Source organism: Chelon labrosus, assembly GCF_963514085.1.
Source record: "Chelon labrosus genome assembly, chromosome: 17".
Lineage (NCBI taxonomy): Eukaryota > Metazoa > Chordata > Actinopteri > Mugiliformes > Mugilidae > Chelon > Chelon labrosus.
In genome coordinates, this window is record NC_140350.1 from 13,882,338 (window position 1) to 14,002,270 (window position 119,933).

At 39.8% G+C, this 119,933-nt stretch overlaps 19 protein-coding genes across 19 annotated transcripts; 10 read left to right on the forward strand and 9 right to left on the reverse strand.

Annotated features, from left to right (window-relative positions):
- Positions 1-9,951: 9,951 nt before the first annotated feature.
- tpbgl (trophoblast glycoprotein like) lies at positions 9,952-12,348 on the forward strand (the record flags this gene model as incomplete). The annotated part of the gene is made up of 1 exon (XM_084564550.1): positions 9,952-12,348. One exon carries the CDS (start codon positions 9,952-9,954, stop codon positions 11,023-11,025), a length of 1,074 nt encoding a protein of 357 aa, XP_084420676.1. The 3' UTR covers positions 11,026-12,348.
- Positions 12,349-24,513: 12,165 nt separating this feature from the next.
- LOC311502333 (olfactory receptor 51E2-like) lies at positions 24,514-25,583 on the forward strand. The gene has a single exon (XM_084564515.1). The coding sequence runs from the start codon at positions 24,616-24,618 to the stop codon at positions 25,576-25,578; it is 963 nt and encodes a 320-aa protein (XP_084420641.1). The 5' UTR covers positions 24,514-24,615; the 3' UTR covers positions 25,579-25,583.
- Positions 25,584-29,534: 3,951 nt separating this feature from the next.
- On the forward strand, positions 29,535-30,497 carry LOC311502841 (olfactory receptor 1M1-like; the record flags this gene model as incomplete). The annotated part of the gene is made up of 1 exon (XM_084565246.1): positions 29,535-30,497. One exon carries the CDS (start codon positions 29,535-29,537, stop codon positions 30,495-30,497), a length of 963 nt encoding a protein of 320 aa, XP_084421372.1.
- A 5,529-nt stretch (positions 30,498-36,026) lies between these two features.
- LOC311502055 (olfactory receptor 1M1-like) lies at positions 36,027-37,091 on the forward strand (the record flags this gene model as incomplete). Its single annotated transcript, XM_084564168.1, has 1 exon — positions 36,027-37,091. The coding sequence occupies exon 1, from the start codon at positions 36,129-36,131 to the stop codon at positions 37,089-37,091; it is 963 nt and encodes a 320-aa protein (XP_084420294.1). The 5' UTR covers positions 36,027-36,128.
- A 3,213-nt stretch (positions 37,092-40,304) lies between these two features.
- On the forward strand, positions 40,305-41,407 carry LOC311502334 (olfactory receptor 1M1-like; the record flags this gene model as incomplete). Its single annotated transcript, XM_084564516.1, has 1 exon — positions 40,305-41,407. One exon carries the CDS (start codon positions 40,305-40,307, stop codon positions 41,265-41,267), a length of 963 nt encoding a protein of 320 aa, XP_084420642.1. The 3' UTR covers positions 41,268-41,407.
- A 3,485-nt stretch (positions 41,408-44,892) lies between these two features.
- On the forward strand, positions 44,893-45,957 carry LOC311502842 (olfactory receptor 1M1-like; the record flags this gene model as incomplete). Its single annotated transcript, XM_084565247.1, has 1 exon — positions 44,893-45,957. Exon 1 carries the CDS (start codon positions 44,995-44,997, stop codon positions 45,955-45,957), a length of 963 nt encoding a protein of 320 aa, XP_084421373.1. The 5' UTR covers positions 44,893-44,994.
- A 2,523-nt stretch (positions 45,958-48,480) lies between these two features.
- LOC311502594 (olfactory receptor 51E2-like) lies at positions 48,481-50,260 on the forward strand. Its single transcript, XM_084564899.1, has one exon. The coding sequence runs from the start codon at positions 49,164-49,166 to the stop codon at positions 50,124-50,126; it is 963 nt and encodes a 320-aa protein (XP_084421025.1). The 5' UTR covers positions 48,481-49,163; the 3' UTR covers positions 50,127-50,260.
- A 4,109-nt stretch (positions 50,261-54,369) lies between these two features.
- LOC311502593 (olfactory receptor 2AT4-like) lies at positions 54,370-55,570 on the forward strand. Its single transcript, XM_084564898.1, has one exon. The coding sequence runs from the start codon at positions 54,581-54,583 to the stop codon at positions 55,553-55,555; it is 975 nt and encodes a 324-aa protein (XP_084421024.1). The 5' UTR covers positions 54,370-54,580; the 3' UTR covers positions 55,556-55,570.
- A 2,088-nt stretch (positions 55,571-57,658) lies between these two features.
- On the forward strand, positions 57,659-58,850 carry LOC311502169 (olfactory receptor 2AT4-like; the record flags this gene model as incomplete). Its single annotated transcript, XM_084564296.1, has 1 exon — positions 57,659-58,850. The coding sequence occupies exon 1, from the start codon at positions 57,831-57,833 to the stop codon at positions 58,848-58,850; it is 1,020 nt and encodes a 339-aa protein (XP_084420422.1). The 5' UTR covers positions 57,659-57,830.
- A 3,880-nt stretch (positions 58,851-62,730) lies between these two features.
- On the reverse strand, positions 62,731-63,711 carry LOC311502170 (olfactory receptor 1-like; the record flags this gene model as incomplete). Its single annotated transcript, XM_084564297.1, has 1 exon — positions 62,731-63,711. One exon carries the CDS (start codon positions 63,709-63,711, stop codon positions 62,731-62,733), a length of 981 nt encoding a protein of 326 aa, XP_084420423.1.
- Positions 63,712-67,571: 3,860 nt separating this feature from the next.
- LOC311502935 (olfactory receptor 1-like) lies at positions 67,572-68,556 on the reverse strand (the record flags this gene model as incomplete). Its single annotated transcript, XM_084565391.1, has 1 exon — positions 67,572-68,556. The coding sequence occupies exon 1, from the start codon at positions 68,550-68,552 to the stop codon at positions 67,572-67,574; it is 981 nt and encodes a 326-aa protein (XP_084421517.1). The 5' UTR covers positions 68,553-68,556.
- Positions 68,557-70,906: 2,350 nt separating this feature from the next.
- or80a8 (odorant receptor, family 80, subfamily A, member 8) lies at positions 70,907-72,251 on the reverse strand. The gene has a single exon (XM_084565392.1). It carries the CDS (start codon positions 72,106-72,108, stop codon positions 71,137-71,139), a length of 972 nt encoding a protein of 323 aa, XP_084421518.1. The 5' UTR covers positions 72,109-72,251; the 3' UTR covers positions 70,907-71,136.
- Positions 72,252-73,986: 1,735 nt separating this feature from the next.
- LOC311502171 (olfactory receptor 1E16-like) lies at positions 73,987-78,685 on the reverse strand (the record flags this gene model as incomplete). The annotated part of the gene is made up of 3 exons (XM_084564298.1): positions 77,669-78,685; positions 74,270-74,555; positions 73,987-73,995 (listed from the first exon to the last, which is right to left on the reverse strand). Exons 1-3 carry the CDS (start codon positions 78,343-78,345, stop codon positions 73,987-73,989), a joined length of 972 nt encoding a protein of 323 aa, XP_084420424.1. The 5' UTR covers positions 78,346-78,685.
- A 1,473-nt stretch (positions 78,686-80,158) lies between these two features.
- LOC311502933 (olfactory receptor 1-like) lies at positions 80,159-81,596 on the reverse strand. Its single transcript, XM_084565389.1, has one exon. It carries the CDS (start codon positions 81,374-81,376, stop codon positions 80,393-80,395), a length of 984 nt encoding a protein of 327 aa, XP_084421515.1. The 5' UTR covers positions 81,377-81,596; the 3' UTR covers positions 80,159-80,392.
- Positions 81,597-84,461: 2,865 nt separating this feature from the next.
- Positions 84,462-85,781, reverse strand: LOC311502934 (olfactory receptor 1E5-like). Its single transcript, XM_084565390.1, has one exon. It carries the CDS (start codon positions 85,459-85,461, stop codon positions 84,478-84,480), a length of 984 nt encoding a protein of 327 aa, XP_084421516.1. The 5' UTR covers positions 85,462-85,781; the 3' UTR covers positions 84,462-84,477.
- Positions 85,782-89,173: 3,392 nt separating this feature from the next.
- On the reverse strand, positions 89,174-90,165 carry LOC311502172 (olfactory receptor 8G17-like; the record flags this gene model as incomplete). Its single annotated transcript, XM_084564299.1, has 2 exons — positions 89,174-89,676; positions 90,150-90,165. 2 exons carry the CDS (start codon positions 90,163-90,165, stop codon positions 89,174-89,176), a joined length of 519 nt encoding a protein of 172 aa, XP_084420425.1.
- Positions 90,166-92,729: 2,564 nt separating this feature from the next.
- LOC311503006 (olfactory receptor 1E16-like) lies at positions 92,730-93,925 on the reverse strand (the record flags this gene model as incomplete). Its single annotated transcript, XM_084565488.1, has 1 exon — positions 92,730-93,925. Exon 1 carries the CDS (start codon positions 93,711-93,713, stop codon positions 92,730-92,732), a length of 984 nt encoding a protein of 327 aa, XP_084421614.1. The 5' UTR covers positions 93,714-93,925.
- A 4,029-nt stretch (positions 93,926-97,954) lies between these two features.
- Positions 97,955-98,976, reverse strand: LOC311502056 (olfactory receptor 1-like; the record flags this gene model as incomplete). Its single annotated transcript, XM_084564169.1, has 1 exon — positions 97,955-98,976. Exon 1 carries the CDS (start codon positions 98,936-98,938, stop codon positions 97,955-97,957), a length of 984 nt encoding a protein of 327 aa, XP_084420295.1. The 5' UTR covers positions 98,939-98,976.
- A 9,280-nt stretch (positions 98,977-108,256) lies between these two features.
- On the forward strand, positions 108,257-115,994 carry or30bu1 (odorant receptor, family 30, subfamily BU, member 1; the record flags this gene model as incomplete). Its single annotated transcript, XM_084564476.1, has 4 exons — positions 108,257-108,479; positions 108,863-109,040; positions 109,129-109,432; positions 115,620-115,994. The coding sequence occupies 4 exons, from the start codon at positions 108,257-108,259 to the stop codon at positions 115,905-115,907; spliced, it is 993 nt and encodes a 330-aa protein (XP_084420602.1). The 3' UTR covers positions 115,908-115,994.
- Positions 115,995-119,933: the final 3,939 nt, after the last annotated feature.

Consider the following 119,933-nt stretch of genomic DNA (forward strand, 5'->3'; position numbering starts at 1 on the left):
CCCCTCTTTCTCCGCAGCGGAGGAAATCTGATACATGATGCAGACGACGGTAATGTGGCTGGGCTCATGTAAAAATAAAATCCTCATCTCTCTCTCTCTCTCTCTCTCTCTCTCTCGCTCTCACAGGCAAGGTTATTACCAACTGTTATGAAAATGGGCGGCAGTAAATCATGGTCTGAATCACGACTGAATGTTAAGTATGATGATGACGGTGATGTATTTAAAACAGTTTCTGTTGGAGCAAAAAATAGAAACGTCTATTAGTTTTTTTGTTTCGCATTTACAGGCTACAGTTTCCAAATCATTGTTAGGAACAGAGAGAGAGAGAGAGAGAGAAAGGGCTTGCGGGTCGAATGAGAATCACGATCTATGTGTTTGAGGGTTGTGGAGAGAGGGGCTAAATTTGGCACATGTGCATGAGAGGTGCTACTGGACAAGGTGAGGCTGAGCTTGGGAAGCGAACCCGCCGGCAATCACTCTCCCAAACAGCCTGGCCTGTTCACCTAGCCAGAGCACAGACACACACACACACACACACACACTATGAGTAACATACAAGGTTAGGCTTTGATTGGCACTTCAATCTGCAGGAGGTGGGACTCTGGGGACGGCAGTGCTGCCTTAGCATCAGCATGTTGGCACCATTATTGTGAGCGTGATGGGATCGAAGCGTCGACCGAGGACCTGAACTTGGAGAAGTGGAATTTCGCCTTCCAGCTGAATCTCGTCCACTAAGTCCTCAATGAGCTCCTATTTACATGAGTGGGGTTTTTATTTATCATCACATTATTCAGATGAGAGGAGATGATGCCGACTGACTCTACGGAGGAATGCTCTCCCCCATCCCTTTTGCCTGCCGTCTGCTCTCCAGATATGACGTTCCCAGATATGAAAGCTGAATATTGCTGACACTATTCATCCGGCTCCAGAGAACAATAACCCAGGTGACATACTTCCAAGCTCAAAAACAAAATAAGAAGTATTGGGGAGAAAGCCGGCCCTGGGGGGGAGTTTATTTATTTGCTTGGTTTATATTCTGTGGTGTCAGCACAGCCCTCTGCTTCCCGCGGTGTTAAATATGTTGAGTGAAAAAAATAAAGGGCCCTCGACTTCCCCTTTCCTTTTCTAATAACTGCCATGAAACTGCATTTATCTGACAAACCGGTAATAATAAGAGGTTGTGCTTGCTTCTCCTTAGTGTGGGCAAGTCAAGCTTGGGGTTTTAAAACTTTCTCGCTGAAGATCCATCACGTCGTAGGGGTAAGAGCTAAGAATAGGTTCTGCTCTCTCTCTCTCTCTCTCTCTCTCTCTGCTCGCCAGATAAAAATAATGACCTCTCCTTTTTAATTTGCTCTGCTATAATAAATGTAAAATAACCCCCTCCTCTTCTTCCTCCTTGTCAATCTCTTCTGCTTCTCTGCAAACGTCCCACGCCCTGTTGTCGGCTGTATTTTCAGCGCCGCGGAGGAACGTGGACGGATGATGAAGCCATTTACCCCGATGACTGCTCGTGCTTCTCCTTCATCGGTTTCCCCCCCTCCACTCCCTGTAATGTAATGCGATCCTTTGCTGCTTCTCGCGGGGAAATTTCCTTTTCACTTTCTCTCTTCGCGAGAGAAGCACAGCTGCAGAGAAGGAAGGGATTTGGTGTCAAGTTCAAGGGCACTTAACTTCAGGAGGGATAATTATTCCCATAAACCTGCATGTTGACACCAAAGACAGACAACTATGATTGCTTTGTGAGTGCTAACCCTTTTTTCTTTCATAAGTCATAAGAACAGCACGAATAGTATGTTCGTGTTCCCCAAAACGCACCCAAAGTTTCAAAGAGATTAAAATGTCTCCTGTGATTGATGTGATTATATATGGAGTTATAAGATGGTTCACACTGCTGCATCAGCGCGTGAGCAGCATTTCATTGCTGCAGCTGAACGAGCTGGTGGTTTTAGCTACTTTATCTACAACCAGTCAGGCATAACATTATGACCACTGGAGTGTCAACTTCGACGAGGGCCACATTTTGAGTGGCTAGATGATTGGGTCAGAGCATCTCCAAAAATGCAGCTCTTGTAGGGTGTTCTCGGTCTGCAGGGGACGGTAGCTGTCCAAGAAATGAAAAGCCGTGAAGTGGTGACAGAGCTATGGTCAGCCAAGATTGATGCACGTAGGCCACGTAGGGAGGGAAGGCCGGCCAGTGTGGTCCGATCCAGCAGACTGCTTGTTCTGACAGAAAGTTGTCAGAACACAGTGCATCACAGTTTGTCTTGTATGGGGCTGTATAGCTTCAGGCTATTCAACATGTCCATGCGGTACATCCTGTTCACTGCTGAAAGCACCTACAATGGGCATGTGAGCATCAGAACTGGAACACGGATCAATGGAAGAAGGTGGCCGGATGTGTGTTCGTCTCTAAGCTAGGGAACACAAAGGCATCAGGATGCACTATGGGAAGAAGGCAAGTCGGCAGAGGCAGTGTGATGCTTTGGGCAATGTTCTCCAGGGAGATGTGGATGTTACTTAGACATGTAGCACCCACCTAGACCAGACCGGGAACCCCCACCCCATAGCAATGACACTCCTTGATGGCAGCAGCCATCCCCAGCAGGATGCAGCCTGACACAGACATGAAGAACAGCACAAGGTGCTGACCTGGCCTCCAAATTCACTAGATCCCAAACTGATCAAGTATCTGTGAGATGATCCACAGAGGCCCCTCCCTTCAACCCATAGGACACAAAGGCCCCCACTTTCAACATCCTGTTACCAGACACCACAGGACACCCTCAGAAGGCCCATGTCCATTCTCTGATGAGTCACAACTGTTTTGGAGGCACAAGGGAGACCTGCACAATATTTGGAAGGTGGTCATAATGTTGTTTTCATTGTTTGGTGTCTACAAACTTTTGCAAACTAAAGTCTTTTGCCGCACAGCTCTCACATCGCAGCAGCCACACAAACATTAATTATTGAATAAATGAGAAGAGAGGGCTCTGGACTCTGCATGTCCATCTCACAGAGTTCCACTGCCCAGAGACAAACAGGAGCAGTTTACTGTGGAAAGTTCACCCTGACTGTGGGTGGAGGTGATGAGCAGTCTGGCTGCTGATGGATGAGTATGAGTCTGCTTTCCCAAACCTGCCAAGCATAAATATTGTCTCTTACTATGCCCCTTCCTTGACAGCGTGATAAAGGAGGCAGGTTCGCTTAGAGAGGCTGAGGGAGTGATGCCAAGCTGGCTAGGTCACGATCAACCAGAAAATGAATGACTTAAGTGCTCTGAAAACAATATTGTTCTAGTACTTTCTCTTTTTTTTTAGACTATTCAGAGAACGCAGTATTTACATGTAAAGATTAGACAATCCAAGTTTTAACACGCTGTTTACCTGATGACCTCTGGAAACTCGAACTCTTGTCTTAAACCAAATCCAACCTCTGACCCTGAGTGCGTGTTAATCCTGACCTCGGTCATCAAACACCTGTCGAACTCTTGTCCCAGTATTGTATCATCTCAGAGAAAAACAGACTTTTTTATCAACACTTAATAAGCATGAGCTTACAAGATGAGTATCTGCATTTTATCCTAACATATGTAAAAAGAATGGGAACAAAAACACAACCAAGAAACAAAGGAAGCACAAAGTTCAGGCCAATTCTGATAAAGGATCAAGGCGCACTCTGTCTGATTAACCCCTTCTAACAGGACTGGCTGCAGACCAGTGCCGTGCCCTGACAGTTGATTCACTTTCCAAGGTGTCACTGATACATTTCAGGCTTTCAGCGGGAGTGTCTCAACCGCCGCGGGGGCCTCGGTCAGCGATAGCTGGAAGGACAAACAGCGGTCACCGGCACATCAGATATCAAACGTTTTGTAATTCAATCGAAATACAGACATCGCGAGCCAAGTATCCATGTCATTCGTTTGTCATGCGATCGTTAGAAACTTCACGTTCATTACGGGCCGCGAAGAGATGTAAACGAAACCCTGCCGGAGGAGTCGTTATTGTGTAACACTAACTGTTTAAAGCCATTAAGACTTTTGAGGATTTAAAAAAAAAAACACTCTGTAATTTAATCTGAACAGCGCCTTGGGAGGTCAAGTGTCTGCATCAGTTGATTGTTACTTGATTGTGAAAAAATCAGTGTTACTGCGCTTAAAAGAATCTGATCTTAAACACTCATTGAAATATTATTTTCTAAATCACATCGCACACCACACTACAAATCAATATTACATTTATAGAATATGTAGCATGTGAGTAAAGATATAAACATCTGCCATGTTACCATCAGATATGGTTTGTTAATCTGATTATTTTAGTAACTACTAATGCTTTCACCCTAGGTTTTGGATGTACAGAATTAAAACATCGAATAAAATCAAATTATTAAATAAAATATCATTATTATGTGGATTGAGATCTGAATCTCACCAAGAGACTATATATTCCTCTCTGATGTTCGTGTTTAATCATACATTAGGTTACAAACGTCGTGATGACAATAGTTTTGGGCACACAGAGTGATCAGCAGCCACAGCTAACTCCTCTGACTGAGTGATTTGGCTTTGTTTGGCCGGTTGTGTCTGTCTGGCTACAGCTCACTCCATTACAAGTCTAAATGACTAATTAATGGTCCCCGGACAGGTGACACCAGCTCCTCAAGATCCATTTACACCCCCATCCCCGGAGGGCTCCGATTGGACTCCGCCGCACTTCTTCACATCTCCCTAACCTCCGTCCTCTCCTCTCCTCCCCCCTCTCCCCTCATTTCTTATTCATTTGGCGGCGGAGTACTGTTTAAGGAGCAGGTCTGTGGACAGACGGGCGGACAGATTGAGAGACAGGTGGAGCAGACAAGTCGAGGTGCAGACTGCATTTGGGATGAGAGGGAGAGCGAGATAGAAGGAGTGGGGAGGGGGATGCGTTACCACTTGACTGGAGGGGAGATGGAGTAACCCTGATCTCCACCTGATTGCAGCCAAAACACACCCGCACTCCTTCCTGTAGAGTTTTATGCTGGCTCAGACAAATAGCATTAGACCACTCCGTGTGCGAGTCCTTCAACTCCCTACCTCGGCTGCTCTTTAAAGTGACGGACGCTATCAAACATCCACACCGCAGAGCAAAGAGAAAGATTAAGGAAGATTGTAGAGGAAACCGCTGTTACTCATGAGCAGCCCTGGCACCAGTCTTAGAGGACGGCATCAGTGTGAGAGCGCGTGTGCCGGTGCACAAAGCTCCTTGAATCACTTTCATAGCTCAAAGAGTTATTCCCGTAAAGCCTCTACAGAGAATGACAGAAACTTTCCCCCTTATTAAAGTTAGTCCTTGTCATGCCAGACTTAAAGGAACACTGCTAATCTGTCGAAGGTAAGAATACAGGCGGAATCCATTAAAAGGAAAACTGTGTCAAGGGCGAAGAAGTTTGACGGAGACGGTTGGGGTTTCTTTTGAAGCTGGGTTTTGCGTGAGGTATTTATGCGCAGTCAATGTATTACCTGCTGTGTACGGTGGTCGGCAAAGAAGACAACCAATGACCTTCAGTGTACAGGGTCTGGAGTAAAACAATATTTTAAGACAATCAAAATCAGTTTAAGTGCATGATATATTTAGAATATTATAGACAGACTTTTCCAGTGGGGAACTAAAGCACTACACATTTCCCTTTAAAGACACCAAACTCCATTGACAAAAACTGTACAAATTATTTTGCAGAACATGGACGTTGCCGGTTTAAAGCTGTGTCATTTTTTTGAGATGGCTCCACGCTCTCTCCCGTATTCCTTGTGTTTCTGGTGTCTCTCTCTTCCCTCGTGTCTCTTGTCTTTGTCTGTGTGAGTGTGTGTTGTAATGGAAAATTCTCACACAATCGGTTCCTTTAGCTCCTTCGGTAACCTTTAAGTCTGCTGAGGTATGTGTCATATGTTCTGTGGTATTCTTGTGTTCTTTCACGGCCTGTGCCTGGGAGCCAGAGAGACAGATAGCAAGGAGTGAACAGTGTGACCTCCAGTAGATAAGGAGAATAAAACAGATCTACAGCGTGTAGTGTTTGCTCATTTGCTCATTTGCTACTCTCAGTGCTTGATGATTTGTCTGTGATGTGAGCCCAGAAAGACCACCGTGTTCTTAATACTTATTTTCCAACATAAATTTCCACCGTGGTGTATACGTCTCTGCGTCTGGTAATCCATTCAGCTCCTGCTCTGCAAACAGCATGCACACCTGAAGCCTGTCCATCCATCAAGCCCTGCAGCATGTCTACCCCGGTCTCTCATCCACTCGTCGCCGGTTCATTTTGTCTACCTGTGCGGTCACTCTAAGATTTAGATTTTGTCTACATATTCTGACTTTTTATGACCCGCTTCTCCCCGTGTTCTGGGATCATTACCTGTCACCTCTACTGCCATTTCTCCAGCCCAGCTCCGCTCACTCCCAGCCTGCCATTCCCTGCGTGCCAAAACCAGCCATCATCACCCTCTGCCTAAACTTCACCTGCCAATGTTAAAATAAATATCACTTTTCACCACAAACCTAATCTATCCTAACACCTGCTGATGCCCTCAGGCCTGAAAGAGGGTTTATAAAATCGTTACGTGGTCTGTGTGTGTGTGTGTTGTATTGGATATTTTGTCAGCATGTGTCAGTCATGTGCCAGCTGGAGGCAGGATGAAGGAAAGATCAGTTTGGCTGTTAGAACAAGGTTAATGAAGGACGAATGACGCAGCAGGGATGAAAGAAAAAAAAAAGCTAGACGTGAACGAAGACTAAAAGAGCGGTGGATGTGTAATTTTACACACACTGCATACAAAACGCAATCACACATGTAAGCAAATGTAATCACAGCACATTCATCGGTATCTACTTTGGCACGTGCGCCAGATCTGTCGGAAACAGTGACAGACCTGAGGAGAGGAGGAAAACTCGACCGCCAAGGTCACCGGCAGCCGGTCACTCAACTTCAAGTTTACACACATGAACACTCTCACTGTAGTCAGGAGATAGGGATGGGCAGCCTTGGGTAAATCAATTACGAGGTTCAGTGTCAAATTGAAGGCCAGGCGGAGGGCACCGTTACAACAGCTACCACTAAATCAGCTCTCTGCACCGGCAGATAGAGCGGACACCCGCGGAGCAGGCAAAGGAGCCCTGAGAGGAGAAGAGGAGGACTGAGCAGATGTCCTTGTTTGTTTGGGGGAAGAAATACTACGAGGTACGCCTAATGGGCAAAACAACCCGACGTTAATATGGCCTTTCGGGCTTATCAGGAGCGCCAGCGCTCCAGCCGCTCTCCATCATTCACTATCTCCTCCTTTCTGGTTCTCTCCCTCTCCCAGTGTCTATATTTACAGTACCTGCCGACCATTTATGTCCACTGGTTCCTGATGGAGTGCTCTTGGGCAGGACTGCAATCAGCCCTGGACGCTGCAGTGCCATAGCCACAGCGAGAAAGAGATTAAGAAACATTAATTCTGACTGTCTTTTATGTTACTACTGTCCTTTAAACAAACTGTTATTTTGAGAAATAAAAGTTGCCAAGACTTAATCTTTTCAAAGTGAAGTCAGTAGTGGTGATGGAAGTTTGATACAAGAATTAATATACTGTATACACCAGCACCAAGTATGCAGATCAGATCATTTTATGTATTTTATGTACCTTTGTTCCTGTTGATTCAGACATTTACCATGCCACAGCACACTCTGTTATCTCAATGTGTGGCATTTTGGGGTAATTGCACAAACCCAGTTCTTTGTCTGGCCTGGACAAAGCCCAGACCGCAACCCTATCCAGTGTTTTTGGGACAATTTAGGACCTATAGAGGTTTCTGGCCAACACCAGCTCCCAAACTCATCAGTGCTGCTGATGCTTGAAAGCCACAAATCCCTACAGCCACTTTCCACAGTTTTGTGCGGAAAGCCGAAAAGGTTGAGGCTTAAATACGAAGCAGATTGCAGATACACGTTTTGCTTTACAAGGATGGAACTTGCACACAATAAGGTCTGGTGCTTTTCGACTCAGGGCGCGCGTGAAGAAAACACAAACACAGGAAGATGGAAAAAGAAAAACAGTCTAAATGAGAAGATTTAAACTTGGTTTGTTGACAGGCCATTGTAGTCAGGTCATTGTGAAGGTTAGAAACCAGAACACATGTGCTACGTGTGGATTCTGTTAAGTAGTCTTTCTTTTTTTACTCTGCGGTGCTGTGCGTCCTCCTCTAATTTATTTTCCTGACTTCTCTTTCTGCACTCTTAACTGCACCGCTCTGCCAATCTGGAAATATCCACGGTTCTGACCCTTGGACTGACTGTTTCCCCCGTCTCCACCTTTAGATCTCGTTTCCTCCACAGCTCAGTCTGTATTTCTTGACAGCTGAAATAAATTAAATCTTCTTCCTCTTTTCTTATTTCATCTTTTGATGCTTTCCTTTTTGGGCGCCTCACTTTTCTACCTTTTGAACACAGAACAGTAAAAGTTCCTTTAGAGGTATCTGATGCTCTGTGGAGCTGTCCATGGTGCTGAATCTCATCTTACGAGCAAACAGTGGTGTGGTAAAGAAGGTTCTGGGTTCAAATCCACTAGCCGACTGAGAACCTTCTGTGCGGAGCCTGCATGTTCTCTCTGGGTACTCCAGCTTCCTCTCACCATCCAAAGATATGCTCGTTAGGTTAATTGGTGATTCTGAAGCTCGCTGTGAGTGTTAATGGTTGTCTGTCTCTCTCTGTTAGCCCTGCGATAGACTGGCAACGTCTCCAGGGTGTACTCTGCCTCCTGCCCAATGACTGGGATAGGCTCTAGACGCCCTGCGATCCTTCCTTCTTGCTGACCACAAACATATTTTAGTAAACTGATATGTTTTCAGTGCTTCTAGTTTGTTTATTTATCTGTTTTTTCCCATTTATTATAGGAGGTGTATAGAAGTTCAGCAGTGAGGCACCCTCTTGCCAAACCTTCAAGAACCTTATTCCTTAATTAGAGCATAATTCACTTCACCCTCATTAGTCCCAGGCTTAACTGCGAAACTCAGTCGTTTCATGTCCTTGTTTCGGGGTAAGTAATGAGACAAAATGACAGCCTCACATTAGAGTCCAGCACGGCATGCCAGAGCTAAACCCCGATTTGGAGGCGGCTTATTTATTCAGGCTCATTGATTTGTTTGCCAGCTCCATACTGTAGACGTGGAGAGCGTGACCAACTCGCCCAAAGCGCGGTTCCTTTCTTTGGCAATGACGACCAATTCCCCATTAAAGAGGCTCCACTGCTAACATGTAATTACCGCTTGTAATTTGCAAGGAGCATAAGGAGCATAAATTAAGGCTGTAATGATGTAAACATGAAGCGGAAAAAAACAGCCTTGGAGTTAAATGATCATACAACTGTGCAGTAATGATAATTACTACTGGTTAGTCATTCAGATCTGGACACAGTCATGAACAAATGTGACTATTGGAACTGTTATTTAGTTCATGGTATTCAAACTTTTAGTAACACTAAAATCATTTACTCTCAATGACTTTCAAGGACTCATATAGCCATGTTACATCCTTATGCAAGTCCCCCAATGAATTATAAATTAAGAAGACTTGGAAGTACTTCAAGTGTCCCATGCATCTCGCTCTCTCTCTCTCTCTCTCCCTCGCTCTCTGTCTCTCTCCCTCTCCCCCCCTCTCTGTGACAGGCGTCAAAAATACCACCAAGGGAGCAGCAGCAGCTTTCCACTCAGCTACACTCGGCTGTTGTCCACCGCTCCGATGCGTAAATATCCCAGAGAAAACTCGTCTTCTCTCCAGACAGAGACACGCAGACCGAGCTGACAATGGATGGAGGCTTTGTCCTATTCTGATTGTTCAAAGTAAACCACGTCGGACTGATTCGACTTTAATGCCTGCGAGAGGATTGCACTCGGCCACCTTCTTTGCAGCACCCATCGGCAGATTTTTCCGTTTTGGGACACATATGAGGGGGAAGATGTGGATATTTTCCAGTGCCGACGGCTCAAAGTGTGCTTCCTCCGTTTGGAATCAGTGGTGTTTGTGTTACGCAGCGGTGGCGTGTTTGTTGTTTTCGCCGGTCAGGACGGAAGATGCGTGCCCGTATTCCTGCACCTGTGCCAGAGACTCGGGGACGGTGACCTGCAGTGATGGGGAGGACACCGAGGTGCCCGGAGACATACCTGAGTGGACGTCCACCTTCATACTCCAGGGGAGAAACATTTCAACTTTACAGCGCGGTGCGTTCACAACGAACGGCACGGAGTTGGAAATGACAACACTGTCGCTGTCCTTTAACGGGATTCAGGCTATTGAACCGTATGCCTTTCTGGGACTTCCCCGGTTGCATTTACTGGATCTGAGCCACAATCAGCTGGAGTCTATCTCAGCCAGGGCTTTCCATGGATTACAGGAGCTGCGCTCTCTCTTCTTGAATCACTCGGTTTTACCTTGCGCCACGACGCAGCTCTCAAATGCGCTCAGCACACAAAGTTTGCGTAACCTCCACAGACTAGAGTTGGCGGGAAACAAGCTGAAGTCTATACCCCTGTCACGATTTGATATCTATAACCTCCACGCGTTAGTGCTGATAAATAACTCAATAGAGAGCATCGGGAGGGAAAACGTAACCAATCTGTACCAGCAAAGGCGCACACGCGTCTACTTGTCCTTAAATCCGTTTCGGTGCACCTGTGAGCTGGAGGCGTTTTACTACTGGTTGAAGAACTCGTCCCAGTGCCCGGATGCAGGTAGTCTCCTGTGTAGCGAGCCGGAGGCCAAGAGGGGGATCCCCGTGGAGAAGCTCCGGGGAGAGGACGTGGATTGTCTGAACGAGAACCTGGAGGCGGTTTCGTACGTCTTCCTCGGTTTGGTGCTGGCTCTGATCGGGGTGGTCTTTCTAATGGTGCTGTACCTCAACCGGGGAGGCATCAAACGGTGGCTCAACAATATCAGAGAGGCGTGCCGAGACCAGATGGAGGTCTACCATTATCGATACGAGCAGGACTCGGACCCGAGGCTGGCCAACGTGGCTGTTTGACCTAGAGAAACACCAGACCCTGTGCTGCATATTCAGAGGACACAGAAGAAAATGTGTGGCTTTTAAAACCACTTTCATTTTCAGCAGCTGGCCAGGTCCCTCACCCTGGGAGCCAAAGCCAGTTAAATGACAATAAGACTCCATTAAGTGTTCATTTTGCACAACCGAACGACACTATTGTACATATTATATCTCCTCTAGACAGGAATGGCTTCCATGCATATTATTACACAGTCCGCAGCTTGTCCGACTCACTTAGTATTATTTATCTTATTAACCAAGTGACAAATATACAGTTATATAGAATCTCCGAGCTGAAAAGATGACAGGAAATCCATGCTATTACTGGAAAGTGCGGTCCATGAAAACTGTTTAATGTCTTCATTCTGAAAACAGTGCACAGTGAAAACAAGATTAATCTTTTAATCTACAGAGGAAGTGCATATTGCAAATAATGACAGGAAAGTGTCAGAGAAAGAGGGATGAGATGTTTGCTGGAGTGTGGAGCAGGCGCTGCCGAAGTAAACGGTTGTATTTCATCATAAATTTCCAACCTTGTCTTTGAGAATAGCCTTTAATCACTGAAAATAATGTGTATCATTTGACCCCAGGTCAGCTAACCGGCGACAGAGGAAGAGACAGGTTGTTACCATGCATGTGACTGTACAGTAGTAGGCCTAGAAAAGCAACCAGAACATTAATAAAAGCTCAAATAAAAACGGTGAGTTAGCAGTGTTCTTTATGTCAGTACGAGTTATCGTCACTGTCAGGAAACGATGACTCCATGCAGAGCTGTGCTGTACATTAACTATAGGAGATGTCTCCCTGCTTGGAAATCTGCTACAATCAGGCGAGTGGAGTTCATCTACTGATGTTCTGATCTACAGCAACATGTCACGTCACCGTCAAGGTGAACCCAAAGAAAAAAAGGTCAAGGCTATCTCATCTGCCTCTCTGTAAAGCCCCAGGGAGTGAGAGGTCTGCATGGGGAGATATGACAGGAAGGCGCAGCGGTGTTAATCTCATCAGCGCCGTGACTAATAAACAACGGAGAATGAGGATCAACCTGTGAAGTCGGTATCTCTGTGGCTTGCTGCTCATCAGCCCTCTTAACTAAAGGTCTACATTGCGATTACAGGGATTTTGGAAGCAAGGTCAAACATGAAAAGGAGTGTGCGTCTGACAGAAAATGTTAATTTAAGACTTGTGTGTAAACATGTAAGAGCAGAGTTCACATATTTTTGCCATTTTTGCAACATGAACAAGCTACAACCGCAACTGACAATGGCGGCTAGAGAACGAATGTTTTAACAAATTAAAGTATTACACTTCGAAACAAGTACGTGACGAATCTATCCTGAATCAGAGTGATTTTTAGACCCTATAAATCATAACAAACATGGTTAATACACCAGATTTAAGACAATGAGGCGACAGAAGCCTTGATGTAAATCTTACTTCATCGTGTCAGCAGAGGAGGAGCCACCTTTACATAGCAACAGACATCAAAATGTGGCACACTGCCACTTGTTGACATGCCAGCCTGCCGTACACTCCACTGTCATGTTGAATATGTAGGCTGAGCTAAAGCTAAGCTAATCATCTGGACAGCAGTGTTCAAGGATAAAAGCATCCGTGTGCTGCACATGCATGTCCCAGGTAACAAGAGTCTACAGTCACACAAGCAGCTTTGCAAGGATGTACTTTGAGCTAACAGTAGCATGCTACCATACTCAAACTGGCAGGACGGTGTGTTAGTGTAAGGACGTTTGCTCATCATCGATTTTCACAGAGGCGGGTGGGAGTGTGATTACTTTTGCGGGTGTCTGGTCAGAAAAGTGAGCACTGGAAAGTGTTTTTCGCTTAGCGTTGCCAGGAAAAGCTGAAGGAACATCGAGGGTAGATGTTATTTCATGATATCCAAGTCTTAGGATCACAACCATGAATGTTTTATGGTAATCCATCTAATAGCTGTCCAATATTTCAGTCTGCCGTGAAGTGGTGGACCAACCGGCTGGCCAACCTTTTCCATTCAAAGAGCCGCGTCACTGCTGCTGTGCCCGACGACTGAAAGTCTATAGGTTTAATTTAATAACATTACAGGACACAGTTGATATACGACTACCTATAAAAGTCCATAAAGTGAGTGAAAATTGTGTTGCTGTAAGTTTTGGGATAAACTTATAGTAGAAATATGTCACATTTGCACTTTACTTTTGATAAATAATTGTGGGTTTAACATTGGATCGCAACGGGAGGAAACCCAAAGACGTACATGTTGCACAGAGACAGAATAAGACAAAAGAGAGGACCTTATCTTACTGTTTGCTATGGTTTAATGTCCTGTTTTAGCTCGAGTCTGATCTAGTGTTCTTGACAAAATAAACATTTGGGATCACATCCTTTTCCTTCATTCAAAGAATACATCATCTCCTGAGCAGCTTACGTTCAATTAACTAAAGACTAACGATATTTAATCATCTTCTTATCTGTCGTCTTAACTTTGATTTAATCTCCTTTATATTTTCTTTGTTCTGTCTTTGTCTCTCATAAATTAAGAGGCAGGAACGACATAATGTTCTGTTGTCGGCCAAAAACACTTCATTTGTCTTCTCGAAGTCTTCAGGCCTCCACTCTGCACTCTCGCTGTTCTTTACTTGTCATTGCTCCATTTCTTTGTTCTCCTTACGCTCTCCTTACGAACACAGCATTTGTCAAAGACTTCCTCTGTGCCCTCCCCCCCCTCCTCCCGCCCTCCCCCTCGCTCCTCTTCATCCAGGTAAATGACTTTATCCAGTTGAGTGACTTTGTAAGGACGCGGGGACGGGGCTTTAAGCCGAGCCCAGCACGCGGGCAGAAGAGGAGAGGAAAGATAAAGAAAAGAGTAGAGAAGGGATTCATTAGAGTTCTTTTAGTCCACACGCCGAACGTCCTTGCCTCATGCAAAGCGATGACTCATCGTCTTGCTCAGTATATGGATGTCCTGGAGGCCAAAACCTGGCTGCAAGTTGGTGGAGATGACCGAAATGAACGAGAAAAAAAAAACATCTCTGTAGATAAGAATAGCAACAGAACTTTTTTAATCACCTCCATCATTCATTTTATAAGAACACTTCCTCTATGGAAAGCTATCTTCTTTCTCAGGGACTTAAGTCGCAGCGACACATAATCCAGTGTGAGTAAATGTTTGCTGCCTGTCCAGGTAAAAAACTAAACTGGTGAGCTGGGATGCTGCACGCTGAGAAGACCATAATATGATAAGATATGGATATGAGCTCGCTGGTCCGCTGATTACTGGTTATCGATTGCTGGATGTGTCTCTGCTGCCGTCTGAAGATAAGAGCAGTGTAGCTTGGGGCAGGAAGAGGTTGAAAATCAAATCTGTCTGGTTTGAAGCAGCTTCAGTTCAGAAAAAAAAAAAAAAGTCTCTTTACCTCTTTGATACTGTTATTTCTGCTGTTAATGTCCAACACAAACTCGTCAAGCAGAACACTCCTCTGCATCTCAAACGTCTGCAGCTCTTCAGTTTAAAGCATTAATCAGTTGCACACGGTGAGAGCAATTATAAACTAATTACCGGTTCGTTGTTTGAGAGACAGCAGCTGTTAATGTAAACGGAAGAACGGCTCAGTAGAGGAAACTGTATTAAGAAGACTGAACTGCTTGACACTGTCATTTTCATCTCCTTTACACTAAGTATTACAATCCACAAACTGGAGTCCATCTGTTCAGAGTAAGTATTTCCAACCAATGTGATGAGATTCAGATTCCAATATCGACAACGGGAAGAGGACAACAAACCCAAACACACAAGTCGTTCTACAAAAGAATGGTTAAAGGGTCCTGCTGTGGAAGGACCTGAAGCAAGCAGTTCATGTCAGGAAACCCAACAACATCTCAGAACTGAAACGGTTCTGTGCTGAGGAATGGGCCACAGTCCCTCACAGCCGCTGTAGACGACTGATAAGCAGATATTGAAAATGAGGGTTCACTTACATTTAATCAATTTTTTTACAATTAGTCAATTTTATGCATTTTAGGACAAAATATGGACATTAAGACTGATTCGAACTAATTAGTTCGAAAAGTTCAAAAAGTTCAATAACCCTTTTTGCAGACGACTTATTTTCACATATAATTCCTCAAACATTCATTCATTCGTTCATCTTCTGTAACCACTTGTTCCTGAGAAGGATCACGGGGGGGCGCTGGAGCCTATCCCAGCTGTCATCGGGCAAGAGGCGGGGTTCACCCTGGACAGGTCGCCAGTCTATCGCAGGGCTAACACAGAGAGACAGACAACCCATTCACACTCACACCTACGGCCAATTTAGAATCACCAATTAACCTAATGAGCATGTCTTTGGACGGTGGGAGGATGCTGGAGTACCTGGAGAGAACCCACGCAGACACAGGGAGAACATGCAAACTCCACACAAAAAAGGCTCCAGTCGGCCTGGATTCAAACCCGGGACCTTCTCGCTGTGAGGCATCAGTGCTAACCACCTCACCACTTATATTTAGTGTTTGAAATCAAACTCCAGTAGTTGCGGCGTTCAGACCAAAATGTGTCTCTAATAGAGCTAAACCAATCGATACCAATTGATATTCTATTAATATTTGTGCAAACAAAATACAAACTGAGATGGACCAGAGAACTACTCTCTCATTGCTGCACTATATGACAGAGTCCATATTAATAGTAAAAACAACTGGCCAAAATGTCAGTCTGTCCTGTTTAAATATTCCTAATTAAATCATAACTGTTCTCATTTAAACTGTATTTTTTTAGATGAAGCTCTTCAAATTAAACATTAATGAAGACTGAATTGCTCACTGTCAGGTATCAGGACAAAATCTCTGATATATCATTTCTTTCCAGTGCTGGAGAGGTTCACTGTATGCTCTGTGTTCACTTAATGCTGATATTCCACGATACAGGGGAAATAGTTTAATGTCCGTCTGGTCTGATTTAATCACTTTAAAGACTGATTGATTCCCTCAGGTGGGACAGCAGAGAGAAGCTCATGGGGCTTGTTCAGTGACTGGGTTGATTATTTGACACTATCTACTGGAAATCAAATGGCAGCTTTCCAGACTAACAGTAATGACACACCATTAGTGGACACCCCCAAAACACTTCCTTCCAGTTTTAATTGTCAGAGCGCCGGCCCGGGACGCCTATCATGTTCTTATGAGATTAATTAAGCTTTAATTTGAACAGTAAAAAGGTTTGTTTGTCACAGGCAAGGTCGTTAACCGGCATTCTGGGGTAATGGCGTCACAAATGGAGCTCATTAGAAAGACTCCCGGGAGTCACACAGGCTTTGTCTGGGGGTCACCGTTTGATTTCAAACACACTCTCAGGGAATAGTGCGCATTTGCCATTTCATCATATTATTCTGCTGACTTACTTTCAGACATCCAAAGCTCACACACTGTAAAATTAGATCAGTCAGGTCTTTCAGGTGTTTAATGTACGTCCTGTACATCGGAGATAATTATGAAATAATGGTGTAATCCCACTTTTTTGATTCCTCTGCAGTGTAACAACAAACCATGGGAAATGATGGGCTGACCTTGCGAAAGTCTGTCTGGGTCCTAAGCCCAAATGTCATGTGGGTTTAAAACCAGCCTCTAGTTTTGTTCTGGCTTTTGATTTATCCCGGACTATGGATGAACCACAGCTGGCCGGTCGATTGGCCTTTGACCAGGAGAACAGATTATTTCCTAACAAGCCGTACAAGTATGTCTGATCTATACGCTAATTAAGACCACAGACATGCTGGTCAATTTCTGAGAAGAAGCAGTCAGCACCGCATGCAATCAGCTCATGAGAAAGAGGTTTGACCTTAATCTCTCACTGTAGGGCGTGTAGATTTCACACGTTAATATCAATCATGATCTTTCCAGCAGAGGGCACAGGTGCTTACTTTGAGTGATTTCATTTAGTTAAAAAGAATCTCTAATATCCTTCACATCCCATGAATGACTGGAGAGGTGACTCTGATGAACAGAAAGTCAGGCTAATAGTGAATAAAAGCTTTTAAGTGCAGGGCTGTCGCAGCCATATGACTGTTTTATTGTTTTTGCAGTCTAATGATGGCCTGTTTCACTTGCACTGACACGCACAAGTAAAAAGTTTCTAAAAGTAAACGTTAAACTTGGATGCACAACTTCTACCGGCTCAGTTGGCGAAGAAATAATGAAGGGACATCTCCCACCTGCCCATGACAGCGTTTGAGTCGACTGTCCGATCACTCCTGAGCCCTAGAAAAGTGGTGAATGTGGCGAAAAATGGTTGTAATTCCTACACATTTCCTCCAATTTGGATGTGGATACCTTCAAATGGAAGCTGAGAGTCTGCACTTTATATATATATGTTATATATTTATATCTTTTTGTTTTTTCTGTGGGCTGCACAGTGGTGTGGTGATTAGCACTGATGCCACACTCTCTGTGGAGTTTGCACGTTCTCCCTGTGTCTGCGTGGGTTCTCCCCGGGTTCTCCTGCTTCCTCCCATCGTCCAAAGACATGCTCGTTAGGTTAACTGGTGATTCTAAATTGGTCGTAGGTGTGAGTGTGAATGGTTGTCTGTCTCTCTGTGTTAGCCCTGTGATATACTGGTGACCTGTCCAGGGTGTGCCCCGCCTTTCGCCCAATGACTGCTGCGATAGGCTCCAGCCCTCCCTGCGACCCTCCAGAGGACAAGCCGTTACAGAAGATAAATTAATGAATGAATATTTTTTTTTCTGCGCTTTTATTACAGAAGCGTAACTTTAATGTGATTTGCTAACATGATTTGTTAATAGGGCTAAGCTACACCACTGTAATTTGTTTGAAAACAGGTCACACATTATTACTTATTCTCATCCAGTCCGTTGCCTGATTAGATATGGAATGAATTTACTATCGTATGAACAACCTTCGTAGGATTGTGTTTCTGAACAGAACATCTATATTTCTTTCTCCTTTTGACACAAAGCACCGCTGTTTCTTTAGTTTGAGTAACTCACAACAATATTTCACAACACTTCTTGTATAACTGATAAGATTTTTAAAAAATCAGAAGCAAATTAGATGCTTTTTAACAAATGTTCCTCCTAATTACTTGAAAGTATTCAGTGCTCATTAAATCCCATTTCCATTAATCAAACAACCATCTACAGTAGCTCTGCTAATTAGCCGTGACAGAGTCTGCTTGTACGTGTGTGTGTAATAGACGGCTTTTCATTCAGATCACTGTGTAAAAAAATGCAGTCTCAGCACCATAAATATTTCAGGCTGTCCTTCACTGGAGAGAAGCTGCTGATCATCTGACCGGTCAAAACACTGGTCCGTTACCGCAGAGACAGAAATGGCATCTGCTCCGACAACCTGTCCGTCATTTTCTGAGTTTTTTGTTTCCTGAGGTTTCAAAGACCTCTTTTTTTTTGCACTACTTGAAGTTACAGGTGCAGATGCAACTCACAATGATCCAGTTTTGTCAAAATAAGTTACATATGCTATATACAGTGTATATATATATATATTTATAGGTTACTTTATATATAGGTTACTTCGATCACAAGAGTATAATGTGATTATACTGCATCATCTGTGTGCTTCATTGTGGACAGAAACTTTTTGTCTCAAGTCTTTAAACTGTCCATTACTGCCCCCATGTGGCCATTTAATAACAACGCAGCTACACAAAGTCTATTATGTGTCACTATTTCAATGTGGGTGGATGTTATGTTCACTTATACATTAAAATGGAGAACAAACACTAGTTGTAGGAGTAATGAAAAGTGATGATAGGCTCATCTGCATCTACTTTATACGTACAGTAAATTACTATTATGCCACTTTCTTACTATAATGAATTTCACACTCCCAGGGTTAGTAGTAGTGTTGCGCTCACATTTTTGGTGTGCTATCAGCTTTATTCATCCTTTTTCATTATTGATCAATTTCTCGCCTGCACCATAAACACCAAGATCGCCCAGTCTCACTCATTCTTGTTTGTACAACATCATGGCTTTGGTCATTCACAGACCATCGACTATAAACCACAGAGAAGCATCGCTGGTCATTTGTACCAAAATTAAAATTAAAATGAACCATGATTAAACAATGATGGGTGGTATCAGTTTCATCTAGTCAAGTATCTGCACCTGCACACTGCTAGATGTTTATGGAATCTGCACTTTAATCTACCTGAAGGATTATTGAGAGTCTAGTCTAAACAAGTGAGAACTGATCAAGGCTATGCAGCATGCTACCTGGTATTAACTCACATCTACTGTTAGAGTATGAATAATACACTTTTGTTGCCACGTCTACTCTTTGTTATGTGCTTATCTCATCAAGTACAGAAGCATTACTCACTCGGGGTTTTAATTGGGAGGTTTAATTGGGAGTTCATTGCTTGGCGATGGCGGTAAATGGGATTAATTAAGCGTAAGTGTTCACAGTAAAAGATTGTTGTTTGTTACAATTAGTCAGCGTGCTGTGCTCCGGAGAGGGCATGAAAGAGACTCATTAGAAAAGCACCAGGAGCTGAAGAGGCAGGAGAGTGTTGACCTGAGCCCGAGTGGTAACAAAGAAAGCGTCAGGGAATATGAGGGAATTTCATCATCTGAAGTTACGTCATCATTCATTTCACTGAAGTCAAAGCGGTTGTTGTTTATACGTTTATACAAGATTATGATCATATTTGCTCTTAGTCTTAAAGTGCATTTGGATTGTTTTTTCATCAAGTGAGTGTGTTACCAATCTGGAAATCCACCAGTTATTGTCGACAGTGAATGTGTTGATGGTACCAGCCAGGTCTTCTTGTTCATATTTTACAGTCTGACTAGCAACGTCAGCCACAGAGAATAGAGTTGAAAGACACTGACCACATGATTTACACACAGCTAAGAGATTAAAACCACTACAACTCCTTTGTTTAAGGCATTTGCTTCTTAGCTTCCTTTCAAACAGGGCAGAACACGGCCTCCTGTGCTCTCCACATGCAAAACTCTTTCCTTGCCTACAGATTCTGAATATTATTCATATGAAGGTACAGTGCTGCTCTACATTGTCTGCTTATAATTGACTCCAAACATCAGACTTTCATACTGAAAGCAGGCAAAATAAACCCAACCAAACAGATGAAACAGAAATCTTACACTTGTGTATTTGTTTGTACAGGAAAATGAGCCAATATTACATATCAGTGAGTTACAATGGATCACAAGTTCAATTTCAAGGTCCAGTTAGAGTCCATCTGTTCAGCAGAGTTTCTAATCAATATAATGAGACTCAGGGGTCGTTCAGTGCCCTTTTTTGTTTTTAGAAAACATGGATTTGACGACTGTAACCCCCCAGACTTAGATATAACCTTTTAGATGAACATTACTTACTGTGTTGTGATGAAAATATTCAAATAAACCTCCATTAATTGTGATCCCTGCTGTCAGACTTTATCAATACGATAAGTGGCACAACGCAGATTAAGCTTATATGGAGTACCAGATGTTACAGTCAGTATAGCATGAGGTATTTGCCAACCCGCTGTTAAACAGAGAGGCTCTGTTTTTCTTATCTCAGATATTTGGGCGCATTTGGTTATTTTATCTATAACAGAACTTCCAGGAGGTTTTACGCTTTTATCTCACCATAAAGATAATATTGCAAGTGTTGCTTTCAGGAGAGTTGGGACTGTAGATAAAGAGTCTGCTGGAGCTGACACAGAATGAGCTGTCCGTCTCCTCCCCAGAGAACTCTTATTATATTTTCAGATTCACACTTCAGTTTCATTCAGGCTCTCCATAGTGAATGCATAAGTGCTCATTTTATATCCATTACGCTGCAGTGAAAAGAGCCATAAATCAAAGTCAGGATTAGAGAAATGAGAACCAGGGAGATTAGGTGCCATAAATCATAGGTGCTGCTAGTTAGCAGCAGGAAAAGTTACGTTCTCTCATGAAGTTATTGATTGCTTTGTGTAAAAACATTCACGTTTGAGCTTCATGTTTAACATGTTGCTATTTGTTGTGTAAAACATCCACTTTTTGATTTTCTCATCTCTCCACGTCAAGAGTCTGCCTCCCAGTCATCTATTTTTACCCACTAACCTGCATAAATCAAAGCCCAGCATAATGAGTTTGCTCCTGCAGCAAATCATCAAGGGTTTGTCATAAGCCTACTGCATTATAAATTAGCCAAGGTCAGCACACAAGTCAAATATGCACCGACTAAAACACAGGGACGGATTAAACAGGCATTAATGATTACTTTTATTTATTGCCGTGTCTCAGATGCACTCATATTTAGATTTACCTGGCGGGTTGACATTTTCATGAGGTCGGAAATTAGATACAGCTTATCGTCAGTGAGGAGATGATGGCACAACGCTGAAGGATTGTGCCTCTTTAACTCCCAAGAGTCTCTCTAATGAGTCCCAGTTGTGATGGCGTCACCGGGGAATGATACTTAAAGACCTTGCCTGTAAACAAACAGCCTTCTGCTGTTGAAACTTTAGCCTAATTAATCTCTTCCCTGGTTCATTAGGAGTGGAAGTGAATGGAGGAATGTAAACATTTCAAAGAGACTTTATAGTTTTTGGAAAAGCTGACAGAGAGACACGAACAATCTGAAAAGCACAAGTTCACTCCATAATAATTATGCGGTATTTAAAGTAGTTTTTTTTTTTTTTTAACGTTTAAAGATATTGACAACATATCTTTATGTTGTGGTCGTCCAACTTGGCACATGATAGTGAGTCTCAGGCCAGTTTGTATGCTTGCTGCACAGTAACACTGACCACAGCTCTTATCTGTTCTGTCCTCATGAATCCTGCAGGGCTCTTGTCTCAGCCTTATCATTTGTTATTCCAGTTTCCAAGCTCCTTAATCCTTTAACACTCAGCCAAGCTTTTCACAATGACCTGTCTAAATTTTGAATGTTTTATTTGGAATGAATTTGGAGAAAACTCTCATAATCTTGCTTGGACAGGATATCCCTACTGGATCGGTTACTGCTGTGCGGCAAAATACTTTAGTTTGCAAGAGTTTGTAGACACCAAACAATGAAAATTAGCAGTACATTACTGAATCACTGCACTTACACCGATCAGGCATGACATTATCCGGATCTAGTGAATTTGGAGGCCAGGTCATGTTTTTTTGAGTTATTCCTAAACCGTTTTTGTGTGTGTGTGGCTGTGTCAGGCTGCATCCTGCTCAGTGTCATTGTTATGGAGTGGAGGTGTCTGGTCTGGTGCCAGGTGGGTGCTACATGTCTAAGTATTAACATCCACACGAATGCCAGGTCCAAAAGTTTCCTTGGTCATAATGTTGTGGCTGATCAGTGGATAACTTGAGATGTATGAAGTGAGTGAAAAACGATATGACACACAAACAATATGAGGACAACATTCTGAATGCAGCATCTCCTTTGAGCCATCAGATAAAAAAGATTAAAATGTAATTATCTGAGTATGCTGGGAAATGACCTTTTACTGCGTCAGTGTTTACTAAATGAATCCCACATTTGAAGAGAAATGAGCTGGAAATTGGAGCACTGCCAGGTTTCCTCCAAGAGCACTGCTCCTGAATGTTATATTTTTTCCTGGGCCAAACAGCAACGCATCATTTCATTCTGTAGAGGCTTAATTAAATCTTGAATCACAATAGACAGCACGACGAAGCTTCAGCAGATGGACGTGATTTTACATCAGACTGGCAGGCTCGCATACTAATACACCTGTTCCATCACTGTCCTTGGTCTCGCGTATTCAACCACGACTAATAAAAACGCAAAACTAATTGACTGTGACTATACACTGATTAGTAATGGGAAACAATGAGAGCTCAGTGATTGTACGCACAATTAGACAAGGCTGTTCTCACAGTTTCCTGAGTCCCTTCAAAAAACTTTTAGAAACATGAAGTGACAATAACAACGAATAGCTTCCCCCCCCGAGGAGGAGGATTTTTGTTGCCGAAACTCTGTGACCCCAGACAAAATGATCCTCTCCTGCATCTTTGACTCCTGGGAGCGCCGCTAATGACTCCTATTTGTGATGTCATTACCAGAGGATGCTGGTTAATGACCTTGCCTCGTAACAAACAAAGCTTTCACTGTTCATGCTTAAGCCTAATTAATCTCATCTGCGTCCGTTAGGAGGTTTTGCGCTCTCGCAATTAAAACCTGAGAGTAAAGGGAAGGATGCACAGTGATATTAATGAGTCATTAGTGTTGGTTGAAAAGCTCAAGTACACTTACTAGTTCTCCGATAGCTACCTCCTTTCTGAACAGCCACTGGAGATCGACCTGTGACACACACCAAAGCCATTTCTGAAGTCACCTTTTTATATAGTTAGTGGGCAAAGTGTGACAAATAGTAGGTGCTAAACTTTGACTGTGTTTACCTGCTGTGTTGGCAGTAGACATAAATGAGGTCCTGCACAATTAAAGGTAATTCATTAGAATTAGGTTGCTAGTAATGGAGCCATCAATCAGTAAATGCACCATCTGATTCAGGTACATGTGAGCTTACAGAAATAAAAACACTAGAAGCATGGATGTAAATACTGCAGTTTTAAGAATCTACTTCAGGACCCAATAGCTGGTGTATATATACCAATCATTTATAACATTATGACCAGGTGAAGTGAAGAACATTTTCCATTTTGAGACAATTCAGTGTTCTGTTGGGAAACTTTTGGACCTGTCATTCATGTGGATGTTACTTAGAAATGTAGCAGCCACGCAGGCACAGGGAGAACATGCAAACTCCACACAGAAAGGCCCAGTCAGCCCATGGATTTGAACCCGGGACCTTCTCAGTATTAGGATTATTAATATTAGGTCATAATGTCGTGGCAGATTGGCGTATAAAGCTTTCTTTACCTTCTGCACAGCATAGTTGAAGACGGGGTCTGAGATTTTCTACAGGGACTACCATGCGGCCTTCTTTCCAGTCAGAGCACGTCAGTAAAGCCTGGACAAGTCTCCTTTCCATGAGAGAAGTGAAAGTCTTCTGAAATCAACGACAGGTGTCTTAAGAAACTTCCTTACCTCACACTCTAAGGGGTTGGCAGATGTTAAGTTTTCAAACTGCTGAAACTTTACTACATGTACAAAGAGTTATGAGGTTGGACTCAAGGAACAATAATTAGATGTTTGTTCTGTGTGAAAAATAAGTTGGAAGACAGCACACTACTCTCCATGGGGGGGAAAAACAGGCTACTGCTCATTACTGCATTAATCATATAGATGTTAATCTTAATTAGAAGTCTGTATTTTTATCTCTGGAGATTGAGGAAGAAGGTATATGTTCTACTGTGCACAGGTTTGATGTGCAGACTGTTACCGTCAGCGAACAACTGTTCTCATCAGGGAGGCAAACGTGTGCTCTGTTCTTCGGTATGTTTGATTTAATCACTCTGAATATGTTTTTTTAAATGCTTTAAATGTGTCTGTGGCTGTTTGAAGTAAGTGATTGTAAAGTGTAGCGTGGTAACCAAGTGGATGTATTGTTTTCCTCTTTTTCAGACTAAAGAGATTTTACACACCATAGAGGTTTTCTTCCACCAAACAGACTTTGGAGATCAAATATGTCTACTGTCAAGACAGTTTTAAACGACTCTGTCCTCATTCACCCTCCTGGTTTCTATATTATTGGATTTGTGACTTTTCAAAACGTCAGCGTCTACATGATCTTCCTGGCGTTTGTCTATGTGGTTACACTCGTGTTCAATGTTTTACTGATGTACATAATTGTCTGTAACCAGAGCTTGCATACTCCGAAATATCTGGCTATTGCAAACCTGGCAGTAGTTGACATCCTCTTAAACACAAGCATCATTCCCAGCATGATTAAGACATTCCTCTTTAACGACAACTTCATCTCTTTCAACTTGTGCCTGGTTCAGATGTATGCCTACTACACTCTTGCAGCCATGGAGTCTTATTCACTCGCTATACTTGCCTATGACCGCTTGATTGTGATATGTTTCCCTATGCGTCAGAACCTATTCAACACGCTGACAATCATGTCTAGTATTGTTGCCATCATGTGGGTTTACAATGCAGGAAGAATGGCATATAGTGTCGTGATGATAACGAAGCTGTCTTTTTGTAATTCTGTCAGAGTGATGAGTTATTTCTGTGACTATGCACCTGTGTTTAGACTCGCCTGTAATGACAACTCTGCGCAGCGGGCTGTAGCTTCAACTTCTAGTTTGGTGAACCTGTTACTCCCCTTTACTTTCATCCTTCTGTCTTACAGCACCATCCTGGTGACCGTGTTCAGGATGAAATCAGTGACTAACAGGGTGAAAGTTCTTGGAACTTGCGTTGAGCACATTGTTCTTGTTGCTATATTTTACATCCCTTTATTCACTATCTTCTTATATGGGCTTTATATTGGAGCCATGGACCCAGACATACGTGTCCTGAGCCTGTCGCTGGCCTCTTGCATCCCGCCCTGCATCAATCCTATTTTGTATTCTCTAAAAACCAAAGAGATTAAAACAAGAGTTGTGGCACTGGTACGTAGGATGAAAACAAGCCCTTGACAACTTTATTTTCCATTGAAAAGTGTCTCAGGAAACAGTTAAGATTGTGTATTTGTGTGTAATTGAGACAGAAATCTCTTAAAACAGTCACATTGTTGGCTCCCCTTTCTTATGAGGACAAGTCATAAGCAGATAAAGGTTACAGTTAAGGTAAGCCACCACAACAATTAAAATGTACTGTTCTTGTAAATGATGGAAACGCGTCTGTTTATATCATACTCTTTCCCCACTGTGGAGGAGAAAAAGCAAACACTGATTTGTCTCATTGCTCCTCATTTAAAAGTGGTAGTCTGGAGACACTGTGTAATCTGAATGAAAGGATAACACTGAATGTACACGCCACACCTGTTTACCCCACATTACAATTTTTTCATCCCTAACAGGTGCAACTGAGATTAATTAGTCTGAAGTCTGTACAGTAAAAGGTTTGTTGACTGAATTATTGTCGTAGTAGCAGCACAAATTGGGCTCACTGGAATCATTTTGTTTTGGCAAACTATGGTTTGTATAATATCTCAGCTAACTTTTTCAAATTGTTCTTTTTGCTTCCTTTACTTTGATGTATTAGTCTTGTGTAAGCCTGCATTCATCTTGTGTTGTTTATTCAAAGGCAAAGAGACAAGAATGAGTACTGATGCAATAAAAATAACAGAGTAAATTGTGTATTTTAAACAGTCCTTTTTATTTTGTCTAACATGGTAGGAAGTTAGGGTTTTTATTACTTGTGTCCTGGCATGATTTAGATGTGCTTTACACTTGTTATGTGATAGTTTGTGACTTTTAATCAAGATTATTCCCCACAAAGTGACAAAACATGTGATCATGTGGCACACATGTATATGAACTTGGCCTTCATTATGAACCTCCTGCATGATATGAGTCCAATTATATTTTTGAATCAAATGCTCTTTCAATTAAAAATCTAAATAAAAATGAAGCCACAACTGCATTACACATATACTTAGCCCTTTTCCTTTGGAAAATTTCCTGCATGCATGAACTATTCATGACCTGTCCAAAAGTTCACTCTTATTTTAATGGCTAAGTTCGATCTGTTAGTGATAGTGTATCTGTGTAATAAACAACAGAGGCTAGCTATATACAAACACAGATTTCTTTAAAGTTTATTCACCAGAAGTCTAATTCTAAGTGAAACAGATACAATATGTAGGCCATTGGTGTTATCTGAGATTTTATAGCCTATATTTGTCATTTCTCTAGAAATTTCTCTAGAAATCAAACAAGCCTCTCTAGAGGCTTGACAGGGGAGTGTGTATTAAATATTTATCAATATATTTTACACTTGATACCTTAATTAAATAGGCTACGACATGATTCTTAATACGTGTTTATTGATTATTAATATTATTATTACATTCTCTGATGGGTAGCCTGCCATTTAACTCTTCAATTACCAGAACTAACGTCTGCATCAACGGAACAGTTTTACGGTGACACGCTCGTCCTTTGCTCAAATGTGTCCGCCGCCTGTTGTCTGTGCGGTCGGTTACGAAAAGTTATGTACGTTGTGAAAATTGAATTTCAGTGCCTCGACGGAGATAATTCACAAGTCAAACACAACAAACAAAAAATACAGAGTGAAGTCAAACGCTGTGTCAGTTTGCCTCAATCTGGACCAAGCTAGCAAACGAGACTAACATTAGGTAACGTTAAGGAGTGTGAAGTCCTGTCTGAAAACAAAAGCACTATTATGTTGTAAGGTTAGTTCAGCTAAAAGACCACGGCAAACTGACACTGATGAGAATTAACGCAGTTGTACTAGTAATTAAAACAGAGATACAATAATGAAAGTATATATGAACTGGTCTATAAGTTGTATTCAAAGTGGACTTAAAATTAAACTGTCAGAGGTTAAAGTTTTCTTTTTAGGCTACTTTGTAAGCACTTTTTTATTTTAGATATTTAATCTTCAATGTATCTATTAACTATATAGCAGTTTTAAAAGTACCAAAATTGATAATTGGCCTGACTTTGTAACAGGCTGATTCAGCGGCGTGTACTGAAACAAGATGACATCCCCTTCACTCCACGACCGCAGCCGGAAAGACGACGAGGATGACCCCGTTGATCAGATGATAAACCGCACAGGCTGTGCTGAGCTACACTACGCCGTGCAGGAGTGTATGGCCGAGCACCAGAACTGGCGAGTGTGCCAGAGAAAAGTCCAGACTTTCAAAAAATGGTTTAGGAACAACTAAAAAAAACTAAAAACGATCAGGCATAACATTATGACCACTGACAGGGAAACTTTGGACTTGGCGTTCATGTGGATGTTGCTTAGACATGTACCACCCACCAAGACCAGACCAGGCACCCCCACCCCATAGCAATGACACTCCTTGATGGCAGCAGCCATCCCCAGCAGGATGCAGCCTGACACAGGCACACACACAAAAACGGTTTAGGAACAACTCAAAAGATATGAAAAACAGCACAAGGTGTTGACCTGGCCTCCAAATTCACTAGATCCCAAACTGATCAAGTATCTGTGGTATGATCCACAGACATCCCTCTCCTCAACCCATAGGACCCAAAGGCCCCACTAACAACATTTAGTTTCCAGACATCACAGGACACCCTCAGAAGGCCCATGTCCATTCTCTGATGAGTCACAACTGTTTTGGAGGCACAAGGGAGACCTACACAATATTAGGAAGGTGGTCATAATGTTATGTCTGATGGGTGTATGCAGTCCAGACCAAGATTTATTTAGTTATTATTGTGTAAACAGGTTCCTTATTTAGCAGGTCTGTGATTTGGTCACATGAAAAGCATCATGATACAGAGTTTACAGTTCAATTTTGGAGGCACAAGGGAGACCGACACAATATTAGGATTATTAATATTATTAATATTAGGTCATAATGTTGTGGCTGATGGGCGTATAAAGCTTTCTTTACCTTCTGCACAGGATAGTTGAAGATGGGGCCTGACATTTTCTACAGGGACTACCATGCTGCCTTCTTTCTAGTCAGAGCAGGTCAGTAAAGCCTAGAAAGTCTCCTTTCCATGAGACAAGTGAAAGTCTTCTGACTGGTCAAAAATCCCCCTGTTATCATTCTGAACTCAACGACAGGTGTCTTAAGACACTGCCTTACCTCACACTCTAAGGAGTTGGCAGATGTTAAGTTTTCATTCATTCATTCATTCATCTTCTGTAACCGCTTATTCCTGTTAAGGGTCGCGGGGTCTGCTGGAGCCTATCACAGCTGTCATCGGGCGAGAGGCTGGGGTACACCCTGGACAGGTCGCCAGTCTATCGCAGGGCTAACACAGAGAGACAGACAACCATTCACACTCACACACACACCTACGGCCAATTTAGAATCGCCAATTAACCTAATTAGCATGTCTTTGGACGGTGGGAGGAAGCCGGAGTGCCCGGACAGAAACCCACGCAGACACAGGGAGAACATGCAAACTCCACACAGAAATGGATTCGAACCGGTGACCTTCTCGCTGTGAGGCATCAGTGCTAACCAAGGAACAATAATTAGATGTTTGTTCTGTGTGAAAAATAAGTTGGAAGACAGCACACTACTCTCCATGGCAGTAATGACGTACTGCTCATTACTGTATTAATCATAGAGATGTTAATCTTAATTAGAGGACAGCAATTTTATCTCTGGAGATTGAGGAAGAAGGTATATGTTCTACTGTGCACAGGTTCGATGTGCAGACAGTCCATGGCTGCACAACTGTTCTCATCAGGGAGGCAAACATGTGCTCTGTTCTTCGGTATGTTTGATTTAATCACTCTGAATATGTTTTCAGTGACTTAAATGCTTTAAATGTGTCCGTGCCTGTTTGAAGTAAGTGACTGTAAAGTGTAGCATGGTAACCAAGTGGATGTAATGTTTTCCTCTTTTTCAGACTAAATAGATTTTACACACCATAGAGGTTTTCTTCCACCAAACAGACTTTGGAGATCAAATATGTCTACTCTCAAGACAGTTTTAAACGACTCTGTCCTCATTCACCCTCCCGGTTTCTATATTATTGGATTTGAGACTTTTCCAAACGTCAGCGTCTACATGATCTTCCTGGTGTTTGTCTATGTGGTTACACTCGTGTTCAATGTTTTACTGATGTACATAATTGTCTGTAACCAGAGCTTGCATACTCCGAAATATCTGGCTATTGCAAACCTGGCAGTAGTTGACATCCTCTTAAACACAAGCATCATTCCCAGCATGATTAAGACATTCCTCTTTAACGACAACTTCATCTCTTTCAACTTGTGCCTGGTTCAGATGTATGCCTACTACACTGTTGGATCCATGGAGTCATATTCACTCGCTATACTTGCCTATGACCGCTTGATCGTGATATGTTTCCCTATGCGTCAGAACCTATTCAACACGCTGACAATCATGTCTAGTATTGTTGCCATCATGTGGGTTTACAATGCAGGAAGAATGGCATATAGCGTAGTGATGATAACGAAGCTGTCTTTTTGTAATTCTGTGAGAGTGATGAGTTATTTCTGTGACTATGCACCTGTGTTTAGACTCGCCTGTAATGACAACTCTGCGCAGCGGGCTGTAGCTTCAACTTCTAGTTTGGTGAACCTGTTACTCCCCTTTACTTTCATCCTTCTGTCTTACAGCACCATCCTGGTGACCGTGTTCAGGATGAAATCAGTGAGCAACAGGGTGAAAGTTCTTGGAACTTGCGTTGAGCACATTGTTCTTGTTGCTATATTTTACATCCCTTTATTCACTATCTTCTTATATGGGCTTTATATTGGAGCCATGGACCCAGACGTGCGTGTCCTGAGCCTGTCGCTGGCCTCTTGCATCCCGCCCTGCATCAATCCTATTTTGTATTCTCTAAAAACCAAAGAAATTAAAACAAGAGTTGTGGCACTGGTACGTAGGATGAAAACAAGCCCTTGACAACTTTATTTTCCATTGAAAAGTATCTCAGGAAACAGTTAAGATTGTGTATTTGTGTGTAATTGAGACAGTAATCTCTTAAAACAGTCACATTGTTGGCTCCCCTTTCTTATGAGGACAAGTCATAAGCAGATAAAGGTTACAGTTAAGGTAAGCCACCACAACAATTAAAATGTACTGTTCTTGTAAATGATGGAAACACGTCTGTTGATATTATACTCTTCCCCCACTGTGGAGGAGAAAAAGCAAACACTGATTTGTCTCATTGCTCCTCATTTAAAAGTGGTAGTCTGGAGACACTGTGTAATCTGAATGAAAGGATAACACTGAATGTACACGCCACACCTGTTTACCCCACATTACAATTGTTTTCATCCCTAACAGGTGCAACTGAGATTAATTAGTCTGAAGTCTGTACAGTAAAGGGTTTGTTGACTGAAATACTGTTGTGGTAGCAGCACAAATTGGGCTCATTGGAATCATTTTGTTTTGGCAAACTATGGTTTTGTATGATATCTTCGCTGACTTTTTCAAATTCTCTTAAGCTATTACAGTGACTACGCACCAGTGTTTAAAGTAGCCTCGTCACTTACTTTCATGCTCCTTTTAGCTTCCTTTACTTTGATGTATTGGTCTTGTGTAAGCCCCTTGTGTCACTAACTACAACATGTTATATCTCCATTAATCTTGTTGTTTATTCAAAAGCAAAGAGATAAAAATGAGGACTGATGCAATAAAAAAATAAGAGTAAATTGTGGCGCACATGTATATGAACTTGGCCTCCAGTATGAAACTCCAGCATGATATGAGTCCAATTATATTTTCGAATCAAATGCTCTTTCAAATAAAAATCTAAATAAAAATGAAGCCACAACCATATTTGCCCCCTGCATGAACTATTCATTACCAGTCCAAAAGTTCACACTTATTTTAATGGCTAAGTTCGATCTGTTAGTGATAGTGTACCTGTGTAATAAACAACAGAAGCTAGCTATATAAGCACCAATTTCTTTAAAGTGTATTCACCAGAAGTCTAATTCTGAGTGAAACAGATATGTACGTCATTGGTCTTATCTGAGATTTTATAGCCTATATTTGTCATTTCTCTAGAAATTTCTCTAGAAATCAAACAAGCCTCTCTCGAGGCTTGACAGGGGAGTGTGTTATATTCATCAGTATATTGTACACTCTATACTTTACTAAATTTATAGGTTACGACATGATTCTTAATACGTGTTAATTGATTATTAATATTATTATTACATTCTTTGATGGGCAGAATGCCATTTAACTCTTCAATTAACGTCTGCATCGACGGAACAGTTTTACGGTAACACGCTCGTCCTTTGCTCAAATGTGTCCGCCGCCTGTTGTCTGTGCGGTCGGTTACGAAAAGTTATGTACGTTGTGAAAATTGAATTTCAGTGCCTCGACGGAGATAATTCACAAGTCAAACACAACAAACAAAAAATACAGAGTGAAGTGAAACGCTGTGTCAGTTTGCCTCAATCTGGACCAAGCTAGCAAACGAGACTAACATTAGGTAACGTTAAGGAGTGTGAAGTCCTGTCTGAAAACAAAACTACCTATAGTATGTTGTGAGGTTAGTTCAGCTAAAAGACCACGGCAAACTGACACTGATGAGAATTAACGCAGTTGTACTAGTAATTAAAACAGAGATACAATAATGAAAGTATATATGAACTGGTCTATAAGTTGTATTCAAAGTGGACTTAAAATTAAACTGTCAGAGGTTAAAGTTTTCTTTTTAGGCTACTTTGTAAGCACTTTTTTATTTTAGATATTTAATCTTCAATGTATCTATTAACTATATAGCAGTTTTAAAAGTACCAAAATTGATAATTGGCCTGACTTTGTAACAGGCTGATTCAGCGGCGTGTACTGAAACAAGATGACATCCCCTTCACTCCACGACCGCAGCCGGAAAGACGACGAGGATGTACTGTTCTTGTAAATGATGGAAACACGTCTGTTGATATTATACTCTTCCCCCACTGTGGAGGAGAAAAAGCAAACACTGATTTGTCTCATTGCTCCTCATTTAAAAGTGGTAGTCTGGAGACACTGTGTAATCTGAATGAAAGGATAACACTGAATGTACACGCCACACCTGTTTACCCCACATTACAATTGTTTTCATCCCTAACAGGTGCAACTGAGATTAATTAGTCTGAAGTCTGTACAGTAAAAGGTTTGTTGACTGAAATACTGTTGTGGTAGCAGCACAAATTGGGCTCATTGGAATCATTTTGTTTTGGCAAACTATGGTTTTGTATGATATCTTCGCTGACTTTTTCAAATTCTCTTAAGCTATTACAGTGACTACGCACCAGTGTTTAAAGTAGCCTCGTCACTTACTTTCATGCTCCTTTTAGCTTCCTTTACTTTGATGTATTGGTCTTGTGTAAGCCCCTTGTGTCACTAACTACAACATGTTATATCTCCATTAATCTTGTTGTTTATTCAAAAGCAAAGAGATAAAAATGAGCACTGATGCAATAAAAAAATAAGAGTAAATTGTGGCGCACATGTATATGAACTTGGCCTCCAGTATGAAACTCCAGCATGATATGAGTCCAATTATATTTTCGAATCAAATGCTCTTTCAATTAAAAATCTAAATAAAAATGAAGCCACAACTGCATTACACATATACTTAGCCCTTTTCCTTTGGAAAATTTCCTGCATGCATGATCTTGTCATTACCAGTCCAAAAGTTCACTCTTATTTTAATGGCTAAGTTCGATCTGTTAGTGATAGTGTATCTGTGTAATAAACAACAGAGGCTAGCTATATACAAACACAGATTTCTTTAAAGTTTATTCACCAGAAGTCTAATTCTAAGTGAAACAGATACAATATGTAGGCCATTGGTGTTATCTGAGATTTTATAGCCTATATTTGTCATTTCTCTAGAAATTTCTCTAGAAATCAAACAAGCCTCTCTAGAGGCTTGAGAGGGGAGTGTGTATTAAATATTTATCAATATATTTTACACTTGATACCTTAATTAAATAGGCTACGACATGATTCTTAATACGTGTTAATTGATTATTAATATTATTATTACATTCTCTGATGGGTAGCCTGCCATTTAACTCTTCAATTACCAGAACTAACGTCTGCATCAACGGAACAGTTTTACGGTAACACGCTCGTCCTTTGCTCAAATGTGTCCGCCGCCTGTTGTCTCTGCGGTCGGTTACAAAAAGTTATGTACGTTGTGAAAATTGAATTTCAGTGCCTCGACGGAGATAATTAACAAGTCAAACAGAACAAACAAAAAATACAGAGTAAAGTCAAACACTGTGTCAGTTTGCCTCAATCTGGACCAAGCTAGCAAACGGGACTAACATTAGTGTAGGAGCTGTAGTCTTAGTTGTAAATTTAATTTGCTAATTAAGAGTAAATTTATTTGATTAACTGAAGTGTTTGTTTTGTTTAGATTCGATTTTTGATGATACTCTTTGTTAGTTATTTGTTTAGGATATTTGCATAGTTTAAAATTTTGGTATTTGGGTAACTGTGGGCACCTGAGTTTATTTAAGGAACTGGCACCTTGAGGACCAGCATGCACCTGGGTGGGCCTATGGTTTTTTACCAGCGCAAGGAGGAAGCAGCCACGATTTTCTTTGTTCTTTTTTTTGTTTTATTATTTTTGAAATAAATCAACACCAAACGCAAGATCTGGTATGGACATTCACCTTCTTTTTGCCTGCGTTAAACCACATTCCCATGGTGCATCAGTGGCCCTTTGATTATGTTTGATTTAAAGTTTATTTTGTTATTTTTATGGACAAATGGCCACTACAATTAGGTAACGTTGAGGAGTGTGAAGTCCTGTCTAAAAACAAAACTACCATAGTTTGTTGTAAGGTTAGTTCAGCTAAAAGACCACGGTAGACTGACACTGATGAACATTAACGCAGTTGCACTAGTAATTAAAACAGAGATACAATAATTAAAATATATATGAACTGGTCTATAAGTTGTATTCAAAGTGGACTTAAAATTAAACTGTCAGAGGTTAAAGTTTTCACTGTGAAAAATTCTCTCATTCAAAGTGCAATGTTTATAAATTTTCATGTTCACTTTTATTACGTATATAAGCACTTTTTTATTTTAGATATGTAATCTTCAATGTATTAATTAACTATATAGCAGTTTTAAGAGTACCCAAATTGAAAATTGACCTGACTTTGTAACAGGCTGATTCAGTGCCGTGTACTGAAACAAGATGACCTCCCCTTTACTCCACGACCGGAGCCGGAAAGACGACGAGGATGACCCCGTTGAACAGATGATAAACCGCACAGGCTGTGCTGAACGACACTACACCGTGCAGGAGTGTATGGCCGAGCACCAGGACTGGCGAGTGTGCCAGAGAAAAGTCCAGACTTTCAAAAAATGGTTTAGGAATAACTAAAAAAAAAAACAAAAAAAAAAGAACGATCACGCGTAACAGTATGACCACTGACAGGGAAACTTTGGACTTGGCGTTCATGTGGATGTTACTTAGACATGTAACCTCCACCTAGACCAGACCAGGCACCCCCACCCCATAGCAATGACACTCCTTGATGGCAGCAGCCATCCCCAGCAGGATGCAGCCTGACACAGACACACACACAAAAACGGTTTAGGAACAACTCAAAAGATATGTAAAACAGCACAAGGTGTTGACCTGGCCTCCAAATTCACTAGATCCCAAACTGATCAAGTGGGATGATCCACAGAGGCCCCTCCCCTCAACCCATAGGACCCAAAGGCCCCACTAACAACATTCTGTTACCAGACACCACAGGACACCCTCAGAAGGCCCATGTCCATTCTTTGATCAGTCACAACTGTTTTGGAGGCACAAGGGAGACCTGCACAATATTAGGATTATTAATATTATTAATATTAGGTCATAATGTTGTGGCTGATCGGCGTATAAAGCTTTCTTTACCTTCTACACAGCGTGGTTGAAGACGAGGCCTGACATTTTCTGCAGGGACTACCATGCTGTTATCATTCTGAACTCAACGACAGGTGTCATAAAACACTGCCTTACCTCACACTCTAAGTGGTTGGCAGATGTTAAGTTTTCAAACTGCTGAAACTTTGCTACATGTACAAAGAGTTACGAGGTTGGACTCAAGGAACAATAATTAGATGTTTGTTCTGTGTGAAAAATAAGTTGGAAGACAGCACACTACTCTCCATAGCAGTAATGACGTACTGCTCATTACTGTATTAATCATATCGATGTTATTCTTAATTAGAAGACTGCATTTTTATCTCTGGAGATTGAGGAAGAAGGTATATGTTCTACTGTGCACAGGTTCGATGTGCAGACAGTCCATGGCTGCTGTTAAGGTCAGCGAACAACTGTTCTCATCAGGGAGGCAAACATGTGCTCTGTTCTTCGGTATGTTTGATTTAATCACTCTGAATATGTTTTCAGTGACTTAAATGCTTTAAATGTGTCCGTGGGTGTTTGAAGTAAGTGATTGTAAAGTGTAGCGTGGTAACCAAGTGGATGTATTGTTTTCCTCTTTTTCAGACTGAAGAGATTTTACACACCATAGAGGTTTCCTTCCACCAAACAGACTTTGGAGATCAAATATGTCTACTGTCAAGACAGTTTTAAACGACTCTGTCCTCATTCACCCTCCGGGTTTCTATATTATCGGATTTGTGACTTTTCAAAACGTCAGCGTCTACATGATCTTCCTGGTGTTTGTCTATGTGGTTACACTCGTGTTCAATGTTTTACTGATGTACATAATCGTCTGTAACCAGAGCTTGCATACTCCGAAATATCTGGCTATTGCAAACCTGGCAGTAGTTGACATCCTCTTAAACACAAGCATCATTCCCAGCATGATTAAGACATTCCTCTTTAACGACAACTTCATCTCTTTCAACTTGTGCCTGGTTCAGATGTATGCCTACTACACTGTTGCAGTCATGGAGTCTTATTCACTCGCTATACTTGCCTATGACCGCTTGATCGTGATATGTTTCCCTATGCGTCAGAACCTATTCAACACGCTGACAATCATGTCTAGTATTGTTGGCATCATGTGGGTTTACAGTGCAGGATTAATGGCATATAGCGTAGTGATGATAACGAAGCTGTCTTTTTGTAATTCTGTGAGAGTGATGAGTTATTTCTGTGACTATGCACCTGTGTTTAGACTCGCCTGTAATGACAACTCTGCGCAGTGGGCTGTAGCTTCAACTCCTGGCTTGGTGAACCTGTTACTCCCCTTTACTTTCATCCTTCTGTCTTACAGCACCATCCTGGTGACCGTGTTCAGGATGAAATCAGTGACTAACAGGGTGAAAGTTCTTGGAACTTGCGTTGAGCACATTGTTCTTGTTGCTATATTTTACATCCCTTTATTCGCTATCTTCTTATATGGGCTTTATATTGGAGCCATGGACCCAGACGTGCGTGTCCTGAGCCTGTCGCTGGCTTCTTGCATCCCGCCCTGCATCAATCCTATTTTGTATTCTTTAAAAACCAAAGAAATTAAAACAAGAGTTGTGGCACTGGTACATAGGATGAAAACAAGCCCTTGACAACTTTATTTTCCATTGAAAAGTATCTCAGGAAACAGTTAAGATTGTGTATTTGTGTGTAATTGAGACAGTAATCTCTTAAAACAGTCACATTGTTGGCTCCTCTTTCTTATGAGGACAAGTCATAAGCAGATTAAGGTTACAGTTAAGGTAAGCCACCACAAAAATTAAAATGTACTGTCCTTGTAAATGATGGAAACATGTCTCATTTAAAAGTGGTAGTCTGGAGACATGTGTAATCTGAATGAAAGGACAACAATGAATGTACACGCCACACCTGTTTACCTCACATTACAATTGTTTTCATCCCTGACAGGTGCAACTGAGATTAATTAGTCTGAAGTCTGTACAGTAAAAGGTTTGTTGACTGAAATACTGTTGTGGTAGCAGCACAAATTGGGCTCATTGGAATAATTTTGTTTTGGCAAACTATGGTTTTGTATGATATCTTCGCTGACTTTTTCAAATTCTCTTAAGCTATTACAGTGACTACGCACCAGTGTTTAAAGTAGCCTCGTCACTTACTTTCATGCTCCTTTTAGCTTCTTTTACTTTGATGTATTGGTCTTGTGTAAGCCCCTTGTGTCACTAACTACAACATGCTATATCTGCATTAATCTTGTTGTTTATTCAAAAGCAAAGAGATAAAAATGAGCACTGATGCAATAAAAAAATAAGAGTAAATTGTGGCGCACATGTATATGAACTTGGCCTCCAGTATGAAACTCCTGCATGATATGAGTCCTGCATGATCTTGTCATTACCAGTCCAAAAGTTCACACTTATTTTAATGACTAAGTTCGATCTGTTAGTGATAGTGTATCTGTGTAATAAACAACAGAGGCTAGCTATATAAACACCAATTTCTTTAAAGTGTATTCACCAGAAGTCTAATTCTGAGTGAAACAGATATGTACGTCATTGGTCTTATCTGAGATTTTATAGCCTATATTTGTCATTTCTCTAGAAATTTCTCTAGAAATCAAACAAGCCTCTCTCGAGGCTTGACAGGGGAGTGTGTTATATTCATCAGTATATTGTACACTCTATACTTTACTAAATTTATAGGTTACGACATGATTCTTAATACGTGTTAATTGATTATTAATATTATTATTACATTCTTTGATGGGTAGCCTGCCATTAACTCTTCAATTACCAGAACTAACGTCTGCATCAACGGAACAGTTTTACGGTGACACGCTCGTCCGTCGCTCAAATGTGTCCGCCGCCTGTTGTCTCTGCGGTCGGTTACGAAAAGTCATGTAGGTTGTGAAAACTCAATTTTAGTGCTTCGACGGAGATAATTAACAAGTCAAACACAACAAACAAAGAATAGAGAGTAAAGTCAAACGCTGTGTCAGTTTGCCTCAATCTGGATCAAGCTGGCAAACGAGACTAACATTAGGTAACGTTAAGGAGTGTGAAGTCCTGTCTAAAAACAAAACTATTATAGTATGTTGTGAGGTTAGTTCAGCTAAACGACCAGGGCAGACTGACACTGATGAGCATTAACGCAGTTGCAGTAGTAATTAAAACAGAGATACAATAATTAAAATATATATGAACTGGTCTATAAGTTGCATTCAAAGTGGACTTAAAATTAAACTGTCAGAGGTTAAAGTTTTCACTGTGAAAAATTCTCTCATTCAAAGTACAATGTTTATAAATTTTCATGTTCACTTTTATTACGTATGTAAGCACTTTTTTATTTTAGATATGTAATCTTCAATGTATTAATTAACTATATAGCAGTTTTAAGAGTAGGCCTACCCAAATTGATAATTGGCCTGACTTTGTAACAGGCTGATTCAGTGCCGTGTACTGAAACAAGATGACATCCCCTTCACTCACTCCACGACCGCAGCCGGAAAGACGATGAGGATGACCCTGTTGAACAGATGATAAACCGCACAGGCTGTGCTGAACGACACTACACCGTGCAGGAGTGCATGGCCGAGCACCAGGACTGGCGAGCGTGCCAGAGCCAAGTCCAGACTTTCAAAAAATGGTTTAGGAATAACTAAAAACAACAACAACAAAAAAGTTCAGGCATAACATTATGACCACTGACAGGGAAACTTTGGACATGGCGTTCATGTGGATGTTACTTAGACATGTAGCACCCACCCAGACCAGACCAGGCACCCCCACCCCATAGCAATGACACTCCTTGATGGCAGCAGCCATCCCCAGCAGGATGCAGCCTGACACAGACACACACACAAAAACGGTTTAGGAACAACTAAAAACATATGAAAAACAGCACAAGGTGTTGACCTGGCCTCCCGATTCACTAGATCCCAAACTGATCAAGTATCTGTCGGATGAACCACAGAGGCCCCTCCACTCAACCCATAGGACCCAAAGGCCCCCACTAACAACATTCTGGTGCCAGACACCACAGGACACCCTCAGAAGGCCCATGTCCATTCTTTGATCAGTCACAACTGTTTTGGAGGCACAAGGGAGACCTGCACAATATTAGGATTATTAATATTATTAATATTAGGTCGTAATGTTGTGGCTGATCGGCGTATAAAGCTTTCTTTACCTTCTACACAGCGTGGTTGAAGACGGGGCCTGACATTTTCTACAGGGACTACCATGCTGTTATCATTCTGAACTCAACGACAGGTGTCATAAGACACTGCCTTACCTCACACTCTAAGGGGTTGGCAGATGTTAAGTTTTCAAACTGCTGAAACTTTACTACGTGTACAAAGAGTTATGAGGTTGGACTCAAGGAACAATAATTAGATGTTTGTTCTGTGTGCAAAATAAGTTGGAAGACAGTACACTACTCTCCATGGCAGTAATGACGTACTGCTCATTACTGTATTAATCATATCGATGTTATTCTTAATTAGAAGTCTGTATTTTTATCTCTGGAGATTGAGGAAGAAGGTATATGTTCTACTGTGCACAGGTTTGATGTGCAGACAGTCCATGGCTGCTGTTAAGGTCAGCGAACAACTGTTCTCATCAGGGAGGCAAACATGTGCTCTGTTCTTTGGTATGTTTGATTTAATCACTCTGAATATGTTTTCAGTGACTTAAATGCTTTAAATGTGTCCGTGCCTGTTTGAAGTAAGTGATTGTAAAGTGTAGCGTGGTAACAAAGTGGATGTATTGTTTTCCTCTTTTTCAGACTGAAGAGATTTTACACACCATAGAGGTTTTCTTCCACCAAACAGACTTTGGAGATCAAATATGTCTACTCTCAAGACAGTTTTAAACGACTCTGTCCTCATTCACCCTCCGGGTTTCTATATTATCGGATTTGTGACTTTTCCAAACGTCAGCGTCTACATGATCTTCCTGGCGTTTGTCTATGTGGTTACACTCGTGTTCAATGTTTTACTGATGTACATAATTGTCTGTAACCAGAGCTTGCATACTCCGAAATATCTGGCTATTGCAAACCTGGCAGTAGTTGACATCCTCTTAAACACAAGCATCATTCCCAGCATGATTAAGACATTCCTCTTTAACAACAACTTCATCTCTTTCAACTTGTGCCTGGTTCAGATGTATGCCTACTACACTGTTGCAGTCATGGAGTCTTATTCACTCGCTATACTTGCCTATGACCGCTTGATCGTGATATGTTTCCCTATGCGTCAGAACCTATTCAACACGCTGACAATCATGTCTAGTATTGTTGGCATCATGTGGGTTTACAGTGCAGGATTAATGGCATATAGCGTAGTGATGATAACGAAGCTGTCTTTTTGTAATTCTGTCAGAGTGATGAGTTATTTCTGTGACTATGCACCTGTGTTTAGACTCGCCTGTAATGACAACTCTGCGCAGTGGGCTGTAGCTTCAACTCCTGGCTTGGTGAACCTGTTACTCCCCTTTACTTTCATCCTTCTGTCTTACAGCACCATCCTGGTGACTGTGTTCAGGATGAAATCAGTGAGCAACAGGGTGAAAGTTCTTGGAACTTGCGTTGAGCACATTGTTCTTGTTGCTATATTTTACATCCCTTTATTCGCTATCTTCTTATATGGGCTTTATATTGGAGCCATGGACCCAGACGTGCGTGTCCTGAGCCTGTCGCTGGCTTCTTGCATCCCGCCCTGCATCAATCCTATTTTGTATTCTTTAAAAACCAAAGAAATTAAAACAAGAGTTGTGGCACTGGTACGCAGGATGAAAACAAGCCCTTGACAACTTTATTTTCCATTGAAAAGTATCTCAGGAAACAGTTAAGATTGTGTATTTGTGTGTAATTGAGACAGTAATCTCTTAAAACAGTCACATTGTTGGCTCCTCTTTCTTATGAGGACAAGTCATAAGCAGATTAAGGTTACAGTTAAGGTAAGCCACCACAAAAATTAAAATGTACTGTCCTTGTAAATGATGGAAACATGTCTCATTTAAAAGTGGTAGTCTGGAGACATGTGTAATCTGAATGAAGGGACAACAATGAATGTACACGCCACACCTGTTTACCTCACATTACAATTGTTTTCATCCCTAACAGGTGCAACTGAGATTAATTAGTCTGAAGTCTGTACAGTAAAAGGTTTGTTGACTGAAATACTGTTGTGGTAGCAGCACAAATTGGGCTCATTGGAATCATTTTGTTTTGGCAAACTATGGTTTTGTATGATATCTTCGCTGACTTTTTCAAATTCTCTTAAGCTATTACAGTGACTACGCACCAGTGTTTAAAGTAGCCTCGTCACTTACTTTCATGCTCCTTTTAGCTTCCTTTACTTTGATGTATTGGTCTTGTGTAAGCCCCTTGTGTCACTAACTACAACATGTTATATCTCCATTAATCTTGTTGTTTATTCAAAAGCAAAGAGATAAAAATGAGCACTGATGCAATAAAAAAATAAGAGTCAATTGTGGCGCACATGTATATGAACTTGGCCTCCAGTATGAAACTCCAGCATGATATGAGTCCAATTATATTTTCGAATCAAATGCTCTTTCAAATAAAAATCTAAATAAAAATGAAGCCACAACCATATTTGCCCCCTGCATGAACTATTCATTACCAGTCCAAAAGTTCACACTTATTTTAATGGCTAAGTTCGATCTGTTAGTGATAGTGTACCTGTGTAATAAACAACAGAAGCTAGCTATATAAGCACCAATTTCTTTAAAGTGTATTCACCAGAAGTCTAATTCTGAGTGAAACAGATATGTACGTCATTGGTCTTATCTGAGATTTTATAGCCTATATTTGTCATTTCTCTAGAAATTTCTCTAGAAATCAAACAAGCCTCTCTCGAGGCTTGACAGGGGAGTGTGTTATATTCATCAGTATATTGTACACTCTATACTTTACTAAATTTATAGGTTACGACATGATTCTTAATACGTGTTAATTGATTATTAATATTATTATTACATTCTTTGATGGGCAGAATGCCATTTAACTCTTCAATTAACGTCTGCATCGACGGAACAGTTTTACGGTAACACGCTCGTCCTTTGCTCAAATGTGTCCGCCGCCTGTTGTCTCTGCGGTCGGTTACGAAAAGTTATGTACGTTGTGAAAATTGAATTTCAGTGCCTCGACGGAGATAATTAACAAGTCAAACAGAACAAACAAAAAATACAGAGTAAAGTCAAACACTGTGTCAGTTTGCCTCAATCTGGACCAAGCTAGCAAACGAGACTAACATTAGTGTAGGAGCTGTAGTCTTAGTTGTAAATTTAATTTGCTAATTAAGAGTAAATTTATTTGATTAACTGAAGTGTTTGTTTTGTTTAGATTCGATTTTTGATGATACTCTTTGTTAGTTATTTGTTTAGGATATTTGCATAGTTTAAAATTTTGGTATTTGGGTAACTGTGGGCACCTGAGTTTATTTAAGGAACTGGCACCTTGAGGACCAGCATGCACCTGGGTGGGCCTATGGTTTTTTACCAGCGCAAGGAGGAAGCAGCCACGATTTTCTTTGTTCTTTTTTTTGTTTTATTATTTTTGAAATAAATCAACACCAAACGCAAGATCTGGTATGGACATTCACCTTCTTTTTGCCTGCGTTAAACCACATTCCCATGGTGCATCAGTGGCCCTTTGATTATGTTTGATTTAAAGTTTATTTTGTTATTTTTATGGACAAATGGCCACTACAATTAGGTAACGTTGAGGAGTGTGAAGTCCTGTCTAAAAACAAAACTACCATAGTTTGTTGTAAGGTTAGTTCAGCTAAAAGACCACGGTAGACTGACACTGATGAACATTAACGCAGTTGCACTAGTAATTAAAACAGAGATACAATAATTAAAATATATATGAACTGGTCTATAAGTTGTATTCAAAGTGGACTTAAAATTAAACTGTCAGAGGTTAAAGTTTTCACTGTGAAAAATTCTCTCATTCAAAGTGCAATGTTTATAAATTTTCATGTTCACTTTTATTACGTATATAAGCACTTTTTTATTTTAGATATGTAATCTTCAATGTATTAATTAACTATATAGCAGTTTTAAGAGTACCCAAATTGAAAATTGACCTGACTTTGTAACAGGCTGATTCAGTGCCGTGTACTGAAACAAGATGACCTCCCCTTTACTCCACGACCGGAGCCGGAAAGACGACGAGGATGACCCCGTTGAACAGATGATAAACCGCACAGGCTGTGCTGAACGACACTACACCGTGCAGGAGTGTATGGCCGAGCACCAGGACTGGCGAGCGTGCCAGAGAAAAGTCCAGACTTTCAAAAAATGGTTTAGGAATAACTAAAAAAAAAACAAAAAAAAAAGAACGATCACGCGTAACAGTATGACCACTGACAGGGAAACTTTGGACTTGGCGTTCATGTGGATGTTACTTAGACATGTAACCTCCACCTAGACCAGACCAGGCACCCCCACCCCATAGCAATGACACTCCTTGATGGCAGCAGCCATCCCCAGCAGGATGCAGCCTGACACAGACACACACACACAAAAACGGTTTAGGAACAACTCAAAAGATATGTAAAACAGCACAAGGTGTTGACCTGGCCTCCAAATTCACTAGATCCCAAACTGATCAAGTGGGATGATCCACAGAGGCCCCTCCCCTCAACCCATAGGACCCAAAGGCCCCACTAACAACATTCTGTTACCAGACACCACAGGACACCCTCAGAAGGCCCATGTCCATTCTTTGATCAGTCACAACTGTTTTGGAGGCACAAGGGAGACCTGCACAATATTAGGATTATTAATATTATTAATATTAGGTCATAATGTTGTGGCTGATCGGCGTATAAAGCTTTCTTTACCTTCTACACAGCGTGGTTGAAGACGAGGCCTGACATTTTCTGCAGGGACTACCATGCTGTTATCATTCTGAACTCAACGACAGGTGTCATAAAACACTGCCTTAACTCACACTCTAAGGAGTTGGCAGATGTTAAGTTTTCAAACTGCTGAAACTTTACTACGTGTACAAAGAGTTATGAGGTTGGACTCAAGGAACAATAATTAGATGTTTGTTCTGTGTGCAAAATAAGTTGGAAGACAGCACACTACTCTCCATGGCAGTAATGACGTACTGCTCATTACTGTATTAATCATATCGATGTTATTCTTAATTAGAAGACTGCATTTTTATCTCTGGAGATTGAGGAAGAAGGTATATGTTCTACTGTGCACAGGTTCGATGTGCAGACAGTCCATGGCTGCTGTTAAGGTCAGCGAACAACTGTTCTCATCAGGGAGGCAAACATGTGCTCTGTTCTTCGGTATGTTTGATTTAATCACTCTGAATATGTTTTCAGTGACTTAAATGCTTTAAATGTGTCCGTGGGTGTTTGAAGTAAGTGATTGTAAAGTGTAGCGTGGTAACCAAGTGGATGTATTGTTTTCCTCTTTTTCAGACTGAAGAGATTTTACACACCATAGAGGTTTCCTTCCACCAAACAGACTTTGGAGATCAAATATGTCTACTGTCAAGACAGTTTTAAACGACTCTGTCCTCATTCACCCTCCGGGTTTCTATATTATCGGATTTGTGACTTTTCAAAACGTCAGCGTCTACATGATCTTCCTGGTGTTTGTCTATGTGGTTACACTCGTGTTCAATGTTTTACTGATGTACATAATCGTCTGTAACCAGAGCTTGCATACTCCGAAATATCTGGCTATTGCAAACCTGGCAGTAGTTGACATCCTCTTAAACACAAGCATCATTCCCAGCATGATTAAGACATTCCTCTTTAACGACAACTTCATCTCTTTCAACTTGTGCCTGGTTCAGATGTATGCCTACGCCACTGTTGCAGTCATGGAGTCTTATTCACTCGCTATACTTGCCTATGACCGCTTGATCGTGATATGTTTCCCTATGCGTCAGAACCTATTCAACACGCTGACAATCATGTCTAGTATTGTTGGCATCATGTGGGTTTACAGTGCAGGATTAATGGCATATAGCGTAGTGATGATAACGAAGCTGTCTTTTTGTAATTCTGTGAGAGTGATGAGTTATTTCTGTGACTATGCACCTGTGTTTAGACTCGCCTGTAATGACAACTCTGCGCAGTGGGCTGTAGCTTCAACTCCTGGCTTGGTGAACCTGTTACTCCCCTTTACTTTCATCCTTCTGTCTTACAGCACCATCCTGGTGACCGTGTTCAGGATGAAATCAGTGACTAACAGGGTGAAAGTTCTTGGAACTTGCGTTGAGCACATTGTTCTTGTTGCTATATTTTACATCCCTTTATTCGCTATCTTCTTATATGGGCTTTATATTGGAGCCATGGACCCAGACGTGCGTGTCCTGAGCCTGTCGCTGGCTTCTTGCATCCCGCCCTGCATCAATCCTATTTTGTATTCTTTAAAAACCAAAGAAATTAAAACAAGAGTTGTGGCACTGGTACATAGGATGAAAACAAGCCCTTGACAACTTTATTTTCCATTGAAAAGTATCTCAGGAAACAGTTAAGATTGTGTATTTGTGTGTAATTGAGACAGTAATCTCTTAAAACAGTCACATTGTTGGCTCCTCTTTCTTATGAGGACAAGTCATAAGCAGATTAAGGTTACAGTTAAGGTAAGCCACCACAAAAATTAAAATGTACTGTCCTTGTAAATGATGGAAACATGTCTCATTTAAAAGTGGTAGTCTGGAGACATGTGTAATCTGAATGAAAGGACAACAATGAATGTACACGCCACACCTGTTTACCTCACATTACAATTGTTTTCATCCCTGACAGGTGCAACTGAGATTAATTAGTCTGAAGTCTGTACAGTAAAAGGTTTGTTGACTGAAATACTGTTGTGGTAGCAGCACAAATTGGGCTCATTGGAATAATTTTGTTTTGGCAAACTATGGTTTTGTATGATATCTTCGCTGACTTTTTCAAATTCTCTTAAGCTATTACAGTGACTACGCACCAGTGTTTAAAGTAGCCTCGTCACTTACTTTCATGCTCCTTTTAGCATCTTTTACTTTGATGTATTGGTCTTGTGTAAGCCCCTTGTGTCACTAACTACAACATGCTATATCTGCATTAATCTTGTTGTTTATTCAAAAGCAAAGAGATAAAAATGAGCACTGATGCAATAAAAAAATAAGAGTCAATTGTGGCGCACATGTATATGAACTTGGCCTCCAGTATGAAACTCCTGCATGATATGAGTCCTGCATGATCTTGTCATTACCAGTCCAAAAGTTCACACTTATTTTAATGACTAAGTTCGATCTGTTAGTGATAGTGTATCTGTGTAATAAACAACAGAGGCTAGCTATATAAACACCAATTTCTTTAAAGTGTATTCACCAGAAGTCTAATTCTGAGTGAAACAGATATGTACGTCATTGGTCTTATCTGAGATTTTATAGCCCATATTTGTCGTTTCTCTAGAAATTTCTCTAGAAATCAAACATGCCTCTCTAGAGGCTTGACAGGGGAGTGTGTATTAAATATTTATCAGTATATTTTACACTCTATACTTTACTAAATGTATAAGTTACGACATGATTCTTAATACGTGTTTATTGATTATTAATATTATTATTACATTCTCTGATGGGTAGCCTGCCATTTAACTCTTCAATTAACGTCTGCATCAACGGAACAGTTTTACGGTGACACGCTCGTCCGTCGCTCAAATGTGTCCGCCGCCTGTTGTCTGTGCGGTCGGTTACGAAAAGTCATGTAGGTTGTGAAAACTCAATTTTAGTGCTTCGACGGAGATAATTAACAAGTCAAACACAACAAACAAAGAATAGAGAGTAAAGTCAAACGCTGTGTCAGTTTGCCTCAATCTGGATCAAGCTAGCAAACGAGACTAACATTAGGTAACGTTAAGGAGTGTGAAGTCCTGTCTAAAAACAAAACTATTATAGTATGTTGTGAGGTTAGTTCAGCTAAAAGACCACGGCAGACTGACACTGATGAGCATTAACGCAGTTGCACTAGTAATTAAAACAGAGATACAATAATTAAAATATATATGAACTGGTCTATAAGTTGCATTCAAAGTGGACTTAAAATTAAACTGTCGGAGGTTAAAGTTTTCACTGAAAAATTCTCTCATTCATAGTACGTTTATAAATTTTCATGTTCACTTTTATTACGTATGTAAGCACTTTTTTATTTTAGATATGTAATCTTCAATGTATTAATTAACTATATAGCAGTTTTAAGAGTACCCAAATTGATAATTGGCCTGACTTTGTAACAGGCTGATTCAGTGCCGTGTACTGAAACAAGATGACATCCCCTTCACTCCACGACCACAGCCGGAAAGACGACGAGGATGACCCCGTTGAACAGATGATAAACCGCACAGGCTGTGCTGAACGACACTACACCGTGCAGGAGTGTATGGCCGAGCACCAGGACTGGCGAGCGTGCCAGAGCCAAGTCCAGACTTTCAAAACATGGTTTAGGAACAACTAAAAACAACAACAACAAAAAAGTTCAGGCATAACATTATGACCACTGATAGGGAAACTTTGGACATGGCGTTCATGTGGATGTTACTTAGACATGTAGCACCCACCCAGACCAGACCAGGCACCCCCACCCCATAGCAATGACACTCCTTGATGGCAGCAGCCATCCCCAGCAGGATGCAGCCTGACACAGACACACACACAAAAACGGTTTAGGAACAACTCAAAAGATATGAAAAACAGCACAAGGTGTTGACCTGGCCTCCCGATTCACGAGATCCCAAACTGATCAAGTATCTGTGGGATGATCCACAGACACCCCTCCCCTCAACCCATAGGACCCAAAGGCCCCCACTAACAACATTCTGGTGCCAGACACCACAGGACACCCTCAGAAGGCCCATGTCCATTCTCTGATGAGTCACAACTGTTTTGGAGGCACAAGGGAGACCTGCACAATATTAGGATTATTAATATTATTAATATTAGGTCATAATGTTGTGGCTGATCGGCGTATAAAGCTTTCTTTACCTTCTACACAGCGTGGTTGAAGACGGGGCCTGACCTTTTCTACAGGGACTACCATGCTGTTATCATTCTGAACTCAACGACAGGTGTCATAAGACACTGCCTTACCTCACACTCTAAGGAATTAGCAGATGTTAAGTTTTCAAACTGCTGAAACTTTACTACATGTACAAAGAGTTATGAGGTTGGACTCAAGGAACAATAATTAGATGTTTGTTCTGTGTGAAAAATAAGTTGGAAGACAGTACACTACTCTCCATGGGGGAAAAAAATCCTATAACAGGCTACTGCTCATTACTGCATTAATCATATAGATGTTAATCTTAATTAGAAGTCTGTAATTTTATCTCTGGAGATTGAGGAAGAAGGTATATGTTCTACTGTGCACAGGTTCGATGTGCAGACAGTCCATGGCTGCTGTTACCGTCAGCGAACAACTGTTCTCATCAGGGAGGCAAACATGTGCTCTGTTCTTCGGTATGTTTGATTTAATCACTCTGAATATGTTTTCAGTGACTTAAATGCTTTAAATGTGTCTGTGGCTGTTTGAAGTAAGTGATTGTAAAGTGTAGCGTGGTAACCAAGTGGATGTATTGTTTTCCTCTTTTTCAGACTAAAGAGATTTTTCACACCATAGAGGTTTTCTTCCACCAAACAGACTTTGGAGATCAAATATGTCTACTGTCAAGACAGTTTTAAACGACTCTGTCCTCATTCACCCTCCTGGTTTCTATATTATCGGATTTGTGACTTTTCAAAACGTCAGCGTCTACATGATCTTCCTGGCGTTTGTCTATGTGGTTACACTCGTGTTCAATGTTTTACTGATGTACATAATTGTCTGTAACCAGAGCTTGCATACTCCGAAATATCTGGCTATTGCAAACCTGGCAGTAGTTGACATCCTCTTAAACACAAGCATCATTCCCAGCATGATTAAGACATTCCTCTTTAACGACAACTTCATCTCTTTCAACTTCTGCCTGGTTCAGATGTATGCCTACTACACTGCTGGGGTCATGGAGTCTTGTTCACTCGCTATACTTGCCTATGACCGCTTGATCGTGATATGTTTCCCTATGCGTCAGAACCTATTCAACACGCTGACAATCATGTCTAGTATTGTTGCCATCATGTGGGTTTACAGTGCAGGGTTAATGGCATATAGCGTAGTGATGATAACGAAGCTGTCTTTTTGTAATTCTGTCAGAGTGATGAGTTATTTCTGTGACTATGCACCTGTGTTTAGACTTGCCTGTAATGACAACTCTGCGCAGCGGGCTGTAGCTTCAACTCCTAGCTTGGTGAGCTTGTTACTCCCCTTTACTTTCATCCTTCTGTCTTACAGCACCATCCTGGTGACCGTGTTCAGGATGAAATCAGTGAGCAACAGGGTGAAAGTTCTTGGAACTTGCGTTGAACACATTGTTCTTGTTGCTATATTTTACATCCCTTTATTCGCTATCTTCTTATATGGGCTTTATATTGGAGCCATGGACCCAGACATACGTGTCCTGAGCCTGTCGCTGGCTTCTTGCATCCCGCCCTGCATCAATCCTATTTTGTATTCTCTAAAAACCAAAGAGATTAAAACAAGAGTTGTGGCACTGGTACGTAGGATGAAAACAAGCCCTTGACAACTTTATTTTCCATTGAAAAGTATCTCAGGAAACAGTTAAGATTGTGTGTTTGTGTGTGTAATTGAAACAGTAATCTCTTAAGGTAGGAGAAAAAGCAAACACTGATTGCTCTTCATTTAAAACTGGAGACACTGTGTGAAAGGATACCACTGAATGTACACGCCACACCTGTTTACCCCACATTACAATTGTTTTTATCCCTAACAGGTGCAACTGAGATTAATTAGTCTGAAGTCTGTACAGTAAAAGGTTTGTTGACTGAATTATTGTTGTGGTAGCAGCACAAATTGGGCTCATTGGAATAACGTTTTGTTTTGGTTCACTGTGGCTTGTATAATATCTTCGCTGACTTTCAAATTCTCTTAAGCTATTTTGCACCAGTGTTTAAAGTAGCCTCGTCACTTACTTTCATGCTCCTTTTAGCTTCCTTTACTTTGATGTATTGGTCTTGTTTAAGCCCCTTGTGTCACTAACTACAACATGCTATATCTGCATTAATCTTGTTGTTTATTCAAAAGCAAAGAGATAAAAATGAGCACTGATGCAATAAAAAATAAGAGTAAGTTTTATTTTGTCTAACATGGTAGGCAGTTAGGATTTTTATTAATTGTGTCCTGGCATGATTTAGATGTGCTTTACACTTGTTATGTGATATCTTATGACTTTTAATCAAGATTATTCCCTACAAAGTGACAAAACTTGATCATGTGGCACACATGTATATGAACTTGGCCTTCATTATGAACCTCCTGCATGATATGAGTCCAATTATATTTTTGAATCAAATGCTCTTTCAAATAAAAATCGAAATAAAAATGAAGCCACAACTATATTTCCCCCCTGCATGAACTATTCATTACCAGTCCAAAAGTTCACTCTTACTTTAATGACTAAGTTCGATCTGTTAGTGATAGTGTATCTGTGTAATAAACAACAGAGGCTAGCTATATACAAACACAGATTTATTTAAAGTTTATTCACCACAAGTCTAATTCTAAGTGAAACAGATACAATATGTAGGCCATTGGTGTTATGATTTTTTATAGCCTATATTTGTTTATCATTTCTCTAGAAATCAAACAAGCCTCTCTAGGCTTGAGAGGGGAGTGTGTATTGAATATTTATCAATACATTTTACACTCCATACCTTATTAAATCGGCTACGACATGATTCTTAGTGCGTGTTAATTAATAATGAATTATTAATATTATTATTACATTCTCTGATGGGTAGCCTGCCATTTAACTCTTCAATTAGCGGAACTAACGTCTGCATCAACGGAACGGTTTTACGGTGACACGCTCGTCCTTTGCTCAAATGTGTCCGCCGCCTGTTGTCTGTGCGGTCGGTTACGAAAAGTCATGTAGGTTGTGAAAACTGAATTTCAGTGCCTCGACGGAGATAATTCACAAGTCAAACACAACAAGCAGGTAAGAAAAATTGAGAGTAAAGTTAAACGCTGTGTCAGTTTGCCTCAATCTGGATCAAGCTAGTAAACGAGACTAACATTTGGTAACGTTAAGGAGTGTGAAGTCCTGTCTAAAAACAAAAGCACTATTATGTTGTAAGGTTAGTTCAGCTAAAAGACCACGGCAGACTGACACTGATGAGCATTAACGAAGTTGTACTAGTAATTAAAACAGAGATACAATAATGAAAGTATATATGAACTGGTCTATAAGTTGTATTCAAAGTGGACTTAAAATTAAACTGTCAGAGGTTAAAGTTTTCATTGTGAAAAATTCTCTCATTCAAAATGCAATGTTTATAAAATGTCATGTTCATCTTTTTAAGTACGTAAGCACTTTTTTATTTTAGATTGTTATATTTGCATATGTAATCGTCAGTGTATCAATTAACTATATAGCAGTTTTATAAGTATCAAAATTGGCTTGACTTTATAACAAAACTAATCACTTGATTATTAACAACAGCCTGTGTTTTCCTCAGCAGACTGATTGAGCGCCGTGTACTGAAACAAGATGACATCCCCTTCACCTCACGACCGCAGCCGCAAAGACGACGAGGATGACCCCGTTGATCAGATGATAAACCGCACAGGCTGTGCTGAGCTGCACTACGCCGTGCAGGAGTGCATGGCCGAGCACCAGGACTGGCGAGCGTGCCAGAGCCAAGTCCAGACTTTCAAAGACTGCATGATGAATTTCCAAAACGCTCGGAAAGAACAGCTAAGGAAGCAGAAGCTGGCCTCCAAAGAGTCTGCGCCCAGCTGAAATCACAAAGCCACACACACAGTGGGATGTGTTCAGGACTGGACTGACACCGTAAACTTGAAATGTCTTAATATAATTATTTGTAATGACAAAAAAGTGTGAGCTGCGACATAAAATCCTGACTTGGACTTTCAAGTGTTTTCACACTTTTCCTGCCAGTTGTTGTGTTGGCTGACAGCAGACTTTTAAGTAAAAAAACACTGGGGGTAATTTATAAAATCATGTGTTATTATGTGATTTGTCTATCAGAGAGCACTGGGAAGTTTCACATTCAAAAATAAAACGCTGTCCTTGATTTATGTTGGTCTCTGCTGTATTCCATTAAAAACTAAAATGAAAGATCTGGTATGAGGAGTGTGTGAGCTAAACTGCAAAAGATGAAAGCATGACCATGAACATACTGCACAAACACTGATACTGCAAAGAGCATTTCCTTCAAAGTTTTTACATCCCTACCCAAAAAACAAAGACATCTGGAGACGTTTCACCGGACATCCAGGTATCTTCTTTAGTTCTCAGTGACTGATAGGGAGTTACATTTTTTATTAGAACACGACACAGATCTGTTGTCAACCAGATACTCCGCTTCAGTTGAAGGAACTCGACTTCACAGACTTTTACATGTTCAATTTTTGTGCAACTGCATAGTTCTTACAAGAATAACAACCGTAAAAGATATCTGAGCAATCTTTTTCTAACATAACCAAAAGCTGTGAATGAAATCCAATAATTATAAGACTTAAAAGGCCAAACAATACTTAACTCAGAACTACAGGATTCACAGACTCAACCTAATCAAACAACAGGTTGTCTGAGGGACGTCAAAGTGGACTTCTTCCAGCAAAAAACAGGTTTTACGACAGTTGAACTTCATCTCCTGTAACCGCTTGTCCTCTGGAGGGTCGCGGGGTCTGCTGGAGCCTATCCCAGCTGCCATCGGGCGAGAGGCGGAGTACACCCTGGACAGGTCTCCAGTCTAACTCAGGGCTAACACAGAGAGACAGACAACCATTCACACTCACATGCAAACCTATGGCCAATTTAGAATAACCAATTAACCTAAGGAGCATGTCTTTAGGTGGTGAGAGGAAGCCGGAGTACGGAGAGAACCCACGCAGACACAGGGAGAACATGAAAACACACAGAACGGCCCCGGTCAGCCTGGATTTGAACCCTGAACCTTCTTGCTGTGAGGCATCAGTGCCGTAGGGCTTCACAGTGTCGCCCCACAGTTGAACTTTTAAAAGTAAAAAAAATAAAAATTATAGGTGCAAGAAACTATAGTTATTACTATATTACTATAGAAATTATAGTTTTAACAGTAATAAGCATGTTTGCTGTCTGTAAATGGCCTCCTCTGGTAATGACTTTAGAAAAGGGGCCTATTAGAATCACAATGAATTAACCTTTATAAGGACAATGGTGTTTGCTCACAACAGTAAAGCCCTTTCTGCTCTAACAACATGTCACATTACAAATGGAGAAAGTTATCATCGACCTGACATTACACAGACTTGCGGTTGTGTGTGTTGTTGGGGTTTGCTCCCCTCTCCATGTCTGAAAGGCACAATAATACTAATACTAATAAAATATAAATACTCAATATACTACTAATATCGTTGCTGTTCCAATATCACAGACCACTGATCTAGGGAAGGCCACCAACATTTGGAAAACTCAAAAGTTTATCAAGACTGAGGTGTGTGAAACCTTCCCTGACTCAGCTGTCTCTGCAGTGTCATACACCCACGTTCACTATCTCAGCAGCTCTCCTGCTGCATGTTGTTTTATTTTGGTTGGATTTCATAAGACGATCATTCAAAAGAATAATTGCATGTTTGTTTTGAACACAAGAGAAGTTTAATCAGAGTGAGCCCGACTCTCTATGGATCTAATAAGGCGTCTCTGCGCCAGTCGGAAGGTTTATCTCATGAGATCGATAAGTAACATATATCTTCCACCGAACACAGGCCAGACGCGCAGCCGTCAGGTTGTTGAGTTTTGGATGCAGCATCAAACAGAGCTGCTTCTAGGTGAGCCACTCGTTTTTAACACATGCATTCATGTTTGACTTGTATGGAGCTTAAATGTGCCTGAATCTGAACTGACATGAACATTGTACCTGTATTTTACAGCTTCTGTGGAGAACAGTATGATATGATTATTTTTGTTCTTTGGACAGAGGAGTCCTCTAACGCAGACTGTGGAGATCAACTATGTCTTTTCTCAGGACTGTTTCAAATGACTCTGTCAACATTCATCCTCCAGGCTTCTATATCATCGGATTTGAGACTTTTCCTTTCATCAGTGTCTACTTCATCTTTCTAGCTTTTGTTTATGTGGTTACGGTTCTGTTTAACAGTTTGGTGATCTACATAATTGTTGTCAATCACTGTTTACACACTCCTAAATTTACGGCAGTTGCCAACCTTGCAGTGATTGATTTAGTGCTTTCTACATGCCTTATTCCCAGCATGATAAAGATATTTCTCGTTAAGGATAACTTCCTTCCATTTAAACTGTGTTTACTACAAATGTTTGTGTACTATACGATTGCATCTTTGGAGTCATATGCACTGGCTATACTTGCTTATGACCGGTTGGTTGCAATATGTTTCCCTCTGCGTCAAAACTCAATCAACACACAGCGGAGCATGTGTTGTATTGTCGGTGTGACCTGGTTGTTTGCGTTTGGAGTAACTGCATTTGCAACATGTATAATGACTCTGTTGTCTTTCTGCAGGTCTGTGAGAGTGTTCAGTTATTTCTGTGACTACGCACCTGTGTTTAGACTCGCTTGTAATGATTACACAATGCATTGGTGGGTGGCGTCTTTGTCTACCGTTCTGCTTCTTGTTGTACCCTTTACTTTCATCTTTCTGTCTTACGTCAGCATCCTGGTGACCGTGTTCAAGATGAAATCTTTGGACAGTCGAGTGAAAGCTTTGGCCACTTGTGTTGAGCATCTGATTCTTGTGGCTGTGTTTTACATTCCCCTCATCATCATTTTTACTGTCGGGTTTTATCTGGGGCTCATTGATCCGGACCAGCGCGTCCTGAGCCTGTCGCTGGCCTCTTGCCTCCCACCCTGCATCAACCCTATTGTCTATTCTTTAAAAACCAAAGAGATTAAAATCAGAGTGCTGACACTGATTAGAAAAAATACTGTTGGTCAGCAAAATCTCAAGTAATTCTTGGCGAGATAAGAAAACTGTGTGTAAAGAGCCTGAAATATGTGTCACTAGTTTAGTTTAACCATTAGAGTGTCAGAGTCAAGGTGGCTAAGAACAGGCTCTGCAACCTGCGCAATCTCTGGGGAATAGTTGAGTGTTGGTGAATCTTAGGTCACAATTGTGTGATTGTGTGATTAAGGGATCCTCATTTATAAGATATAACAATGGGCTGAACACTCGGCTGCGGGCCGCGGTTTTGTTCTTTGATAGTTTCTATTATATTTATTTTCTGTGATGGACTGCTGCAGAGTGTTTGAGTGGTTTGTGCTTTTTGTGAATTTTAAATATACATTCAGAAATGTTTTTAGTCACAGGTAGATAACTTAAACATCTCGATTTCAGCTGACTGTTCACCCTTTGAAACTCCACAACTACTTCAAACTGAGAATATCAACACCGTGCCAAGAGTCACAGGAGCTGAGAATTGTAAAGTGTGTGACTAATGTCTTTTCTCATATTGCCTCTGGAAAGTCTGTGTGCTTTGAATAAACAGACAGCTTCACTCCCGTTTGTTTTCCACCTCGCTCCGTTTTTAATTGTTTTTTTACCCTTAATTGGTCAAGGGTGCAAACAGGTAAAGGATGGTTTGTGAAATTCGAGGTCATTAATCAAAATTCTCCGGTGAGTTCATAACAAATTAGGTCCTTGAGAATGTCTGTGAAGGTTCTCAGTCATCCAGGTCATGGTATATCCAAAAAAGTTAAAAAAGAATCACTTTTGTTTTGGTTTTACGTGTCCTGTTTAATGCTAAATACATCTTCAGGGAACATTTTGCAACAGACAAGTCACTGTATTGCACTAATTACTTGCACTCTTTACTTTATGGATCAGTGCATATTAAAGTCACAAGATAAAACATATTTGGAAGTCATGAACGTACACTTGTATACTTCTAAACAGTGGAGGTGTAAGGTAATATCAGTAATTATGAGTATCCCAATATTATGTTTTGGAATACTGTTATTCTTTTCTCAGATTGTACAAGTGGTGTAATAATGTTGGATGTAACAGGGATTAGGATGGTAATGTAAATGTAGTTGCAGCTGTTGTAAACCCTCTTTATTCAGATTTTGTGCATATGGTGGTGTGTGGGTAAAAAGTGTCACTATTTCACCCAGCATTCAGTATCTCAATATATCACATTATACTGAACTGTAAACTCTGTATCATGATGCTTTTAATATGACCAAATCATAGACCTACCAAATAAGCAACCTGTTTATACAATATTTAGTAACTAAATCTTGGTCTGGACTACATACACCCATCAGACATAACATTATGACCACCTTCCTAATATTGTGTAGGTCTCCCTTGTCCCTCCAAAACAGTTGTGACTCATCAGAGAATGGACATGGGCCTTCTGAGGGTGTCCTGTGGTGTCTGGCAACAGAAAGTTGTTAGTGGGGGGCCTTTGGGTCCTATGAGTTGAGGGGAGGGGCCTCTGTGGATCATCCCACAGATACTTGATCAGTTTGGGATCTAGTGAATTTGGAGGCCAGGTCAACACCTTGTGCTGTTCTTCATGTTTTTTTGAGTTGTTCCTAAACCGTTTTTGTGTGTGTGCATCATGCTGGGGACGGCTGCTGCCATCAAGGAGTGTCATTGCTATGGGGTGGGGGTGCCTGGTCTGGTCTAGGTGGGTGCTACACGTCTAAGTAACATCCACACGAATGCCAGGTCCAAACGTTTCCCAGCAGAACACTGAATTGTCACAAGATGGTCAATGTTATTTAATTTTCCTGTCAGTGGTCATAATGTTGTGGCTTATTGGTGTACAGTGCTGGATTCAAACTCAGAACTCAGGTTTGCTCAACTGTCAGCACAACATTATATCATGACCTTTTTCTTATTAGGATAAGATGAGATGATCAGGGTGGGAACAGGGTACAACCATGATCTCCATAGACCAAATTAAAAGGCTTTTACTTCATTGTATCAGAAGAACGCATTATCTCTAGAGATCCATGAAGCATCTATATCTACCATCGTCTGTCGGACGTGTAGTCATTCCGTTTGTGGAGGCAACATCAAACAGAAGCAGGTAATTAGACTGGCTTGAACTGTGCATGCTTGAACTCGGAGAGAATGTATTTTGAACACTGTCTGGTTTGAATGTACTGGTTATAATGGTATGAATGTGATTGTATAATATGATGTGATTTCCTTCTGTGTCAGACTACAGAGCTATTATGCAGAGGTCGTCCTCCAGCGCAGACTCTGGAGATCAACTATGTCTTTTCTCAGGACTGTTTTAAATGACTCTGTCAACATTCATCCTCCAGGCTTCTATATCATCGGATTTGAGACTTTTCCTTTCATCAGTGTCTACTTCATCTTTCTAGCTTTTGTTTATGTGGTTACGGTGCTGTTTAACAGTTTGGTGATCTACATAATTGTCTTTAATGATTGTTTGCACACTCCTAAATTTTTCGCTGTTCTCAACCTTGCAGTGATTGATATAATACTAAACACCTGTACTATTCCCAGCATGATCAAGGTATTTCTTATTAAGGACAACTTTATTCCATTTAACCTATGTTTGGTGCAAATGTTTGTCTATTATGCTTTTGGGACTTTAGAGTCATATGCACTGGCTATACTTGCCTATGACCGGTTGATTGCAATATGTTTCCCTTTGCGTCATAACTCAATCAACACACTGCAGAGCATGTGTTGTATTGTTGGAGTGTCATGGGGTTTTGGTCTGGGAATAATTGCTTTTTCAACAGGTATAATGACTCGGTTGTCTTTCTGCAGGTCTGTGAGAGTGTTCAGTTATTTCTGCGACTACGCACCTGTGTTTAGACTCGCCTGTAATGATTACACGATGCATTGGTGGGTGGCGTCTTTGCTTACTTTCTTGCTCCTTGTAGGTCCCTTTACTTTCATCTTTCTGTCTTATGTCAGCATCCTGGTGACCGTGTTCAGGATGAAATCTTTGGACAGTCGAGTGAAGGCTTTGGCCACTTGTGTTGAGCATCTGATTCTTGTGGCTGTGTTTTACATTCCCCTCATCATCATTTTTACTGTCGGGTTTTATCTGGGGCTCATTGATCCGGACCAGCGCGTCCTGAGCCTGTCGCTGGCCTCTTGCCTCCCACCCTGCATCAACCCTATTGTCTATTCTTTAAAAACCAAAGAGATTAAAATTAGAGTGCTGACACTGATCAGAAAAAATAAAGTTGGCACAGACGAAAGTAAGAGCAAACCTTGGAGAGTTTTTAAACGGAAGGCAAACATTAGGAGCTAAAGGTTTCTCTCACAAAGGCAGCATGAATGTATTATATGTACTATATACCAGCACTTATTCCCTAGTTTTAATTGTCTTCATTTTAATAACTGCGACTGAGATTAATTAAGATTTGGTTTAGACAGTAAAAGGTTTATTTGTTAAAGTCATGACCCACCACTCCCTGGTGGCTGCACCATATACTGGACCCATTGGAAACTTTTTATATCGCCTCATGAAAGTCTCGCAGAAAACATTAATCTTCTTTAAGCAGGGCCAACATTATAATGTAATAATGTACATTTTTCTCTCTCTGAGATTCCATGTGACCCCATAGTCTGTCTTTTTCTTGTGTGAATTGTGAGTAATCCTGACAACCTGTTTGAAATGGTTTTAAACGTTGTTATCCATGTAATCATAAGAATAACATAAATAAATAAAATTCCTTTAGTTATCCCTCATGGGGAAATTCTTTCTATAGCATTTGACCCACCCATTCATTCACACACACAGTAGTGTGTACACTCAGAGGAGTTTGGAGGTTTGGTCCTGGCACCGTATCCATGGACACAACCCGTGACCCTTCAGGCCCAAAGCTGCTTCTCTAACCACTACTCCACAGCTCTCCCAAGAAGTCACCGAGGTCCAGATTGGGGCAGAACTGAGTTATGTTTTATGCAGCACCATTAACCATGACCACCACCGTCAAACTCTGGGGTCAAATGCTAATTTTTAAGTCTATTATTCCATATGGATACAAGCACTCTGTAAATATAAGGCTACAAGTGACCAGACTATAGAGAATAATACAATGCTGTTTTGTACACTCAATTGCTATGTCTGTGGCCGTACTCTGTATGTGTGCTCATTTTAATAAACCTCATACTTTGATGAAACTGATCTCTGTCATTTCTTTTATTACAGTGTTATTCTCTTACACAGTAAGACACACATAGCTATAATAGTACAACAGCTTTACATGCCTGAGTTAACTGTTACTGCAGCATCATGACCCTGTTCATAATATAACATACAATATGTATTAAACAGCTTACCCATTTTATTTATTTTAAAAGCTCAGATATGTGCTCGTTTAAAAGAGAAATGGGATGTTCAATAGTTAATTATTATCTGTGTGTGCAACATTTTGTCAATATAAAACATAACCCTGTTCTTAATTTATCAAACAACTTTTAATAATCGTACAGATGACTTCCTCAGTATTAAGAATTAGATGTATTTATTCATTTATTCTTATTTGAATGCAATGAATGGTGCATGGTTTTAAGACAGGAGAGGTTTTAATCACATGCTGTTCTCCACGGTGGCTGCAGAGGTCAGCACGACCGTCACCATTTGATCCTCTGGCTTCTTTTCCTTTATTTCACTGACATACAACAGTTTGTATCTATGCAATATTTTACATTTGTCTAATTACTAGTTCAACATTTGTGTTGATGAGTGAGTCACTGACCTGGGTCTGTATGCGTTGAGCCTGAAACTGACCTCTTGCATCCGAGCCTTCATAAGTCCTACTGTGCATTCTTTAAAACCTAAAGAGATCACCAATGGAGAACAAGTGTCAGTTATTAAAAGCAAAACCGTTCCATATTACAAAGAGAAATGTAATGACAAGAGTAAAATGTAGGACTTAACGGAGTTCTGGGCTGTTTATGATTTAAGCAAGGGCCGTGTCCTCAGATTGAGCTTTTAACATAATTTGTCTTTATATTTACATGTGTCCTCTAGATCTGGCTCTATAGGTTTTACTCGCACAAAAGATGAATATTAATCAAAAGTATTCAAATCGCTTTAAACTAAAAATACAGATGTATGTGACAAATACATGCATCAAACAATGAGGAACACTTTTGAAGACTGTTGGGGAAGTTCACCACTTCAGATTTTCTAGTTTGTACAAATCACACTGTTATTAATTTGCAGTTTTTATAGTTTAGGCAGTCTACTTTAATGTTAACCCAGATCATTATTAAATGTGGATCTATACGATTTTAAAATAAAAATGTACAAGTACTGAATAGTGAAGACATTTTCATACAAGAAAGGCCTATATGTAACCTAATGTATCTGCAATGCATTATTTATCATGTTCTACTGTCAGAAAATAATGTGAGTGCACTACACTGTGCTTAAAGCTCATTTAATTTTCAACATAGACCAAAGGATGGTAAAATAATGAGTGCCTGCCATCTAGTGGAATTTTGGGCACAGTGCAAGATTTACAATGAATAAATGACTTGAAAGTTCAACAACCACAAGTTGAATTAATTAAAGTCTGCATGAACAGACACCTTCTCCACAGTTTTGAATACTACTTATTCTAAAAAATTTTGCTGCTTGCTGGATAAAATCAGGAGACAACATTCTCCCAGGAAGATAAAAAGGGAGAAAAACAAGAGACAGAGAATGATCTGTTTTTTCATCTATTTTTTTTTTGTTGAAGAAGTGAAAGGACACGCCATCCTGCAGCCTTTTAACAACATTGCTGATTACCTTTAGCCGCCTGCACAAAACTAAATGCTTGCTAGTCTCCAAAACAGCTTATAATACAAAAAGACACATATTAAGACAGTGAGGCACCTCGTTCAGCTGGTAATTTGTAACCCTGTAAAGTACAAACCACTAGATGGTGCAAAGCGAACATTAATTACTGGCTAGTCCAGGTTTCAGCACCACCTTCAAGAATACCTCTTTTTCATTAATGTTATTATCAGATAAACGTATCAGTTATAAATTCTTCAAAAGCTTACTGCACACACTGACGGTGCTACTTTTCCCAAAGCTTGTCATGGATTTAACTGTAATAATGAAATATAGTAAAAGGGTACTATAACAGATCCTGGTGCAGTGGTTGCTTGGTTGTCGGACACTGTATGTAAGAGTGGGACCGGCTAACTGTCCAGGATATGAGATGGGCTCCATCTCCTCCTCAACCAGGCGAAGGATAAGCTAATGGGGGGGATTAAATATGACTTGCCCCATGACGCCACATTGACATAAAACACCTTGGCCTCCACAGAGCAACATTACTACACACAGTAAGCGTACGTAAGAACAAGGGTAGCTAATCCTGTGCAGGGAAGTTACATAAACTATACGTAGATAAACACACCAGATAGTACATGTTTTTCAATTGAATCAACATCTCTTCTAAATCTGTGCTAGCTATATTGGTTGTGTGTTGTACTGTGTCCATCTTCCTTTCAGTCTTGGTTTCGTTCAGTTTTTGGTGAAATACATGTTATTCATGCCACCTTGGATCATTTAACATGAGCCTAGCAGGGGCGCCCCGATAGCTCAACAGGGTGAGAAAATGCTGCATAAACGAAGGCTATAGTCCGGCCCGGAGGGTTGGAATTGAGCCTTGTTGTATGCCATCCCATCTCAAATCCTGTAACTTCCTGTCTCTCTCCACTATTAAGTATGATAAATGTCTAAAAGTCCCAAAAATATATAAATATGAGTCTGGTTGTTTGTGGTGTACAGTAACATTTGGACCTGACAAATCTGATGATTAAAACAATGGTTGTTTGAGATAACACAGTTTTGTGTTTTTTTTAGATAACTGATATGAAATACAGACTTAATGTCATGGTATTCAGGTTTACAGTATGAATGACAAGATCCGATATTCAACAGCATTGAAAACATAATAATCTCAGTGTATGCTATACATCTATATGTAGATGTAAAATACAGCAACAAGTGAGGAGATTAATAGTGTTGCAGTTTCTCATTTGTACAAACGCAAAGTAGACATGATTTGCAGATGGTTTACTGAATTTCCATGTTTAATTAATTTTTTAACATAGTTTTTAAGCAAACAGTTCACAAAATATGATGACATATAGAGATGATGACATTATAGTAGCAGAAGATTTCACAATTTTGTGGCTGTGTTATTAAATCTATTTCTTTTGCAAAGCTTCTTGATAGCGCTCAGCACTTCTTCTGTCTTTAGAGAGTATACAATAGGATTTAGAAAAGCAGGTATGGTGCGTGTCAAAGAGGAATTTATGATCCTGGCATTTGGATGGATGTTAGAGACTAACGAAGCTATCTTGTTGCCCACAATAGGTAGGAAAAACACAGCAACAAGAATCAGGTGAGAACTACAGGTTTTCAGCGCTCTGAGTCGTTCTTCTCCTGACGCGGTCCTGTTCAGCGCTATGGAGATGCAAACATATGTGATAGTTATTAAAATAAGAGGAACAAAGACTATCATAGTGACAATAACAAATGATGCTATGTAACTTAAGGACTTGTCATTACAAGCCAGACTATATACTGGTCCATAATCACAGAAAAAGCTTTTTATCACCAGAGATCCACAGAACGACAGGCGATCAATAACTCCAACCAGGAATGATATTGCACTCAGCAAGAAAATCCATGCAAACAGCAGCATTGCAGCAACCACTCTCGTAGTCACAAAACTGTGATACCTTAAAGGGAAGCATATGGCTATAAATCTGTCGTATGCCATAGTCACAAGTGTCCATGACTGCACGCCACCAAAGAACACAACAAAGAACATATAACTCAAACAAGCCTCATAGACGATGTATCTCCTGTCAAACAAAAACGTGTCTAAGAGTTTTGGGATGAGAGCAGTGCTCCCACACAGATCTGTCAAAGCCAGGTTGAACACGATCATGTACTTTGGAGTATGAAGAGTCTTCACCAGGTAAATGACTGAGAGGAGGAGGCCATTCCCGAGAACAGTCACGATGTAGATAAAACACAGAAAGACGTAGTAATACTTTACATGAGGAATGTTGGAAAACCCACTCAGATAGAATTTTGCAGGGCGAACAAATGTGGCGTTAGGTACGGCCACGGCTTTCTCTCCTGAGCTCATTACAAATATGTGTTTCCCTTGATGTAAAAAGAGAAAATAACTAATTTAAATAATATAATAAAGCATGATGCAGTTGCTTCATAAATATTTTGTAACCACACTGACACTATGGAGTGTCCTAAAGTGAGGTGTAGTGTGAGAGATCTGTCGTTTATATTTTACCTCTTTGACTGTGGGGCAGTCACATTGCAGGCGGCTGTGTCACATGGTCATGAACGGGTTATTAATATACTTCAACATGTAACTGCCCCACAGTGTATGTCATCTATGAGCTGATGCAACTGGCTCTGTTAATTATTGTCACTGGGATAGTGAATCATTAAAGACAGAAAAATGACCCAACGCTGCAAATCATCGAGTAGATTATCATGATGATTACAAAATACTGTGGATATAAAGATTATATACAGCCTGTTAAAGGCTTTTTGAGATGTCAAAGAAGCAGATATGTCATATCAGAACATTTGATTCTTTATTTTAAAATGTACAATGCGACGTCACAGAAAACTACTGTGGCACATTTAAGAGAAAAAAGGATAAAAGAACAAGCCTAAAATAACCTAACTGCGTAAGTACCTTATATAAACTGAATGTCAGTCATCACCAGCCGGAAAAATATGGCACAACAGTGACATTATTAAAAAAAAAAAAAACAGAACACCGCTCCAAAATTGCTGAGAATAGGAAGAAGGAAGGAAACTAGTTAGGGAGGCCGTCAAGAGGCCGGAAACAACTTTAAAGGAGGTGCAGGTCTTTCTGCTAAGTGCTGGTTGCTGCCCTGGTTGCTGTGACAACCATCTCTCTATTATTCATCTGTCTGACCTCAGGGGCAGGCTGGCAAGACGCAAGCACACCCAAGCCTGCCACAAGCCTAGATCCTATGGTCCACTAGAACCATGTGAAGAATTGCATTACCGTTTGATGAGACCCAAGATTTCGGCCACAATTATAAAAGGTATGTTTGGAGCTAAAAAGAACAGAGCACCTCAGTAAGTGAACGCCACAGCCACGGTGAAGAGCGGTGGTCACAGCATGTTGGTGTGAGGCTGCTATTCTTTAGCTGAAACAGCGTGAGAAAGGTGGTGGTTCAACCGTGTGATCACGTTGAAGGATGTAGTTTATGGTGCTGTTAAACTGGATTGAATTAAACATTAAAGTGTTTCTGTTATTTAGTGTAGTCGGTACAACACAATACTGAACTGCAGGCCAAACAAATGTGATAGATTGCTCAATCACTAATGACACACAAAAAAATATTAAAATAATTAACAGGACACAATTACACCCAGCACTTTAAACTTTATGATATTTAGTGATTTAAATTATGTGGTGTATTGTCCATACAAAAGAAACATTTCAGGAAGCACAGAAGCTACTAGAAAAAAAATGACATACATTTGTCATGGCAATTGTTTAATTTGTGATTTAAGAGCTGACACTAGAAGAACTAAACTAAACCACACTAAAGATGAGCAGAAACACAAAGAAAAGATAAAATGCAGTTTTAGAAAAATGAGATATCCTTTCCTCTGACCCATCTTCCATTTCTCATGCCTGGTTACGTAATTAGAGCAGCTGTGACTTTGGACTGCTATAAACTATAAACATGGCCATTTTTTTTAGTTTATTAATATATGGAATTAGTTTTTCATTTGTTTATTGCTCCATCAGTTTTTTTCATTAATTACTGATCAGGAAATGCACCTCTATTGTTTATCTGAAAGACATTGCTTCTACCCATTTAGAATCAAGCTACATCATTTAGTTTTATAGGTCTGTACATACAAAAACAACCTGAGTATATTTAGTTATTCTAAATGTGTAGTGTTTTGTCCAAACACATACATTTCAGTAGAAATAGACTCTACCACAGCCTGTTAACGGTCTTCATGACAACAGAGGAAATACAGTGATTCAAAAGTCAGAGTGACTTATTGTTATTATGATCACAAAATTATGATTTAGAGAAAGCAGTTTCCTTAATTTCATTCATGTTTCCCTCACTTTAGTTTTTTTTTTCCGTTACATCTCACTCCCTCCCACACTGAAGACATGCACTGCAAAATCTAATAAGTAAACATTACTTAAAAAAAACATGCAAACCGATTGCCTTGAAATTACAGACTAATCTGGACTAGGAATTGCAAGTTGTGCAAACAAATGCTTACTTAGTGTAGTTCACTTACAGTGTTTTACCTAACTAGGCAATTACAAGTAAAGTATAATGTGTGTTGATTAAACACAACACATGTATTGAAGTTGGCCTAACAAATGCTTACTTAGTGTAGTGCACTTACACTACTGAGAATTCCTATTTCAACTAACTAGGTAATTACGAGTAAAGTATACTGAGTGTTTATTAAGCACAACACATGCATTGAAGTTGGCCTAACTAATGCTCACTTAGTGTAGTGCACTTAAACTACTGAGAATTCCTGTTTCACCTAACATGGTCATCACAAGTCAAGTATACTGTGTGTTTATTAAAACACAACACATGTATTGAAGTTCCTGAAACTTACAATCTCAGTTATATTTACTTGAACAGTAATTGATCTTAACTTCAACGCAAAACGATTGCCTTCAAATAAGTAAGTGTTGCTTGTATACTTCAAATAAATGAAAACCAGGCTCTATTTTAAAATCACATTTACAGTTACATAAGATTTCAACACAATGATATACAGTAGTTCAAAGTTCAGCACTTCTTTATTCCTGCTTGAAAGGCAGAAAAAAACTCAAATTTACCAGTCGAAATAATGCAGCGTCTCTCCAGTACCAACCAAGTTGTGAACTGTCTGTAGGTTATTTACATGATTAGCACTCTTCTTCTTTTTCTGCTTCGTGCACAAACATGCTCATTGCCGCCTCCAACTGGTGTCGTAATGTCTTGCTTCCTTTACTTGGTTCTTGTAAGTGACCTTACCTTGGAATTATGAAGTAAATTGCTTTCTTCACCCTGCAATTAAGTGTTACTTGAAAAAAACCATTAAGATGTAAATACTTTCGCCAAATAGTTAAGTGAACAATTAAATGCAAGTCAGCATTAATATTGCATTTTACAGTGTGGGCAGAGATTTAAAGAAAGTGAAAAGATGAAAGAATGAAAGAAATGCATCCCATGTTTTCAATCAGTATACATTTCTTATGACTGCAGCACAACTACAGTAGCATCACAATTATTCAACCCCCATTACAAATTAGGTTTATAATCAAACAAGAACAATTTAAATAGCTCAACACAACTAATATAACAAGTGGTTTCTCTAAATTCAACACAAAATGTCACTTTTAATGATATACTTAAATTTGGAAGCTGCAATCAGACAGTTCGAGGTATTGTTATATTTTAAAATAACTCTTCCATTATTTAAAAAAAAAAAAAATAGCTAATTTTTTTTCTGATGTTTGTTTAGTTTATGATCTACTCTAGTGAAAATCTAAATGATAAAAATATTATGAATCCATAAATAATTAAAATAGTACTTGGGATTCTAATATCTATGTAGTCAAACTCTAAACTCAAAATTTTCAAAACACATGTAAACAAAATTAACTTTTCCAGATTATTTGCAAATATGAAACATTTAAAACATGTATGTATATTTGAGCATTGATAATATACTGACATCCGGGATTTCATTTTGCAATAGTGACCTTAATGCAATCTGGCTAGTACAATATAATGACACCATTTGATTTTGTTTTGTTATACAGTACAGTAAATGATAAAACATAGTAGTGAAAACCACTTTCTAAAAGTAAAGTTACAGAGTGTCACTTAGTTCAGGAAGAAATTATGATAAAAGACATTTTTCTACAGTAACACTTAATACATCATTATAGTCCAGTGATAGATTTCACAGTTTTGTCGCTGTGTTGGCAAGTCCATTTCTTTTGCAAAGCTTTTTGATAGCATTCAGAACTTCTTCTGTCTTTAAAGAGTACACAATAGGATTGAGAAAAGAGGGTATGGTGTGTGATAATGAGGAGTTTATGATCCTAGCGTTTGGATGGATGGCAGAGACCACTGCAGCTATGTTCGTGCCCAGCAGTGGCAGGAAGAAAATAGCGACAAGAATCAGGTGAGAACTACAAGTTTTCAGCGCTCTGAGACGTTCTTCTCCTGACGCAATCCTGCTCAGAGCTATGGTAATGCTAACGTAAGTAAGACCTATCAATATAAGAGGAATACATATGACAGAAATAAAAGAAACATATGCCACAATGTTGTTTAAAGATGAATCGTTACAGGCCAGACGATATACTGGTGCATGGTCACAGTAAAAGCTTTCTATCACCAAAGAGCCACAGAACGACAGGCGATCAATGAGCCCCACAGCAAATGCTACTAGACTAAGCAAGAAAATCCATGCAAACAGCAGCATTGCAGCAACCACTTTCGTAGTCACAAAACTGTGATACCTTAAAGGGAAGCAAATGGCTATGAATCTGTCGTATGCCATAGTCACAAGTGTCCATGACTGTACACACACAAATAGCAAAACAAAGAACATATAACTCAAACAAGCCTCATAGACGATGTATCTCCTGTCAAACAAAAACGTGTCTAAGAGTTTTGGGATGAGAGCAGTGCTCCCACACAGATCTGTCAAAGCCAGGTTGAACACAATCATGTACTTTGGAGTATGAAGAGTCTTCACCAGGTAAATAACTGAGAGGAGAAAAACATTTCCAAGAACAGTCATTATGTAGACAAAACACAGGAAGATATAGTAATACTCTACATGAGGAATGTTGGAAAACCCACTCAGATAGAATTTTGCAGGGCGAACAAATGTGGCGTTAGATACGGCCACGGCTTTCTCTCCCGAGCTCATTACAAATATGTGTTTCCCTTGATGTAAACAGAGAAAATAACAAGACAGATAATAAAGGATAATACAGTTACTTGATACAAATGTTTGAAACCAAACTCACCCCAGACACTACTAAGTGCACAGTGCACTAAAGTGAGTAGCACTGTGAGAGACCTGCCATTTATATTTCACTTCTTTCAATGTGACCTGTGTCACATGGTCATTGAGTTAGCGGTGAGGTGATGTCGCTGACTCTGTTAATTATGATCATCGGATGCTCAATCACTAATGACACAAAAAAATAATTCAAATAAGAAACAGGACACAGTTACACCCAATACTTTAAACTATTAGCCCTGCGATAGACTGGCGACCTGTCCAGGGTGTACCTCTGTTGTCATAGACAAACACTGTCCACAAGCGGACGTGCAGCGGTTTGTTGTTCTTTGGCCAGCTGTTCCTCTCTCTGCCTCCGCATCCTCTTTCAACGAGCTCCTCATCCATATACTCTGGCTCAAAACGGTAAGGACGTGCATCATAAACAAAGTCGTCGTCCACAACCTCAGAATCGGAAAAATATTCACCCATGTTGCAAAAAACTAGCAAATTAGAGGTAAACAAGCCGACTGTCGCAGGTGCGCAGAGATGACATCATCCAGGTCAGAGGTTAGTAGGTCAATCTATAGACTCCGGATGATGATAACAGGTAACTCCGGACTCAAGGGGGAATAGCACTCGTGTATCATAACAAAATATTGGTGAAATGAACGAGTTTCGCTGCAGATAATGCGTTATTTAGAGGGTGCATTGCGGTGCCCCAGTCTCTCCCACTATATGGATACACGTGAGTCTAAATATCTCCCGAATGACTACAAATGACACCAAAGTTATATGGGTGAGTAAACGATTGTATTTTATGCCAGAAATAAGGTCCAGGTTGTAAAAAACGGTAGTTCCCCCCCACTGCATCGGAAACTCATTAACGACGGAAGCTGATAAAATGTATTTGAACGCCATGATCCTTTCCTACATGAGGTACTGTATGCCATATGGGACTCAGGCACACCAAACTACTTTAAATCCGATTAGATCTCTATATGGGCATGCCTTGAAAATACTGAACAGGAAGCCAAGACAGTACCACCACTGTAATATTTCCCTAAATATAATTTACTAAGTTTTGATAATTTAATTATTTCTTCATACATTCGTGTGGTCCATAAACTAATCCATAACGCTGCTCCCCCTCCATTGAAAAACTATGTGCAACCCTGTTCTGAGCTGAGAATGAGGGCTCTTAGATCTGTGTCGAAAAGGGACTGCTGTGTTCCACAACGAAGCTCTGCTTTTGCTCAATCTGCCTTTTCCTTTAATTTATCATTATTGGTATTTAAAAGCTAATGTAAGACCCTCAAAATGGTACGCTCGTTGCACCTGCTAAAGCATTTTATATGAATATTGCACTTTGGACATTGGCACTTTATGGGAGAACAACAAATGCACTTATGTCCAACTTAATTTTTATCTTTTTTAAATGAAACATTTTAATCATAATTTAAATATACTCACAACAGGTAGATTGCTGACCCATGTTGTTTTATCTCATACTTATCATCAGGCGGAAGTGAATGTGTGGCATATGTATGTATGACATTTTACTATGTGGCATTGTCCTGTATGTATATGTTGTGTGGTATTGAGTGCTGGTACTTGTATTCATTGTGTAGCTCTAGGTTGAGTGTGTACGCAAGGTTATCTTGTATGCATTTTGTTTTTATGTGGTGTCTATTTGATGTTTTCTGTAGGACTACAGATGGAAATTAACTTCTGCGAAATCTGATGCGCCCATCTTTTCTTTTTCTTTAAAAGGATTAATGTAAGCGCATGCTGTCCTTAAAGTGAATAAAATAAAAATAAAATAAAATAATAAAACGGCACATTTAGATTTGAATGAGATGCCTTCATTCAAATCTAAATGTGGCGTTTTATTATTTTACTTTATTTTTATTTTGTATATACACAATGATTTGCATTCATGAAAATAGGTTTCCCTTTAGGTAATTATTTAATATCAACTCAGCACAAAAGCATTTTAAAAACAAAGATTTCATTGGTTCTGTTGTCTGTTAGGTTCTTCTTCTTATTTTGTTAAAATGTGGAAGAGGAAAAAATATAGTTTTGTGTCTTAATTATGCATGATATAGTCCTACATTTCTAGCATAAAGACAGCTCTATATATATCGTACAGACAGTATACATATATACATATATATATATATATATATATATATACACACATTATGTATATATATAAGCTCACATTATCATTCACTTCAAAACACCTGCACAGAGTCAGAGAAAAACATAACATACAGAATATTGTGTATTTTGTAGAACAGCTGGATAGTTTCAACTGTAAAGTTTTTAAAGGCAAAAAATATAATCACAGATGCCACCCAGTTAATAAATTTTAACCACACAAAAGCAATTCAAAGAAAATATTCATATTTTTGTTAATGTTTCTGATGCAACATTTTAAAATTACTGTTCACATAACTGCATTCAACATTTTTTTGTGAGATTGTATAGAAAAGAAAAACATGCTCTAATTTTTTGTTGTAATTGTGGATTGTCGTTTGATTTTCAACAACTTTTTCAAAGACTCTTTGATTTCTTGAGTCTGGAAAACATAAATGATTGGGTTTAACATGGGAGGGATGACAGTAGTCAAGGACAGGCTTATGATCCTGGCATTTGGATGTATTGTGCCCCCAAAGCGATAAACAAGTGTAATAGGGAGGAAATAGATTGCCACTAACGAAAGATGACCTGTGCAAGTTTTAAAAGCCTTCAATCTTTCCTGACCTGTAGAAATTTTTGACAAGGCATAGGCAATACAGCAGTAACTTACCAAGATAAAAGCCAGAGGTAGCCAAAGAATAAGAATTGGTGCCAAACCAGCGACTGCACGGCTGGGGGTAACATCATTGCAGCCAAGCCGATACAAAGGGCCATGGTCACAGAAATAGCTGTTAATAACCACAGACTTACAGAAGGAAAGTCTTGTGAGAAGGCCAGCTGCAATGAGTGTAACAGTAATGACAAAGACCCAGAAAAACGCAATCAAATACAGCATGACCCTGTGGGTCACCTTCACATGATAGTGCAGTGGTAAGAGGATAGCTACCAGTCTGTCAAAGGCGAGTGTAACCAGATTAAGAGACTGCATCGAAAGTAAAGTAAAACAAAAAAACATGAATGCCAAACAGTCATTATAGGGAATATAGAGATGGTTAAACAGAAAGATGTCAAGAACTTTTGGCACCAAAGCTGAGCTACTTAACATGTCTGTCAATGCTAGGTTAAAAACTGCCATATATTTAGGACTTCTCAAAGTATGATCTAATATTATTACAGTAATCACCGTGGCATTTCCGATCACTGACAGAATGTAAATAAAAAACAGAAAGACAAAGTAATACTTAATATTAGGTATGCCAACAAAACCACTTATTATGAAATACGGAGGCCGCACAAAGGTAATGTTTTTTCCAAGAGCCGAGTTGAAAAATTCCATTTGAAAACGTTTCGTCAATCTTACAACTTATATCGTGTGTCCTCTTCGCCAAGCCCTGTTTAGTGAAGAGTGGCTAGACAAATAATCAGTACTGCTCTGTCATTTATAGAAGCTGTCTGTTCCCTTGTGTTAACTGTACAGCAGCTTGAGGCCCAGTTAGTAAGGTCGCTAGGCACGCAAATAAACAGATCCTAATGAAACTGATTTATCTAGATTTGTTTTTCTTGTTCTGACATTAAATATGGTCCCTATACAGTATGTTCTTCTAGAAAACAAGTGAAGCTGAACTCTCAAAGCAGAACTCATGTATTAGGCATTACTTTTAATCAAGTATCAGCAAGTAAAACTGCATTCAATCTGCCATCTTCCAGTGTAACATACTGTATGGCTAAGTTTGTACTTACCTTCATTGGGTGGTATTTTACACGTTGAATGCTCAACTGCAACGCTGCTTTCTTATGGATGACCACCACCATATTAATGGAGTTTTAGTGTTGAGAGTAACAACTCCCATAACAACTCCTACTGTGCTGCAGGACAAATTTACTTGTTTCCACTCGAATTAATACCAGTTACCTTCTCCTTTCCCTGAACTCTGAGCCATGATCTCATTTGTAAAAGGTGTATTCACGGCTGTGCTGTTTTTGTGCTGCACAGACACAAACTAAAAATGTGTCTTTGTTTTTATAACTCTGTTCCCTTGTCAGGATAAATTTGAGCTGCCCAACAACTTGCTACAAAAGACTGTATTAAAGGCACGCTTCACAAAATAAGCTTGATATGGGCTCCAATGTCTGTCTGAAGTGTCCATCGCTGTGGTCAGCGCTAAAAAATGTGTAAATGTACTTGAAAGATTGTGAGAAAAATAGGGATAGAGCTACATATTGACGTTTATTACTTTTAATTTGGGCTGTCAAACATAACGTGTTAATGAAACAACATATTAAGAAATACGGAGGGCGCACAAAAGTGATATTGTTCACACAAGCTGAGTACTCACTGTGAAACTTGTTTAGGCTTTTACTCACTCTAACCAACACAGGTTTTGATCCGAGCTCTTATGTTTCAACAAGTTCTGATAAGCTGCCTATTTACTTCAGTGTTTTTTTTATTTTTTTATTTTAGAGATATTAACAGAAGAACAGAACTTTTGTGTAATTCGTATTCCTTCGGGAGATAATTAGATCAGCGTATATCCATATAGTGGGAGTGACTGGGGCACCGAAACACAGCCTCTACATAACGCATTATCTGCCACGAAACTCGTTCATTTCACCAATATTTTGTTATCGTACGCAAGTGCTATTCCTCGTTGAGTCCGGAGTTACCTGTTATCATCATCCGGGGTCTGTAGATTGAACTACAGACCCGGATGATGTCTTCTGACCTGGATGATGTCATTTCTGAGCGCCGCGCGCACCCGTGACGGTCAGCTTGCTCACCTGTAATTTGCTACTGCTACTTTTTTGCAACATGGCTGAATATTTTTCCGACTCTGAGATTGTGGACGAACCACAGCAGTAGCAAATTACAGATAAACAATAAAATAAAATAAATAATAAAACATCACATGTAAATTTGAACGAAGACATCACACATTGATTTGCATTCATGAAAATAGGTTTCCCTTTAGGTAATTATTTAATATCAACTCAGCACAAAAGCATAAAACAGCATATAAGCAGATTTCATTGGTTCTGTTGTCTGTTAGGTTCTTCTTCTTATTTTGTTAAAATGTGGAAGAGGAAAAAATATAGTTTTGTGTGTTAATTATGCATGATATAGACCTACATTTCTACGCATAAAGACAGGTCTATATATATAGTACAGACAGTACACATACATAATATATATGATAAGCTCACATTATCATTCACTTCAAAACACCTGCATAAAGTCGGAGAAAAACACAACATACAGAATATTGTGTATTTTGTAGAACAGCTGGATGGTTTCAACTGTAAAGTTTTTAAAGGCAAAAAATATAATCACAGATGCCACCCAGTTAATAAATTTTAACCACACAAAAGCAATTCAAAGAAAATATTCACATTTTTTCTGTTAATATTTCTGATGCAACATTTTGAAATTACTGTTCACATTTTAACATTTTTTTGTGAGATTGTATAGAAAAGACAAACATGCTCAAATTTTTTGTTGCAATTGTGGATTGTCGTTTGATTTTCAACAACTTTTTCAAAGACTCTTTGATTTCTTGAGTCTGCAAAACATAAATGATTGGGTTTAACATGGGAGGGATGACAGTAGTCAAGGACAGGTTTATGATCCTGGCATTCGGATGCATTGCGCCCCCAAAGCAATAAACAATTGCAATAGGGAGGAAATAGATTGCCACTAATGAAAGATGACCTGTGCAAGTTTTAAAAGCCTTCAATCTTTCCCGACCTGTAGAAATTTTTGACAAGGCATAGGCAATACAGCAGTAACTTACCAAGATAAAAGTCAGAGGTAGCAAAAGAATAAGAATTGGTGCCAAACCAGCGATTGCATGGTTGGGGGTAACATCATTGCAGCCAAGCCGATACAAAGGGCCATGGTCACAGAAATAGCTGTTAATAACCACAGACTTACAGAAGGAAAGTCTTGTGAGAAGGCCAGCTGCAATGAGTGTAACAGTAATGACAAAGACCCAGAAAAACGCAATCAAATACAGCATGACCCTGTGGGTCACCTTCACATGATAGTGCAGTGGTAAGAGGATAGCTACCAGTCTGTCAAAGGCGAGTGTAACCAGATTAAGAGACTGCATTGAAAGTAAAGTAAAACAAAAAAACATGAATGCCAAACAGTCATTATAGGGAATATAGAGATGGTTAAACAGAAAGACGTCAAGAACTTTTGGCACCAAAGCCGAGCTACTTAACATGTCTGTCAATGCTAGGTTAAAAACTGCCATATATTTAGGACTTCTCAAAGTATGATCCAATATTATTACAGTAATCACCGTGGCGTTTCCGATCACTGACAGAATGTAAATAAAAAAGAGAAAGACAAAGTAATACTTAATATTAGGTATGCCAACAAAACCACTTATTATGAAATATGGAGGCCGCACAAAGGTAATGTTTTTTCCAAGAGCCGAGTTGAAAAATTCCATTTGAAGACGTTTTGTCAATCTTACAACTTATATCGTGTGTCCTCTTCGCCAAGCCCTGTTTAGTGAAGAGTGGCTAGACAAATAATCAGTACTGCTCTGTCATTTATAGAAGCTGTCTGTTCCCTTGTGTTAACTGTACAGCAGCTTGAGGCCCAGTTAGTAAGGTTGCTAGGCACGCAAATAAACAGATCCTAACGAAACTGATTTATCTAGATTTGTTTTTCTTGTTCTGACATTAAATATGGTCCCTATACAGTATGTTCTTCTAACAAACAAGTGAAGCTGAACTCTCAAAGCAGAACTCATGTATTAGGCATTACTTTTAATCATGTATCAGCTAGTAAAACTGCATTCAATCTGCCATCTTCCAGTGTAACATACTGTATGGCTAAGTTTGTACTTACCTTCATTGGGTGGCATTTTACACTTTGAATGCTCAACTGCAATGCTGCTTTCTTATGGACGACCACCACCATATTAATGGAGTTTTAGTGTTGAGAGTAACAACTCTCATAACAACTCCTACTGTGCTGCAGGACAAATTTACTTGTTTCCACTCGAGTTAATACCAGTTACCTTCTCCTTTCCCTGAACTCTGAGCCATGACCTCATTTGTAAAAGGTGTATTCACGGCTGTGCTGTTTTTGTGCTGCACAGACACAAACTAAAAATGTGTCTTTGTTTTTATAACTCTGTTCCCTTGTCAGGGTAAATTTGAGCTGCCCAACAACTTGCCACAAAAGACTGTATTAAAGGCACGCTTCACAAAATAAGCTTGATATGGGCTCCAATGTCTGTCTGAAGTGTCCATCGCTGTGGTCAACACTAAAAAATGTGTAAATGTACTTGACAGGGAGAAAAATATGGATAGAGCTACACATTGACGTTTATTACTTTTAATTTGGGCTGTCAAACATAACGTGTTAACGAAAAAAAACGACATATTATGAAATACGGAGGCCGCACAAAAGTGATATGTTCACATGAGCCGAGTTCACATTGTAAAACTTGCTTAGGCTTTTACTCACTCTAACCAACACAATTTTTGATCCTAGCTCTTGTGTTTCAACAAGTTCTGATAAGCTGCCGATTTATTTTAGAGATATTAACAGAAGTGACAATAAACAACACTCTGGTCATGGATACAGCTGTATTTTCTAGAGTTGGAAAGGCAAATTATAGTAATAAAACATTGTTACAGTACATATAAATTCCATAACAACAAGACAATGATACTACAGCAATGCTAGGAGCTTAGTAAAGCTTTAGAAAGCAAAGTGCTTTATGAACTGTAAAAATTTAGGTTATCCTGACTTCATATCTAGTGCCACAATTAGGCCAAATGATTTAGGTTCATTAGCCTGGGATAACTATATCCAATTATCAGAATATGAGTCTGGTAACATGCCATTTGTAATTCATTGTGGGGCTTGTTTCAACCTATACAGAGAAAAAAACTCTAGTCCTACAAACAATCTAGTTGTAAACAATTTCAACTTCATGGTGCTCAGATGTGTTACTCTTCCGTCCATCACTGCATAAAGTCCACCCAAATGATTTGACTGGTCCGGCAGATCTTTAAGGGAGCATAATCAGTTCCCAAAAAAGCAGTGTGCAAGGAAGGTTGGCCTGTCTACCAGGCTACAATACATGCAAAGTAATGACATACCCATTATCAGGTTTACTGATTATTATCATATGTAAGCATGTTAAAACAGCAACATAAGACTGTGAACAGGGTAAACATTATACTATATCTAAAACATTGCGCGCTTGTTAGGACTGACATTTAACTTAAGCTCAAATCAGCGTTGTCCGAGTACAGCCTCACAGCATCACTCCACAACAAGCCTGTACAATCTTCAGCTGGTTTTATTAAAAGAATATGAAGAAAAAAACTTAATTCTTCTTAATTCTCTAAGTCCTATCAGAAAGATGAACAAAGACTACTTTCTACTTTGACTGCCGACACAAAGACGTAAGTGTGAGTATAAGTGTAAGAGACATTAACAGATTTTTAAGATACTTACATACCTTCTACTACCATTACATTTGAAAACTTCTTGGATGCAGACTTTATTACAGACAGTCTCACATCAGTGGGTTATAACAATGTAGTCATTTCTGAATTCTGAAAAGAGAGATGGTTAATTCTTCACTGTTACTTTTGATTTCCATTTTATCTTTAATAACTTTTTCACTGATTCTTTGATTTCTTGTGTCTGTAGAACATACACAATTGGGTTCAACATGGGAGGAAACACAGAGGTCAGGGACAGGTTTATGATCCTGGCGTTTGGATGTATTTTTTCCATTAATGTAAATGTAATTAACAGTGGAATGAAATAGATTGCCACTAATGAAAGATGACCTATGCATGTTTTAAAAGCCTTGAGTCCTTCTTGAACTGTGGCTACTTTAGCTAAAGTATAGCAAATATACAGATAACTTAACAAGATAAAAACTAGTGGAAGCCAAAAAATAATAATTGGGTACAAGCAGCTAACGACATAGCTGGGAAAATGGTCATTGCACGCAAGTCGGTATATCTGGCCATGGTCACAGAAATAGCTGTTAACAATCACAGACTTACAGAAGGAAAGTCTTGTAAGAAGGCCAACTGAAATGAGTACAGCAATTATGGCAAAGACCCAGAAGTAGACAACCATAGAAAACATAAACTTGTGGGTCACCTTCACTTTATAGTGCAGTGGGAAGATGATGGCCACCAATCTGTCATAAGAGAGTGCAACCAGGTTAAATGACTGCATACAAAGGCACGTGTAGCAGAAGAAAAGGAAAGTCAAGCAGTCGTTGTAGGGGATGAAGGGGTGATTAAACAGAAAGATGTCGAGAACCTTCGGCACCAGAGCAGAGTTACCCAACAGGTCCACAAACGCCAAGTTAAAAACAGCAATATATTTTGGAGTTCTCAGATTATGATCCAAGAATATCACAGCCATCACAATAGTGTTTCCCAGCACTGAAACAATATAGACAAAAAATAAAAAGACATAGTACTGTTGTATATTTGGGAGTCCCGACAAACCGCTTATAATAAAAAACGCAGGATGCACAAAGGTGATATTTCTCCCAAGAGCTGAGTTGAATAACTTCATCGTAAAACTATCCACAGTTTTTGCAAACAAGTGTCCTGCGAGATGTTTTGTCTCGTACAGATGGAAGGGAGCTCGTCTCTCTTTCTGGGGACAGGGCTCTGTCAAGCTTTAACTGTTCTGACAGAAGGAGCAGCTACGACATAAAGTCCTCCCCTGCATATGCGACAAATAAGGTATTCTCTTGTGTCTGCTGAATGTGCCGTCAGTCACTAATTGCCATGTTTACTTAAATCCACCTCACTGTATATGCTACACATCTGTGTAGAACCTATAATACATGTTTATATTTAATATTGCCTTTGGGTGTGAGACCATTCAATCAGCATTTTGTTTGATATGACTATAGTATTAGATAACGCACAGAAGGAAAATTTGAAAGAACTGCACCACTGTGAAAAATGGTGACAATTGCCACCCGAATCTGTAGCTCCGCTTGTTTTTACTAAAAAATTAAATTCTCAACATTAACCCCCCATTCTGTTTGTTGGACATGCCCCATCAATGTATATGTGATACTCATCGGCCATTATTTTGGAGCAAACACTTGGATGCTTGTGGACGCTCAAGACTCTGGGTGCAGAGAAATGTGAAACATGAGTGAAATACATATCTTCTTCTTGTATGTACACCCCTTAACCATGAATGTTATTTACATTACAAAGTGGTTTAAAGCATATGTGGCCTATAGATGACAGAATATCTTAAGGTCGGGGACAAACCAAACCATCACTAAAGAAGTACAAGCAACAAGGGCACGTCACCTATGTCAGGGCTAAAAAGTTGCACAAAAGCTAGAAAGAGCTTCCAACATTCATAATGAGCTGGCCTCTTACAAATCATCCTGATCAGTTTATTCATTTTAGATTATCGTGTTGTTGTGCCCTTAAATGTTTAGATTAGGTAGTGATGAAAATGACTACATCTATACAAGATAATAAAACTAATCAGGTGTTTGGTAAAATTCAGCTGTCAGGTCATCACATGTAATGGATGTCGGTTTACAAAAATGTGACACATACCCAGGGTAGAAAATAAAATGTATTTTTATACTCGCAATGACAAGCAAACACAACACTTACAGCACACAAAATGATGGTACTCTACACAGATACTTTAAAACAACCTAAATATGTGTCAAAAAAAAATGCTGCAACTTCACCACAAATAAAATACAACCACACATTTGTCCTAAGATTTGTGCTAAATCTGATAATAATTCAGTTGTTTAATAAAGGTCAAACTCATCGTTAACAGTTTCAGTTACTATTCATTTCAATCTCAAATTGTGTGATAATACCAACAACAGAAAAAACGTTGTGGTTAACTTTTTATTGTAATTTTAGAGTGTATTCGAATTCTAAAAAGTTTTTCAGTGAAACTTTGATCGCCATTTGTCACCATAACATAAACATATTGTGTTCAACATGGGAGGAAAAACCGAGGTCTGAGACAGGTTTATGATCCTGGCTTTGGGATGTATATTGACACTCTTAGTAAAAGGGATTTATATTGGGATGAAGTAGACTGACACTAATGAAAGATGAGCTGCACTGGTCTTAAAGGCCTTCAGTCTTTAAATAAATGATTATTATAAACGAAAGCCATAGAATAAGAGCTTGACACAAACAACAAATGACAATACTAATGTCACCAGAGCAGCATTACCTAATAGGCAGTATCTGACTACTATTAATGAGAGTGGTGAATATCTTATTCTAGTTTAACAGTATACATATAAAACAACTCCTTGTGCAAATTACAACGAAAATTTTTTTTGTTTTGCTCTCTATTAATGAGTAACAGGCAACTACAATAAAAAAAAAAAAAAAAACAGTAAAGCAAGCTGTAATTACTAAAAAGTCAGAAGGTTTTGCATTTGGTCTATCCTAAAGCTGACTTGAAGCCTTAATGAAAACAACCTCATTCTCAAGTTTTGCTATGCTCATATTACAATATATTCAAATTTAAATATCTACCCCACACAAAGGTCTCCTACACAGAATCGATGATTCCTCAAGCCATTCCTAAATAAAACATTCAAGGTTGCTCACATCATTATTACTTTCTTTGCTGTAATTTTGGATTGCATCCTGGTTTTTAATATTTTTTTCAGTGAAACTTTAATTTCTTGTGTCTGCAGAACATAAATAATTGGGTTTAACATGGGAGGAAAGACAGAGGTCAGAGACAGGTTTATGATCCTGGCATTTGGAGGTATATTTGCACTCATAGTAAAAGTGATTACTATTGGGATGAAATAGATTGCCACTAATGAAAGATGAGCTGTGCAGGTTTTAAAGGCCTTCACTCTTTCATGAACTGTGGCTACTTTGGATAATGCATAGACAATATACGAATAACTCAGGAAGATGAATACCATTGGAAGCCAAAGAATGAGAAATATCAAGAAACGGCCAAAGACTAAGCTGGGTGTCTTGTCATTGCACGCAAGCCGGTAAATCTGACCATGGTCACAGAAATAGCTGTTAATTACCACAGATTTACAGAAGGAGAGTCTTGTAAGAAGACCAGCTGCAATAAGTATTGCAGTAATGACAAAGGTCCAGAAAGAAGCAATCAAAGTCAACATGAATCTGTGGGTCACTTTCACTTGATAGTGCAGTGGGAAGATGATAGCGATCAGTCTGTCATAGGAGAGTGCAACCAGGTTGAGAGACTGCATACAAAGGCAAGTGTAGCAGAAAAAAAGGAAAGTCAAGCAGTCGTTGTAGGGGATGAAGGGGTGATTAAACAGAAAGATGTCGAGAACCTTTGGCACCAGAACAGAGTTACCCAACAGGTCCACAAATGCTAGATTAAAAACTGCAATATATTTTGGAGTTCTCAGATTATGATCCAAGAATATTAGGGCCATGACAGCTGCATTTCCCAGCACTGAAACAATATAGACAAAAAACAGAAAGACATAGTAATACTTGACATTAGGTATCCCAACAAATCCAGTTATTATGAAATATTCAGGACGCACAAAAGTGATATTTTTTCCAAGTGCAGAGTTAAAAAAGTCCATTGTAATATTTTTACCTGTACAGTCCAAGCAGTGTTCACACAGTGTGAAGGACTGTACGTCAGTGCTGCATTCTGTTGAGTAGACCGAGATCTCTTCTCATGAGCTTTAAGTGTTTAGCTGACCTCATTAGTGTTTTTCTAATCCCTTGAGTGTATTCATCATATAACTATCATATTAAAAAAATCAACCCAATGAAACTATTATAGTTCTACACATAGGGTTCTCCAGTAAAGTGTTGTTTTGGAAGCAACTGTATCATTTTTATTGCGTTTGAGTTTTAGTTTGTTCCAAAGATGAACATTATATTATTCTTATCTGAACCATGTAATTTAAGATAAAATTATGAAAGAATAGCAAAATTCATCAATTATTTTATACTGGCACGGTGTCAAAACTCAACCAAATTCCAAGCATGAATTTCCAGCCTTGGAGTGATGATGTAGAAAACTTGTAGACCAAGACAACAGACAAAGGAATGTGAATTAACAAACCTGATGCACCGCATCGATAAACCAAGAACCGCTGCTAGGCATTTTTTAACCTTGGGATAGAACCATGAATGTAACTGAAAAACCTTGTTACCTTGCTAATATAACAGAAAATGATAATCTAAGACAGACCTGGGCATGACACGGCCTGCGGGCCGTATGCAGCCCTTTGGCTGACTCTGACCGGCCCACATAAAACTTGTTTGTTCTCATTTGTTCTTGACAGAACATCCGGACAGACCTTTTTGTTTGTTCGTGGTGTCCTAAGTTAGTATGCTAATACCGTTTTAAACATGCTGCTGTTACTTGGCTAACAGTCACTTTCAGTGTGTCATGTAGCATGTATGTTAACAGACTGGTATTTAGCTGCAGTGGTGTTGTCATTTCTAGTTAGTTTTCTGTTTGCCGTGTGTGCTACCGTGGAACAGTAGGCTAACCGATTTAGCCCGTTGTCTGCTAACTGGTCTGCTAACTGGTTACAAAGACACAGTGACGCTGCTAACTGGTACATCATTACTACGTCTTTGTGTCAGAATCTCTGTTAACATATTTTAGTATTACTGGTCAACTGTATGAATTTCAGATGGCCGCGCTGCCATACCAATACGCTGAACGGTTGCCAAGGCAACAATGAGACTCTGTCAAGTTTGTCAATAAAGTTGGGAGGAGGAGCTAATTGACGTACCTGCTTGACGCACACAAAATACCTGCGGGCCAGTTCTGATAGATATAAAATATTATCTTGATCGCCCCTGATCTAAGATAAAATGTTATCATTTTTCTATCAACCAAGAAACTGTTCCTTCCAATTTCATTACATAAAAACATGTGGCTTTTAAGTGTGATATAGTCAAAAAAGTGCTTGTTCAACAGAAGTAGTAATGAGCAGCATAAGATGGTTTCCTTTGAAATCTATTGAACTAGTTAAGCTTTTTAAGGACGTAAAACCAGTTACTATTGGCTGAGTAGGGTTAGGGTTTCTGTGTTTGTTTTAAAAAACTGAGAGATAATTGTCAATTTAACTACGTTTTCATTCTGGAGTCTCCATTTACTGGCTTTCAGCATTTTTTTATACACTTTCTCATATTCTCTTAAAGTTTTTTGTTGCAACCTTTGTTTCACAATGAAACAAATGTAATCACATAGAAAACAATGGTTCAGTTGTCTCTTCGTGCTCATGAGCCTTTAAAGGATATTTCAGATGTATTGCAACCTAGTATATTTGCCATTAATGCGGCTATAATGGCTCTAAATATCATGCTAACGTTACAGCTGTGACAGGCTCCCCCCTGCGACCATCTCAAGTACAAGCGGTTACAGAAAATTAATGAATAAATGAATAATTCTTATTAATTCCACGTGGTTTGGTGAGCACTGCCTAAAACAATATCAGACCATACTCAAGCGACTATTACAGCTCCAGAGCCTCTAAACTTATCTAATCTCAAACTAGGGATTTACTATTAAGCCACTGTTGCCAGATTACTTAAATTATCTCCTTGGGTATATTACAGGTGTTTATATTTCACAGAGGGAGATGGCCTCTAAAAATAATCATCAAAATGACAGGATGAAACCCTTGCCTCAGGTCTGCAGGAAACAGTTTATCACATTACTTTGCAGCATAGGATGGGAATCAAGCCAGTACATATACAACAAGACACGATTAGGGAAGTTGGGTGCAGGTATAGTTGTTAATAACCACAGATTTACAGAAGGAGAGTCAATTGCATTGAGTACAACAGTAACGACAAAGGCACAGAAAGAGGTAATCAAAGTCAACATGAACCTGTGGGTCAGCTTCACTTGATAGTGTAGGGGGAAGATCATAGCTATCAGTCTGTCATTGGAGAGTGCAGCCAAATTTAGAGCTTACATAGCAAGGATGGTGGAGCAAAGAAAAGGCTGAGCAGTCATCAGAGGAAAGCTGTGATTAAACAGAAAGATGTCACCACCTTTGGCACCAGAGCAAAGATAACTAACAGGCAGTCTCTGACTACTATTAATAAGAGTGGTGTATTAGACAGATTTTTACCAGCTTTTAGACCCATTAAACAATAACAGATGATTCTGTGAAACGTTCAATGTCGGTCAACATGAGAACAGAATTTATTACGTTTCTGAGTTAACCTGAACATAAGTTATATCACAGGTAGAACTTTTACTTTTTTATAGTCTCGGTCTGTGCCTATCGAAAGGCATTTTCTGTTAGGTCTCTTAATTTTTTAATTTTTGATGCTAAATCTTATCAATATAAGGTAACTAAAACACTTTATATCATTACATCCTATTCTAGTTTAACAGTATAAATATAAAACAACTCCTTGTGAAACTTACAACAAAGGATTTTTTATTTTAATATGTGCTCCATTAATGACTAACAGACAACTACAATAAAAATAAATAAATAAAAACAGCAAAGCAAGCTGTAATTACACACCAATAAGTTAGAAGGGGTTGCATTTGGAAAACATTGTCAGAACATTTGGGAAGTTTTGCTTTGCTCATTATACAAAATATTCAAATTCAAATATCCAGTACATTTGGAAAAAGGTCTCCTACACAGAATCGACGATTTCTGAAGCCATTCCTAAATAAAACATTCAAAACTGGTCAAATTATTATTTTTTGTTTTGCTGTAATTTTGGATTGCATCCTGGTTTTTAATATTTTTTTCAGTGAAACTTTAATTTCTTGTGTCTGCAGAACATAAATAATTGGGTTTAACATAGGAGGAAAGACAGAGGTCAGAGACAGGTTTATGATCCTGGCATTTGGAGGTATATTTGCACTCATAGTAAAAGTGATTATTATTGGGATGAAATAGATTGCCACTAATGAAAGATGAGCTGTGCAGGTTTTAAAGGCCTTCACTCTTTCATGAACTGTGGCTACTTTGGATAATGCATAGACAATATACGAATAACTCAGCAAGATGAATACCATTGGAACCCAAAGAATGAGAAATATCAAGAAACGGCCAAAGACTAAGTTGGGTGTCTTGTCATTGCACGCAAGCCGGTAAATCTGACCATGGTCACAGAAATAGCTGTTAATTACCACAGATTTACAGAAGGAGAGTCTTGTAAGAAGACCAGCGGCAATAAGTACAACAGTAATGACAAAGGTCCAGAAAGAAGCAATCAAAGTCAACATGAACCTGTGGGTCACCTTCACTTGATAGTGCAGTGGGAAGATGATAGCGATCAATCTGTCATAGGAGAGTGCAACCAGGTTGAGAGACTGCATACAAATGCAAGTGTAGCAGAAAAAAAGGAAAGTCAAGCAGTCGTTGTAGGGGATGAAGGGGTGATTAAACAGAAAGATGTCGAGGACCTTTGGCACCAGAACAGAGTTACCCAACAGGTCCACAAATGCTAGATTAAAAACTGCAATATATTTTGGAGTTCTCAGATTATGATCCAAGAATATTAGGGCCATGACAGCTGCATTTCCCAGCACTGAAACAATATAGACAAAAAACAGAAAGACATAGTAATACTTGACATTAGGTATCCCAACAAATCCAGTTATTATGAAATATTCAGGACGCACAAAAGTGATATTTTTTCCAAGTGCAGAATTAAAAAAGTCCATTGTAATATTTTTACCAAGCCTTTACAGTCCAAGCAGTGTTCACGCAGAGTGAAGGACTGTACGTCAGCGCATTCTGTTGAGTAGACTGAGATCTCTGAGATGAGCTTTAAGTGTTTAGCTGACCTCATTAGTGTTTTTCTAATCCCTTGAGTGTATTCATCATATAACTATCATATTAAAAAAATGAAACTACTATAGGTCTACACATAGGGTTCTCCAGTAAAGTTTTGTTTTTGAAGTAACTGTTTTTGGTATCATTTTTATTGTATTTGAGTGGTTGTTTTAGTCTGTTCCAAAGATGAACATTATTTTATTCTAATCTTTTGGAGCGACATATTTAATTGGTTCTCTAAGCAATATAAAATAAATATTCAACCAGACTGTAACCTGGCTATTTTGGGTTCCTCTGAAAGGACATCGACCCTCCCTTCCCACTGTAAGCAGGCTCTCAAAACGGACATGGAAGCAGCCAAACAAATTGATTTTACTTAACTGGAAGTCTCCATCATCCCCTTGCTTTAAGAAGAGGCTCAACAAAATGGTTTTTGTTACTAGGATGGAACAGATTCGCCTTAGCAGATGGAATGCATTGAATTATTATGAGAAAGCATGGAAGTCATTTTTGGCCTTACTTGATGAGACTAAAATAACCAATTTATGAATCAAGCTGCTTTATGGTATTGGTCATTTTTTTTTCTCTATTTTTTTCTGTACTGGCCAAGGCGTATAAAAAAGGCAACTGGACTTGTAGAGTTTTTTGAGAAAACGTTTCACCACTCATCCAAGTAGCTTCTTCAGTTCTCGGGGACTGGTGGGAAGTTTAAGGTTTAAATAGGAAACTTCTACTGAAATTTGCTTGTTGTGTAAACAACCAGAAACCGGTGCAGCTAATTTCCATTAACGGTAAGGTACTTAACTGTCATTGAGAGGAGAACTGTGTTGTCCCTGTCCTCTTTCCCTCTAATCACGTTTGTTTATTTCAATTTTAGTCACCATTTTTTCATTTAGGCTTGTAGGATCATGGTCTGTGCTCCTGCAGAAGTTGGAGAAAAAAGACAGATTTCTTTGCAGCTCATCACTCCACACAGCATGCAGCACTTTGGCCAATATTTAAAACGTCTCATTTGTAATTCTGGACTCAGATTTCTTAGGGTTATAATATACAAGGATTTTTATTCAGCTAATAAGCTGCTGCTTAGATAAAAAAACAAAAACAAAAAAAACTCAGGAGACTCAGGAGTGAGTAGTTGTACTTTTGGTGGAAACCTACCACAGTTGTCATTGATAACGTGATGTCCAGCGAGGCTTTATAACCATCTGCTGTGGGACTGGACAGTTTCTGCTCTCTCCCACATTTTTTCTCCTTCTCCTCATCTCACTGCCTCTGGCTGTCTTTGCCAAAGGCCTCTTAAATGTGGACTCCATTCATGTGAAATCAAACTAAGCGCACTACGAGAGCAGTGAAGAAGGGAGTTTTTTTATTCCCCAGCCTGTCAGTATAGTAGTGGGGGAGGTTGTCTGGTCCTCTCAGAAAATTCAGTGTTCATTTTTGGGTTCATGATTTTGTGCCTGATTCAAAACAAATCAGTTAAGCTGAACTTTTAGTTAAAGTTTAGATTCATTAAAAGCTACTATTTTTACTTATTTATTTTTTTGTCCATTCTCAGGATGTCAACATTTGCTGCTTTAATGTATTATTTAGTTTGGGTTATATCAGCAAATGTAGATTTTAAATAATTCTATATTTACTTGTTTCGGGGTGTGCTGCATTGTTTAACTACTTCTATATCATTCGGTTGTTAGGAGTTGTCAACGTTTTGTGGTTTGCTTTGTTACATTTTTTAATTGCTTGGTCTGAAGATCAAGTTGATAATAAACAGCTGGTGAAGAACCAGCAATAGGGAAAGAGGATGAGGTTTCAGGCACAAATCAGCCATGAATGGTTTGAATGGACATAAGGTACAGTATGTGGGGAGATGGCCAAGCAAACCAAACCTGTCTGAGTTTGTGGTTTGTGCCTATCCACAAGCGAGGCAGCTTCCTTCTCTGCAGCAGCAGCGAGTTCGCATGGCAAGGACAAGATATGAAGGCAACAAAATTAGAGAAGCCAGACAAGACAATTACTGTACAATGGCCATACTCGCCTTGTCACCTGCTGCTATGCCACATTAATCAGAATGTACTACGTTGGGTCTGATCTCAACGTAGTTTTTGGATCATTGGGAGGATGGGAGTACCGCAGGGCGCTGGTCAGGTTTGTGCACTGCTGTGAGCTGAACCATGTGAAACTCAGCAACAACAAAACGCTGTGGTCCGCTGCTGTAAAATCCTGAGGGTGGACAAAACTGAAAGACTCAACAAACCAAGAATGCTGGTTCAGACCACGGGGTGGAGCAAATCTGCATGCAGGCTTCCAACGTGAAACACAGGGTCTGTTCAGACCTTGTATTAAGATCCGATCTGGGCTGTTCGATTGCAAGTGGCCAGCTTTTGGTATCATCATCATGACACAAACGTTAAGTTATTATTTGACTGCTATTAATGAGAGTCCTATCTTAACTTATCTTAGATTGACGTAACCTCTGACCTGGATGATGTCATCTCTTAGCGCCGTGTGCACCCCGTGCGGCTTGTTTACCTGTAATTTGCTACAGCCAGTTTTTTGCAACATGGCTGAATATTTTTCCAATTCTGAGGTTGTGGTTGAGGACTTTGTTTATGATGGACGTCCTTACCGTTTTGAGCCAGAGTATAGCGATGAGGAGCTCACTGAAAGGAGGATGCTGAGGTGGAGAGACTAACAGCTGGCCAAAGAACAACAAACCGCTGCACGTCCGCGAATAGATAACAAGCAACTCTAGATTCAACGGGAAATAGCACGAGTGTATCATCACAAAATATCGGTGAAATATTGGCAAGTTTCGCGGCAGATAATGCTTATGATAATTATTTAGAGGCTGTATTAGATATATGCAGATGTAAATATCGTCTGAATGACTCCAAATGACACCAAAGTTATATGGGTGAGTAAAGGATAGTATTTTATACCAGAAATAAGGTCCAGGTTGTAAAAAACAGTAGTTCCCCTTTTAAGCACCTAAAACAATAACAGATGATGCTGTGAAACTTTCAGTGTTGGTCAACATGAGAACAGAATGTATTACGCTTCTGACTTAACCTGAACATTTTATATATCACAGGTAGAATTTTTACCATATAGTCTCGATCTGATCCTATCAAGGGGTGTTTTCTGTCTCTTACTTTTTGTCTCTTAAGATGCTAAATCTTATCAACATAAGGTAACTAAAACACCTAATATCACTACATCCTATTCTAGTTTAATAGTATAAATATAAAACAACTCCTTGTGCAAATTACAACAAAGGATTTTTGTTTTAATATGTGCTCCATTAATGACTAACAGACAACTACAATAAAAAAATAAAAAAATAAAACCCAGCAAAGCAAGCTGTAATTACACACCAAAACATTAGAATGGTTTACATTTGGCCTGGCCTAAAGCTGACTTTGGGTCTTGATTGTAACATCCTCATTTTGGATAAACATTGTCAGAACATCTGGAAAGTTTTGCTTCGCTCATATTACAAAATATTCAAATTCAAATATCCAGTACACTCAGAAAAAAATAAAGGTCTCCTACACAGAATCGACAATTACTGAAGCCATTCCTAAATAAAACATTCAAAGTTGGTTACATTATTATTTTTTGTTTTGCTGTAATTTTGGATTGCATCCTGGTTTTTAATATTTTTTTCAGTGAAACTTTAATTTCGTGTGTCTGCAGAACATAAATAATTGGGTTTAACATGGGAGGAAAGACAGAGGTCAGAGACAGGTTTATGATCCTGGCATTTGGAGGTATATTTGCACTCATAGTAAAAGTGATTACTATTGGGATGAAATAGATTGCCACTAATGAAAGATGAGCTGTGCAGGTTTTAAAGGCCTTCACTCTTTCATGAACTGTGGCTACTTTAGATAATGCATAGACAATATATGAATAACTCAGCAAGATGAATACCATTGGAAGCCAAAGAATGAGAAATACCAATATATGACCAATGACTATGCTGGGTGCATTGTCATTGCACGCAAGCCGATATATCTGACCATGGTCACAGAAATAGCTGTTAATTACCACAGATTTACAGAAGGAGAGTCTTGTAAGAAGGCCAACTGTGTCAGTGCTGCATTCTGTTGAGTAGACCGAGATCTCTTCTCATGAGCTTTAAGTGTTTAGCTGACCTCATTAGTGTTTTTCTAATCCCTTGAGTGTATTCATCATATAACTATCATATTAAAAAAATCAACCCAATGAAACTATTATAGTTCTACACATAGGGTTCTCCAGTAAAGTGTTTTGGAAGCAACTGTATCATTTTTATTGCGTTTGAGTCAGTGTTTTAGTCCGTTCCAAAGATGAACATTATTTTATTCTAATCTGAACCATGTAATTTAAGATAAAATTATGAAAGAATAGCAAAATTCATCAATTATTTTATACTGGCACGGTGTCAAAACTCAACCAAATTCCAAGCATGAATTTCCAGCCTTGGAGTGATGATGTAGAAAACTTATAGACCAAGACAACAGACAAAGGAATGTGAATTAACAAACCTGATGCACCACATCGATAAACCAAGAACCGCTGCTAGGCATTTTTTAACCTTGGGATAGAACCATGAATGTAACTGAAAAACCTTGTTTCCAGGCTTTATGCTAATATAAGAGAAAATGATAATCTTAGACAGACCTGGGCATGACACGGCCCGCGGGCCGTATGCGGCCCTTTGGCTGACTCTGACCGGCCCTCATAAAACTTGTTTGTTCTCATTTGTTCTTGACAGAACATCCGGACAGACCTTTTTTTTGTGCGTGGTGTCCTAAGTTAGCATGCTAATACCGTTTTAAACATGCTGCTGTTACTTGGCTAACAGTCACTTTCAGTGCGTCATGTAGCATGTATGTTAACAGACTGGTATTTAGCTGCAGTGGTGTTGTCATTTATAGTTAGTTTTCTGTTTGCCGTGTGTGCTACCGTGGAACAGTAGACTAACCGATTTAGCCCGTTGTCTGCCAACTGGTCTGCTAACTGGTTACAAAGACACAGTGACGCTGCTAACTGGTACATCGTTACTAAGTCTTTGTGTCAGAATCTCTGTTAACATATTTTAGTATTACTGGTCAACTGTATGAATTTCAGAGGGCCGCGCTGCCATACCAATACGCTGAACGGTTGCCAAGGCAACAATGAGACTCTGACAAGTTTGTCAATAAAGTTGGGAGGAGGAGCTAATTGACGTACCTGCTTGACGCACACAAAATACCTGCGGGCCAGTTCTGATAGATATAAAATATTATCTTGATCGCCCCTGATCTAAGATAAAATGTTATCATTTTTCTATCAACCAAGAAACTGTTCCTTCCAATTTCATTACATAAAAGCATGTGGCTTTTAAGTGTGATATAGTCAAAAAAGTGCTTGTTCAACAGAAGTAGTAATGAGCAACATAAGATGGTTTCCTTTGAAATCTATTGAACTAGTTAAGCTTTTTAAGGATGTAAAACCAGTTACTATTGGCTGAGTAGGGTTAGGGTTTCTGTGTTTGTTTTACAAAATTGAGAGATAATTGTCAATTTAACTATGTTTTCATTCTGGAGTCTCCATTTACTGGCTTTCAACATTTTTTTATACACTTTCTCATATTCTCTTAAAGTTTTTTGTTGCAACCTTTGTTTCACAATGAAACAAATGTAATCACATAGAAAACAATGGTTCAGTTGTCTCTTCGTGCTCATGAGCCTTTAAAGGATATTTCAGATGTATTGCAACCTAGTATATTTGCCATTAATGCGGCTATAATGGCTCTAAATATCATGCTAACGTTACAGCTGTGACAGGCTCCCCCCTGCGACCATCTCAAGTACAAGCGGTTACAGAAAATTAATGAATAAATGAATAATTCTTATTAATTCCACGTGGTTTGGTGAGCACTGCCTAAAACAATATCAGACCCTACTCAAGCGACTTTTACAGCTCCAGGGCCTCTAAACTTATCTAATCTCAAACTAGGGATTTACTATTAAGCTATTGTTGCCAAATTACTTGAATTATCTCCTTGTGTATATTACAGGTGTTTATATTTCACAGAGGGAAATGGCCTCTAAAAATAATCATCAAAATGACAGGATGAAACCCTTGCCTCAGGCCTGCAGGAAACAGTTTATCACACTACTTTGCAGCATAGGATGGGAATCAAGCCAGTACATATACAACAAGACACGATTAGGGAAGTTGGGTGTATTGTCACTGCAGGTATAGTTTTTAATAACCACAGATTTACAGAAGGAGAGTATTGTAAGAAAGTCAACTGCATTGAGTACAACAGTAATGACAAAGGCACAGAAAGAGGTAATCAAAGTCAGCATGAACCTGTGGGTCAGCTTCACTTGATAGTGTAGGGGGAAGAGCATAGCTATCAGTCTGTCATTGGAGAGTGCAGCCAAATTTAGAGCTCACATAGTAAGGATGGTGGAGCAAAGAAAAGGCTGAGCAGTCATCAGAGGAAAGCTGTGATTAAACAGAAAGATGTCACCACCTTTGGCACCAGAGCAGAGTTACCTAACAGGCAGTCTCTGACTACTATTAATAAGAGTGGTGTATAAGACAGATTTCTACCAGCTTTTAGACCCATTAAACCATAACAGATGATGCTGGGAAAATTTCAGTGTTGGTCAACATGAGAACAGAATTTATTACGTTTCTGAGTTAACCTGAACATATAAGTTATATCACAGGTAGAACTTTTACTATATAGTCTCGGTCTGATCCTATCGAGGGGCATTTTCTGTTAGGTCTCTTAATTCTTGATGCTAAATCTAAATCTAAGGCCACTAAAACACTTTATATCATTACATCCTATTCTAGTTTAACAGTCTAAATATAAAACAACTCCCTGTGCAAATTACAACAAATGATTTTTTATTTTAATGTACTCCATTAATGACTAACAGACAACTACAATAAAAATAAATAAAACCCAGCAAAGCAAGCTGTAATTACACACCAAAAAATTAGAAGGGTTTCCATTTGGCAAACATTGTCAGAACATTTGGGAAGTTTTGCTTTGCTCATATTACAAAATATTCAAATTCACATATCCAGTACACTCCAGTACAAAAATAAAGGTCTCCTACACAGAATCGACGATTTCTAAGCCATTCCTAAATAAAACATTCAAAGTTGGTCACATTATTATTTTTTGTTTTGCTGTAATTTTGGATTGCATCCTGGTTTTTAATATTTTCTTCAGTGAAACTTTGATTTCGTGTGTCTGCAGAACATAAATAATTGGATTTAACATGGGAGGAAAGACAGAGGTCAGAGACAGGTTTATGATCCTGGCATTTGGAGGTATATTTTCAGTCATAGTAAAAGTGATTATTATTGGGATGAAATAGATTGCCACTAATGAAAGATGAGCTGTGCATGTTTTAAAGGCCTTCACTCTTTCATGAACTGTGGCTACTTTAGATAATGCATAGACAATATATGAATAACTCAGGAAGATGAACACCATTGGAACCCAAAGAATGAGAAATACCGATACCTGACCAAAGACTAAGCTGGGTGTCTTGTCATTGCACGCAAGCCGATATATCTGGCCATGGTCACAGAAATAGCTGTTAATTACCACAGATTTACAGAAGGAGAGTCTTGTAAGAAGGCCAACTGCAATGAGTGTAGCAGTAATGACAAAGGCCCAGAAAGAAGCAATCAAAGTCAACATGAACCTGTGGGTCACCTTCACTTGATAGTGCAGTGGGAAGATGATAGCTATCAATCTGTCATAGGAGAGTGCAACCAGGTTGAGAGACTGCATTGAAAGACAAACGTAGGAGGAAAAAAGGAAAGTCAAGCAGTCGTTATAGGGGATGAAGGGGTGATTAAACAGAAAGATGTCGAGAACCTTTGGCACCAGAACAGAGTTACCCAACAGGTCCACAAATGCTAGATTAAAAACTGCAATATATTTTGGAGTTCTCAGATTATGATCCAAGAATATTAGGGCCATGACAGCTGCATTTCCCAGCACTGAAACAATATAGACAAAAAACAGAAAGACATAGTAATACTTGACATTAGGTATCCCAACAAATCCAGTTATTATGAAATATTCAGGACGCACAAAAGTGATATTTTTTCCAAGTGCAGAGTTAAAAAAGTCCATTGTAATATTTTTACCAAGCCTTTACAGTCCAAGCAGTGTTGCACGACTGCACAACTGCACATCAGCGCTGCATTCTGTTGAGTAGACCGGGATCAATTCTTTTGAGCTTTAAGTGTTTAGCAGACCTCATTAGTCATTAGTCTAATCCCTTGAGTGTATTCATCATATAACTATCATATTAAAAAAATCAACCCAATGAAACTATTATAGTTCTACACATAGGGTTCTCCAGTAAAGTGTTGTTTTGGAAGCAACTGTATCATTTTTATTGCGTGTGAGTCAGTGTTTTAGTCTGTTCCAAAGATGAACATTATTTTATTCTAATCTGAACCATGTAACTTAAGATAAAATTATGAAAGAATAGCAAAATTCATCAATTATTTTATACTGGCACGGTGTCAAAACTCAACCAAATTCCAAGCATGAATTTCCAGCCTTGGAGTGATGATGTAGAAAACTTATAGACCAAGACAACAGACAAAGGAATGTGAATTAACAAACCTGATGCACCACATCGATAAACCAAGAACCGCTGCTAGGCATTTTTTAACCTTGGGATAGAACCATGAATGTAACTGAAAAACCTTGTTTCCAGGCTTTATGCTAATATAAGAGAAAATGATAATCTTAGACAGACCTGGGCATGACACGGCCCGCGGGCCGTATGCGGCCCTTTGGCTGACTCTGACCGGCCCTCATAAAACTTGTTTGTTCTCATTTGTTCTTGACAGAACATCCGGACAGACCTTTTTTTTGTGCGTGGTGTCCTAAGTTAGCATGCTAATACCGTTTTAAACATGCTGCTGTTACTTGGCTAACAGTCACTTTCAGTGCGTCATGTAGCATGTATGTTAACAGACTGGTATTTAGCTGCAGTGGTGTTGTCATTTATAGTTAGTTTTCTGTTTGCCGTGTGTGCTACCGTGGAACAGTAGACTAACCGATTTAGCCCGTTGTCTGCCAACTGGTCTGCTAACTGGTTACAAAGACACAGTGACGCTGCTAACTGGTACATCGTTACTACGTCTTTGTGTCAGAATCTCTGTTAACATATTTTAGTATTATTGGTCAACGGTATGAACTTCAGAGCGCCGTGCTGCCATACCGATACGCTGAACGGTTGCTAAGGCAACAATGAGACTCTGTCAAGTTTGTCAATAAAGTTGGGAGGAGGAGCTAATTGACGTACCTGCTTGACGCACACAAAATACCTGCGGGCCAGTTCTGATAGATATAAAATATTATCTTGATCGCCCCTGATCTAAGATAAAATGTTATAATTCTTCTATCAACCAAGAAACTGTTCCTTCCAATTTCATTACATAAAAGCATGTGGCTTTTAAGTGCGATAATGTCAAAAAAGTGCTTGTTCATCAGAAGCAGTAATGAGCAACATAAGATGGTTTCCTTTGAAATCTATTGAACTAGTTAAGCCTTTTAAGGACGTAAAACCAGGTACTATTGGCTGACTAGGGTTAGGGTTTCTGTATTTGTTTAAAAAAAAAACAGAGAGATAATTGTTAATTTAACTACATTTTCATCCTGGAGTCTCCATTTACTGGCTTTGAACCATTTTTTATACACTTTCTCTTCTTCTCTTAAAGTGTTTTGTTGCAATCTTAGTTTCACAATGAAACAAATGTCATCACATAGAAAATAATGGTTCAGTTGTCTTTTCGTGCTCATGAGCCTTTAAAGGATATGTCAGATGTATTGCAACCTAGTATATTTCCCATTAATGTGGCTATAATGGCTCTAAATATCATGCATCCAGTCAATATTTCAAGAAAAAGAGGTTGACTAAACCCAACGCTGAAGAAGAACATATTGAATTCACAGATTCATAATTCCTTTTTACCCCCGCCTCTTGCCCAATGACAGCTGTGATAGGCTCCCCCCGCGACCATCTCAAGTACAAGCGGTTACAGAAAATTGACTAATAAATGAATAATTCTTATTAATTCCATGTGGTTTGGTGAGCACTGCCTAAAACTAGGGATGTCCGATAATATCGGCCCTCCGATATTATCGGCCAATATTGAGTTAAAAATGTAATATCGGGAATTATCGGTATCGGGTTTTTATAACCGATGTTTGTTCCGTAGGCTTCAGCATTTCCGAGTCTGCATGAACGCAGCATGGGACGTTTACAGGCGCGTGCTTGATGATGTATAACAACAACAACACGCTAGACTCGTAGGTTGCTAACCGTGGCTAACAAGCTTGCTCGCCCGGTGCATGAGATGTCCGTGGTTTGGAAGTATTTCCAAGTGTCACCTACTAACAGTAAATTTGCGATTTGCAATGACTACAAAGCGTTGGTTATGAGAGGAGGAAACAAGGCGTCTTCCTTTAATACATCAAATTTGATCACCCACCTCAGGAAGAATCATGCGGAGTTATATGCTACATTTGTGCAGCAAATGTTAAATTTTTTTTAACATTCTTGTGCCTTTCTTGTTTTTATTTACACTATTTTGTTACTCATACGAAAGAGCAGGGCAGATTGAGCCCAGTTTATAATTTAATGATTGTATTATTTACCAAGTTATGGCCAGTTACTCAGTCATTGAACCTGGAAAAAGAGGACTATGTTTGTTTACTCATCTGGACTGAAGATATGCATCTTCCTTGTTTTGATATTGTCTGTAGTGTTGTTTGAGGCAACATTTTCTCTCTAAAAACACAAAAAAATAAATGAATGGCACTTTTGTGGCACTTTTTTCAATAACTTATTTTGCACAGACAGTACATTTGAAAAGCCATGTTGCATTTATGTATGCATCCAGTGGGGCATCACAATAAAATTAGGCATAATGTGTTAATTCCAAAATAGGTGATATGTTATGTCGTTACCTAACAATTTTGGTGTAAAAAGACTGCATATATCGGTATCGGGTGATATCGGTATCGGAAATTAAGAGTTGGACAATATCGGAATATCGGATATCGGCAGAAAAGCCAATATCGAGCATCCCTACCTAAAACAATATCAGACCCTACTCAAGTGACTATTAAAGCTCCAGGGCCTCTAAACTTATCTAATATCAAACTAGGGATTTACTATTAAGCTATTGTTGCCAAATTACTTAAATTATGTCCTTGTGTATATTACAGGTGTTTATATTTCACAGAGGGAGATGGCCTCTAAAAATAATCATCAAATGACAGGATGAAACCCTTGCCTCAGGCCTGCAGGAAACAGTTTATCACACTACTTTGCAGCATAGGATGGGAATCAAGCCAGTACATATACAACAAGACACGATTAGGGAAGTTGGGTGTATTGTCATTGCAGGTATAGTTTTTAATAACCACAGATTTACAGAAGGAGAGTCTTGTAAGAAAGTCAACTGCATTGAGTACAACAGTAATGACAAAGGCACGGAAAGAGGTAATCAAAGTCAATATGAACCTGTGGGTCAGCTTCACTTGATAGTGTAGGGGGAAGAGCATAGCTATCAGTCTGTCATTGGAGAGTGCAGCCATATTTAGAGCTCACATAGTAAGGATGGTGGAGCAAAGAAAAGGCTGAGCAGTCATCAGAGGAAAGCTGTGATTAAACAGAAAGATGTCACCACCTTTGGCACCAGAGCAGAGTTACCTAACAGGCAGTCTCTGACTACTATTAATAAGAGTGGTGTATAAGACAGATTTCTACCAGCTTTTAGACCCATTAAACAATAACAGATGATGCTGTGAAACTTTCAGTGTTGGTCAACATGAGAACAGAAATTATTACGTTTCTGAGTTAACCTGAACATATAAGTTATATCACAGGTAGAATTTTTACTATATAGTCTCGGTCTGATCCTATCGAGGGGCATTTTCTGTTAGGTCTCTTAATTTTTTAATTTTTGATGCTAAATCTTATCAGTATAAGGTAACTAAAACACTTTATATCATTACATCCCATTCTAGTTTAACAGTATAAATATAAAACAACTCCTTGTGAAACTTACAACAAAGGATTTTTTATTTTAATATGTGCTCCATTAATGACTAACAGACAACTACAATAAAAATAAATAAAAACAGCAAAGCAAGCTGTAATTACACACCAATAAGTTAGAAGGGGTTGCATTTGGAAAACATTGTCAGAACATTTGGGAAGTTTTGCTTTGCTCATTATACAAAATATTCAAATTCAAATATCCAGTACACTCAGAAAAAACATAAAGGTCTCCTACACAGAATTGACGATTTCTGAAGCCATTCCTAAATAAAACATTCAAAGTTGGTCACATTATTATTTTTTGTTTTGCTGTAATTTTGGATTGCATCCTGGTTTTTAATATTTTCTTCAGTGAAACTTTGATTTCGTGTGTCTGCAGAACATAAATAATTGGATTTAACATGGGAGGAAAGACAGAGGTCAGAGACAGGTTTATGATCCTGGCATTTGGAGGTATATTTTCAGTCATAGTAAAAGTGATTATTATTGGGATGAAATAGATTGCCACTAATGAAAGATGAGCTGTGCATGTTTTAAAGGCCTTCACTCTTTCATGAACTGTGGCTACTTTAGATAATGCATAGACAATATATGAATAACTCAGGAAGATGAATACCATTGGAACCCAAAGAATGAGAAATACCGATACCTGACCATTGACTAGGTTGGGTGTCTTGTCATTGCACGCAAGCCGATATATCTGGCCATGGTCACAGAAATAGCTGTTAATTACCACAGATTTACAGAAGGAGAGTCTTGTAAGAAGGCCAACTGCAATGAGTGTAGCAGTAATGACAAAGGCCCAGAAAGAAGCAATCAAAGTCAACATGAACCTGTGGGTCACCTTCACTTGATAGTGCAGTGGGAAGATGATAGCTATCAATCTGTCATAGGAGAGTGCAACCAGGTTGAGAGACTGCATTGAAAGACAAACGTAGGAGAAAAAGAAGAAAGTCAAGCAGTCGTTGTAGGGGATGAAGGGGTGATTAAACAGAAAGATGTCGAGAACCTTTGGCACCAGAACAGAGTTACCCAACAGGTCCACAAATGCTAGATTAAATACTGCAATATATTTTGGAGTTCTCAGTTTATGATCCAAGAATATTAGGGCCATGACAGCTGCATTTCCCAACACTGAAACAATATAGACAAAAAACAGAAAGACATAGTAATACTTGACATTAGGTATCCCAACAAATCCAGTTATTATGAAATATTCAGGACGCACAAAAGTGATATTTTTTCCAAGTGCAGAGTTAAAAAAGTCCATTGTAATATTTTTACCAAGCCTTTACAGTCCAAGCAGTGTTGCACGACTGCACAACTGCACATCAGCGCTGCATTCTGTTGAGTAGACCGAGATCAATTCTTTTGAGCTTTAAGTGTTTAGCAGACCTCATTAGTCATTAGTCTAATCCCTTGAGTGTATTCATCATACAACTATCATATTAAAGAAATCAACCCGATGAAACTATTATATGTTTATACATAAGATTCTCCAGTAAAGTTTTGTTTTACAGGAAATTTTTTTCATATCACTGGTATTACTGAATGGACCAACACTGCACCTGCCAGTAGTTCATTCATTCATTCATCTTCTGTACCCGCTTATTCCTGTTACGGGTCACGGGGGTCTGTTGGAGCCTATCCCAGCTGTCATCGGGCGAGAGGCGGGGGTACACCCTGGACAGATCGCCAGTCCATCGCAGGGCCAACACAGAGAGACAGACAACCATTCACACGCACACCTACGGCCAATTTATAATGAGCATGTCTTTGGATGGTGGGAGGAAGCCGGAGTACCCTGAGAGAAGAGGGAGAACATGCAAACTACCTTTTCAAGTAGAGAGCGGTGACGGCAAGAAGTGGTAGCTCCATCCAAAATGTTTGGGGTGGGACATATACACTGTCTGCAGTGTGCAGATGACACATTTCTCAGCGTGACTTAACTAAATCAATGTCAAAACATCCTTGAGGTTAAGACGGGAAGAAAGAGAGAAATAGAGTGGGTTAGTATTACTATAACTCATGATCAGTGGCGGCTGGTGAATTTTTTGTGATTTTCACATACAAACGAAGCATTCTGGTGCATTCTGACAAAATAATAAAGACACAAGTTAACATTCTCTCCCTGTGTATGTATGTGTGTTTGTGAGAAAGCGAGAGAGAGAGACAGAGAGAGGGAATGTGATTCTAAAATGGGTGAGTGTGTTACGGCCAATCTATTGTGTTGGTAACTTCACTCATAAATCTATCTACAGTCAAATACGATAAAATACCAATATAATAAGTGCAACCTTTTATGTGCCCGACGCACACGACAACATCCATAATGAATATTCAGGTTAGCTCAGAATTCGAGTAGTAGCCGTATATCGCGGAACTCAGGGCCGAGTTCCCGGCTAACAATAAGCCTAGCTAACATTACTAACGTTGAGGTTACAACCTTCGCTTGTCTTGCTAGCTAACATTAGCCATTTAGCTCGAAGCATAGGCTAACTTTATGCAAGGTCTACGTTCGTGCAGTACTCGGCGTTGACTCGGTCCTAAAAATACAGGAGCAAGTGCTAAGATTCCGATTGGCCCAGAGAAATGTCAATTATAAGAATGATCCAATAATGTTTTCACAATTCTAGCCCGCATGGCATGCAGATGAAGGCCAGCCCCAGGACCCCCACCCCCCGAAAAAAAACTCTCCGGTTCTAAGCGATTCACGTGAACGACCCAATTCACCAAGAAAACGGCAATTGTCGCCGAAAAGCATCAAGTTTGCAGGCTGTGGCATTGTTTCGATAAGCTGTCACAAGATTTATTTCCATCCAGTCTTACATTCATTTTTCACCAAAATCTTGTATTGAAGAATGGAAATACAGATGGAAGAAAAAATCCATTGCTGGAATAACCTGGTCATTCAGTATATTCAGGTAGTCAGCTGACCTCATTCATTGGACACATGTTGCTGAACCTAGACCTGAGCAACTGCAGCAACCCCAGATCATAGCACTGCCCCCACAGGCTTGTACAGTAGACACTAGGCATGATGGGTGCATCACTTCATCCGCCTCTCTTCTTACCCTGATGCCCCCATCAGTCTGGAACAGGGTAAATCTGGACTCATCAGACCACATGACCTTCTTCCATTGCTCCAGAGTCCAATCTTTATGCTCCCTATGAAACTGAAGCCTTTTTCCCGGTTAGCCTCACTGGTTTTCTTAAGGCTACACAGCTGTTCAATCCCAATCCCTTGTGTTCCCTTCACGTTGTACGTGTGGAATGCTCTTACTTTCACTATTAAACATAGTCCTGAGATCTACTGTTGTTTTCACCAAACATTTAAGTGGATTTTTTTTTTGACCAGATTTCTTCCTCGAAGACGATGGTTCCCCACTATCCTATGCGTTGGACAGTTCTTAACCCAATTTTAGTAGTTCCTACAATCTCCTTAAATGTTTTCGCTGCTTGATGCATGCCAATGCTTTGACCCTTCTCAAAATGGTTCTACGACCACAGGATGTGTCTTTCAACATGGTTGTTTAAAAAATGAAGAAGCTACTCATTCCATCAGTTGGGGTTAAATAACTTGTTGCCAGCTGAAAGATAATCGTCCATGCAGTAATTATCCAATAGGAGGCTCGTACCTATTTTCCTAGATAAATCCTGGTGGCGAGCAACTGTCTGATACAAAGAGATGGGCAATGAGCAAACCATTTTATATGTAGACAGAGCTCAACTATAAGAAGGTAAGCCTAGGTCTCATTAGCAAAATAGACCGATAACAATATTTTTTTTATTGCCAATAAACTGTGTAAAACATCCTACATTATGATAAACATCATCCGTCCCAGTTGAAACAGCGTCATGAAATACTGGGTTACCTGTATCTCAGAATCTGTGTGATATACCATATATATGAGTTTAAGAAATACATATATGATACATCTATTAAAAAAAAGATTTTTCCTACATCCACAACTTCTTTAAAGTTAACATGAACTAACTTCAGTTCACAACTGCGATATTCTTTACTCCCTTGTTGAAAGCTGGAAGAACTCTGCCTAATGAGGCTGTTAATGAGGTGTTTGTTGTCACTGCTCTTCTGGATGATGACACATCCTGAACAGTTAGGTAAACACTTTGTCCCTAACTACAGGGGGACAGTCAAGGGAGAAATGGGGTTGTGTGAGGTTGTAATACAGAAAGAATAACATTTACTTTTGAAGTTAGAAACTTTTCATGACCTGGATAATTTCTACAAGAATGTAAATCTTGTCTTGACAATGTTAGTCTAAGGTCTTTTGAGCAAATTTATTTTTGATTTAACAGGAAAACTTGCATTTTCTGTTAATATGTAACATGAAATTTCAGCAAAGTTTATGAAGGAGTACCAAAATTCATGAATTATTTTATACTGGCATGGTGTCACGACTAAACAACAAATTCCAACCATGAATTTCCACATCGATAAACCAAGAACCGCTGCTGGGCATTTTCTTTCATTTTTTCATTTTTCTATCAAACAAGAAACTGTTCCTTCCAGTTTAATTGCTTAAATGCATGTGGCTTTTTAGTGCAATAAATTAAATTAAACTAGGTAAGCCTTTTAAGGACGTAAAACCAGGTACTATTAGCTGACTATTATATCATACACTCACTTGCCAGTTCATTAGGTACACTAATAAAAACAAATGCATTCTAATTTAACATTCCTTGGGTTAGGGTTTCTGTATTTGTTGAAAATAATTGAGAGAGATTATTGTTAATCACTGATACGTTGTTATATTTTAATAAATAACACTTTGTGTTTAATTCAGTTTAATTGCTATTGATAGCCTTATTTTGTAGCCATTGGGTAATAGTGGGCAGTGGGAGTTAGTAAAACCTGTTAACAGACACCCTCTCACAATTGACACCAGTATTTTAACATGCAGCCCAAGGTAGATTTATGGAGTACCAGTACCAACAGAGTTACTTGATAAATGATCAATAACCCTGATCCTGCTGGCCATCTGCATATGTGATTACCTTGATAAATGGGATTACCTTGATCGTATATCACTGCTTATTCTCAGTGATATACTGTAGAGATCAAGCGTAAGATAGGGTTACACCACTTCCTGGACACTGACTGTATGTGTTTGAAATGGTTACACAGCCCTGCAACACCCACTTACACATATTTTTTCCAAACCAGTAGAATCCATGAGAAAAAAAAGAATTCAGCAGAGAAACTAAAAAAAATAAAATGGTGGCAAACTTAGAAAAGTGACAAAAAGTAGTGACATTCTTTTTGTAGTTCTTGCCTTCATCGTTTACTGGCTTCAAACAATTTTTTTTTATACACTTTCTGTTTAAGTTTTTGTTGCGGTCTTTGTTTTCAGAATGAAACAATGGTTCAGTTGTCTCTCTGTGCTCATGAGCCTCTAAAGGATATTTCAGATGTATTGCAATCTAATATATTTCCCATTAATGTGGCTGTAATGCCTCTAAATATCATGCTAACTTTGCTCTCAGTCAACATTTCAAGAAAAAGAGAAAATTAATGAATAAATGAATAATTCTTATTAATTCCGTGCGGCTTGGAGAGCTCTGCCTAAAACAATATCAGACCATACTCAAGAGACTATTAAAGCTCCAGGGCCTCTAAACTCATCTCGTCTCAAACTGGGGATTTACTATTAAGCTATTGTTGCCAAATAAATGAAATTAGCTCCTTGGGTATATTACAGGTGTTTAGATCCCACAGAGGGAGATGGCCTCTAAAAATAAACATCAAAATGACAGGATGAAACCCTTGCCTCGGGCCTGGAACAGTTTATCACACTACTTTGCAGCATGTGTTGGGAATCAACCTTATGAACATTTTTATGATTTCCCCAAAACATGGTGTTTATATCAAATACAATATGAGTGAAACTAATGATTCTTCATTCATGTTTCAGCTAATTAGTTTTCTTCCATGAAACCTTTAATTTCTGCTCTTGTGTTCAACAAACATCATCTTTACATGTTACTTGTTGCAGCCACAGTATCAGCATTAGCTGAAAATGCAATGTATGTGTTAGGAGTGGTAATCATCCTAATAGTAAATGAAGTAATTTCAGTGTTACTGTTGGCCGTGTTTGCAGTAATAGTTGTAGTAGTCATGCTCAAAGTAAAAGTAGTAGTGGTATTTGGTATAAGCAATAATCTAGACCAAAGTTGCATGAATATGTTGACAAATTAAGAGTCTGAAACAATCAACATAACACACAGAGTTAACTTAAGAGTTACTCTTACTTCCCTCCATCACAAACAGGCCTGTGAACTCCTCTGGGGAATCCCTCCACAATACAACTGTACATTCTCACTTGCCCTCTGGAGACACCAAGCTGTTTTTCTCTTCCTGCTAAGCGGTTTCTCAGAGGACAACAGTCATGCTCGAACCTGCTGTGACCAAACTGACTAATTGATCCTGAGAGGATCACACACCCCGCCGACTTCCCATAAAGACAAACACTGGCACAAATATTTATCACGCAGATGTTGTAACTTATTATTGTTCAGGAACTTTTGTTTTTCTAGGCCTTACACGGCGTAATGTCAGCTAGGACATTTCTGGTCATTTATTTAGCCGTAAATACTATTTTGTTTTTGTCCTTCTTTACAAGGCAATACTCAAGTGTCTCCTGTAAGCATTTAAATGTAGGTCCTGGACTTTTGGAACAAGAACACTTTGCAGCTAAAGACATCAAGCTCAAAAATAAAATGCTGTTAAAAGAAAGTTGGACTGCTCTCTGCGATGCCCCTTGGCCTGTTTGTATGTTTTATTGTTAAAAATGCTCTAACAAAAGGTAGAAATTAAATATAAACTACAGTTTTTTAACTTTTGTTTTTAAAACCACCTGTGTGTTGTGCTTCTCAAGTTTGTTAATTATATTTTCTTTGCCAGTATGGTCCTCAACTATCTCCTCCAGTTTCCTACCTGAAGCTAGTGCTGTTTATATGAACTCAGTGTTTATGTTTAGCTTAATCTTGTATGTTAAGTCACACTTTATCTTCCTTGCTATACATCATAAACATTTGTGCTCCGAGCAGACAGTAGACTGATCGGACGGTCACAGTGTGGGTCCTCACTCCGAGGGCAAATGTGGGACCTTTGTCCAGTTGCTCTTTTGACAATTCCAATAAAGATTTATTCAAACTAGATGACTCCACCCACAGAAATCTTCACCAAAAGGGTGAAAATTCTGTTGGTTATCTAATTGTTCACACTCTGGGAAACGAATCAATCTGAAACTGGGTGAAATTATCCCCAGTTGTATAATTAGTCAATGTGGAACAATTAAAAAAAGATTAGTTTGCATAACATCTTCCTTGCATTAGTTTTTTTTTAATATGGAGCCAACAGTTGACCCAGTTTGAAGTTAATTTTAAATTTAAGCAACCGAACCTTTGTTTTATACATAAATCTCTTTAAATTTGTCACATAGCGTAGAGGACAGGCCATTTCCAAAGACGTAAGTTTGTACTCACTGCGCATATTTGCTTCAGGTCTTTCATCACAGTCATCAATCCACTTCTTGACTGTGTTCCCACAGACGTAGCGCTCCAACATGAACACTGTCCACTATAAGGAGACAAAAACAAAACACTAGTTTGTGTCTTTTGTTGAGGCCTAAAAATAATATATTTTGTATGTAATATATAAACATACTTCAGAGAAAGGCGGAATTTGTAGTTCAGCATCACGTTGACGGCTATGGACACTACGCCATAAACTGATGTGCACCTCCCCAGAAATGTCTTGACTCAGCGGCCAGACAAGCACCGGACACTGTCTACTCAGACGTCATCTCTATCTTCTGTGCGGCAGTGATTTCAGTGAAAGTTACTGTTGATCCACATTTATTATCTTGAACGAGACACGGAACTATAAAGTAACCTTAAGATTCACCCTAAGTCAAACCCATGCTGTTAAAATTTGCTCAAAAGGGGTCAGAAGTATACCATAACAAGTTGACAGATGCATAGACCCCAGCTTATAAAGTTGCGGCTCATATTTTAGAAAACAGTTGGAAAAATCTGTTTATTCTGTAACGGTTTTGGAGCTGTGTAGTGCAGCAGTCGTGCCACCTGTCAACCACAGCTGTCGATCAACGGCCACATGGCAAACAAGCCTGCACATGTCTGTGTATATTCTCAGTCATTTAGGTCATGATATATCCAAAAAAACAGGGCAACTGAACTTTCTGAGTTTCCTTAAAGGCGTTTCACCACAAGCAAAAGTAAGCCAACCATGTAAAACTCGAAGACCCCTCTTCAGCCTCTTACAACATGGTCTTAAAGTCTATCCCCAAAACGTTACAGACCCATTCACACCTTAAGTCGGGAGTTCCTAGCCATTAATGGCTCATTAGAGTACCACTAATTGTGGAAAACCAGGTTAATCTGGACAACATCCTCTAAATGCTAGTGAGTATTGTGCCACTAATGCGCACCAACCACAGATGTTCCTAATTAAAAACCCAAACTCACCACCAGTCATTTAAAACTGAAGAAGCCACTTGGATGGTGAAAGTCCAGTTGCATTTGTTTCAGATTTGTTTTTGGATAAGCCTTCAAATCTTATTAAGAAATAAACCCTTTCCAAAATGACCATCAGCATGCAGATATTAGCATGTGAGCTTACACTTTTGTTCAGTTGGAGCATGCTAAGGATCATCTTTGGTATTGCCCCTTGAGGTAATTTAAAAAATACAGTATGTTATTGAAACTCACAAGCTGTATAGTACAGTATGATACCGTGAGATAATCAAATATCTGTTTTTGTTTCTCTTGTTTTGTTTGTTGTTTGCAGTGTTAAGATGCACCTTACATGAAAAACACAGGTGTCCTAGTGTCAGGATCTTGTAAATGCATCCAATATAACCAGAATTAATGCCATTAGTTGCATCTTTGATTATCCAAGACACGTGATCGTTCCTCAGGGACATATTCGTTCCTGAGGAGCTAGAGCTAGTGAAATTATTACTTTTTTTTTGTTTGTTTGTTTTGTTTTTTTTAAGCTACAAGGTTATTGAGACCCTTGCCAGTTATGTTTCTGTTGATTAAGGGATTAAAGTGCAGAAACTACACAAAATCGATGGAGAAACTACAGTAAATCAATAAGGATAAAACGATAACCTATATACACCTGGTCGAATACTGTCTGGCAAGCTCAGACAAATAAAACAAAGGGTAAACTATATAAGGTGTAAAACCGTAATTAATTTTTTTGACACAGTAACTCCTACAAATAATAAATTTAGGAGGCAATAAATCTCTAAATGTAACCAAAGCAGTAGTTCAATCACCAAACTAAATTAACTTTGTTATTTAGCGAATTAAAAATGCTATAATTCTCCAAAGTGTGTACACAGACGTTAGCCTAGCTAAGCCCCCCGTTAGCTACTAGCCAGGTTAAGGCTAAAGTTAGCATAGCAACAGCTAGCTTATTTGCTATACGTTAACGTTTAGGGGAAATAACGTTAGCTTGTATATTTCATATTTATCAACAAAGTTGGCTCAAATTGTAGAAGCACAGAGTTGTTGAACTTAATATCGTTTGAAAATTCTTTATGTTGCACAAACATCTCACCTTTATGGCTTGTTTATTTTGAACATATCCCGACTTTTCAGAGTTTTCTTTTACCCAACTGTCATTTTTGGCTAGCTATCCTGTCCACGACGCTATTTAACGTTGACAGCTAACACACCGCAGGGCGACTTTCTGTCGTGGCGAATCCACGCAGTTTCATTTACCCCCATAAAAAACTCCCTTATGTAAGAAAAAACTATTTGAGAAATAAGTAGAAATGTCTCACTGATATAACTTTCCCAACTCTCGCCGTTTTATTGCATTTTTCTGTCAGTTTTGTGCTGCACTTGGTGTGTATTTTTGGGACCACAGGATTGAAGCCCCTGTAAAAATAAATAAATAAATAAATAAAATAGAGAGGGACGGAGACAATCCAAATTTTCTAAGAAATCAAAATAAAAAAGACTGATACACCCATGAAAAATAATAAATAAAAATAAATCAGAATCAATGGTAAAGGGACAGGCTACTGTCTCTGTCCTGCTGGGACAGTTTGAGGAGGCCATTTTTCCCTCAGGGGCTTCAACTAATTTTTGTGAGGACGTAACTGAAATGTGTCTGTTTTATTTTTAATTTTGACTGTGCAATATATTTATTATTCACCTCAGTTCAGTTCAGTATTAATTAACTGCATCAATAACAAAACTTTGTCAAATTCTACTTCATCATACTTTATATCTTGTGCTGGTATTGTTTTGTAGTTGCTGTACTGATGCACTATCTATCTATCTATCTATCTATCTATCTATCTATGCCATGCTACCTAGACAACCTGAGTGTGCTGCATGTTTCCTCTACGGAGACGGAGTTGTTGCAAAAAACTTTTCACTTCCTCTCACAAAATCTTTATAAATCTGATTGGAGGCTGTTTGTCGTAGTCACACTGTCAAGGCCGTCTGGTGAGGTAAGCTCCAATATTACTAACCGTTCCTCTTACTGCTGTTGGATTATCTACTTCTGTCTGCCTTCAGTATGTTGCAGGTGGATGAAAACTACACGCGCGTGTCAGAGTTTGTGATTGTGGGCTTCCCGAGCCTCCAGCCGGAGTATTTTCAGTTGGCGGCGTGGTTCTTCTTCTTCCTCTATGTGACCACAGTGGCGGGCAACCTCCTGCTGGTGGTGGTGTTTTCTCTGGAGCACAGCCTCCAGAAGCCCATGTACATCGTCATGGTCAGCCTGGCCCTCTCGGACACTGGTGAATACGCCGTGCCACCTGCCACATCTCTACTCCACTTTGGACCCAAAATATTAGGTTTTACGCTGATTGCTTGAACACTTGAAGCTGATAGATACACATTGACCTTGATTGCTTTAGAAATTTGTGAGAAACAATGAAAAGGGTGAGCCAGAATGAACAAATAAGTAATTTCAGACAGTGATCAATATGAATCCCTCCGTCCTTTATTTCAAATCAGTGCATTTAAGTTTGAAATTATAGCACTGAAAATGAATGTGATCCTGAAACTGCATGTGTGTTTCAATTTATTGTTTTTCCATGAATTACTTTAAGAAATTATAGCGTATACTGTCACATGTGATCTACTTTGCCTCATTATTTTCTCTTTTTACTTCCTCCAGGCTTTACCACCGTGGCTCTACCCAAACTAATTGCCCGCTACTGGTGGAATGATGACAGAATCGGCTTTCACACGTGCCTCTTCCAAGAGCACATGATCCACTATTTTGGCTCCTTGAACTCCCTGATTTTACTGACTATGGCCCTGGATCGATATCTGGCCATCTGTTTACCTCTCAGGTAAAAAAAGAATCAAGTGGATTTATCTTGCCTCTGAGCAGGGACTGGCTAAACTAATTCTGTTTACTCCCTTCTCTTCCCTCCTCAGATACCCGATGGTGATGACGAACCAAACCATGACAGGCATGACTCTCCTCTGCTGGGTCGTGGCGCACATCTTCCCCGGTATCAGCACCATCAACCTGATCTTGTTGCCATTTTGTGGGCCCAACCAAATCGTACACGCCTTCTGCGAAACCATTTCTCTCTCGGCTCTAGTGTGCCAGAACCCCGGCCGCGTGCTGAACGCCGCCTTCGCTGCAGCGATGTTTGTCCTCTATGTTCCTTTGGCCTTAATAGTCCTCTCTTACGTTTGCATCATCATCTCAGTAATGCGCATGGCCAGTGCACAGGTGAGTTTAATGTCTTTTTTTTTTTTACGATTCATATTTTATTGGGTTTTTTAAATCATACATTACAAGTACACTTGTGAAAGTGTTGGTTATAGAACAGTGTTGTGACAAGTATTGTAACTTGTATACAGAAAGTAAACAATAAGCTATGTTATGAAAGAGAGAAGGAACAACAACAACAAAAAAGAAAAACAAGAACAGTCTGAGAAAAAAAAAAAAAAAGGATAAAACAGAGCACCGCAATACAATGAAATAAATATTTAGTCAGGAGTAATAATAATAATAATGATAATAATAATGGCAATGAAGAAGAGAAAGAAAAAAAAAAAAAAAAAAAAAAAAGGAGGGAGGGGAGGGAGGGGGGGGGGGGGGGTAAAAAATCAAACAAACAGGAAAGGCATTGTGTTACATGCTCAGCGAGGTGTCATACTCGGGTAGGTTATCACATATCTTGCACAGGGTCTTTCATATTGGACAAGTACCGTTCCCATTTCAAGTTGAAGCCTTCCACTCTATTTATTAGTCTGTATGATAGGCCTTCCAATGCAGCCAGTTTGGCTAAGTGAGTATGCCAGAGGCTGACAGGGGGGGGCGATGACGCCTTCCACTCTGAAACAATAAGTTTGCGCCCCAGCATCAGTGCCACCTGGACCCACTCTGCAGTGTGGGGAGGAATGTCATCAAGTTGGGATGGGTCCCCCAGAATATACAACCTCTGGGAGAAGGGAATATCATGTCCTATAATCGTTGTGACATTATTATGAATCTCAAACCAATAGTCTTGTATTTTTTGACAGCTCCACAGCATATGAATCAAGGTGCCTTCCCCGCTCTGGCATCTCCAGCAGTCTGGGTTTTGTTTCAACTTAACTCTATATAGCTTAGAGGGGGTCCAATAGACCCTGTTCAGGATCTTGAATTGGACAAGCCTTGTTCTGAGTTCCCTGGACATCTTTTTTATGTTTCGTAAGATCCTACTCCACTCCCTGTCTGTGAATGAGACACAGAGATCTCCTTCCCAAATCGATTTAAGACTTGATGCACCTTTATCCGAGCATTTCAAGACCATTGAATAATACACTGAAGCTTCATGGCCTCTACCAAAAATTTTCATTATTTGTGTAAGGAAGCTTACAGTGGGGGGGGGTGTTGAAAGAGACCCGAATGTGTGCAGTAGCAGATGTCTGAGTTGTAAGTACTTCCAAAACTGATTCTGGGGCAGGTGAAATTGTGTCTTGATATCAGAGAACGACTTGAGTGTATCCCCAGCATATAGGTCATCAAGGGTCAGAATTCCCCTGTCGACCCATGATTTCCAGAGAAAGGGTGATTTCCCTATGCAGAGTTTAGGGTTAGTCCATATGGAGGCTGCAGAGTGGAGGTTTGCGTCAAAGTTAAATATGAAGGCCATTCTTTTCCATACCCACTGTAAATGTGAAATAATAGGGTGACTTTGTGCCTCTAATGAAAGCTTAGTGGTGATGTAGTGCATAAGGGGGAGTGGACTACATAAAGGGCTTTCTAGACTGAACCACGGGGGTGCTCTTTCAGGAGGCAGTGCCCAGTGAACCAAGTGTCTTAGACTGAATGCATAATGATAAAAAAGCAAATTTGGAACCCCCAGTCCACCGTGGTCCACTGGCCTCTGTAATTTTTTCAAGTTCAATCTGGGTCGCTTATTGTTCCATAGGAATTTGTTGCAAAGACTATCAAATTGCTTAAAGTATTTTAGAGGGATCTTCACTGGTAGTGCCTGTAATAGGTAATTAAATTTGGGGGTGCAATTCATTTTTATGACATTGACCTTGCCCCAGAGGGAAAGTAATAGTGGAGACCACCGTTCTATATCAATCTTGAGTTTGTTCAGAAGGGGCTCAAAATTAACCTGGACCAACTCATTCAATGACGGGGGGAAAAGGATACCTAAACATCTAATACCTGATTGGGGCCAAGTGAAATCACCAGGTTGGAATAGGGTCTTGGGACAGTAGGAAGTCAGAGGTAGAGCCTCTGATTTGGCCCAGTTCACTTTATATCCAGATAATTTAGAAAACAGTTTAATAGTTTTGAGCAGAGCAGGGAGAGAGCGCTCTGGCTCTGTTATCAGGACCAAGGCATCATCCGCGTAAAGCATCAGTTTGTGACTAGTATTGCCAACTTGGATACCTGGGAAGTCAGGGTCTTTGCGAATAGCCGCTGCTAACGGCTCCAGCGCCAGTGCAAAAAGTAAAGGGCTCAAAGGGCAGCCCTGCCTAGTGCCTCTCTGGAGCTCAAAGGACTGTGATATTATGCTATTTGTTGTCACTGAGGCCTTAGGGTTGGTGTATAAAAGTCTGACCCAGCTAATAAATATCCTGCCAAAACCAAAAGCTTCCAGGGTGGAGAACAAATATTGCCACTCCACCCTGTCAAATGCCTTTTCAGCATCCAAAGACAGGGCGGCAGCAGGGGAGGGTGAGTTTTGGGAGGTCCACATGATGTCAATCAAACGTCTGATGTTGTCAGCTGAGCTCCTAGTACGAATAAAGCCAACTTGGTCGGGGTGAATCAGGTTGGTTATCACCTTATCTAACCTCACAGCTAGAACTTTAGCAAGAATTTTACTGTCACAGCAAATCAAACTGATCGGTCTATAGCTTTTACAATCTAGTGGATCCTTATCCTTCTTTAGAATGAGAGAAATTAGTGCCTCAGACAGAGTGGGGGGCAGGCAGCCCTTATCCAGTGCCTCGCTATACATTTGCAAAAGTAGAGGGGAGAGTTCCTCAGCATACGCCTTAAAAAATTCAGCTGTGAAGCCATCTGGGCCTGGCGCCTTGCTAGATGGAAGGCCACTAATAACATCCACAATTTCCTCCTTAGTGATTGGCGCATCAAGCAGATCTACCTGGCTCGCTGATAAGGTGGGGAGAGTGAGGGAATTCAGAAAAGCATGCGTCTCTTGCTGGCTGACTTGCGTTTCCGATGAGTAAAGCTTTGCATAAAACTCTCTGAATGCCATATTAATCTCTGTGGGGTCGCGCGTAGCAGCGCCACTTTCTGTCCTAATTGCTGCTATTGTGCTCTGGGCCTCTCTTTGTTTAATATATCTAGCCAGCAATCTACCTGCTTTGTCCCCCTCTTCAAAGTATTTTTGCCTAGTTCTGAAGAGGGAGAATTCTGCCTTCTGGGTCAAGATGGAATTAAGTTCATATTTTAGTCTGGTCAGATTAGTCAGATTAGTGGGGGTCATATTTTGCTTAAATGCAGCTTCGGCAGTGTGAATCTTCTTCTCCAAGTCAAGTTGTTTTGTTATGTTAGATTTCTTTTTGAAAGAGGCATGTTGTATTATATGACCTCTAATAAAAGCCTTGAGCGCTTCCCATGCCACACCAGCAGATGGTGCTGACTCCAAATTAGTTTCTATAAAAAGGTTAATTTGAGCCCTTAAATATTCTTTAAAATTCAGGTCAAGCAGAAGGCTGGAGTTGAGCCTCCATCTGGGAGACTTGGGGGTACTGCAGAAAGGGGTTACACAAAGAAACACAGGAGCATGGTCCGAGAGGAAAATGTTGCCGATAGAAGTAGATACTATGGAGGAGATGCCAAAGCCAGAGACAAAGAAATAATCGATCCTGGAAAATGTATTGTGGCGTGGGGAATAGAAAGTATAATCTCTTGTGGTTGGGTTTAATAACCGCCAGGTATCAACTAGACCAGAAGCTTTGCACATTTTGTGCATAATGGAGGCTGATTTGCATTGACGCTGTGACGGGGTGCTACGATCCAATATGCTATCCATAACCTGATTAAAATCACCCCCCATCAAAATTGGATAATCTCCCATATCATTGAGTTTGCATTCTAGTTGCCCAAAGAAAGCGGGATCATCAATATTAGGAGCGTAGACATTAGCTAAAATTACTTTATGGCCCTGTATCTCGGCGAGTAGCATCAAAACTCTTCCAGCAGTATCAGTACTTTCCTTAATACATTTGAATTGTATTTGTTTGTGTACTAGAATAGTTACTCCCCTGCTGTGGCTATTCCAGCATGAGGAGGAGACATGACCAACCCAATCTCTGCAAAGCTTTCTAGATTCTTGAGTCAATAAGTGAGTCTCTTGGAGAAATGCTATATCACATCTTTTTGATTTAATGAATGTTATGACTTTTTTCCTTTTAATAGGGTGGTTAAGACCTCGCACGTTCCATGTCATTAGTTTCAAGGACCTTCCTTTATCCGCCTGCATCATTAGTTTGGAGTAGGTTTAGTAACCTCTGCTTATAGGCCATGTAACCTATCATTAAAGCCACCATCGCTGAGCAACAAACATCCTGGGCAACAAAAAAGTTGGGGGAAAAGAAAAAAGAAGAAGGAAAACCATATAATGGGAGAAAAAGACAAAGATACATACACATACTTACATGGTGACCATGAACTGTTGTCACCAGTAGGTGCACTAAAAGCACCAAGCCTAACACACAAAAAACTTGGTCCGTGACTTTGAACAGTCTAACAGCTCACAAAGAAGGCAGTCACGCAGCTATAATTATGTAGCTGAGAATTAGCAAGGGCCACATCAGTACAAAACTGTGTAAGGGCTGTAAGTAATAAACAGTAAAATATAACCAAAACTCCTGAACAGGTTTGTAGCTATACCTACCCATCCAGTGATGTCAATCTGAAGTGTACGTCTCCCTATTAGGCCCTTTTCAGATCTGGATTGGTCACTAGTGCTAATGGAAATGGTGGGAGTGAGTAAAAAGCAAAATAAAACAAAAAAATTCTAAAAAAATAAAGCAAAGTATAAGCTCAGGGGATGATATGTTCCCCCTGCTATAGCAACTCGAATGTCCACAGTAGACCAATAACATCTGAATTAGTATATAGGGCACAACCAAAAATGATGGGTATAATAGAACCCATAATGTCACCATCTAAAATAATAAATGAGATATATCTTCCATATTAGAATGTATTTAACGATGTAAATGAGAGACGTGTACAGTTCAACTGGATGGTTCTAGGTGACTGAAGAGCAAAATATGAGTATGCTTTCACGGGGGCAGAGAACGAATGAATTCCAGAGCTTTTTTGGGGTCTGTAAACTCACGTCTACCATCCGCCGTCCTCAGGGAGAGCACAGCTGGATACCTCACGGAGAACTTGATCCGACGCTCGTGAAGCAGGCGTTTGCATTGGTTAAAAGCAGCCCGTTTCTCGGTGACCAGTTTGGAGTAGTCAGGGAAGACCATGATGTGATGTTTGTCCCAGTGCACCTTTCCCATCTTCCGCGCAGCTTCAGCGATCCGTTCCTTGTCCTGGAATCTCAGGAAGCGAGCGACGATGGGTCGCGGGGGCTGGTCGTCCGGTCTGCGTCTGGCAAGGGTCCGGTGTGCGCGGTCGATTTCGAGGTCTCCCTGAAGGTCAATGTTCAGCATCTGTGGAATAACTTTGCGTAGAAAGGCGAGTGTGTCCGGGCCCTCGCATCCCTCCGGGAAGCCAACAAAGCGCAGGTTGTTCCGCCGGCTCCTATTTTCCAGGTCGTCCAGCTTCTGTCGCAAGATCTCCACCTCAGACTGAGTGGCAGGGGGATTAGTTACAAGCGCTTGATGTGCGTCTTCAAGGAAGTCTATGCGAGACTCAACATTGTTCAGGCGTGTAGCAATGTCGGACAGCTTCGCCTCCACAGCACGAGTTGCTGACTCAATGGAGTTCAGCTTGCGTTCTTGAGACTCTGATGTTTCTCTTAAAAGTGCATAGATGCTCGATATGTCCTTGGCCATCTGATTAGGAGGAGGAGGAGGGGGGTTGGCCGTTTTGGGGGGCGACGGCGAAATGTTTTTAGCCGCGGTGTTAGCTGCTTTAGCTGCGTTGCTAGCTTCGCCGGGTTTGCTAGCCGTCTCTTGACTTCGTGTAGCGGGCTTTTGCTGCTGGCCAGGCATCGTAACTCCACAAATGTAGTTTCAGAATTCTCAAACATAAAATGTGTCACTCAGAGGTCGAGAGAAGTACCGTGTAACCCTTCACTTAAATAAAATAAGCTACTCGACTGCGGAGCCTCCAACTAAGCTGCCATCTCCGCTGCCAGCATCACGTGACACCTCCAGTTTAATGTCTTTTTACGTCTTTAAGGCGTACATTTTTGTGGATTTGTCATATTAAACCAAGTATTCCTTTAATTGTAAGTCACTGTCGTCCTCAGGGCAGAATGAAGACCTTTTCAACCTGTGCCACCCAGGGCTGTATCATTTCTATCTACTACATACCACGTTTCTTTGTCTACCTCACGCCTTTCTTTCCCAACCTGAAGATGACCCCCGACAAGCGAATAGCCACGACCCTCTTCTACAGTCTTTTCCCTCCACTGATCAACCCGTTCATCTACTGTCTGAGAACCAAGGAGATCCAGCAGATATTCAGACGCTGGATCCAGAGACGAAGGGGCATCAGGCCCATGAAGCATGGCCAGATTTCTGCTGTCACCAAGTGACAAGTAATACCAAGCTTTTTGGTTCGTAAACGCTGGCGTAGCAGTTTATGACTCTTTATGGCAATATGCATGAGAAAGATCTAAGACTAATTGGCTGTTTTAAGGGAAATATCAGAGCACAGGTCTGCGTGAAAACCCTTTTGCCCAAATGTCACCTTGTTTGTGAACATGAAATACAGAGAAATACATTCTGCCTTTAACAATGTCTGTTTCATACGATTAAAATGTGAATACACCCATAACGAAAATAACATGATCCTCTATAATTCGTGTCGTTGCAAATCACACTATTAATATATGTCATACAAACAAGGTTTGGATGTTTTTGGACTCAAAGGGGACATGTCTGTTATATTCATTCATCTTCTGTAACCGCTTGTCTGGGCTGGAGCCTGACCCAGGTGCCATCAGGCGAGAGGCGGGGTACACCCTGGACAGGTCGCCAGTCTATCGCAGGGCTAACACAGAGAGACAGACAACCTTTCACACTCACATGCACACCTTTGGACGGCGGGAGGAAGCTGGAGTACCCAGGGAAAACCCACGCAGACACAGGGAGAACATGCAAACTCCACGCAGAAAGGTCCCAGTCGGCCGTTATATTAATGATAAACTTGCAGCAAAGGAGTTTGCAGGATGAGACAGATGATTAAATAATAATAATAATAATTTATTTAAGTTTGTTCACGCAGAATTTGTACACTCCGAGCAGTGAGCTACTGCCTCTTTTGTGCAGAGTCCGGGGAGCAATTTAGGGTGTTAGGTGCTTGCTCAATGCACCTCAGCCATGGACACGGGGGCATCTTCTTGCAAAGTTGCAGGCACATCAGACAGGGTGTGTCAAACCCTATAGCATATATAGCGATGGTCCTTTTCGAGCAGATGTGTCCATTATTATGTGATACAATAATTTGAGCAGAATACAGCTAATCCACACTAATGATGTTCAGTGTTAAAACCAAAAGGTTATCAAACCAAATCTCCCAGGAGCTAAATTATGACATTTCCACAAAACAAATTTATTTAACACATTTATTGTATAATAAATAAAACAAGCTGAACAACACCACTGTTTTGGGGGAAAGATTAGAAAATAAATATCAATTATAATATGTTTACTTTCATCCCAATAGAGACTAAAAACTCTCAAGTGGTGAAGGATTTGATGTATAACATTTCTACTCTGCATTTTTGGGTTTTGCCAGAAGATGGCGTTATCCTCAATCTTTTCTTTGGACTGCAATGAAGTCACACACTTAGCAAAGGGAATCGTGTCTTGCCATCCTGTTTGGCTAATGTTTGGTGGATGTTACCCCATAATTATATTTTACCCATATAATCCATCCAAACATGAGAAATGAATGTGTGAGAGCAGCTTTGTGAAAGGGTGTCACCCAGGCAATCCTGCCTATCTTAAACCATGGTGTAGTAGCGTGCAGTCAGTGTCAGACACGCGGTATCTGTTTTATTAACATTTACATTATTTACACTGAAATGTAATTTGAATGACAAAATGCGGCCCCGCACAACCTTAAAACCAGTCATTTGTATAAAGAGGCTGCTGTCTCGTTCAGAGGCCTCACTGATTTAATGGCACACACACAGAATGGTACCTTTGACTGGCGCTGCTGCGACCACAATCCTCTCTGTCTGCACCCAGACTATTTCTGGGAAGAAAGAATAGTGGCATTCATGTTGAATATCTGGCCCACGTTACTGTGTAGTGGACACAGCATGGTTGGAGGGAGGGAAAACAGGGGGGAGGAGGAGGAGGAAAGGGGGGGAGAGGAAGAAAAAGACACACGGGACTCTTCTGAGGGCACGCACAGTCATCATCTTTGATAAAATAATTTTTCAGAGCTCATGCTGTGCCGCCGTGTCACAAACAGATGCTTTTATTCCTTAAAGCTGCCCCCGCAGTAATGAAACATATCTTGTTTGTTCGGCGCGCCATTAGCCGAGTGCATGAGGCACCGACACGTTTCCAAAAATTGCTCTCAGGATGACAGGCTGGACTGTACTCTGTGTTCCACACTGTTCTTCCTGCTGCACTTTGGTCGACTCACTGTTGTGCAAACTGGACAGAGTGACTAAACAGCATCACATGGTAGTCACAGAAAAATTATGCAATTGGACTCTCCTTGCATTAATAATTTGTCAGAGTAAATCACAAAAGTGGAAATCTTATTTATTTATTTTTTTAAGACAAGCTTTGGTAAAGTCTGCTGCAGATTACCTTTCATGTAAGATGACAGTCAATGAGATTTAAAGGACACATTAAAGTATGACTGTAAGGGACATCACAAGACTTCAACAAATGAGAAGCACATTCTTGCACATAAAGCAATTTATTAAGAGAAACAGTTGTGACATTTGTTGCTCTTACTCAGAGCAGAAATAGTGAGCAGTATGTATTTTACTCCAGCATTTATTCAGAACTTATATTTTACACAAACTCACAACACATTTTTTTTTTTAAAAACTTAAAAGATGTTATACAGGAAGTATAGGTACACGAGTATCGTAAGCTTGTTATGAAAGAAAACCACCACTTTAACCAGGGTAACTACTGTTTTTTACAACCTGGACCTTATTTCTGGCATAAAATACGATTGTTTACGCACCCATATAACTTTTGTGTCATTTGTAGTCAATCGGGAGATACGGTATTTAGATCTGCGTATATCAATATAGTGGGAGTGAATGGGGCACCGAAACGCAGCCTCTATATAATGCATTATCTGCCGCGAAACTCATTCATTTCACCAATATTTTGTCATCGTACACTAGTGCCATTCCCTGTTGAGTCCAGAGTTACCTGTTATCATCATCCAGGGTCTGTAGGTCAATCTACGATGGGTTGCTACTGCTATGGTTCGTCCACAACCTCAGAATCAGAAAAATATTCAGCCATGTTGCAAAAAACTAGCAATAGCAAATTACAGGTAAACAAGCCAACCGTTGGGGGTGCTCATAGATGACATCATCCAGGTCAGAAGATATCATCCGGGGTCTGTAGGTCAATCTACAGATAATGTGTTATTTAGAGGCTGCGTTTCGGTGCCCCAGTCACTCCCACTATATGGATATACGCAGATCTAAATATCTCCGGATTGACTATAAATGACACTAAAGTTATATGGGTATGAGTAAAAGATCGTATTTTATGCCAGAAATAAGGTCCAGGTTGTAAAAAACAGTAGTTCCCCTTTAATTGATGCAAAATTGATGTGACAATATCACAAAGGGTCATCCTGCAGGCGACCTATAGCGAGTATAATACATTTTAATGAAAGTTCTGGAGATCTGTTCACGTGATCGGTTTCCAGTCTCTTGTCCAATTATCTGTTTGCCATGACAGTCAGTCCCCAGCCCTTAAATTCGCGTCCTTCGTGCAGCCCTCCTCCTGATCCTTGGGAACTGAAGTCTCCATCAGCCAACTGTACGTGCTCCACCACTGGCAGCCTAGATTCCCGGTGGTCCTGTCCCGACCGGCTACCTTCGTCTGGGGCCCAGCTCCAAGTTCTTGCTTCTTCAGTTCATTTCACACTTAATAATCTCTCTTTATTGAACCGTAGTTGAGTATCTATCCTCCGTCTTTAGCCTTCACTACATTTCAGTGAGAAATACTGTTATTCTACAGACCTGTGCCACCCAGGGCTGTATCATTTCTCTACAACACACCACGTTTCTTTGTCTACCTTACGCCTTTCTTTCCCAACCTGAAGATGATGATTTTTGGTTAATAAATGCTGGCATAGCAGTTTATGACTCTTTGTGGCATTATACATGAGAAATTGGCTGTTTTAAGGGAAATATCAGGCGTTTCACGACTCATCAAACTGGCTTCTACCCGGTTTAAATGCCCGATGAAGAGTTAAGGATTTATAAGGACCATCTGTGAGTGGTGCACACCTGAAACTCACATGACTAGGGTCTGTTAACAACCAAAAACTGCTATATTCACAAGTCGTTTCATCATTCTGCTTCCAGTGCTGGTCGAAGCCGGCAGCTACTTGCAACAGC

Excerpts from the sequence above, each read along its gene's own strand:
- LOC311502333 (XM_084564515.1), top strand. The coding sequence starts at position 24,616 with ATGTCTACTGTCAAGACAGTTTTAAACGACTCTGTCCTCATTCACCCT.
- LOC311502594 (XM_084564899.1), top strand. The coding sequence starts at position 49,164 with ATGTCTACTGTCAAGACAGTTTTAAACGACTCTGTCCTCATTCACCCT.
- LOC311502593 (XM_084564898.1), top strand. The coding sequence starts at position 54,581 with ATGTCTTTTCTCAGGACTGTTTCAAATGACTCTGTCAACATTCATCCT.
- or80a8 (XM_084565392.1), bottom strand. The coding sequence starts at position 72,108 with ATGGAATTTTTCAACTCGGCTCTTGGAAAAAACATTACCTTTGTGCGG.
- LOC311502933 (XM_084565389.1), bottom strand. The coding sequence starts at position 81,376 with ATGGACTTTTTTAACTCTGCACTTGGAAAAAATATCACTTTTGTGCGT.
- LOC311502934 (XM_084565390.1), bottom strand. The coding sequence starts at position 85,461 with ATGGACTTTTTTAATTCTGCACTTGGAAAAAATATCACTTTTGTGCGT.